Genomic DNA, 144,179 nt, shown 5'->3' with positions numbered 1-144,179 from the left:
TGCATGAAATCCTCTTATCTTCGCTACCGGTTTGGAACTGGGAGCATGCATGCATGCGCTTCACTCAAACACAGCACTTCTGTGCATACGGAGAGCGTCCGTGATGATGTCTGAGTGAATGGGCGGAGCCTCCCACTGCCGCCACTATTGGTTCGCCAACTGCCTCTACCTCTAGAGTACAGGTATCAAACTTGCAGCCTGCGGGCCACCCCCACCCCCATTTTAGCAAAGGGAGGGAAAGTTGTGATGCGTCACATGACAGCAATATGTCATCAAGAGTTTGACACACCTGCTCCAGAAGATGCATATCTGCACAGAAGTGCCACCCCCTGTCCATAAAGGTTCTTCAGGTGAATGAGCACCCTGGGAAATTAGGATTCTCAATCAGTGGAAAGTTTCTGTGGAAAAAGATGCTTTAAATTGCAGGCATTCATCTTCCACATATGAAGTAGAATGAGAAGAGAATGATGGTAGCATGCTGACTGGATCCTTAAGTCCCAAACATACCTGAGAGGGAAAGAAAGAAGTTATTATAGGTTTCTGAGTCCTTATAGCGCAGTGCAGAGATTTCCATGTCCCATTTCCTCTTTGTAAACCAAACGGGGGGGGGGATATTCACTACCTCATTTCCCCAATGTGCAATGCAGTTTATATGGAATAAGCTGAGCTAAACAGTTCAGCTAAACATAGCAACAACCAAGTGCATCCTTCCCAGGAACATCAGTGAACTCCTGGGACTTGATGTAAAGCAAACATATAGGGCTTTATGTTTCCTGAGCCCAGATTTACACAGAGGTGTGTGTGTGTGTGTGTTTTGAGAGAATAATTTATATATGAATCAATAGTTACCGGTAGTATGTGTACATACAGTTGGAAGAAAAATAGATTATGAATAAGGGAAGACTTTATTTTGCAGCGAATCAATTTTAATCAATAATGATTAATTACATAATTTATTTTTCACCTTAGTTCTGCTGTTTTGTGAAATGTTGCCATTGTCTGGGGTATGTATAGGTACATAAATATGAATATATACAGTATATCACATCCAATTTTTGTATTCATACAACAAATCAGGAGCTCCAATACATTTATGGGAGTTTTTTTTCTAGTATTGAGGAAACTGTTGGCTGTCACAGAAACTGACAAGGAAATAATGCACCCCTCCTGATTAGGCTGACCCCTGTGCTCCACAATCAAATGGGAACTTAGACTGTCAAAGACAGTGCTTAAAGCAGACAGCGTTTTCCATGTAGCCATGATACTGTTCTCTAAATATTCGAGTCATTTCATTCAGTAATATTCTGTGGATATTAGTGAAATGGAGGAATATACAGTCCAAAGCATAAATGTCAGGGATTTAAGCTGAAATCTGCATCAAGAAAATGACCAATAAAATGTAAGTGTGAACAAAACAACTCAGTTCAGGCAACCTTTCTAGAAATAAATCATGAGCGAGAGCTATAGTGGAACTCTTTCCACATGTGAGGTGCTGGTCTGGTAATAGCCTAGATCTCTCATGAGACCAAATACATTTTTTCAACTATAAATGTGAACAGCATCTGGAAGTGGTTTTCTAGTGCATCAGGGAGGCCAGATTCAAGACCAAGAAATGTCTAGTGGCTGAATCTGGTAGTCTACTTTGGACATCAAACAGGCTATGAGATTATCTCCTCTCTGAAAGTTGCCGTAATGGATATCTAAGCAATGACCCATTCCTATAAAGCAGTGGTCTCCAATCTTGGCAACTTTAAGACCTGTGGACTTCAATTCCCAGAGTTTCTCAGCCAGCTTTGCTGAGGAACTCTGGGAGTTGAAGTCCACAGGTCTTAAGTTGCCAAGGTCGGAGACCACTGCTATAAAGAAAAGGAGGTGCAATCATTCTTGGGGTTAGATGTTTGTACACGTTCAACTGACATGTAGCATCCCTGTTGGATCTTACTCAGAAAAACAAAACTTTATGGTGTTCTGAAGAGTGTTAGGTTACATCTGCATCTGTATGATAAAAGTTGTTACAATCTGACTCTAACTGAATATAAACAAGGACTATTGCTTTAAGCTGTGTGAATATTCCAGAAACCAATTGTCATGACAGAAGGGCAGGAGAAAGTTTCACTGTCTTTTCATACCTTTGTTCAGCAGCTCTAGATCTATAAATATGCAATCACTGATGCCATTTCTCCTGGGTTCTTGACTTATTGGTAGACAGATGTCTGCTAGTTCAATGATCCCTCTAAATTGACTCATCTTCCTTAATTTTATATGCCCCTTCCTCAGAAACAGCTCTTTCCTTGAGCCTTTTCTTCATTGGAGAAATATTTAAGGTCCCTTTTTAAATGCTCTATGAAGAGTTCTTACACACGGCTAATTACAGCAGATGTCTCTTGGCTCAGAAGACTGTTTATCTGACTATGGAGTATTTTAATTTATATTCCCCAATGCCTGCAAAAAACAGTAGTGTGCTGAATTATTGCAGGCTCTGGAAGCTTCTGCAAGCAAATTCTGAATCACAACTGTGTAAATACATCATTATCTATTAGAGGACAATACATAGCTATTATTTCTAAAGATTCTCCCTATAATATGGCAGTTGTCAGAGCATACAATTGGTCCCAAAACTCATTTGGTTAATCATACAGCAAGTAGGTCTACAGCCTTTCCAGGGCAATAGTGCAAATTGTCATACTGTGGACAAAGCTTGTCTATCCTACTTTTAATTTGTTTCTCGTTCCTCAAGTTGTTTTGGTTGTGCAGAAGGCCTTTACCAACTTCTGCAGTCTTATTGAGGATTCTTGATCAATTAATTTCTTAACTTCAGCAGTGTGGCCAGTGATCAACATGAGCTGTATTTAGTTTAATTGACTGCTGCGGCCTTACCTTGTTGGTATTTTTAACCCTCCACCCTACCCTTGACTCTGACATCGTCTCCCAGTGAGATATATGCCTTTATAGACTCTCCGTGTCAGGCAAGGATATTTTTAACCTTCCTAGAATTTCAATCAATTAATGGGCTGCTTTTAAATATGTTCGATATCTAGAAACTTTTAACTACTCAGGATTCTGTTATAATTGTTTGAGTGTTCTGTCAGCTTTGTGTTGTGTGTTTTACCTCCTGTGTTTTATTTTGCATTTATTTACTTATTTTGAAAAATAAGTAAATAAATACCAAAAGTAACACAGAATCATGTATCTACATAATAATGGTATTGTATGATTTTAAGTATCTCAACATCTGTTGCAAAATAAATTCTGCCAAGAATATTTTATCCAAAGGTTTTTTTCTCTTTTTTTCCTTTTTTTTTCTTTTTTGCTAATAAATTCCTTCTTCTGAGACCAGAGGAAGACAAATGGGGATCAAATATTCCTAATTTGATTCTCTATAAGGGAAGATTTAGTTAACAAAGTGGAAGTAGCAGAAACATGGGGAAAAAAACAACTGTGCAATGTTGAAGTTTTTGATTTGAAGAAGTACTAAGGCTTAATCTGATAAAATTCATACTTTTGGATTACAAACAAATGTGTTTTAAAACACTCAGAGCAATGGATAGACCAGATAGGGAAAACTGCCTAAGATGGATGGAAGGTAAAAGATTTTTTAAAAATGAAATCATTGTAATGAGAAAAAAAAAATGAAGGTTGCAGAAGAAATCAACGTGACTGCATAAAAATTATAGGTTATCAAGAAACAATACATACAGATAGACTGGAATTTCAAAGATAGCATTTTTTTGAATATTTGTAATTATTGTTATGCAGAGGAAAGGTACAAATTGTTGTCAATCATCACAGAGTGAGGCACACAGCATAGTGTTCTTAAAATCAGGAAGGAAAATTATAGTTGACAGTTAGGGAAAACTCTGCAATAAAATAAGCAGTGACAACAATAGAATCGATTACCAAGCGGGATTTATGAACTCCCCTTCAAAAGCCATCTATTAGAATCACTTTAACATGGATACCTTCATAGGCAAGCAGATTGAAATTGATGGAACAACTGGCCCTTTCTAAGGCTTGGATCCTGGATTTAATTATTTCATGCATATAATAGTCTTTATATTGGAGTGAAAAGAAAGCTGATTACAACTTGGATAATTTAAATTAATCAATAATTAATTAATGAGCATATGGGAAATAAACAAGGAGAATCAGAGATCTTCACTTAGGAAGATGCATATAACCAGCATCACTGAAGCTCAATGGATTAATAGTCAGCACTGTCTAATGTACAATTAGGAAATGTGCAGGATGTTTGTGTTGCCTTACTGTATGTAAAAATGCATGTTCAGAAATTCAGGAATCAAAACACAGAAATTCTTGTATAAAATAATGTCAAATAATGTTTTAGATGGGGGAAACCAATAGTGATATAGAACCTTCATGGGAGTTTATTATGGATCCTAGGCAGACAGAAGATATGGATGAAGTAGCCTTTTGGGGTTAGATAACCAATCTTACACAGAGATATACAACAGCAAAAACAGGACATTTTAAGTACTCTTGTGTGCAGAGACATTGAAGAGTCAGATAGTCAACACATTCTTGTCTTCTCTTGCTGAAACTGAATTTGTGTAAAGTTGAAAAACAAAAAGGGCTCCACCATTAAGCATATATAATTTATTTTTATTTTATTTATTCATTTATTGTCGACAAGTACAAGGAAACAAGTATCAGTATAGACATAGACACGGACACATGAAAAATGGCACAAATAAATGGATATAAATAAGCAAAACATATCCATAAACACATAAAATGAATACCGTATTTTTCAGATTCCACCACAAAACCGCGCTCGACTAAACCGCGTCCGACTAAACTGCGTAGCTGATGTCATCAACAGGGTGACAACAGCACGGAGACAGAAGCACGCTGTAAACCCTAAACCTAAAATTAACCCGTAAACCTAACCCCCCTAAACCTAATCCTAAACCTAAACCTTAACCTAACCCTAAACCTAACCCTAAACCTAACCCTTAACCTAACCCTAAACCTAATCCTAACCCTTAACCTAACCCTAAACCTAACCCTAACCCTTAACCTAACCCTAAACCTAACCCTAAACCTAACCCTAAACCTAACCCTTACCTTAAGTTGAATTGGCTTGCTTTCAAAGCGCTATTTAAAGCGCCCTTCTTTCTCTGCACTGGCTGTTGTCACCTGTTGATGATGTCAGCGACGCAGTTTAATTGGGTGCGGCTTAGTCGAGCGCGGTTTTGACGGGTCACACATTTTTCAGAATATAAGAAGCATCTTTTTCCCTCAAAAAAGAGGCTGAAAATCTGGGTGCATCTTATACACTGAATACAGCATTTTTGGCCTCCCGAAACCCCAGCCATTGTCCGTAAAGAGGATGCATCTGCTTATAATATGATCACAAAGGTCATTTATGTAAAGTAGAAAGAGTGTTGGTCCTAGAATGCTGCCTTTGGATATCACTGTTAACTGGCGTAGGGTTCGATAGTGAGCTTCCAATTTTGACTACTTGTTGCCTGTTTGATAAGAACACAGCTATCCACCTGTGCAAAGATCCAGAAATGCCATAGGAGCTTTGTTTTAACAGAAGTTTGTCATGTCTATGTAGATTGCATCCATTGCTTTACCCTTGTCGAGTAAAGAGATCCAAATGTTTTGCAGTGTATGAGTTGCAGATTACAGGACAAATTTTTCATGAAACCAAATTGCTTATTAGAGAGTAGGTTGTTTGTCTCTAAATGGAAGATGATGGATTGGTTAATGATGGATTCCATGACTTTACAGGTGGCAGCAAAGGGAGATTGCTCTGCAATTCTCAACAAGGCTGGGTTCTCCTTTTTTGAAGATACGAATGACCATTGCTAATGACCATAGGTCAGGCAAGGAGTTCATTCTAAAAGATACTTCATAGATGGTGCTTAGAGGTTCAGTTAAGGCGATGGAGAGCTTTTTAGAAAGTAGGCACCTATTACATCAGGACCAATAGATAGAGATGGCTTTAGGTTGTGTAATGCCCTTTTGATGGTACCTTCAGTAAAATCAATGTGGATTAGATCATTACAATTGGTTGTGGTACAACTAGGAAATGAAGGGGAGATGCCATTGTGTTGACAAAGACTGAACTGAAAAAAATGTTGAAGAGATTGGCCTTAATGGCATCATCATTACAATCTTCACCATTTTGCCCTTTTAGAGGTGGGATTGTTTTTGAATCTTTAAATTTGTCTATAAAGTCATGGAATTATAGAAGGCTCAATTGGATTTCATGTGTAACAGTTCTTCCTCTTGTTTGCTGTGGTAATTGATACATTCTGGTAATCCTCACCAGAAGGAAGAATTAGTTGAAGAACTGAAGATGATTGATAACATATGATGAAATTGTTGTATTATCTTTAAACTTGTGACATGCAGGGGAAGACCAACTGAAAAGAGTCAGACCTGGACTCTGGGCCATGTGCTGTTCAACATTTTTATCAATTACTTCACTAAAGGATTTGAGAAGACACGTATAATATTTGTAGCTAGGGGTGGTATACACTTAACTTCCCTACCAGTTTGCAAATGTGAGCTCTCCGCGTATATGCAGATCCTTCCGTGCATGGGCTTTTGGTGAAAAAATCACCTAAATGGGATGATGTAGAGCTGGGTATGGGTGGGGGGAGCCACTCACAATTTCCACTACCAATTCAGGCAATCCGGTCTAAACCGATAGAATATCACCTCTGATTTGTAGGTGCACAAAGCTGGTGAGGTAGCTAATATTTCAGAGATTTAACAGGGAGAAATGTTAAGTTTTGCATTTGAATGGAGAAATGTAGGACACAAGTATAGGATGGAGGACACCACCATATTAAATTATAAACCCTCTTCTAAAATATTAAATAGCATTATTAATTTTATTTTATATTAATAAGAAAATAATGGGGGTTGTTTTATTTGAAGATATTCTACTGAAATGTTGCTGTTCTGGCACATTTTGTGTCTGAAACAATATCCTTCTGTTTGTTTTCTTTTCTTTTAGCAATATTTTATTTAGCAACCCAAACATTGCACACTGCTTATCTGTCTATTTATCTACTATAATAAAAAAATTCTGGGGTAGCATATATATACATGCATGGTGAAGCAGAATATGTCTGTATGTGTATGTATGTATGTATGTATGTATGTATATATATGTATGTATGTATGTATGTACATACGCACGCACACGCACGCGCACACACACACACACACACACACATAAGCATGGTGAAGCAGAAAGCATATCTAAAGCATTCTGGTTTGGCAGCCTCTATTTGGAACCTTCACAGGTTCTTTTCTGTAACCAGCTGCAAAGTTTGGACTTGTTTCTCTCTCACTGGCTTCATAAAGCTGGGACTTTGCACACCTTTGCACAGCTTCATGCTGTGTACTAGTTATGCCCATTCCTGGATCAGTGGGCTCTGCTCACAGTTACTCATACCCTAGCCCTCTTCCAATTGGAATTGCGTTCTGCACGGAGCTGTCCTTGAAGAGTATCTTCAGCTGGTGCAAAATGGATGCTTCTAAACAAGCAACACATTGTATGTCTCTTCTGTGAGTCGGCTCATTCGTTGCCAGACTGTTAACAGGTCTAATTCAAAGAGCTGGTTTTGACTTGTATAGTGCTTCATGGCATAAAACCAGGTTATTTGAGAGACCATCTCTCCTCAACTACAATACTTGTCCCATCAGGTCCTGCATGAGGGGCATGCTGCAGTTCCTGACTCTCAGGGAAATATGCTTGATGTGCCCAAAGAGTTGGACTTTCCCTGACATGGTGCCTACCTTGTGGAACATTCTTCTTGCGCCCCAAAGTGAGGTCAGCTGCAAATCTCCTTATTTTCCAGAAGTCCCTCAAGACCTGGTTTTGTCTTCAAAACCAGGGAGTCTCAGGGAACCTGTGAGATGATGAGGTGGCTCTTTTGTTTATTGAAACTGTGTGTGTGTGTGTGTGTGTGTGTGTGTGTGTGTGTGCGCACACACCAGCGGTGGATTCAAATAATTTAACAACTGGTTCTCTGCCTTAATGACCAGGTCGGTAGGTGTGGCTCAGTGGTCATGTGACTGTGTGTGCGTGGCCAACTCAACATCATTCAGGTCGATGGGCGCTTCGCCTTAGCTGTTACAATGTAATAAGGGTTAACGGGAGAGGCAGTTTCTGTAAGCAGGGCAAAAAAGATGAGGCTAGAAACAACACCAGAATGTTTCCTTCCTTACAGGATTAGCCCTGTAAAGTGGGGAAAAACAAAAGGAGATTTCTTCCAACAACTGGTTCTCCTGAACTGGCTGAATCCCACCACTGGCACACAACTAATATGACTATGTTTGCCATGTTTATTGTTTTTATTTTTATTTTTTGCTGTATGGTGCCTTGAGTCACTTCTTCTGACAAATTTGATAAGTAAAGAAATAAATGATTTTCTCTGTTATAAAATGTTCAAAATTAAGAATACTGCTCAGTCTCAGTCTGGAAGTAATATTTATAGCAAATTAAACAGATTGGCAATCATTTTCCATCATTAGTCATTAATGGCCACTGAGGTCATAATTCCTCTTTCTCATCTTTTCCTTATCCTTTTGCTAACCAAATTTTATTCCCAGACTTCTCAAAGAATATCAGTTCTTGAACAGTTTACTTAGAAAACTGTAGAAGGGAATTGTTTATATTCAGTCATAAACTCCCATTTAATCTCTAGCATTGGAGTCCCCTTTGTCAGGAGAACAAAATAACAGAAATGTGCCACCATCTTTGAGTACAACAACTACGGTCTCTTGTGTGCCATCTTTATAAGATGGCAAGCTTAAACTAATTGAGGCATCCCCTAGAGACAAGATGCTGTGGCAGGCACAAATTTAGGAGGTACTAGGAGGTGCAATTCAAGAGCTAGCGGGAAGGACAGAAGGAGAAAGCCTGGCAGTAATGGGAGAGACTGGATTAAGAAGGGATGGGGAGAAACTGCAGCTCTTTGCTGATTTCAAGCAGTAACCATGACACTTTGCATAAAATCTCGCTTCCAAGGTTCTATCACAAATGAGATGTGTTCATTAGACTCAATGCACAATAGTGCTGTGCTTTCTTCTACTCAGTGGCCACAAGGTACAGTTACTGGGTCACTCAAGGCAAATTCATCTCCTCCCCTCCCTAAGCTTTTTCCCTAACTTTCTCCCATCTGTGTGATTGTTTGCAGTTCACCCACATGGAAAAGGTTTAATTGCACTGCTGCCTTTAATTTCCTTTCTCTGAATAGTTAAGTTCTTTCTATGTAAATCTTACAGGGGACTGCAATGTAGCTTTGTGTGCAGAACTGGTTTATAGCAACCATCCCTACTCCCAGCTCCCTTGGCAATATATTCTAGCTGTGCTATATAGACAGTGAGTTTTTCCCATAAAAAATGATATTTTGCTACTGATAAATAAAATATGGTCTTGAATCCTGAGCCGTTTCCTCTGTGCCAGAGAGGACTATATGTCCCTTCCATTTAGAGGAAGGTATATGATTCTTGAAAAGACATGATCTGGTGACTGGAAGCTTCTTATGGACCTTTTTGTGTAAAAATGGGAAAAATGTGATTTATGGTTTTGATAATTACACAAGGAATATTATAGAAAGAAGAGTAATATGATGGGACTCTAGAGAGAGAGGTTAAAATATATTTTATTTAGAATTTACTTAGAAGAACTTTGGAAGCTATTTCTTTATAACTTTTTTTTCTGTTTTTCTGGCACTTTTTGCTATTTGTTTGATTTATTTCTTTTTTATTTTTGCTTCCTTACTTTATATTCGTTTGGGTCAGTTTTCATCTTCTTGTTTAAAAGTGTTAATAAAACCTATATGAAGGAAAGTATGTGATTCCCCTAGAGACTTTCTGCTGAGGATTGCAGTTTTCTCTGATTCGCATTTCTTGCCACCATACCTGCATTTTTCAATCCCAGAACAGATTTAAGTGGGGGGGGGGCAGTAAGAGGGAGTAGCTAGAGAGCTACAAGGAAAAAAAGGAAATCAACAAAAATACATACCTACGTAAAATTTCAATCACAGGGACTCTGGATCTGCTATGGGGCAAGAGATATAGCACTATCTTTCATAAACTTCTGATGCTATGCTTATCTAACTATTGCTTCATGCCTTTACTTTAAACACCACCCCCACCCCCAAACTCCGAGTAGACATTTCAGCATCCTCATTGAAAAATTTCCTTTCATTCCCACTGCAACAAAGCACTGCAGCACAGTTGGGCTATTTTCCATGCCTAATGACTGCACATCTTTGAAAGTCTCCTGCACATCAGTGATTACTGGGCTTAAGGAAGCAATGAATGAATCAGACATTGTTTCTCTTTCTGGGATTTCCTTCTTCCTTTCCTTTTGGGCAACAGCCACAAATCTTGGTCAAGATTTAAACCATTGCACAAATACCCCCACTGGTGTTCTCTGAAATGAAGGGGAAGATTGCAAGAGCTGTCTGATTGGCAAACAGAGAATGGATTGCTTGCTTCAGGCTGCTTGGGGGAGGGGGGGATAGAGGAGGTCTTTTTGTTACATGTTTCATACACCAACAATTCACAACTATGCAGGAAGAGTGGCAGAGTCAACTTTCTTCATGCATCAAAGGAATGGAGGATGGTGGTGGTAAGGTTGGTGACAAATGGTACAAAGCTTTGACTTCCATAACAAGGGAAACACTGCAACTGCAGATGAAATGCTGCAAAACCATTTTTTGCAGCATGTACTCTGGAGGAGGAGCTGAGCTGATAGGTAATTCGGTAATTCATTTGTTCAGGTTCTCAGATTTTCTTCAAGTCCATAGTCTTGTGAGGATCCATTTTCAATATAATAACATTTCTATGAGAAAGAGACTTCTATCTCTCTCCCTCCTTGTCCCCCACAGGAAATTCAGACAATTGCTTGTTGGCAAATGTCTGGAGCAACTATTTGCAGAATGCTTTTGAAATAAAATTAATGCTATACCACCCTGGCATTAAACAGTGTCAACAACCTTTAAAACAAACCTCCATGTATCTGATCTACTATGTATGTCTTATTTGAAAAGAAAACTTGGCCCATTGTATCTATATAAATCCTTCTCAACTTGGTTTATGCCAAATATCATCTGCAGCGAGTGTGATTATTTTCTCTATGGACGATGGATGTTGTAGTTGAGTTATATACACATATTGTATTGGAAAAAATTCATGCAGATGTGAGAACAGAGGAGAAATGTCATTTTGCTATATAGTAAAAGAAGCCTTTAGAAATATGTATTGCATTCCAGTGCAAAAAGTGAATCAGTGTCAGAATTAGCGCATGGATTCAAGAATCATACTTGGAAAAGACCTAAGAAATCATCATTCTCTACACCATCCCTGATAAATTAGTATTCTACCTTTGTTTGAAAATCTCCAATGGAAAAAGAGATAAAACTTTTGGAAAACTTGATACCGTCCTGCACTTTTCCCATGTACCTTTTGCATCCAAGCTTAAGGTGGTCTGTATTTGTAAGTGTCCAAAAGGTTGGATTAATTGTTTCATGGGCACTACCTTTTGGTCTTCAAAGACTGTACAGAAAATTTTATAGCAACATCTCTATTTTAGCACCATAAAGACTGAAGCTTAGATCTGAAATATCTTTTCCTCTACATTACATGCTCCCATTGGTATTATGTACATTTTATTGTTATCGTTTTCCCACAAAAATTCTGAAAACTTTAGTTTAATAATTAAGCTGATAATTGCTCCAGATCATTAGTAGCCATCATCCATAATATCCAAAAGAGCTGTCTAAAGTTGCCTAGTGTTCTGAAAATTAGATTCTCCCCATCTCATTAGTATTTTATTAATATTAGTATTTGCATGTTCTGTGGAACTATTCTAATCAGCAAGTATAAAGGATCATCTAGAGTAGTGCTTCTCAACTTGAGCATCTTTAAGATGCTTAGATTTCAACACCTAGAATTCCCCAGCCAACATGATGGCTCAAGAATTATGGGAGTTGGAGTCCAAATATCTTAAAGGAGGAGAGATCCCTGAATGATTGGCAGATTAGCACAGGTTTTCACCTTAATGGATGAATAATATCTGTCAAGTAAATTTGAAAAACAAAGCAGCACTGCAGTGGCTCACTTTTTGTTGTGCCACATTCTTCTTTCATTATAAAATACTAATCTTAATTCACTGCATTTTATTAGAACATAATAGATTTGGAATATCATGATTTTAAAGGAACATAATCACTATTGATGTCATCTAGTGATGAGCTACAAACTTATTATGTTTAATGAATAAACTGCAGGGTTTTTTTCCAGCTTATTCCAGCTTCATAGGATTCATATGAGGCTCAAATATGCAGTGAAAATGCAGACAGTAACTTGTGGTTACAGTTGAAAATAATCCTGGTTAAAACTACACTATTTATTATATTCAAGTTATAGATGCAATGGAGAAGACTGGAGTTGAACATATTCCCCTAGCAAGCTAGTAGCTAGGGGAATATAAGGAAACTGTAAGGATTGATTTTAGACCACAAACATCAGCTCAAGTTTCAGAATGTAGATAGTGGAGGTTATATGAAAGATTATTTAAGAGAAAACAGTCTTCTCAATTACCTCCTTTATGTTTACAGATTGCGTATAACATGAGTCTGCTTTATGTCTAAATCCAATGGGCATGCTTTAATGAGTCTTTTTACCTCAACCTTAAACAACCCATTGGCATTATCCAACTTAGTTTGTAAAGGATTAAAAAAATAAGATGGAAATAAATTCCACATCTAGTAAAAAGGTACATCTATCATTTCAGCAGTATTAAAAATAATTCAACAATCAGCCTGATAAAAGCCTTTGGCTAAAGAATAGCAAAGAAGGAAACAGGCATGCTCCGAGGGAGACGTTCTATGAGTGAGGTGACTTCACCAAAAAGCCTCTCTGCCATCCATTCAGCATCTAAGGTAGAGGCACATAATAGCCATAATTGGATATGAATTCTATTGCCTGACAAGCTTTCCAGTCATATTTAATACTATGTAGAATCAGCTATTGTAAACTTAAGGAAAACTTAGAAACCTGGAGGCAAGAGAGGGCAGTGTATTCAAGTAATTGAATAGTCTTCTCTTGGCTAATAAATAGAGCTAATTTACAAAAATATGTTTAATATCCTTCATACCAGCAAAAAAGACTCTTTGATATTGCATACAGAAGAAACATTGCTACAGTATTATACATAGGATCCTCATGACTGATAAATTGTAATACATTACAAATATTGAATTCATAAGTGGGATGAGGAAGAAATCAGTGTTGCAACCAAACCATTCATCCAAACAAAGCACCAACATGAAAATACTGGTATTCACAATTCCCTTTTTCCTGTTTATTTGAACCCAAAAAGTATAAAAATCACATGTTGGGAAAGTTCTGAACAAGTAAATTCTAATCTCATACATTTGATGTTACCAATTCTTCCTAAGTGGCATAATTGATTTCCAACATTTCCATATTCTTTTTCTTGTAAAGAGGTTACAATGCTTCATTTAAGATGGAAATAACAACAACAACAACAACAACAACAGAATAAAATATTTTAAGAGAGTAAATTTGTTTCATAAACCTGGTGCATTTATTTTTTGTTGTGTTCCTTCAATTGCTATTTTACTGCTTACCGCCTTTATATTTTAAGGTAACTGTTTATTTGGTTTTGTTTTCAAAGAACTTTTCTTTCATTTATTGCAAGTATCAAACTTAATGGATCTTCATAAATAAAGACAGAGCAATATAAATTTTCCTAGATCAATATTTTGCCATAATGAAATAAACACTACAAAACAACAAGAAAAATCTAGCTCTGCTGGTGCCACTGTTGGCAGCTCAACAGTGCATGCAGCCTAGAGAGACACATTGGCATAGACAAAGCATTTTCTTTGTTTTGGTACAAGGACAGGTCTAAAAGAGCTGTACCATTTATCAAATGTCTTTTGCAGAAAGAAGTGGTACTATGTAGCGGTATTATTGATCCAGAGGATATATGAAATATAAAGAGCAGCTCAAAATAAGAGTAATTCATGTTGCTGAAGCTACTTAAATACATAGTGTACTGAGATGGGGGAGAGATTTCTTTTCAGCCCTATGAGACCAGATCAGAAAATTGCTTCCAAGGGAAAGCCAGAATTAGACTCTACTGAGACAGGTTATAGTAACACAATCTTGCACATTTTGCCTGTGTTTTTCTTTTCCTCCCTCTTATAACCCAAAAAATCAAGGAGGAGCCTGTCTGAGGGTTTTTTTTTTCCTAATACTTTCCCACCCACCATCTGGGCTCAACACATATGTTTCATCTGCACCTGTTTTTCTCCTTAAAAGGTTTCGGGATGCTTTCTCCAAGATCATATCTGAGGTTTCCTACATCCTTGAAGAATCCCTGTTTGAGTAATGTCAGATCTGTTCCTTCCAACTAGCCACTAATTAAATGAGAAAAAGCAAGAAAAAGCATCCCACCTACTTTTGACTTTGTCTTATTCTAGTGCTGGGTAAGATCTGATCAACCATCGTGTTCTCAGATAACATCTTCTCCATATGATGATTAGAGATAAACTGTTAGTCAGGAGAGCAATAAAGAGCATCTCCTCTGGAATTATCATCCAGCAAGAAGAGGGAACTGGAGAAGAAGGACTTTGAAAGTACATTTGCAAGGACTGGTTTAAGGGAGGCTGAGAGTCAAAACCTAGTCATACCTCACCCCGTCAGGAAGATAGTGCTCGGATTATTTTTAATAAGTATGCAAGCATTGAAATATCTAGAAAATTTGTAAAAGTGAACCTGCTTACAGGTAATTTTGTTGGTTATTTAATAAAAGTCCATCTGTTCCTTTCTTCCAGTAAATCAACTTTCAATCCTATCTTGTATCTTCCTCATATTTTATCTAGTTTCGTTGCCCCAAAGAGTTTCTAAGCTAAAAAAAAAAAAAGCTTTACTGAGGACAGCAAAACAAAAAAAATAAGAAAAGGCGGTTTGCAAATTTGGGTCAGTGGAAGTCATGGCCAACCAGGGATAACTGCAAAGCAGTTCTTAAGCCTTAAGACTCACATTTAGGTAGTTCGTTCATTTTAATTAAACATTATTCATACACATCCTACACTAAGGTGACCAGACGTCCCGATTTTGGTGGGACAGTCACGATTTCTAACAATTTGTCCCGTGTCCCGGGGCACGGTGGCGCAGTGGTTAAATGCAGCACTGCAGGCTACTGCTAGATCAGCAGGTCAGCGGTTCAAATCTCACCGGCTCAGGGTTGACTCAGCCTTCCATCCTTCCGAGGTGGGTAAAATGAGGACCCAGATTGTTGGGGGCAATATGCTGACTCTCTGTAAACCGCTTAGAGAGGCCTGAAAGGCCTATGAAGCGGTATATAAGTCTACTGCTATATTGCTATTTTTAAAAAGTCCCGATTTTCTGGCTTCATGTTGAAAGCCCAGTGGATTTGATTAAGAAATCCTAACCGGGGCAAGACAAAAGAGACTCTGTCTAACCTCTCTCTCTGTCTCAGTACTTTCATTGAAGATATTAAAACGTTAAAGCAAGAAAATGGACACACACCCCCACCCTTTTACCTCCTTTTATAAGAAAAAATGACCCAGTACCATAGAGCTCCAGGAAATACTTTGGCTAGAAAAGTAGTGAGTGTTCCTTCCTGGATTTTCCGGAGGGGAGGGGCATGGAGGTTGGAGGTTTACTTGTGTGGAAAAAATGGTAAAATATTTTCTTTGAAAAATATTTCCCTGGGACTAATTTCACCATTTTAATTTGCTCAGTTCTTTATATTAACATCTACATCATTCTGGATTGACTTGGAGTGCCTGCCTGCTGGTAAGTGAGCTGGGTTTTTTCTTTTATTTTTTTATGTATTTTAAAATAATATTTTATTTATTGTGCATAGGATTTTTTAAAATAGTTTTATTCTGTGTGGATTCTTTTTTTAAATTGTCTTAGACTATTTAAAAAAAGATTCTATCCAAAATAAATTGAAGTGAAACCATTTTTAAAAATTCTATGCACAATACTTTGAAATATATTGTGCATACAATTTTTAAAAAATAGTTTTACTTCAATTAATTCTGTGTGGAATAGTTTGAAATGTTTTACTTCAATTTATTCTGTGTGGATTCTTTTTTTAAATTGTCTTAGACTATTTATAAAAAGATTCTATCCAAAATACAAAATACCAGCTGCAGTTATTCACTTAAGAACTGTGGCAAGAAAGGTGGTATAGTGACCAAAGTTACAATGGCATTGAAAAAAGTGACTGATGACCATTTTTCACACTTAGCGACTGTTGCAGCATCCTCATGGTCACGCGATCAAAATTTTGATGTTTGGCAACAGATTCATATTTATGATGGTTTCAGTGTCCTGGGGTCATGTAATTGCCTTTTGTGACCTTTTGACAAAGTTAAATGGGGAAACCAGATTCACTTACGTTACTAACTTATCAGCTGCAGTTAGTCACTTAAGAACTGTGGCAAGAAAGGTAGTATAGTGACCAAAGTTACAATGGCATTGAAAAAAGTGACTGATGACCATTTTTCACACTTAGCGACCATTTTCACACTTACTGTTGCAGCATCCTCATGGTCACGTGATGAAAATTTTGATGTTACAACAGTTACAATTTATATTTGTAAATTGTAGTTATGTTGAAATTAAAAAAATATTACAATACTATTTTTGCGTTGTATGAACATTTTTGTTGCTCCGTATAAAATTTTTAATCAAGCCCCCCCCCAGTCAAAGGTGTCCCTCTTTACCAATCTGAAAATCTGGTCACCTTACCCTACACATACTTGTTCCCACCCCCCAATATGTCATCATTTTTACTTTTATTGCAGCTAGAGGCCTTAAAATCTGATATGATGAAATAGATCAATATTTTTCATTCACTGCAGTAAAATCCATCTGTTAAATGTAATCTCAAGTGTTATTTTAATGTTTGGATTCTCTATACACTCCCTTTGAGTGGCAAAAAAACATACATTAAGATTTAGTAAGAAGAGTAAGGGAGAAGTCTCAATTATACTGTATGTTCTTCTCCTGACATCTGAAAAGGTTTTTAAAAAAAACATAGCACAACAGACTCACTCAAGAAACTACAGAGCTTTGATTTAAAAGAAGAAGATATTCCATTCCCCACAGAGACTTGCAATTCAGGCTTTTATTTGAAAACAAATTTGAAAAACAGCTTTTATTGGTGAAATCACCATGATCTCAAGAAGAATGTATCTGACATCTTCAGCCATTTAAATGTTAATCAGTCTCCTCCTTTCTTAATAGCCAAGAATGGCAATCTTTATTCCACTGAGAGTCAGTCCTGTGAATCTTAGCTGGAACCTATCCTTCCTGGAAAACTATCTGCTGATTTCAGAGCATATGGATGTAAGGAAAGGATGTCAAACTGGCGGCCCGCGGGGCGGTGCAGGCCACGCGCACCACAGCTCCATGAAAGGGAGAAACATCACAATACTTGACATCAAGGCAATGTGATGCCGTACGTTTGACACCCATGATGTAAAGCATATTCACAAAAGAACCAAGTGCGATCTGGTATTTCATGGGAGATATCTTGTGTTACTGTGACATAACAAGTGGCTAGACCAGCTCTGAGCAGCTGCTACTTCTTTATTTAACTGAGCATCAGGGTCTTCAGAGTCTCTCAGAAACTGTACAAATAACTAGAAATTGGTAACAGAAGAGTAGGAAAAAATGGGAAAAAAATAGTAACAAGCATAAGCATATATGATAACACAGAAAAACAAGCAAGGAGCCTGAATTCTTTTTTTAAAAGATCAATTGAATAGTCTGTGAACTTTGCAAATTCCAACAACACAAAATTATAAAACTAATTCTAAGTTATTGGAAGAGGGAAAAGCCACTAAATAAAAGAAGGATGAAAGACACTATTTCCAGTTCCAACAAAGTTTAAAAGTAAGAAAGATTCTCAAGTGAAGCCAATTTCCTAGTGATTCTTGATATGCAGAGGTTATAACAATTATAGTTCCTGTACTGTTGGATTATAATGGGATTGGGATAAATCCCCATCATGATCGATCAACTTTATACTATCTGCCATTTAGGATATCATCAAACTGCTGTTTCTATTCTTGAAAATCCTAAATAGTTCAGACCCAATTTGTATCTCAAGGAACATCCGATATAAGTACTAAGATAATTAGAATTTTCTGATGGAGCCCATACTTTGACTTCCATTTCCAGAGAAAAACTTGGTTTATCCCAATTTTACCTAATCATTTAATAGTCTTCCTGCTGTGTTAACATCAATTACAAGAATCTTCCACAATAGCTCTAATAGAAAAGCAATTGAGTATTAGACTCCAAGAAATATATCCAGTTCTGGCCATTACATTTAAAAAAAAAAAATTCAGAGGCCCTAGAACAGAAATGGGGCAATAAGGATGATTAGGACCCTGGAACAGAAATTTTATGAGGAAAAACTGAGGGAATCTTTTAAAAAGTTCCCTATATGCATACATGATGCCTAAAAGGGGTATTACACATTGAAATGTCAAGATCGATTCTGTATCACCTTACAAAACAGGACATGGACAAGCCTTTGGCTGACATCATAGCATATGTGTGATTGTATCTGATACTAACACACTAAGCTGGCTTTCATGCCTAAGGCAGGAAAGACCAAAAAAAATGCCTCCATGTTTATATCAAAGAAAAACAGCCAGCAACTATTAAACACTGCAGTATAATGCATTAAACATAAGATGTAAAGATTGTGTCAGGTGTGATGTGAGAATTATATCAGGTGCATGCCTCAGGAATATGAAAATGAATAAAACATGTTAAAATTATGTAAGTTTACATAATGCTAATTGTACTATTTATTTTGAGCAAAATTGCTCCTTATTTATGCTTAGTATTTGTTTTGCCAATAGCACAAGTTTTACTTAGGCAAATGATTCTAAAGCATTTTTTTTAAAGTCTAGAATGTCTAGATAATGTTTAAAAGTGACTCAGACAGAAACCTCCCTAATTCACAGAACTATGCAGAATCCGACTTGCACAATCAGACTTGCAGATATAATTTTATTAATTTATTGAAATGTAAACACAAAGAAAAATTAAAATAATTGGAAAGTAGAGGACGAAAAAAGGAAGAGGAAAAAATAAGGGAAAGGGGAAAAGAAAAAGAAAAGAAAATTGTTTTTCGCACAATAAAATAGGGTAATAATATACAAGCACAACTTAGTTTTACATATTAATATGTAGAAATAAATTCTATAACAACAAACCTATCTATTCAGCAAAATCAATATCAAGTCTCATTTTTTCCACCTGAAGCACAAAGTCCAGAAGAGGTTTCTAAGTAGAAACTAAATGAATTGTATTCTTTTCTTTAATTAAAATAGCCATCTCTGCTAACTCCAACAGTTTTGTCATCCATTGTGGGAATTAAAGTCTCTTTCCATTTGTGTGCATAGACTATTCTTGCTGCTTTCAGCATATGTAATATCAAAGTTCAAAAGAAAATTCAACTTCTTTGTTCATTAGGCGTAAAAGAAAAGTCTCTGGTTTTATCTTTATATTCACTTTAAAAATCTTCTGTGTTATGATATGACTCCTACTCCAATATTTCTTGGCTTTGTATAGTGCACCAAAGATGGTAAAAAGTTCCTTCTTTACATTCCCTGCCTTCTGAAAAAAGCACCTTTGTGACATCTAACAAAATGGTTGTTGAAATCCACATTTATTTTAACCTTATCATATTCTAAATAGGCATGCCATCTAAATCTGAAACCATATAGAGCCCTGCAGATCATTTAACTTCTTGTTTTGGAGAATCACGCCCTCTTTAAATCAGACCAAACCACAAGCATCAAAGTACAATTTTGAATCTAGTGAACTCGAACCTTCTCTTCCTTTAGAATCATGCAGTAAATTACATCTAAATCTTGGTTTTATTTCTCCTGCCATATGAACTTGGAAAGTTTCCATTGTTTAAATTAAGTATCAATTATAAGTATTGGTGAAGTTTGAAATAGAAATAACATTAAGGCATCTTAATTTCCAGAGATTCTATCCAATAAAGATAGTTGCAATTTATCCCATCTTAATAGGTATTTTTGGATATCATTGCACAGAACAATCTGAATTGCAAATCTCTATTATAACACCCAGTTTCAATAAAAAATATTTTAACCAACCTATGGAGTTGATTTCTCGGTCTGGTCGACCTAGGCAGGCTAACAATTTACGTCATCCGCTCTTTGTTCTTGGTTTCTTGAAAGTCAAACCTCTTGATTGCGACTCAAAATCCTTGCAATGATTTAAGGTATTAGAAATGTAATAGGAAAACAAAAGTTAAATCTGACTGGAGTCGTCTTTTCAAATGGAACCAAAAAACCTCCCTCGCTATGAAATCAGTCCTGTGAAGGAGGAGCAACTTGCAAGACTGTTGGAAGACCAGGTGACCAATCCCAGTATTTTTCTTTCCTGCCACCCTAACAAGACTTAAAAAAAAATATTTTCACTCTTCCAGCAATATAATTTCCTTGAATGAAGTCCAGTTTAAGATAAAAATAAGATAAAAATAAAACCTACTGAAAGTAGTCACCACTAATCCTATCTGAGCTTCTTTGAAAACATCCAGCAAAGCTTTTTGTGGGCCAATTTGATGAGAACGTCTAATCGATACTACATAGATTTACTGAAGTAAATTCCACAGAGTCCAATGCAAGCATTATCAGATGCTATATATGATTTTATTTTTATCTTGCTATATTTTTATCCCACCCTTCTTGTGATGGCTTCTGTCTGCACCATATTAATCTTGTAAGGTAGATTAGCCTGCAATAATGATGTGCCGAAGGTTAGTGTGTGGTAGAACACATTAAGTACTATATCACACCGACTATTATGGTATCTCATTTTAACAGGCAATAAAAACCTGATGTGTTTCATAGAGCTTTCTGCCATTTGGCTATTGCCTTTCTGATCAGTCTACATTTCCATGAGCAAAGATCACTTAATAAGAAGAAAGTTAATTGGGTAGGATCCAAGATTGGTATGTAAAGCACAAATAACTATACATAATACACGGCATCTTTAACCCATATGAAGATATTCAAAAGACACACTTACAAGAAAATGTCCCTCCTCCCTGCTATAGAAAGGGGTACAGAATGAGAGATAATTATCTATCATTCTTTAGCCAGCTTGTTTCTTTAGAGTTTTGGTCTCCATAGCTATCTATGTAATGCAGGTAAAGGTGTCCCTCTCTGGTCATGTCTGACTATGGCGTGGTGCTCATCTCCGTTTCTTAGCCAAGGGAACCAGCATTGTCCGAAGACATTTTCCATGTGGACAGTATGTCTATAAGCCAAAGGCACATGGAATGCCATTACTTTCTTATCAAAGTGATAACCCCATTGAGCAGCACTCAAGTTTCAAACCCAGGCTTTAACTACTGAGCCATTGCACCCCCTGGAAATGGGCATTGCGTGTTTCATGCATTCTGAATGTAGTTACACAAACGGTTTCATTTCTCAACCTGTTATAAAATTGATTTGCTGGCTATTTTTGCATCCAAGACAGGAATCTAGCCCATATATTTTTTTAATGTAACTAAGTGACAGCATTATTCCATAGTGTACATGACCAAATTGTGAATCCCACTCATTAACCCTAAAGTAATACTATGAAGCACAGTTATCTATCTGGTGCGAAAGACCAGAACAATATGAAATCCCAATTAAACTGATTTATTATTATTCATGCTTATGCACAGGAATCTACTCAAGTAATTGTTAGCACTATTTTGGTGCTGGATAAGGGTCAACAGAATTCAAGAGGGGTTGTGCTTAGTCTGTTCATGGCTATGTAGAGACTTCTATGCTGATTCCCCTTTTGACTCTTCGCCCAGACTGCCACTGTTTCTCCTACAATATCATGTATTAAGGCACGGTGGGAAAGCAACAGACGAGTGTGGAAACAGTTGTAGCTATTTGCATACTTCCTTGCCTATGATGCTCCAATTCCATACTAGAATCCAAGCAGAGGCTCCTCTAACTTTTCAGGCATTGACCTCTACCACCAAAGGATAATGAAGCTTTCAGATGGTCAAATTTATATTCCACCAACCCTCCAATTTTGATCTAGTCCACCTTGTCAAACTTTCCTGCATATTCAAACTGTTAGGTCATTGCAATCATGAACAATGTGGCACATAAGCCTGTGTCTGTGCTACAGCTGCGTCTGTCAGCCAGCACCAATTGCCAAAATTACAGCTGTTCTTTTTCTATGTATTATTATGCTCAGAAGGTATTGTTACTAGATTGCTGGGGCTCTTTGTTGGTGAGCTCAATTCACCAGCACCGCAACATGCAAGTTCAGCTATACATAGTGCATAAAAATACAGCAACTCACAGCCAATATCAGAATGTTAAGGATATAGTTTGGGATTGGGAGGCATATCTGAAGTGTTAAGAGAAAATTGGCTGCCATAGAGAGCAGTAAAAGAATTGCCTACTCATAAAACGCTGCCCATAGCCACTCACACATATTAAAAAAATCCCACTTACCTGAAAACAAGCTTGGTAAGACTGCTCAATGCGGATTACATGCTGTTCCTCAGATCCAAAGCCAAAATAGTATTTTGGAGAAGATGGCAGGTGCACTTCAGGGGTGAAGTGCTACCAATTCAGACCGGTTCGGCTGAACCAGTAGTAAAAATGCTACCCGTTCATATGAACTGGTAGTAAAAAAAAATGCTACCAGTTCAGCAGAGGTGGGTTGCTCCCGGTAGGCTGAACCGATAGTGGAATTCAGGCCTGGAGCGCAGAACTGGCAGTGACCCAGGCCTGTCACACCCCTGAACTGGTTCCCTTGCTGCCGCTGGGCTGCCGCCATTTTGGTTTTTAGTGACTGCGCATGTGCAGTTCACTGTAAATTGTTCTGCACATGCACAAAGAACAATTTACATTGAACAGTGCATGCACGGGTTGAAAACTGGTAGTAGTTCAGCCAAATTGGTTTTTCTGATGATCATCTGTGTCACGTGATTTATATTAGCTAGAAAGCAGGATTTCCTGCTTTCTAGCTAATCTAAATCATTTGGCACAGCGGATTCCCCCCCCCTCGCTGTTCATTTACCTTTGCACGCACCCCCACATTGTTACTGAACCGACAGCAAAGGTAAGTGGATTTCACCGCTCCATTTTTAGTTTTGCCCATTTTATGACTTTTCTTGCCACAGTTGTTAATTTAGCAACGGTTTAATAGATTAGTTGAATCTGGCTTCCGCATTCACTTTGCTTGTCAGAAGGGCCCAAACTGGGATTGCCTGACACAGAAAAGGTCATAAATATAAACCAGTTGCCAAGCATCTGAATTTTGATCAGATGATCATGACGATGTTGCAAAGGTCATAATTATGAAGACCGGTCATAAGTCCCTTTTTTGAGTGCCATCGTAGCTTTGAACGGTCATTAAACAAACTGTTGTAAGTCGAGTAGAAGCTGCACAATCCTAGGGAAAAAAGTATTTGAATTAAGGAGCATTTGACAGGATGTAAGACAGTGGTGGGTTGCAGGTGGTACACCCCGGTACGAACGTACTAGTGCTTGCCAGCAGCAGCAGCCACCATACCGGAACCAGGCTTTGGAGGACCCGCCCACCCGCCCTCGTTCCTTACCTGTATTTGAAGGAAACAGGCCATCTGTGCATGCACACGCAGCGTATGGCACCTGCGCGATGCTCCGCCGAGCAGCTGGAGCATCAGGGGCTGTGGGTGTACATGCTTGCGCAGTGCGTGTGCCCGTGGTGCACGCCTGACTCCCGTTGCAGCGTACCGGTTGCAACGGGAGCCGAAACTCAGTACTGATGTAAGACCATTTTTCCCGCTCTGAGACCTCCTGAACTCAAACACCCATTTTCGTGGGACCATTTGGCTACCCTATGAGTGGAGGAAAAGTCACAACTTCTTTAAGGAGATGCTAAAAAGGTCCAGCAAAATACCTTTTCCGTTTGGATCTGAAAAGGTGCCCATTTCTACAATCCTCTTTAGCTGGATTGCTCTCTACTATCTCATCTTCCTAATGTAGATGATATGCTTGCAAAGATAGCAGTAGGACACAATCACCCATTACAGTTATTTCCAAACATGGATCTGGAACTTACGTTGAGCTTAGAAGCTTATTTGAAAATCGTGGTTGTCGTAGGTGATGACAATTTATATAATTCCCATCTTTTTAAAAGTGCAAAGGAAAAGGAAATAAAGGGACCACGGCACGCAATGAAAAAGATTCTTCTTGGGTTTTGTCTTTTTCACTTCACTAAAACCAAGGAAAATGCTGGAAAAAAGTTTGCAGAGTTTTGCTCAAGCTTTTGAGAATGCTGAAGATTTCTTTTCCAAATGCAGGTTTTAATCACCCCACCCAGATTAGTGTGGCTTTTTTTTAAATAACACATAAAACTCATTTTTATAACTCACTCCACATGTTGTTAAGTCTACATAATGCAAAAACCCTATTTTTCCTTTCCTTATTAGAATGTGAAAATCCAAATTAAAGGGAAATATGGGTTGTGTGAGCATGTATATACAGATTCAACCACCTTTTTGACCACAGTTTGACTTCTCTAAGAAAAATTCAATATTAATTGAGGCCCAAGAGAATAGTTATATTCAAAAGCAAGTGCAGCTTTTCATGGTTAATGGGATCTTTAATACAAACCATGAGAGTTAAGGAACTCTTGTTCTTTTTGGTGTCCTGAGATTCACCTCTAAAAGCATCAAAAGCATATTTTTACCTCTAGTAAGATGCATTAAAGAAAAAAAAAACATTGGCAGGATAATGTAAGAATTTAGTGAAAAATCGTTAGCAGGATAGTATTCCCTACAGGAGAAAAAGGTGAGAAGGACCAATTTATAGTTTAATTATGATCAAAGCAATAAGCTCTTTGCTTACAAGGTTAAATCATAACTTTAAAAACTCCCTAGGCATTATGTTTGATTTTAACCCATAATAAGATAAATATTTATGTTACTACTTGAGGGGCAATAATTTTTCAATACTTAGAAAGAATTTTAGGAAGAGAGGCAGCTGAATGGCAGGCATTCATTAAAGAACAAGAAGAAATGTTTCCATTCTTTAAAGTTTTTGGCAGTGACCTTCCTTCCTTGCTGCTCATAATATAGAACTCCAGCTCAACCAATTAAACTGATTGGCAGGAAACTGGAAGACATGCAAAAGAAATAACTTCATTTACCATCTATTACACACGTAATACAAGGGACTGTTGTAGGATGCAGCGCTAGATACATGTTGAGATGACCTTAAAAGGGAAAAGAACCCATAGTGGGTAGCTGGTGGTATTCTTTTAATTCTCGAGTAGGAACAAATGTTATTGACAACTGATTATTTGGGGTGGAATAAGAGAAAAGGAATAACAATCAAAGAATTGTGCCTTCCTAAGCAGTTTCTAGTCTTTCAATGAACAAAAAAAAATCTGTAGTCAATGGACAGCTGGCTTGATCCTGTTTTTTTATTACTACAGAGGTTTGATTGTTTTTTGCCTTATTCTTGTCTCTCTAAAATCCCCCTCTATAGCAGAGATTTTTGTTCCACCACCCAATAGCCAGAATAGGCAGGCAACCCTCTATGGAGGACAGAAACAAATGATGTTGACTTCTGTTAATCCCTGACTCACCATCAAAGCAACTTCAGGACAAGTTCTAAAGTTCACTTTTAAGTTATGTTGACTCCAAGGTGCTCTCATTTTTGGAAAGCACATTTGTTAAACCAAGCAGTTCCTTGGCTACTTTGCAAAGGAAGAGATGCTTTTTTCAACAATCGGTGCTTCTATAAGGCTACCTTTTTATTATAAGTGCTCTAATATGCAATCGTTTTAGCTCTTGTCATGTTATCAAAATTTGCTGGTTTGAAATCTGGGTTGAAATATTTCAATGAGTGGAAAAAGAATAAAACAAAGAGAAGTGTAGGGAGCTCAGGGAAAAAAAAGAAATCGTCTGGTTTTCAAGCCAGCAGTGTTTTGTTTATGAGAGAAGAATTATAAACCTTGTGTTATTACAGTATTAGCGATAAAGATGGGTCTACTCTAAGACATTAGACAAAACACCATAATAAGGATATTTTTAAAAGCTGCTTGTTGATATAAATAAGATAGAAATTCTTAATATGTGTATGATGAGAATAACGATGTTTAATGTCAATAAATTATTACTAGAAGATATTAAGAAAAATGGAGAGTTTTATAACATTTAAATGCTCAATATATTATAATACTAAACTTAGGGAAACAATGTTAATTTGAATGTGAAAGATGTGGCAAAAGAGAAACGATGTTGCATAGAGATGTTTGCACCCAGATGACACACTGCATAAGGGAAGATGGAATGTTTATTTTTGTAATTGAAAAATAATAAAACTCTTTATTAAAAAAAAGCTGCTTGTTGTACCTGCACCTGCACATTGTAATGCTTTGATTTTATATATAAACTCAGTTTAATTTTGTAACTTCAGTATCTATTGATATGGCCAGCAGGACCTGCCCATAGGAAGGAAAGCAGTTGGCAATCAATTGGTTGTCTAGGGCACTAGACCAGGTTGTTAAACTCGATTACATTGAGAGCCGCATCAGGATTGTGCTTGATCTCAGGGGGGCTGGGGTGGAAGTGTACTATAGGGGGTGTACTATAGTACTATATGAGGGCTGAGTACCCCTCATAAAAAACATATGCTTTAATAAAAATCAAAATATTTTTATTTATTTTTTTTTTGGTACATACGCAAAATAAACGAAAGTTATATTATAAAGAACATTTATTTGATTCAATGAGAAGGATGAAATTGTTTATGGTGAGATGACAGATCATCATAGCAATTCGTTGATTGCTACTACAATCATTACTTTCTTTCGATTTAGTAGTTCCAGATTTCAACCAGCGATCCATAATCTCTGTTAGGGATAAAAATTGTATTTTATAAAAATAATCAAAATCAGTGGAACTTACTAAAGCACGATAACAGGCGCCCGGAACTAACTATTAAAGAAGTAAGTTGTCTCTGTAATGAAGTGCAGTATATTCACGCCGTGTCACGCCTCACAAGATAGATAACACTGCAATTCTCCGGCGTTTAAACAGCTCCGCGGTTCAACGTCAACTGTTAATGTTCCCGCAGTTTAAAAATGGCTGAACCCGAGCTCTGCGAAGGATGCGCAGAAGTTCCTGCCATAATGACTTGCGATATGATGTACGATGGCCCCAGTTCCCATGTAAAAACTGTGATATGTGCCTATTTCTTTCCTTGTTCTGTGGGCACAGCTAAGCACGGTGCAGTGGATATTCCCACGTGATTCCCACCAATAGCAATAGCAATAGCAATATAGCAATAGCAGTAGACTTATATACCGCTTCATAGGGCTTTCAGCCCTCTCTAAGCGGTTTACAGAGAGTCAGCATATTGCCCCCAACAATCTGGGTCCTCATTTTACCCACCTCGGAAGGATGGAAGGCTGAGTCAACCCTGAGCCGGTGAGATTTGAACCGCTGAACTGCTGATCTAGCAGTAGCCTGCAGTGCTGCATTTAACCACTGTGCCACCTCGGCTCCGCCACCAAACTCCGGTGCAACGCGTACCCCCACCAAACTCCTCCCGTACCCCTGGGGGTACGCGTACCACACTTTGGGAAACACTGTGCTACTGGAAACTCTTTGCTTATATTGTACAGTAAAGCAGCATTTAATACTCTTGCTATTGCTGATGATCGAGAGATTATAACACAATTAGGCTTTGTTTCTGAAAAACAATAGTACATTCTTTCCTCTTATATTTTTTTCCCTGTTCCCTCACTTCACCCAGCATTTTTTAAAAACTCCATTTTAATGTCCAATTTCTAAATATACGATATTCTCCCATCCACGTGTTTCAATTTGGCAATTATTTTCATTGGGAGACTTTCATTCCTACTGTGAGAATCAGTAGGAATGCATTCTGAAAAGTCATCACACACTGATTAAAATAAAATGACATTTACATTTCTCATTGTGTTGGGGTGCACACTAAGTCACTAGAAAGAATATAGAAAGTCTACTAGGTTCCAGCCCACTGGCATAACCATTTTGAAGATTAGAATTTAACACTGTCAACTTCACACAATTATTTTTCCCACATTTTCTGCTTACTTCTTCCTTACACAGTAAACATTTCCAGGAGTGTAGGTGTATTGTGGGTGATACAAAGCAACTGTATGCAGGGAGGGACGGACCCTCTTTAGTGGGTTTTTTTTTTGTGATCATAGAATCTTTTTATATAAATACATGTTTTATTGCATTTACAATCTTAAAGAGTAAATGGAAATGTAGCATATTGTTTTATTACATTCAGTGTTTCTCCAAAAAGAAGGGCGGGATTTATTTTCTTTTCATCCCCGAAAAAACGGCTAGGTCTTCCTTTTGGAGGGTTCTAATTATTGACTCGCCTCACGGCAGTGACACCAACAGCCCTGCCCAGCAGGAGCCCGCTGCTGGCCCACTTCTGCGGCTGCTTGCACACATTGTCCCGGCTTCCGCTTTGCCTTCAGATGCCTGCCAGAAGGCATCTGAAAGCGAAATGGAGGCCAGGGCAATGCATGCGAGTGACGACAAGTGGCCATAGAAGAAGCAGCCGCAGAAGAAGGCGAGGCAGGTTTCGGAGTGTGCGAGACCTGGTAAGTAGGGCTGTTCCATCATTTTTATTTTTTACCTGTGTGCCTTGCCCCACCTCCTGCACCCTAGGATGGGTGAGAGTCTTAATTAGGGCTAATTGTGTGAGGGGGGCATGTGCTCAAAAACGTGATAGGGCTTCTTTTCAAGGTGGGTCGTCTTTTTGGAGAAACATGGTATTAAAATAGCCATTGCTAAAGCATTCATGACAGCATGTCACATGTAACTCTATTTCTTTCCTGAATAGTAGCTACTTTGGAGATGAAATGGAAAGTGTTCTAGATCAGCACCATGGCATTCTGATCCCAACTTAGACTAATGTTCTCTTCAGTAGGTAAATCGGAAAGAAAACGTGACTAATTTAGCATTCCATACAGTTTGCTTCTTAATGGGTCATTCATAAGGTATTTGTAAACTTTTTGGCTACTGAATGGAAGACAGGGATGCTTTCAAGCAGTTATTGCAGTTCGGTCAAGTATAGTGAACAGAAAGGCACTTTTATTGGAATGACCTTTGATATTTGCTAGGTCTCCATAGCAGTAGTTGTGTATTCTCCTTGGCTTTAATAGGGTGATGCACTGGAAGAAACAGAAACCCAATTTCTTTTGTGATTGTTTCAGAGTTACTACCACTTTGACGAGGAAGCTGTGAATCAAACAATCCTGTAATCAGCCATTCTAGCATCGCTCTGTTTGGTTATTTTTTCAAAGTCGACCTCTCTAATGAGAACTGTTTGACAAGGCTGTTCTATTCTTGCAGCGTGTCCCCTATTTTTGACGGGTTTCCGGTATTGGGTGACAACAAGCTGCTTTAATGATGCCAAAGAAATCTTGCAGGAAATATAAGTTACATAATTAAACATTCTGTTGCCTCAAATGCTTTTGGTTTTGCGTGCCATGCATGAAAGAAATGAATTAGCAAAAACTGTGCTGAGAGTGAATTCAAAGCAAGTCTTGTGTAGACTGTTCTCAGAAGTATAACCTAAATCAAAGAAACCTCTCGGTTGGTTTGAAAACTCTTAAGGATGAAAACATTACCTTCCCACTTCTAAGAGCATTTTCTTCTTTTCATTTGGTGATTTATATTCTTTCTGGGTTTGAACAGGTACATTTGAATCAACAGGATCAAGTTTATACTTCTTTCTTCTATTATTCTGATCACTATGATGCTAAGATACCAATCCTGATTTTTATTTGCTTAATTTTAAAAATGGCAAAGTTGATAATTACAATAACAAATTAGATGTGGAGGCTATCATGCACAAATGCCTGTTTGGCAGCAGCCTTGCATAGAGAAGCAAAACAAAAATAATTTTATCACTAATAAGGCAGCTTGTCCAAATTGAACAAACTTGTCTCCCACATACAGAACATGCCCAACTTGGTGGCAGAACATCTAATGACACGGGGGAATTAACAATGTTAATTGTTGTTTTTTCCTCTAGAGAAGAACACCTATTATGTAATGCCATGCTTCTAACAACAGTACTCAGTAGTCCTTTAGCCTAGGAAAAATAAGTTCTGTTCTTAACTCCTAAACATTTGCTCCTTTCCGAAAGGAAGGTCCATTTTCCCCAGCCTGTACAGGTAGTCCTCAACTTACAATGGTTCACTTAGTGACCGTTCAAAGTTACAACATCACTGAAAAAAGTGACTTATGACCATTTTTCACACTTACAACCATTGCAATATCCTCATGGTCAAGTGATCGAAATTCATACAGTTGGCAACTGATTCATGTTTATGATGGTTGCAGTGTCCCAGAGTCATGTGATCTCCTTTTGTGACCTTCTGACAAGCAAAGTCAAAGGGGAAGCCAGATTCACTTAACAAGTTACTAATTTAACAACTGCAGTGATTCACTTAACAACTAGCAAGAAAGGTTGTAAAATGGGACAAAACTCATTTAACAAATGTTTTGTTTAGCAACATAAAGTTTGGGCTCAATTGGGAGCATATGTCGAGTACTACCTGTATTGAACAAATGAGACGCTTATCCTTGGTGCTGTTCTAAAACAGTATTTTTCAGCTCAAATCAATCGCCTTCAACCCAAATCAATCTTGCACTTCAGTATGCTGGCTGGGAAATTCCTTGAGTTGAAGTCCAGATACCTTAAAGTTGCCAAGGTTAAAAAACACTGGTTTAGAAGGACATTCCAAATAGCTGCTCACCAAGAGCTTCTACTGATGTTGTAGTATCTGATCAGATTGTTTCTGTTATCTATAGCAGTGGTGGGTTACAACGGGAGTACCGGTGTCTGCTGGGAGCACCAGGTACCGTTCCAGTATGGTGCTCTGGAGGGTCTGCCCGCCGTCCTTACCTGTATTTGACCCAACCGGACCATTCGTACATGCACATGGAGCGTACAGTGCCTGCGCGATGCTCCACCGAGCAGCTGGAACATCGGGGTGATGGGTATGCACATGTGCACAGTGCATGTACACATGGTGGACGCCGGCCCCGTCACAGCGTATTGGTTGCGATGGGATCCGGAACTAACCACTGATCTATAGTATTGTTTGGTATTAGCATACTTAACTATTCTGAAGTTCTATTACCTACAAATATAAAAATCAGTTGGACTTTCAGTTCTTAGTTTAGTTTACCATCTGGATTTGAGGAGAACTCTAGCAATATTTTGTGGCCTAGCATACAAAGCTTTTTCAGCTCTCTGCTTCTTAGTGGCCTTATCAAAAAAACTCTGCACATCTTTCAGCACTTACTAAATCTTGGCATTTTAGCAGCTTTTGATCTAATATTGGATTGGCATTCCAGCTTTTCTCATTTGCTCAAACAAGCCTCAAAAGAAGCAGCTACAGGGAATTTTTCAGCCCCAATTTTCCACATTGTTATGTGAGAATAAGGCAGTACCAGTCAAACTGGGATAAACAACATGTTGGGCTAAACATGTCCCTGCAGCAGCTGCTCCCATTGCATGAAGACATCATGCTCTTCTGATTGGCTTGCTGCCCTTTGGCTGGTATAGCGGTTGTTTCAAGAGTCCCCCAATTGCATTATGAGTTGGCTGCAGCCTGAGATGAGAGGACAGTTGGTTTGCTGCTAATTTCACAATGTCCTTCTCAGCCTTTTCTTGGTGGCACCAGTGCCATTTCATCTCCAGCCACCAGCCCATCCTTGTGTATATATCATTGAGGGGATTTTCAGAGTGTCATTCCTAGGATGTTAACTTCTCAATGCCATGTTCAGGACTTTAGAGCCTATGGCCAGTGGATGAATACTAAGGTTGCCAGAGAAGGAATGCACAATGTGAAACATACATCCCAACAATAGGATATCCATGGTAGGGAGGCCCTAAATCAGACTGGGACATTTTATGGCCCATGGGCCACTTCCAGCCCTTTGATTGTCCCTGTTCTGCCTGCAGTGGCAACAACATGGGTGATGGTGGCGGGGGTGGTTGAATAGTGGTGGCCCTCCACAAAAAAACCAGTTTCTCCTGTGGCTCCTTGGGAAAATCAATTGCCCGCCCACAAGATCATCCTACTTAAACACTGGGCTAGTTCGTCTCAGTCTTCATGGGCCACTGCTAAGGCTTGTTTCCAGATACTCGCTCTAATTGCTTGCTGTCCTGGAAAAGTATATTCTCTCTTTCCATCTGCCTAAGAGCCACCAGTTGCTGTCACACAAAAACATCAGCAAGGATATATTAACCAGATCAAATTGGAGATAACCCTGTTTTTATATAGCTCAGTATTTTATTCTCTCTCTCTTTTTATCCTAAACTTGATGGAAATACATCCCCCGTGGTTGTAAGTTGCTGTGGGAGACAATCATCTGAAAACTGAAATAACATAGCAATTAAAGAAATAGTTAACATGTCAAGCCACAATAATTGCAAGAAAATTGGGATAAAAACATGGTAATTAAAGAAATCATTAACAAGTTTATTTTAATGTTCAGCAACTGCTTAACTTATCCACCTATAACTTAAGCTTGTTAGAATCAATCCTATTATTTGTAGAAGAAGAAAATGGGTGATTCTGGAATGAATAGGCACGGTTTTGTTGTTCCCTTATATTTCCAGAAATGGAAAAAAACTTAAGGGAATGATGCCTGTTTCTTCTTGACAAATTTGGGTGTACCACTAGTACAATTCTGGTCCCAAAAGGACCCAATTTGGATGTCTGAAACTTCATTACCGTTCTGTGGAGGAATACTATCATCCATCTCTGTTGCGTTTTTTAAATTGTCTTTCTACTTCTCTTTCCTTATCAGAAAAAAAATTCAACAATTTTGTAAACCTTGTATTGCCATAATAAATACCATCTTTAATGGAGTTGAATACAGGTAGTTCTCAACTTACAACAACTCATTTAATGACCATTCAAAGTTACAACAGCATTGAAAAAAGTGACTTGTAACCATTTTTCACACTTATGACCATTGCAGCATCCCCGTGGTCATGTGATCAAAATTCAGACACTTTGCAACAGCTTCTTTTTTATGACTGTTGCTGTGTCCCAAGGTCAGGTGATCAACATTTACTACCTTCTGACCAGCAAAGTCAATGGGGAAGCCAGGTTCATTTAACAACTGGCTTACTAAGTTAACAGCTGCAATGATTTACTTAACAACTGTGACAAGAAAAGTCATGGTTTTAAGATAGGGAAGTAAGCATTTCAAAGAAAATGAATTATCTTACCCAGCCCATGTCTTGAAGTAGATTTGATCTGAAGTAACAGCGCCAACTGTGAGGTCTTCACAATTATTGTCCAGTTTCAAAATTGGAAAACTATCTAGTTTAACGTGACAACATTTTGATTGCAGAAGAAGGAAACTTGGAGTCTTCCAGATATAAATGGTTCATCAGTTCCTGAGCTTCAATTATGCATATTTGTCTACAGTTTTGAAGGAATGGTGGTGGCTCTTCAGTTTTTAAAAACAAGAAAAATGATAAAAAAATTATATGACCCTGAATATAAACATTTATAGGAAGCAGTGAATGGTATGGATTGTCTAATGCAGGGGTGTCATACTCAAGGCCCGTGGGCCAGATCCAGCCCACAGGGTGTTTAGATCTGGCCCGCGGAGCTAACCTGGAAACAGTGAAGGACCGGCCCGTGGCGCCTCTGGCAGTGAAAATGGAGCTCAGGAGGGCTGTGCACAGCCCTTCCAGGCTCTGTTTTTGGCTACAATGGCTTCCTACAGCCCTCTTGCACCGAAAACAGCAAAAACTCCAAAGGGCCGAAGGAGGCTGTCCTTCGGTACTCAAGAGGATATATGCCCTGCTGGATAAGACCCCAGACCCATCTATAAGAGCCATGAGGACCCAGATTATTGAGGGCAATATGTTGACTCTGTAAAGTACTGTGAAGCGGTATATAAGGCGGTCTACTTGGGGCTGCCCCTGAAAAGTGTTCGGAGACTGCAACTAGTCCAGAATGCAGCCGTGCGAGCGATACTGGGTGTGCCAAGGTATACCCACGTCACACCTATCCTCCACGAGCTGCACTGGCTGCCCATTGGTCTCCGAACACAATTCAAGGTGCTGGTTATTACCTTTAAAGCCTTACATGGCCTAGGACGTGGGTACCTACGAGACCGTCTCCTGCCACATACCTCCCTTAGACCAATAATATCACATAGAATGGGCCTTCTCCGGGTACCTTCAGCAGGACAATGCCGGCTGGCGGCTCCTAGGAGTAGGGCCTTCTCTGTTGCTGCTCCGGCCATATGGAATGAGCTGCTCCCAGAGATCCGGGCCATCCCCACTCTCATGGCCTTTCGCAAAGCCATTAAAACCTGGCTTTTCCGGCAGGCCTTCTGATTGGTTGTGTTCTTTTTTAACTTTGTGTGTCCTATTGTTTTTAAGTTCTTTTAATTTCTTTTTATTCTGTAAGCCGCCTGGAGTCCTTCGGGATTGGGCGGCATAGAAACCTAATAAATTCAATTCAATTCAAACTGCTATTCCTATCTAATCCAGCAGTTTGTTTCCACAGTGGCCAATCAACTGCATTATGAAGTCCACTGGTTTTCCACCAGATGGCCTTCAGAGAACATGACCACAACAGTAAGTGTATCTTCTGCATTCAAAAACTGCCAGGTTTGTTTGCTGGCATCTCAAGTTCAAAAATATAAAGAAAATAAAAGTAAAAGATCCCTGCCAAAATACACACAGCAGCAATCACACAACATACAAGACAGATCACTATGGCCACCGATATGTATATTAATATGTATACCAATATCTTTATACTTAAGAGCTTTTTAGTTAATGGACTGAACATAAATCATGTGCTAATTGTAATTGCTGAGCAAACTCAAACAACCTCATTTGCACAATAATACTAAGCCATAAACAATCGAACCACATTATAGCTTAGTGCAATGCGTGAACCCAGCTACTGTTTTGCCAATTCTATTAATGAACAATGTTGAGGCCAGGAACTGCTTTAGACAATAATTTCTCCCTTGACAATAAACATGCTTGCATGTTATACACTGCTGTACAATATATTCCAAAATGCTATGTGCTGATTGGAAATAGCAATAGCAGTGGACTTATATACCGCTTCATAGGGCTTTCAGCCCTCTCTAAGCGGTTTACAGAGAGTCAGCATATTGCCCCCAACAATCTGGGTCTTCATTTTACCCACCTCGGAAGGATGGAAGGCTGAGTCAACCCTGAGCCGGTGAGATTTGAACCGCTGAACTGCTGATCTAGCAGTAGCCTGCAGTGCTGCATTTAACCACTGCGCCACCTTGGCTCAAATAGAAAACATTTGAAAGGGGACCTCCAAATAAAGACAATATGGTCCATATTTTCCAGGCCCATTCATTAATTCTAAAGGCTGTTCTCCCCTTAACAGAAAAGCTACCACACATATTGCCTGTACCACAACCACTCAGTCCTGTTAGAACTAAGCAGAAAGAAAATCATTTGTACAAAAAAATTGAATGGCACTTTAACTCTCTCAACAGCAGCACACTTTACATCCCAAAACTGTCACTATTACTGCATTCCTATCACAGCTTCTTTTTCAGCTGCCATGTACTTCAGAAAAAGAAGAGAAAGAAAAATATTTTTTGATGAAAAGTACTTGAATTTTAGTGAATTACTTTACATAGCTTTACAGGATTTCTTAGAAATTGAACAGCACTATACAGCCCCTGGAGAATCTCAATATTTATATGAGAGTGAGTATTATTGTCAATCATAATTTAAACAGATTAATAAATGGTTAATACATAAATTAGTATACTAATAAAAACAGAGTTTCCATTAGAACAAACTATTCCTTCTGTTCATTTAGATTATCTCTCTATCTCTCTATCAAACTTGGAGTGGCACAATGGCTCAGAGGTTAAGATGCTGGACAGGTGGGGTTCGAACCATGAGTGCTATGCAACAGGGTGAGCTCCCGTTCTTGCCCTAGCTCTGCCAACTTAGTAGTTGAAAAGCATGCAAATGTGAGTAGATAAAACAGGTAACACTTTGGCGAAAAAGGTTACTGTTTTCTGTACTTTCACGCTGATGGACACATGATGATGAAAACGTCTCTTGGATAATGCAGACTCCCTAGGCCAAGAATCGGAGATGAGAATTGCCTTTTTAAGTCAGTCCTGACTGGACATGAGAAAACTTTAAAGTTTTTAAAATTAAACTTATATGCCATCCATTTCCCCTAGAAATTTAATTTTTTTTTTTATTTCTGTCTAGTGGCATAATTATTACCTATAAAATATTAGAAGCAAATAGTCTTATATTTTTGTGATTTGTTCAAAAAGGAAATAGAGTAATATGTGTAATACAATAACACAAACATGTAAGAAATTTCACAAAGATCCACTGAAGAAATATGGATATAATATGCCACTAAGGAATAGTGGAAGACAAACTAATGGGAGAACAAACTAATTGGAAGACAAACTATTTTTATTTTCTTCAAGTTGTTTGAAATGTTTTGAAAAAAACATGAATAAAATATATAGTAAAACTTTACACTGCATTAAGAATAACAATTTTAGGTTTGAAATCCTATGGAAATTAACAACCCTTAGTGAATGCTTTTTTTGTTCTAGATTTCAGGGTTAAATACATTGGCATAAGCTATGAGCCTTTAACAAATTATAGCAAAATGCCATGCCTCTTTTTGTTTCTGTGACATTAACATACCTCTTAATGACCGAGGTGTGATTTATTCCAAGGCTGTCAAATGCCTAAAAGTATTTCAGAGGATACCACAAATATATATATATTTCAAAAGTAAGATTGAAACAAGAATTCTTCAGTGATTGCAGCAAAATACAACCCAACAAGATACAACATATATATACATAAACAGTACCAAAAGCATAGTTTCAGGGTTATAATATTTAGTAACGTAAAGAAGTCTCATCCAGATCCAAAGTGGTTAAAGGAACTTTGGATCTGGCATGGAAAAAGTACAACTGACAGAAAACAGAAGATGCATGTCAGTTTTGAAGTGTTTTTGCCCACTTCAAGACAGTCCGACTAGGTATTTGTATCATTGTTAATAGATTTCCCAACTCTACTGTTCTGATTCTCTTTATGTATGTGGATGAGAAAGTGGAACACAATGATTCCTGAGGCTTCTTCTTTACTATTGCAATGGCGTCAGAGGGGACAAAGTAGTTCTAGTGTTGAGAGATTATGATCAGAAAAAAATCACAAGTTCAAGTGATTTTAGTTATGTATCATGAGGTACCGTTGATGCGGGAAATGATTCCATTTACAAAAGAATTATTTTTCTTCAAAACGTAGTCCTTTAACTCCTTTAGTTTGGTCCGGATTTCTTCTTCAGACATTTCTGTCAACGGCATTGCTTTCACTTGAGAAAGGAAATCTTGAATTATTTGTTCTCCCTCCTGAAAAATAAAAATAAAAGGTACTTGTCAATTACTTAATATCAAATCATTAACCTTTAAAAACACAAGCTCTTTATTTCATCATAGACCAAACTAGACTAACAAAGCAGAATGAGATAAAACTATTAAGCCTAAAGTAGGCAAATAAACATAAATAAAAATATATAAACAAATTGAACCGTTTTTACCCAAGTCCTGACAAATCTTACTAACTATGTGGCAATTAACAAAGATAGGTATCTATATACTAGTGTATCATAGGGCAAAACTTTTTTGACCATGGTATCTAAAATGAGCTAACTTACAGAATGTATCCAAAATCCAGGACCAAAGACTCCAGTGGAATTGAAAATTGGCAGATGTTGTTAAACATTTTATAACATAATAGAGTGTCCTAAAATATTTCTGGGCGTCAACTGCTGATTTTTGACTGTGCTATATGGTTCAACATGAGCTATTTTGAAGGCAGATACATTTCTGAATATCTTCCTGAATTTAAAAAATATTTTTTTTCCAGTCAAAGCAGTACTTTAGAAGCTCTGCCATTGTTGGATTTATTAAAGAATCTGGCAAGGAAATATTTCTGAAATGATGACCTAATGGGTCATTGATTGTCTAGTAACTTATAATATTGTTATATGATTTGTCTGTCTTGGTAATTATTGACCAGCTCAAAATATTTTACATCAGCATGCATCAGTATAAATGTTACTGATTTTTTCCATTACTCTTCCTATTGTTGCACTGTAATTATTTCTTTAAAGTTTTGTATCTACTTTGTGGATCTACTTCACCACCTTGCTGCCCTGTGCTTCACCCTGCACCCCTGCCACTTCTGTTGCCCCTGCCTTCCACCATGAACCTGCCACTCTGCTGTCCCTACTGCCTTGCACTTCACCCTTCATTCCCCACCTCTGCCCTACATTCTGCAGTCACTGCACTCTGCTAACCGTGCTGCTCCCAGCTGAACTTCAGTGTCTTCTTCTTCTTCCTGATGCTGACAAGGTATGTCCAGCCTGGCCCTTCATGAGGCAGTTTAGCGTGGCACCGACTTCCTAAGTGCTAGGTGGTAGATATCATGGTAGAGTGTAGAACAGTGGAGGTGCAGGACAGGGTGCAGAGATGCATGGGCATCGGAACAGAGGACAGCCAAAAGCAGAGAGATGCAGAGAGATTTGTGGATGCAGGGAACTGAAGTGCACCCTGTTGTTAAAAACTTGAGAGGGCTGCCCATTTTTATCAAAGACTGAAGGAACACCGCAACAGACATAACTTCAAAGACCAGGCATAAATACCATTGGAACAGTCTATCTGAACCAAGTCGCACACATGGCAATAGGTGCGAGTAAAGTATGTTTGTTGCACCACTCTACTTGTTATAGCAAAATGCCCCCAATTCCCCCAAGTCACAAACTCCCCTCACAAACAGTTCAATGAGTAAATCCAAGCACACACGTAAAGCTGATGCAGCAAGTTCCCAAGCAAATGCACCCTACAAGGAAACTCCCTGAGGCAAGTCCAGAATGAATAGTCCAAGTCCAGATCCAGATCCGAATCCAGGTCCAGGTTCAAGAGCAGCTAACAAGACAAACCCAAGGATCACAACACAAAATCAGTATACAAGGAGCAGAGCCGAAGGCACGCAGGAAACCAAATGGTTGCCTTCACCAACTGCTCCCTGCAACATGCTTGACTATGTAATCCACAACCCACACTTCTTCACTGGGAAGGGTGAGGCTGTTTCTTCACGAGCAGCCTCACCAACCTCCTCTGAACTTCCTGTCTCTCCATTCTTCACATCCGCGCATCAAGCAGGGGCGGCAGCTGTTCCTCATTAGAGGCAGCCTGTTACCAATTGTCAGTGTTAACTGATGCCTCTCCTCCCTCTTCATGAGCAGAAGGCTGTCCATCTGTCAATTGTGGTCCCCGATGCCTGATGGACCTGAGCCTTCTCCAACCCTGGGCTCTCTCGGTGCTCCTGGGAACCCAAAGTCTCATTGTCTCATGGTCCTGGTTCCAACTCATCCTCCTCTTCCAAGACAGCAAGCGAAGGGGCCAAAAAACAACCACTGAACAAATGATGATTAAATGAGGGCTACCTGTATATTTATTGAACCTAGTTAGGGTTTAATATTTTCCATCAGGGCAGCTATAAAGAAAAATAGAAAGACTAGAAAGAGTCTTTTATGTTTATCCATAATTCTTCCATCTTTTTCCTATGGTTATTTAAACAAGGACTATCTCAATGAAAGAAAAAAAGGATAACATTTTTTAGAACAATGGTCCCAAATCTTTTGGGCATAAGGGACCATTTCCGTGGAGAGAGGTTTTTCTGTGGACCAGAAGGGATGTGGTTTTGCATGCTGCCTGCATCCCACGAATGGGGCTTTGTTTGTTTGTGAGGCCCGGTTTCTGGCATGCTATGGACTGGTGCCAGTCCACGGTTGAGGACCCTGATTTAGAACATACTTAAAGAACCTAGTACACGATTAAGATTGCATCTCCTTTCCCTTATATTTTAACAAAGGCATATGAGCACAAATACTGTGGAAGTAGCAAAAGTTTATTGAACTGGCTCATTGATTAATAGTTTTACCCCACCCACATGCCAGGTGGAGAAGGTCCTAAAACCGGCCCCTGTTCACTCTATTTCTGCCACCCACAAGTTCTCCAAGAATGTTCACTTAAAACAGCCCTAATTACCACCTTCTAGGAAAAAATATATTTGGCTAGAAATGGTATTAAAAAAACACACCCATTTTATTTAATAAGCCCTTGGAACAATAGGCTAATTCCAAATTGAGCTGACAAAAGAAGTGAGGAGAAAAGATGCACTCATACTTGCTCAGATAGCAAATATTATTCATATCTGTAATAGCTGAAGAAGGCATATGATCAATGTCATAGTGACTAATACCTGATACATACCTGCATTGCAAAGTTCTCTCTTTCCAAAGACAGAGATATCTTGATTCCTATGAATGACCTATATGTTTTTCTTTTCAGTTGCAAAGTCATTATTTGACACTGGTCAAATGAATCCATCAGCTCAACTTCAATCTTTATAACCTTATATAAAAACTTGGTTGACTAATCTCTAATGTTCTTTGTTCTTAACAGCAGGAGACCAATGACTCAGTATAACTTGTTAGCTTTAATGAAACAATAGCTGCATCATCTCTAATTGTTAACATGTTCTGACATGAGCTTTTCCACCATAACTATGAATATTTCTGGTGTCACATCTAAAAAAGGCTATGAGGGAAGTGCAAAAAGTGGAAAAGAGAGCAACCAAAGTAATCAGAGGGCTCAATTATTTCTCTACTACAAATTGAAGTGATGGCCATTAGCTTTAAAAAAGAACCTTAAAGCTTTGTACAGATCAAGTCTATCAAAAGCTGTTAGTTTTAAAATTCAATGTTGTCTCCAATTACTACTGCAGGGGTACAACAGGAGGAGATGCCTTTTCCTCCTTATAAACACCTCAGAAGCTGGCCAGGGTAAGAGAGAAAACGCTGGATTAAAATGAACTTTAGATTGATCTTGCAAAGCCACTCTTATGCCAAAACAAACAAGGAAATTAATATTTTCTTCAATAAGGGGTGAGCACCAGAAATAGCGTACAAGTTTAAAAGACTGCTTGAAATGACTTGCTGCTGATTCCCTAAGATTTCTCTCATAAAAATATCTTACAACCTGAAGCCAGATCTCAGTTTAGCAATGTTCTCTGTTTCAAAATGTTCCTCTCGTATTCTTCATCTTCTCTAGGTCCAACTTTTTTTAAGTCATAATGATAATCTATGTTTATTTTCAACTCAGGATTGCATTTTTTATTTTTATTTTTTTGATAAAAGTCAAGATTATTGATTGTAAGTATGAGCTACATTTTTTATTCAAAAGATTTATATGGCTGCTCATCTTAAAAGTATACATCTGTTGTCAAGTCTCAATGGTTGTGATGAAACATCACAACGAGCCAAAATGACATTATGATAAGATATATGAACTTGGCAAATATGTTCCAAAGAATTATGCAAAGCAGAATATTGACATTTTAATAAATGAACAGTAAAATCCAACAAACCTGCTTCTCCCTGTGGCATCTTTTGGCAGCTGGTTCTTCATCCTCCTCCTGAGATATTCCAATGTTCTGGAAATCCTCCAGTTCCAGAGCTTTTGCCTTGGCACATTCAATCACATGTTTGGGAAAGGCCGCTAATTCTGCTACATGGATACCAAAGCTCTGGTCACAGGCCCCTGAAGAAGCATCAGGAGGAAGTCATTTTAATTTGAATGTTAACTTAATAACTTCAGACCACACAAGAGCAGAACATGGACCCAAAACAAGATACTGACAAGTATTCAGGCCAATAGCAACAATACAGGTAATCCTCTACTTACAACCATTTGTTTTCAAAGTTATAATGTTCTTCTCACTTAGGACTATTGCAGCATCCCCTGGTCACATGATCATAATTTAGATGCTTGGCAACTGGTTCATATTTATGACAGTTGCAGTGTTCCAGGGTCATGTGATCACTTTTTGCGACCTGCTGACAAGAAAAGTCAATGGGCAAACCAGATTCATTTAACAACTATGTTACTAACTTAACAAATGCAGTGATTCACTTAACAATATGGCAAGAAAGGCCATAAAATGGGGCAAAATTCACTGAACACTTAAAAAACTATCTCACTTAGCAACAGAAATTTTGGGATCAATTGTAATCATAAGTAGAGGACTACCTGTAATCAACCCTTTGAACTTGGATAAAACTACATTCCCCAAATTTATTATAGTTGAAAAATGCATCTAAAATTGATAGAAAATAAAATTGACAATTTTTCTATTTTTGTACAATGTATAAAGTGCAATGTAATTTCCACGCCAATCTTTAACCATTGTAATAAATTTTCCTTATATTATTGTACAGTGAAATATCATCTAATGATTGCAAAATGTAGTGACTATAATTATAAATAAATAATAAATGCATATTCAATTCTATATACATAGCCAAGATAAATTATATTTTGAGCAGAGTGTTGGACTAGAAGACCTCCAAGAGCCCTTCCAACTCTGTTATTCTGTTATAATCCTGCACAAAAACTAACTTTCAAATTATTATTGACTTGACTGGTTATTCCAATGCAAATATTCAAGCTGATATGCATTATGAATTTAAGTCCTTCCTTACAAAAATTGAATATTAAAATGGGACAAATTGAAGATTAACAATTTTAATTTTATATATGAGATTTTTAACTCTCATAATATGTGTTCTTAATTTTAAGTATATATTTTAAAAGTTGTAATCAATGAAACCATTTCTGTATCACTACCCTCTAATACAGGGGTATCAAACTGGCAGCCCACGGGCCAGATGCATCATGCGCAGACCACGCCCAACCCAGTTCCACAAAGGCAAAAAAGTCACATGATGCGATCAAGTTGGACATTCATGCCTAATACCTCATTTCCAATTTCTAACAACTGTTTACTTAGATCATTTTATCAACTATTCTTTATTTGAATCTGCTGAAATCAGTCCCACTCAACAACTCAGCTGGCATTTCTCATAAAGATACTGTTAACATAGATCAGATCCTAAGAGCTATATTTTCATAAAATCAAAGAAAGTAGAAATATAGGAAAGTATATTTTACAATCTATAAAGAGAAATATCTAAGACAATTTTTCAACTTTGCAAAGAAACAATCACCCATTCTACAATAAAATAAAGCAGATTTTCTCTGTCCCAGTTAAGTAATGCATTTCACCTTTTTTCACACGGTATAACATTGTCAGTGTGTCCTTTGAAGTTAATGCCGTAACATGCAAGTTATTTACAGTGGGTATTTGATCAGCGAGGGCTGTCAATTCATGAAAATGAGTAGCAAACATAGCAAAAGCTTTCATTTTGCTGGCAATGTATTCAGAAATTGCCCAGGCCAATCCAAATCCATCATATGTTGATGTTCCTCTCCCTAACTCATCAATGATTATCAAAGAATGCTCAGTTGCAGTCCTAAAAGAAAAAGAAAAGATATTAGATTCTATTTTTAAAGTAGAACAATTCGAAACAGTTTTTCATAACGCATTTGTGTGCATTATATCCACTAATATTTGGACTTTAGTTTGCACCTTTTATTTGCACTTGCTTACAAATTTCTCTTGTGTGTGCACAAGAAATTTATACTACAGTTGACATGCCAGTTTGGAAATACGCATTTTAAGTTTGTACAAAAATGTGATCTGATGAATTTCCCTTTATATCTCTAAAAAAAAAAAGCAGAGTTTCTCTATGATCTAAACCTAAAGATGGGTTTGTACAAGCAGACCTTAGAAGGACATATTCAGGACAAAGGAAACCTCGAAGGAAGTCTAGTTTGCAGAATGCTGCAGCCCTTGTTCAATTTCTACAATTTCAATCTCCCACACCCCACCCCAAATATCAGTATTCTCTGCTTACTGGGCTGTTTGAACTAGAGGTTTTCAAGATTTTGTGATTCCTCTTGAATCTCCGTGGCCCAATACAATTTCCTTTGGCACAAAGGCAGTTCTTGTGCAAGCGATCAGTTGTGCAAGCAATTAATTTGCGATAGAAGAGAATAAAGCCCTGAGGGTAAGTATAGAAAAGAGCTGTTGATTTTTTTAGGAGCAAGAACAAAAGGAAACAGCAACTTTTCATAGAAGCAACATAGCTAGGAGAAAAAATGGGAGAATGAAAGATAGTTGTAGCAATAGGTAAGTGAAGGCAGATCTTACAGTCATCTGTATGTTCTTTAGAAGAGGCAGATCAGTAAGCCTGGAGAACAGTCTTAACCTTTCAAACTTCTGCTAAACAAATGTTGTCACTGCTCTTACCTAAGGATGGAGGAAGTCTCCAGCATTTCTGCCATGAAAGTAGATACCCCTTTCAGTTGACTATCTCCAGCTCCAACTCGAGCCAGGATGCAATCAACAATAGTCACTTCTGCAGAGTCACACGGCACAAAACATCCAATTTGGGCCATAAGAACAATCACCCCAGTCTGCCGTATGTAAGTTGATTTTCCTCCCATGTTTGGTCCTGCAGAGCAAGTATTCCCCAAAAGTTAAACAAAATAAACTTCATATTTACCATGTTTTTTACAGTCTTTAACTAGAATGTTTATTCTATATAATTAGAATAATTATTGCTAACGCTCCCTTATTTCAATTTCTGCAGACAAATGTTTTCAATATCTGCTATCATTTGCAGTGATAATTTTCTGTTAAGTCTAGGTAATAGAATGTCTATGTCTCCACCCACAATCTAGAGCTCCCAAAACACCAGCTGTATGGGCAGCAATAAAGGATGCTGGGAGCTATAGTTCAGGCACATCTGGAGGACCAAGAGTGTTTCGCAGTTGCACAAGGGTCTAACAGACAACTGAATTTTAAAACAGGCAAGACAACTTTTCTGAATAAACGAAGCTTGGATGCCAGGATTCTCCTGGTGACTCACATTTATGATCAAATGCAGACAGCAGGAAAAGGACTTATTTTCCCAGCAATGAAAGCAACAGAGCCTCTGGGATTGCCCTTCCTTTTATTATAAGGTCTGCTTCTCATGCCCATTTGCCTCCTCATGGTTCATGACCAACTGATGAATGGAAGGAGATAGGTCTGCCAAGGTTAACCAGAGGTGAAAGGTCCCTTGCCCATGGCCTAACCTGGAAGAACTGTGACAAATGGGATTCTGCATTTTTAGTTCTATGGTGTTTTTTTAAAAATGGGGGGTGTCTTTTTAAGTACAGGATTTACAGCAAACTTCATGAAACTAATAAGCACTAAAAAAAAAATTAGCCTTAGACTAATGCAATCCTCTCTCTTCCCACCCAGAAAAAATAAGCTTAAATTGAAGCAATGTCAAAATTAGAAATGGTCAGTTTCTTTTAAAAATAAAACAAAATGCAAACGAAATTACTGTAGGTTAGATTGGAAAACCAAAATAGTCTCTCTACACTGATTTGTACATTTTCTACATTTTCACACTGTTGCCAAGAAATCATCATATATTTACCGAGTCTGTAAATACTAGGAAAGCATAGGTATGTCCAGTTTCGGGGGGGGAGGGGGGGAGCTCTCCCCAGCAAACATAAAATCACAGCAAAATTGTTTCACCAAAGGTGTTATGGGAAAAGAGAGGGTGGGAAATGCCTAGAGATCTGAGAGTAAGATAATCAAGGTTGCATCCTTCAGACTTCCACGTGTTTATTTATAAGGGAGGGAATTAAAATCTTTGGGGTAATTAAAGCACCATAAAATTACTTGGGCATTTTGCTGAGATAGCATTGTACAGGAGAGTGGAAAAGTCTGGCTTTCTTACAGGAAAATAAAGGAGAGTAGATGTTTCAAATACCACAGGGATACATGAGAATTGAACAGAACATTCAAAAGCCAAACTGGTCATCTGTGCCCTCACTTGCATAGACCTCATCTAAAAACTCTAAAGTATTTTACAGATTAAAGCGCTGCAGATCATTCGTTTTCAAGGTATGAGTCATTCAATCTGAAGAACTGCTATAGAAAACAATAAGTAAAAACAAAACCCCACTGATTTACAACTGAGCTGGGGGTGGAGAGGGGAAAGATTACTTTTATTTGGGACTTCCCAGAAGAGGAATTGAGGAGGATTAAAAAAAAAAAAACAAGAACAGGGACAAACTGAGGGTAGGAGTTTGCTCCAGACTTTTTCCACAGAAAGCCCAACCCCTACCCAGACAGCCACAGCTGTACCAAGTTTATTGCTTTATTTGCATATCATGAAAATCATCCCCACTAATTTGGAGAGCAGCAGTGCATCAATTCCCTCTTTAAAAGTGAAATTCGGTTGCATGAGGCTTACTTGAAAATGCCTCCCTCTAGAGTCTAAAATTGACTGCGCACCTAAACACAAAATAGTCTTTTGGAACAACTATTATGCCATCTTTCTCTGTCTTTTTAAAGGCAAAGCTTCAAGCGTTTTAAAGAATCTACATTAAAAAAAATACAGTTCAAACCGGGCCAGAGGGAGAAAGACCATAAACATGATATAAAAATGAAGTCTCACCAGTAATGATGTGGAACATCTGTTTGTCCTTCTCAAAAGTGACATCATTTGGGATGAAGGCAACATCATCTTGAACTTCAATGCAGGGGTGCCTGGAAGCTTTCAAGATAATTCTTCCTTGCCCTTTTTCTAGAATAACTGGGCGCACATATGGTATTGGTGCTGCATTTGATGCATGAGCAAAACTGACAATGGCATCTAGCTGGGCAATGACATCATTGAGAATTTGTATGGGTTCTTTATACCCTATTGAAAAGAAAGAGTGTTCAGATATTTTTCTCACTATGCAGAAAACCAAATGGAATTCCTAATGTTATTTTAGTACCATTCTCTTTAACCAACTGTGGTCAGTTTGACATAGAATTTCACCCAATATATTCTTTTCATTTAGAGTTGGATTTTTATTCCATTGTAATTTTTTAACCATGGGAAATAGACTGATCATTAGCAAATAAAGTTAGTCCTACTTGGGTGGGAAATCAATAAAATAGATCAAGGCTGTGGGCTGAACTAAAAAGGGGAAAAACCAGGAATCCACTTCCATACCATTGTTCCATTTATGAAAGCATCAGGAATCAAATTGATTTTTTTATAGCTAGAGAAAAGCTCCCTGCGAGTTCCAGCTTGATAGTCTCAGATTTATATGTTTCAGTTTTAAAATCCTTCAGATGTTAGATTCAAACTCAGTCAAAGCTAAGTTCCAGCAACCAATGAGGCTTAGGCTGCTGAATCCAGATGATTCAATTAGTCCTTCATATCCAACAGTGTCTAATATACTAATGCTGTCAACAGGTATCAAAAGCCCATTAATGTAAGAAACTCTCAGAGCAGGATATAAAGGATGCCAACGGACAACCCTGGCACTTAGAACTGAGAAAGAAAAATGGAAGACAGAAAGTCCATTACACAAAAGGAATCATGGGGAAAAGGTTTGAATCAAGATGAGATACAACTTCTACATTAAACTCATATCTCTCAGTAAAGTCAGTTCTTGAGTTACCATATTTAGTTTCTATCTATGTTGTTTCAAGGGTCTGAGAAGCTTTAGCCAAATTCATGCTGCCTTAAATGAGCCTGAAAAACAGCATGTCAGAAGCAGTAGGTTTTGTTGTTATATCTGGATTGTAGCGGATTGCCTAAGGGTATGTTTGAATGTAACTATGAGTTTGTTGAGGAATAGCAAATTAAAGGATTAACAAACCAACAGAGGGGAAAAGTATGGTACTGGTGGCACTGCATTTTCATTTTCTGAAATACAACAAGTTCTGGGCCAGGCCTGTGAATAGACTTACAAAAGCTACCAGCCTCCTCAAACTATAATTAAAACAAAGCTGGATCTTCTTACTATGTGAAGGAATAATGAAGCTGTTTCCATGCCATATGTATTTTTGAGGGCTTAGATCTCCTTCCAAGTAAGGCCTTCATTCAGTCATCACTTCACATACATACATACATACATACATACATACATACATACATACATACATACATGTTATATTTGTGCCGATAAATAAATAAATAAGGGGAGACTAGTATAGATCTATTTCAAGCTATTTAGCTCTCATCAGCTAGCCATACCCTTACTGGGAATCGAACCTTGGGGCATACCAGGGGTTGTGACACTAAATATATATATATATATAAAGTCTGGTTTACATAGGCTTGTCTTTGGAGAATACTCATAAGCAGCAACTAATACAGAATATTTCAGTTCATTTTCTCAAAGAGGAAGTTGCAGACAACATACTCTCAAGCTAACTGCAAGGGCACCATGCTTCTTCCAGTGACATGTCAAACCTGAGTATTTTGAAGGAGTCTCTTCTACCTTCCCTCTCAGATAAAAGCATGCAGCTTGGGCTCTGTGTGAAAATATCAATACAATGGAATGGTCTTCCCAATGGCATTCATCTGACAGTTCTTGTTAAGCAACAAGTGAAGACCTGGTACATTATGGTCATTAAGTGAAGCTATTGTTTGTTATAGCCTGTTTTCGTTGAAAATCAGAAGTAAAGACCAATTTTTGGGAGAAAAGGTTATACATATTGTCACGTGATTACAGATGCTACAAACAACCATAATTGCAAGCCGGTGGCTGAGCACCCAAAATGCAGTTGTATGGTGGGGGGGGATTATTGGGACTTTAGTACTGAGTTGTAAATACCTTTTGAGTTGTCTGTCATAACTTCAAACGGTTGCTAAGCAATTGGCTGTTGAGGGCTACCTGTATGTATCTATCTGCCAAGAATCGACTGACCTGATGACACACAATCAATTTTTGTTTCATTTTACTTTCAAAATTGTTGAGAACTATTTTTTTAGTGTTTGTAAGCGCACTTTGGATATTATCATTTAAGCAGAAAATGAAACTTGATAGTTATGTAAAAAAAACAAGAATGCCAAATACATACAGTATATCACAAAGTGAGAACACATCCTCACATTTTGTAAATATTTAAGGATATCTTTTCATGTGATAATACTGAAGAAATTACACTTGGCTACAATGTAAAGTAGTGAGTATACAGCTTGTATAACAGTGTAAATGTGCTGTCCCCTCAAAATAATGCAACAAACTGCCATTAATGTCTAAACTGCTGGCAAGATATACTTAAATATTTACAAAATGTGAGGGGTGTACTCACTTCTGTGATATACTGTATAGTTCACAGAAGACACAATAATGAACCATGTAGTTTTTTATTATTCATTTTTTGTGTTTTGTACAGTTTTCTTTTTCTGGATAAGAAAAAAATATTTGATAAACAGATTTCGATATGAGCAAAAGCAGATTCTTGCTATACTTAGATTCAACCATATTCAGACAGTAACAGAACAGAGTGGATTAGTTGGCTTTTCCCCTTCCCACAGCCCATATCAAAGTCAGAGATCCACTGGTTTTAATCACTAAGGACTAGGAATGAATGAAGGTAGTAAAGATACCACTGTAATCATCCACCACATGGGTGCTTTTGTCAGCTAACCATAATAGAGAAACAATGAAAATTAATCCAATTATAAGGATAAAATATTACTATTTAATTACATAAAACAATACAAAGTAATAGTGTTTGCTCTAATTTTTGCAATCAGATATTGATGAATCCCATGCTGATTAGCAGAACTGTTCTACCAATCACATAGAGTTACAAACATGGTTACGTACACCACTGACTTTTGCTTTGAGCAAGTCAAGGTAAAATGCTTTCTATAATTTAGCCACATTTGGTATGATATGCTAAATAATAAGTGTTCTATCAAATTCAAAATGCAGCAACCTAAGCAAGAAAGGACCAAATATTCCATCTATAATTTTTATAATTAGGTGCTTTGATTTTAAAAGAACTATAATTTCTTTATTTCCTTTTAACGGGATCTGCTCTGAACATCTGTATTCAGCAAATAAGCAGCTACACTTGTTAATGCAGATGGTCCTGGACTTGCAATCAAAACAAAACAGTGATATTACATTCATAAAGTGTAATTGCATCCGAAAGCGATGGCAATCTCTGCAGTCCTAGTTATCATCATGAATCCCACAGTCATTAGAAGAGACAACTTTCTGCTGACTTCCCACAATCAAAATCAGTGGAGAAGTCGATAGGAAGTTGCAACATCCTAAGCTGTCTAGCAGGCAAGTAGCTGCAGCCAGGTGGGGGAGGCAAGATGAGGGCAGGAGAGGTGCCACTGAGTCAGGGAAAGTGCGCCATGTGAGTTGGGGAGGATATGCTGGGGTGCACAAGTGGCCAGCAAGAGCACAGAAGAGCTGGGGAGGATATGCGGGTGGAGATATACCCTTGTGACCTTCCTTCTGCTTCTCCACTGACTTTTTGGGGAAGCTAGCAGGGAAGGTTACAAATGGTAATCAAGTGATTGCAAGATGCTTGGCAAGAGGTCCTAAGTGTAAATGGGCTGCCAAGCACACAAATCACAATCACATTACCATGGAGGCTCTGGGACAGCTGTAACTCTGAGGAACATTCAGCACCATCGTAATTTTCAAGTCACTGAATTAATATTCATAAGTCAAGGACTATCTGTACATCAATAAATTAGAGACACAGTTATTTGAAGGCTTCCAGCATTTAGTGGACAAATTGATAAATGGGCCTCATGGCATCTAATTATGTTTTATTTCACTCTATAGTGAATGAAAGCAAAGAGGCTAAAGACGGTGTAAATGAACCTTAAATCTTTTTTAGAGAAAGAAAAATCCCTAGAAGTTTATACTATCCAGTACATTTAGAGACATGGAAAAATACAGCATAAAAATATCTTACCTTATTCAAAGCATTTGAATTGAAGGTGGATTGTAGATTTAATCTATTTTGTTAAATCCCCACAAGCCTATTCTGACATATATTCAATGTCTAGAATCAGAAATTACTATTTAGACCCGTGATGGCGAAGCTATGGCACGCAGAGCCCTCTCTGCGGGCACGTGCACCGTCACCCCAGGTCAGATCTCCGTGTTGTTTTTTTTTGTTAACTTCTGTTTCCCTGCAAACAACGAAACAGAAGCTCACAAAAGAAAAAGGTCTTACCTCTTGCCGCACTATCGGTGTTGGGATACCCCACCACCACCAGCCAGCTGGTCTTTGGGTCTCTGCTGCGCATGTGCACATACGTGAAGGTCTGTGCATGCACACATTTGCGTGCGCACACACATTTTTCAGTTTGGGCATGCATGTGCAATTTGGGCACTCGGTGTCTACAAGGTTTGCCATTAGTGATTTAGATCAATGAATGTAAAGTATTGCTTATTGCTAGGAACATTATGTACCAAATGTTTAGGCAACCACTAGTCATGAGCTCTCATGCAATCTGGAAGAGCTTATGCAACAGAAAGCTACAAGCTAGTCCATTTGCCTGTATCATAATCTTATCCATGCTTATGTTTCCTATTTATTACTTCCCTATCACCCGGGGAAAAGCTTTTTCTGCTCTACCTGCAAGAAGTGATCAAAAAAGCTACTTTGGTTTATCATTTGTTTATACCAGGGCAAGACATAGGTAGTCAAGAATATTTGCCAAAATTCAAATGGTGTAAATGACAAGCATGATAAAAGTTTGTTTTTAAAATGGCAAAATTAGTATTTAAAACTCACAAACTGTTAATTCCTGTTAAAGCTAAAATCCCATTTTGCAAAGGTTGTGACTTTAAAAGAGACAGAAATTCAGAATTCCTGCATTCCCTTTCTTGAAACAAGATAATCTACTATGCCATGATACACAAATACACAATACCCACTATAGTAGATATACATGTATATTCTATACTAAACAAGATCATCTACTTCAATTTCCATGACAAAATGGGACATCATTGAAACCGACAGCAGACATTTTCTTGGGATTCCAGAAAGCCCTTAAAACCAGGCTCTGCTCCCAGGTCTGAGGTTCATATTTGTCAAGACCCTGTTCAGTTTTCATTGTTGTGGTTGTTTTTAGACTAGGTTTTCTTCTATTACTTTATGTTTTTAACACTTAAATTATGTATTAACCAGTCTAGTGGAGTGAGCACCCATAACAAATTTAAAGCTATCTATCTTATCTTATCTATTTATCGTCCATCCATCAATTTTTGTTTAAAAGGAGTGTGGATACAATTTGATGGGAATGAAGAATAATGAGAATGATGATATGTTTTAGCAGAAATTAGTTGTCTGAAGTTTCTGTATACTTTCTGTTTATTCAACACCATTTTTTTCCTTTAGAACTGGTATTATATTTATTATATCAAATGATGAACCAAATAAAATTCTGATTGAGAAAGTATATTAAAGTATTAATAAATCCTCATGATAGAATTTAGAAAAAAATATACAAATGGATACTTCCCATGGCACTTTTAAAATTTCCAAACAGATAATTATATCCTGCTTGTTCTTTCAAGTCAAAATGTTTTGGAAGTTCTATTGATCTGCTCAATAATTTAATCTGGTTTGTCCTTTCTATTGAAGTATTTATTCTCTTAACATACATAACAATTTCAGAAGCAAGCATATAGTCTTACCTGATGCAACATTGATTATTTCTTTAACTACAGCATCTTGCATTTCTTCATATTCTTTTCTGTTCTTCACATAGTCTTCATTAATCTCTTTCAATGCACTGGACATAAATAAAAAAAGGCAGAAATGTTTGCAACATTTCACATTGTAATTTTCCCGTTTCCCCAGGAATGTAATCATTTTCCAAGTAGCATACTTAAAGAGTCAGTTCAGGGCTAAAAGCAGGAACAGAACTGACTTGTGATGTTGACATTACCTGTTAGAGAATTTCACCCCATTTTTCTGGGTTTCCAAGATCTTATATTTCACATTATTCCGCAGAACCTTTTCTTCTCTGTAGGTAATTCTGAAAAAATGTCCAAACTGTGCATTGCATTCTAATTTGATACTCTTGCTAGCTTCCAAACCTTTGGGGGGGGGGGGAGGAAAGAGGAAATAGCATATATGACTGATTATGGCACCATAAAAGCACACAAATCACACCTTCATTATCTTCACTCTGTGATCAATTTTTTTTCCTTGGTTTTGCCGCTTAACATTGTACCAGGTCCCTTACTGAAAAGTCAACTGAGCAATCATAGGACTTGGAGAAAGTCATATCATCAAGCTGACCAGATAAAAGCATCTGAGAAATTTTCATTAATGGATCGCCCAACAATAGAGATATATCTAATTTGTAACATCATCACATTACCTAAAACAGTGGTAAAAGAACCAGGCTCTTATTAATTATTTTGTTTCAGAAGCCCTCAAGCCACAGTCTACAATCAAGAAGTATTATTCAAGAAGTATGAGAGTTTCAGTTTTAAAAATGCCTCAATCTATATTGCAACTTGGTAAAGGCAAGGTAAAGTTAACTTAAGAATAAAGTTAACCCAGAATAGAGGTTGACTACAATGATTTTTTTTTTGGGGGGGGGGGGGGGAGAGAGAGTACAGAAGTAATTTGTCACAGGCTTCTTGTGGGATGTTTTTCAACTTCCCATAGTTGTAATAATTTAGGGCCAATTTTCTTTAGTTTCAAATTCAGACAAGTAGATGCTGCCATTTGCTGAGACAAATAAAAATATAGGTGTTTAAATAAGACCATGTATTAAATTGCTTTGGACAGCATTATCAAAGAAAATTATAATTCATCTGTCAACAGGGTAATCTTACCTTCATTTCAAAATTACAATTACAAATGGCAATACCCATTTTCTACAGCCTATTTATTTTTTATGTAATAATTACCACTATGACATATCAATTTAGCAGTCAAAGTTGCATTAGGTGGATCTCCCATATACAGAAAGCCTAAGGAGAGATGCAGTTCAGAAATATGGTGCCTCCACAGCTTTTGCAGTTTTTAACATTTTCAGTAGAAGTGAAATGACAAGCAACTAATGGGAGATGGGGGGGAGAGCTACAAAATCATTGACTGGGCATCCTTGAATACTGAAATAATTTTCCAGAATTCTTCCTTCAGAGTGTCTTTTCCACATCAAGGACCCCTAGAGATACGCATAACATGGTATGTATTCATTGAAGACTCTGAATGCGTACAGTGAATAAAAACAGGGTGCTAGCAGAACCTAGAAAGTGATTGAAGTTCAAAGTAAATATTAGTAGCAGTGGGAAAGCTTATTTCTTATTCAAGGGAAACTCTAAGAAGTTTCCAAGAAGGGATTAAAAGAGCAATATGCTACAACTTTATCTAACCTGGTGCCTCCAGATGTTTTGGGTTACAACTCACAGAAATCCCTAGGCTAGAGAAGGCTGACATGTGGCACTTCATTTTAGACTGTGAAGCTGTCTTAAGCAAGTCAATATTGATGGTGACTTGAAAGGAGAAAGAAAAAACTCAACAAACTTAAAAGTACTTCTTGGTAAAATAATTTCCACCTTCCAACATACTTAATTCCTTGGCTGCAATTTTCAAGACGCCCTGCATTTTTTCTTCCAGCTTATCCATTCTTTTTCTCAATTCAGCAAGATTGGGGTCAATGGAAGGTTTGACAAGGTATTCATGACTTTCCACCTAGGAAACAAATTTCACAAAATTTGCATTCTTATTACAAACGCAGTTAACAAATAAGATATAGTGACTAAGACTTTCATTAATCAAGAGTTTGGAAAAATAATCACAAAAATCATTTAATTTTGCAGCCAAAGGGCTAATCATACCTTTCAGTAAAAATGATTTGTTCAACTGTACAACTAGCATGTGCTGGAATCTCCCTTCATGAATTCTTTATTCATAGAAAATCAACACAGTGGCAGGTGAGATTATTGTGCTACAGTGTACCTTATTTCATCCAGGAAAGAACACCATTATAACTCAAGGAAATCTGTTCAACTTTCCTTCTTCTAAAAGATTCTATTGCTATCACTCCAAAGGTACTATATTTCATATCCCATTTTCCTTCTTTAATAGAGGACTAAATACTTTAAAAAAATATAAACAAAAAGCAGGGATTTGGAATGGAAAGGAACGACTGGATCCTCTTCTCATTACATGGAAGGAGGCAAGGATTCTGCACAATAAAAGCGCTTATCTGGAAACACCTAGGAATCTGTTCACAGGAAAAAGCCATTATTTCTTCCATGCATAAATCAAAACAACAAACTGAAGCTGAATAGTTCAAAAGAAATTTAGAATGCAATTTGTTAAAATTATAATGGAGTTCTACAATTCCTCAGGAATTCCTGTCCCTGCACACAAATGGAATAAATCTAAATCAAATCTAAAGTCTTTCAATCACAATGCTGTATCAGCAATTGAATATGCCTGTCCTCAATAGAAATTCAAATTTTATTTATAAATCATTGTTCTTCTTATCATAGCAACAACACTAATGCTTCAGGTCTGAGGGAGTCCTATGATAAATAGATACTCATGTATAAACTCCATTATTTGCTAACATATCCCTGTAATGGGGACAATCTAAGAATGCATTCACAATTATTTATAGACCAATCTCCTTCTATCTTTTAAAAAACAAAGTGGCCTGAGCAAGAACCCCCAGACTTTGAGATTAAATAATGAGAGGGAGGGATGGAGGGAGGGGGGAATGTTTATTCAAGGCTTTTTTTGCTTTTTAACTTCCCTAGGAGTAGCACTGAGCTCTGTGGAAAGGAAGAAAAGAACCCACATCCAATCTAAGTTGTGTGGTTGAAGATATTCTGGATGCAGAACATCTGGATCAGTGATGGTGAACAATTTCAGCACCAAGTGCCGAAAAGGGAGCGCCCACGCCTGAGTGCCAAAAAAGGAGCACTTTGTGTGGGCGCGCAAAGCGCATGCACACTCATTTGGGTTGTGATCAGGAAGAAGAGCTACCCAGGGGGGATGGGCATGCCAAAAAATGAACTGTTGGTTTCCAGAACACGAATGCATGCATAAAAGCCAGCTGATCATTGTGTGCACATGCGCGCCAGAAACCCAGAAGAGGAACAGGCAACGCTACACGTGCCAGGTGACATGGCTCTGCATGCCACTTCGGGCACATGTGCCATAGTTTTGCCATCACAGATCTAGATAATAATTGCAACATCTGTTTTGCCAATTTATATCTTGTGGAGTTTTAACATGCCTCAGAAGACCTGGGCCTTTCCAAGTGGCATGCCTGTCAGATACTGGGCTTAACGTGCTTGTATGTTTGACAATTAACACAAAGATAACTACATTTCCTTTCTTTTTGGCTTGCCAAAAAAAGTAGTAGCAGAAAATAACAGCTGAAATCACCCCAAGCTGTCCTGATTGAGTAAGGCAGGCCTGGTTTTTAAAGAGATCCTATAAGGATTTCATGAGCAGCCCTGCTATGGTGCAGAAAGACCACTCTGATCAGTGACAAGTGGCTATTTGTTGTCTTACGTCAACATAGCAACTGTGAGGAAACTGAACAAAGAATCCAGGGCAGGGGTCAATGGTTGGCATAATGCACAAAAACATCACATGCTGAGGATACAACTGGTAGTATTGTTTAGGGGTCAGACCTAATTGATTGTCTGTCTGTCTGTCTGTCTGTCTGTCTGTCTGTCTGTCTGTCTGTCTATCTATCTATCTATCTATCATCTATCTATCTATCCCTTATTATTTTCATAAATAAGTCAAGATGGTGAACATATCCAACACACCTTCCTCCTCCTATTTTCCTCACGTCCAACGTCATCTAACTGGCTTTCATGGGTAAAGTGGAACTTGAACTTGCTTTCTAGCCTTAACATCAAGAGCAAATTTGCTCTACTAATACCAATATTAGTATTAATACTAATTCATTAATACTAGTATTAATGAAACTCCTCAGGTGATTAGTGTGGAGAAAATCAGAGATAGCATAGGAATTGTGCACTAATAATCTATTGATTATTAAAACTGAAAGATAAGGCAAGAGCTACACAATAAAGACAGTTGCTATTAATCTGAAAGAATGTGGAAAAATAGCTATCAGAGGGCTGAAATATAAAAGGACTATTTCATTCAACAAAAGTCAAAAATCTCTCTAAGTAGAATTTGAACACAAACTAATCTTTTTCTTTTAGTATATTTCTACTACCCAATAGTTCAAGATGTTATTTATATATATATATATTTGCCTCTGAGTCAGTATTGACTCTTGATACAACCTGGACAAGCCTCTGAAGTTTTTTGGGGCAGAGTTTCCGAAGTGGTTTGCCATTGCCTTCTTCCTAGGGCTGAGAGACAATGAGTAGCTCAAGGTCACACAGCTTGCTTTGTGTCACTACGCTAAACTGGTTCTCTTGTTAAAAATTACATTGCCTCTAAGCATGGAATATCAGACAATGCAGATATAGGAATGTGATACATTACAGAAGGAAAAGCACACACTGTTTATTTTTCAGTTGAATGACCTTGTTAGACTATAACTATAGCAGGACGATAATTTGTACACAAAACAAAGGGAAGAGGTAAAGAAGAAAGGAGAGTGAGGGAGGAGTGGATGTGTGTGGCTGACATTCTAAGGGTAACTGGCCTAGAAGTGGCTATTTGTAGTCCATGTCTGGTATACTGACAAGGGAGCTGATAAGAGCAAAGACTATATTCTAGCATACCAAATATTTTTACATAAACGTACAGTTACGTAAGTAGTGAATGGGTTTCTTGCTGGGGCTGAAGAAAAGGAGGAAAAGCTATAAAGACTGTGATTTATGGGTCTCCTAACAATGTCTTTTTTTTCTTCCTGTAGCGAGTGAGAAATCTTATTTAGTTTGTCCCTTTAGAACAATATGTTCTTATTCCTATACCAAGAAGCAGGATTTATCATATATCTCCTTCCTGCCAGTTTAATTTTTAGTATCCACCCCTGTAAACACAACTAGAGATCTATTATATGAGGAAAAGCTTAAAACAGCTGTGTCAATTAGCCAAAGCTCAAGAGGCCCAACATTATTACAAGTAGTCCTCGACACGATCACAATTAAAACAAAATTTCCATTGCTATGCAAGACAGTTAAGTGAGTTTTGCCCCATTTTATTATCTTTCTTGCCACAGTTGTTAAGTTAGTTGTTAAATGAATCTGGCTTCCCCATTGACGTTGCTTGTCAGAGGTTTGCAAAAGTTGAACACTTGACCTTGGGACATTGCAACCATCATAAATGCATCCCAGTTGCCCTGCAACGGTCATTAAGTGCAAGTACTGGCCATAAGTCATTTTGTCCAGCACTGTGGTAACTTCAAACAGTTGTGAAACAAATGGTCCTTGAGTTTAGAACTACCTATAATGCAAATTTCTTTCCTTGACAACAGAAGTGGGTGTATCAGCTTGACAGTTTTCAAATCCACCATGCCTCTCTCATGGGGAAAGAGATGTGATGCATCACAGAGAAAATACAGCAGTTAAAGGAGCAACACTCAAGTCTTAAAAAGCATAATCCTGATGGTTTACCAGTTGGAAACCAGAGGAAAGAGAAATGACTAAGAGTTAAACTCTGTAAAAAAATCTTATGGAGGAAAAGAATTGTCTAGAACAGTGGTCCCCAACCCCCGGTCCGCGGACCGGTGCCGGGCTGTGGAGTACCTGGCACCGGGCCGCGCAGCGGCCGGGGGCCTTGCAACGGCCGACTCTTCACTCATGCAGCGCCGTCGCCGGAGGGGGGGAGCTGCGCGGAAGCACAAGAGCAAGTGAGGCGAGGAGGAAGAATCCCCCGCTACTACACCACCTCCGCCCCCTCCCCGAGTCAGCCGTCCCCTCAGTGAACGCCTCCGCCTCTTTCTCCTTTCTCGCCTCAGTCGGCTCGCCTGAACGGCGGGAGAGGTAGAGAGAGAGAGAGAGAACGTCGGGCAGCCGAGGGCGGGGGGGGGGTCTTGAGGGGAGATGGGGGTGCGCGATTTTGGCTCCAGATTCAGGCCGCCGCTGCCGCTATTGCAGCGCACGGTGGAACAGCGGCGGTCTTGCCCACCCCTTCCCTGCCTCCCGCCCGCTCCAGTTGCCGCAGCCAGGGGTGGGGGCTCGGTGCCTGAAGTCTCTTGCCTCTCTTCCAAAATTTCGCCAACGGGCATCGGTGAAGCGTGCTCTTTCTCTTCCTCACAAAACACATTTCCTTTCCCCCCACGCGTAGTTATTGGCGATATGGACTCTTGGAGGCTGCGCTCCCGGGTCGCGTTTCCTTTTTGCAGCCCACGAGAATGCCTGGTTCTGAGCCTCAAAAAACGAGAGTTCTCTTAAGGCTGCAAAAAAGGAATATACTTTGGTCCTTGAAGCGCTTTTCCTGTTATTTGGACATTATATATATACGTACGTACATACGTACGGTATGTATATATGCATGTATGTGTATGTATGTATGTATGTATGTATGTATGTATATATGTATGTATGTATGTATGTCTGTAGTCCATAATATAGTGATGATTTAAAAAAAAATTAGTTGAGCACATGGAATCTTTTTTCTTTTAGTATATTTTGGAGGTGGGGGCCCACTTTGTTATTTAAGATAGTATCTCCTTTTATATATGGTAGTGAAGATACCTAATACTCCCACCCCCTATTTCCCCCACGACAACCTTGTGAGGTGGGGGGGCTTAGATAGAGTGAATGGGCTGAATACTGTATTCTTTTTACATTGCTATCCTCTGGCTTATTTAATTTTGCCCTTGCTCTTTTTATCTTTGACCTTGATTAATTCAGCTGTTTATTCCTTAAAATCTACATACAAAATGGAAGGTGGGATATGATTCAGGTGTTGAATTGGGAAGGTGGATTTAAAAAGTATGTTTGTATTCCCCCATTTTCGCCCCCCCACCCCTGCGCGCGCTCAGCGGGCCACGGTAAAATTATCAAAGGCTGACTGGTCCGCGGCGATAAAAAGGTTGGGGACCACTGGTCTAGAAGAAGAGGCAGGAAGTGTGAACATGGATTGTCCAACTTTGATTTATGGAATTCACTGTCACAAAATAGTTCCAAAGTTTGAAATATATGATGCTCTCTCCTAGTCCTTTAATGTGTGTGTGTGTGTGTGTGTGTGTGTGTGTGTGTGTGTTTTCTGTATTTGAATTATTTTAAAATTGTTTTTATGGCTGGACTGTATACTACCTACAATCACTTTTCTTAAGATCGGTAGACATAAATATGATTACATGAATGAATAAAATGCACTGATAATTACTAATACAGATGACTCTAAAAGAAACAGACAACAAAGTTACAGATCTTTTTGTGACTATTAACTGCAAAGGTACGACACTATCACAGATCGTAGCTGTTGAAGATCAATAGTAAAGAATGGCTATTGCTAACATACATAGCTTACAAGGATTCTTAGGCTCCAATGCAACTGGGTAATCCTTGCAAAACTTCAACATGAGAACTCAGTTTGCCTTTCTATTAGTCACATAGAGTCAATACAAAACAAGCCTGGTACAGTGCTCTTTCTTCTACTCTGAATACATAGGAAAGGGTGCAGTTGTCTGTCTGATCATCCTGCCAGAGTGACCATATTTACCCAGCAAGGTTCAGATTAGCAAGGAGGAAGAAGAGACCACAGATGCACAGATGAATCAGAGCTGCTGTTTTCTAACCTAGGCTTCCCAAGAGCATGAAGCAAACTCCGTGTCCTGACAAAAAAAACTTTTATTTATTTACTGTGAATTGTGCTCATTCACATCCAACAAAGGGAGGATTTATAGTCACAGACCTTATCTGGCTTGGAGAGCTGCCAGGTGGATATCTGAAAAACTTGGCAAGGAGTCTCTGAGAGTCATGATCCAATTAAGCAAACTAACTGTCTCCTGCAAACTCTGCTCCTCTTTTATTTCCTCTAAGAGGGGCCATTCATCGTCCACCAATGGCCCTACTCCAAAGTCAACCCCTTGTTCTTTAGCTGTTCCCTTTGTCTGGCAACTCTGCACATGCGTACGTTGGGAACAGGCTCCAGCTGTTTGTCTGCCTCACTGATGCCTGACTCTGAAGCTGATAACTGGCATATGGCTCTGCCCCCCTCTCTGCCTCCGACACAGCGCCCTCATCAGACTCCAGGACTGGCCCATATTCCTCCCCAACCTCCTCACTGTCCAAATCTGCTGCCAGCTATGCTGATGGGCCACAACATGCTGATAGAGTTCTACAAAGGAATTACTGAGTCTGTCATTTGCACCTCTATAAGCGTCTAGCACAGCAACCAAACAACACAGACACAGACTTCAACGGATAGTTAGGACTGCAGAAAAAATAATTGCAACCAGCCTGCCTTCCATGGAGGACTTGTATATATTGCAGGAGCCAGAAAGAGGGCTGTGAAAATATCTAAAGACCCCTCATATCATGAATATAAACTGTTTCAACTTCTCCCCTCAGGTTGATATTATAGGGCACTGCACGTCAAAACAACCAGACACAAATACAGTCGTTGTACCCCATCATCCCCCAATTCTATCACTCTGCTAAAAAAATAATTCCCACAACATTGTCTTATGCCCTGGGATGTCAAAAGCTGACCTTTGATCACCACCTGTCGGCTGTGACCAGGGGGGCATTCGCCCAGGTTCGCCTGGTGCGCCAGTTGCGACCCTACCTGAATCGGGAGGCACTCACAACAGTCACTCGCGCCCTCGTGACCTCTAGGCTGGAATACTGCAACGTGCTCTACATGGGGCTGCCCTTGAAGAGCATCCGGCGACTTCAGCTAGTCCAGAATGCGGCCACGCGAGTGATTGTGGGTGCACCTCGGTTCACCCACATAACACCTATCCTCCGCGAGCTGCGCTGGCTACCTGTTGATCTCCGTGTGCGCTTCAAGGTGCTTCTTACCACCTATAAAGCCCTTCATGGTAGTGGATCTGGGTACTTGGGAGACCGCCTCCTGCCGATTACCTCCTCGAGACCGATTAGATCTCATAGATTAGGCCTCCTCCGAGTGCCATCTGCCAGCCAGTGCCGGATGGCTACTACGCGGAGGAGAGCTTTTTCAGTGGCAGCTCCGACCCTCTGGAACGATCTCCCCGTGGAGATTCGTACCCTCACCACCCTTCAGACCTTCCGCGCAGCCCTCAAGAACTGGCTATCCCGCCAGGCCTGGGGGTAAAGATTTGATCCGCCCCCACCCGAATGTTGAATGAATGTTGTTTACTTTTAATTATGTGTTATGTTATATGTTACTGTTTGTATCCCCTCCCTATAAGTTGTTAGCCGCCCTGAGTCCCCTCAGGGAAAAGGGCGGCCTATAAATAAACTTATTCAATTCAATTCAAAACACCTAGTAGGGCTGTATTACCTATTATCCTTCTCATCTTTTCATTATAACTTTGTTGTTTGTATCTTATGATTTATGCTGATTCCTTTTATTAGTACCCTATTATGATTTATGTTGTTTATTTAGTATCCTATGACTATCACTGAGTGTTATATGTTATGATTTATGATGATTGTATTTATGATTATGATGGAAATCTGGCTTATTACACATTATATAATGTGTAATGGTACAATTGTTCCTGGCTTTTAGAAGTTGTTGTCAGTCGAAGCTAAAAAACATTTTTTTCAAAGGTTTCTCAAAGGACTTTTATCATTCAGCTGCTGCATTGTTTGCATTTTTAATACAGTACAAAACTCTCCTGTAGTTGAGATTTCACAACCAAACATAAAGAGTTTGGACAGGGGAAACAGATGTACCGTAACAGAATAATCGCAGAAAGGATTGAGATATTTTACATAATGAAAACGAATAGAGATAAAGGGAAATTCCCATCAGAAGTTAAAGGAAATAAGACCAGTTTTAAAAAAATTAATTGCATAAAAATCTTTGTTGTGAAAATCTGACATAAATTAAATTAAATCTGATCACTTTCACTACTCAAGAGGTTTCAATCGACTTCCATACAGTAAAAAGAAAGTGATTCGCAACTGTTCTCATGTTAGAAATGAAGCAGCAAAGAATTCAAATTAAAGTCCAGCAAAGGGTTAGAATAAATCAGCATTCAATCAACAGTTAAAGATAAAAGTCAAAAAGAAAATTTCAAGAACTGCAGTTAAAAACTGAGGTGCACTTCAAAAGAACAAACAGCTGAAAGGAAAAGATGAAGATCCAACTATCTGGTCACTCCTACTAAAAATGGCAACCATCGAGATTCCCCTTCCCCGGTAGATCCACAATCATCCGAGGATCATCTTGGATCATTCCTAGTTTCTCCTGTTCAAATCTAGTGAGTACACCACTAAAGCTGGCTCTTTGGCAGCAAAAACCGCTGTTTGTCGGCAGAAGGGAAAAAATGCCCTGCCATTCAGTGTATCATTTTCGGAGAACTCCAGTCAAAGCAGATCAAATGGCTAATAGGGCTATGGTTTATCACGTTTTTTTTTAACTGACTGCATTAATTACATCGCTATTTTTCCCTTGAATTTAAAACTACTAGTAGCACAGTAAAGAACTGGAAAGAGTGTACAGAAGAGCAAATAAGATAGGGAGAGGCTTGGAGGCTAAATCCTATAAACAATGGTTAAGGGAATGAGTCTGAATAGCTTAAAGAAGAAACGAACAAGGGGAGAGCTGGATAGCCATCTTCTAATACTTGAAGCTGCCTGTAAAATATAATTCAAAACAATTATTCTATAGGAGATCCAGTTTGGTGTAGTGGTTAAGGCATCAAGCTAGAAACTTCTAGTCCTGCCTTAAGTCAGATGGATGGTCTTGGGCCATTAGCTCTCTCTCAGCACTAGAAAGGAGACAATGGCAAACCACTTCTGAAAAAATCTTGTCAAGAAAACTAGAGGAACTAATCCAGGCAGTTGCCAGGAATTTAAAAGAGGGCAGGAGGAAAAGTCTTGAAATGATCAAAAAGGGGGGAGGGTTCTATATAACAAAGATAGTATATCTTTCACAAGGTAATATGTTGGTGGGTTCTAAAACGTCAATCTATACATAAAAAGTTTATTCAGCAAAGGTTAATAATTTGGTTGCTATGGTGACTTGTAACTTCACCATGCACTGTGCAGAGGAGAATTAAATGATTCATAAAGGTTTTCTTGTCAAACTGAAGGCCATAAAATCTCCAATCACAAGAGTCTAGCTTTTTACACTCCAGAAAGTTTACTATCCCAGTAACCACAGGTGAACTGTTCATGAATGTAAAATATTAACAAATGCGCTATTTATTTATTTATTTAGATGTATGCTTTGTTCAACCATTTCACATCACTGTGTGTAGGAGTTTCATTTTACAAATCGCAATTTTGTTGTTTGATTTTAAAGAAAAAGCAGCTTAGCTGGAAGGAATAGAAGGTCAAAAGGGAACATTAACTGCAAGAGCAAGAACAGAGAGTACTAAGTAATTCAAGAGCTGATTTCTAATTTATAATAATTTATTTATAATTTTACCAACATTACACAATAAAATCTTAATTAATCATTTTTGAAAAGGGCAACAAGTATCCTTTAGATCATTTTTGGAATTTTTAATCCTCTAATTGACTAAATATGATCCTTTAAATTTCTGGAATAAGATACCATTTTATTATATTATGGATAGGAGTTGAAATCCAATACTTGAGACATGAAGTTAGAAAAAGCTAATGTAAGCATTTGATGAGAGTGGAGGCAAAGAACACTCAATTTTTCTGACTTTTTCTTTATCATTTTTTTTTTGAGTGGATCTTCCCAGAAAAAAATGATTGCTTATTCAAAGAGTTCTGCAAAAATGTTCATTGCTAACACATACACACAAATACATAAGCTCTTTCCATAACATGTAACTATTATTAATCTGAACAACAGGGATTGCAATACATTTGGTATACATAGTTCTGAGTTATCAATGTGATCCAGTTTTCTGTCTATCACTATTCTGCATGAATCTTTTTATTGGTACTGATACAATACTGAGTTGTACCGTAATTTCTAAATTATAAATCCTAACTTCCAGAAAAGTGTGTGATTATGTTTGGGGAAAAAATATTCTTGTCGCATATTGGCCAAAATATGCCAGTACTGAGAGTACTGTTATTATTATTAAAAGGCAATGCTGCGTGTGGCATTGGTATGACTAAGCCTAGTAATTTTATTATATTACAAAGCATGATGTGAAAGCTGTGATTGATCAAAGCCATGATGGGCAGCAGACGTTAATCTATGGGCCCACCAGGTGATAACCATAAAATATGTAAGACTGTAACATGCAATCCAGGGAAAAAAGCTTTACTATATGATATTAATAGATGAGTAGAAATAAGAGATTATAGAAAATGCTGCTGGGCCATTTAGAGTCGCAAAAATGAATGAAAATAACAATTCCTTTCTGAGTATTTCCTTAGAAAAAGCTGTTTTAAATAAATGGTTTATGCATAAGTCTATTCATGCATACACATATCCAAGAACTGAACTGATTTAAGTTGAATGTTTAGGAAGAAAGATAGAGAATATTAGTGAAGGATACAAAGTGATAAGAGGTTCTGAATATGAAACAAGCCATTTTTGCCAGTCAAGAGTAAATCTTGGGAAATATAGACATTGAAGAAATGTAAGAAATAAGTGTGAAAATAAAACTACTTCAGGAAAAGAAAGCAATTATGAAAAGGTATAAGAAAATAGGTTGTCTTCCCAACTGAATAAATAGAAAGTGGTTATTAAAAGAAAGGGAAGCCATTGTGGCCTAGTGGTTAGAATCCAGCACTGCAGGCTAACTCTGCCCACTGCCAGGAGTTTGATTCTGACCAGCTCAAGGTTGACTCAGCCTTCCATCCTTCCAAGGTCAGTAAAATGATGACTCAGATTGTTGGGGGCAATATGCTGACATTTGTAAATGTGTATTATTGCTCAGAGAATGCTGTAAAGCACTATGGAGAGGTATATAAGTCTAAGTGCTATCGCTATTGCTAATATGAAAACTTCCTGGAAATGATGGAAAACAACTATATCACTAAGTACCACTGGAATATGGAGGAGCTTGGGGAAATGTAAGTAGCGATGGTTGAAAAAAAATGAATGTAAGAGCAGTCATCATTCTCCCTAATGATGGAGAGGGCAAGCATAACATTGCTTACCTAAAAGATAACTGCAAATGAGAATGTAATTATGCATGTACCCATGGATAGGGAAACTACTACTGAAAATCTTATTGTTTTTATTCAATATTCTTATTATTAATGCAAATAACCAAAGCATCCTGAATTATCAATATAACAACTAGAAGCACTGGAAATATGTCCACTTTGGGTTGGACACATTTTCAGTACTTCTAGTTGCTATAATTAGTTGGGTGATTCTTCTGAACAGGTCCCACTGTATGTTTTCAGCACCTGGAAAGAGAAATCTGAGCTTTGACAATTCCTGGTATAGCAATTTCTCTTGAAATTTCCTTCCTGACTAATTGTGCTCTGTGCTGTAAATTGGCATAGAATATATATGATAGGACCATAAATCATTCTACTTTCATAGATTACCGTATTCATGTCCAAAGTTTCATCTATCATGTTTTGGAAATTGGAGAAATCACAATTTAGCTCTTTAAGAGGTTTTGTGAATATCGCATCCAGTAGTGTACTGCAGTTTCCTGTCAAAAGATAAAACACATAGAAAAGAATCACCAATAAATAAACTGACTGACAATCCTACTTGAATTTATCAGATATGTTTAAATAGATTAGCAGCTGTAGAGTAACTTACTAAATAGTAATTTAAGAACCTGTTTGGTGCAGTGGTTAAGGCTCCAGGCTAGAACTAGGAGACAATGAGTTTTAGTCTTGCCTCAGGCTTAAAGCCAGTTGAATAGCTTTGGGCCAGCCCCTCTCTCTTAGCCCAGGGAATAAGACAAGGGCAAACTACTTTTGAGTCGTGCCAGAAGAACTACAGAGAAACCCTAGGCAGTTTTCAAGAATCAACAAATCATTTGAAAGGGGGAAAAATAGTAAATTACAGAATTATACATTTAACTATATCGTTGGTAGTAGAGAGAATTTTAACACTTTCATGGATTCCCAGAGTCTTGATCAGCTTAGCATTTTTCTCCTTTTCTTAAGGAACCCGGAATCAAATCAATCCATTTCTAACATGAAAACAGTTAGATTCTTTAATCCAGTCATTTAGAATGTAACCCTACTCAATATGGAATGACATATATATATATATAGGTACCACGTAGATATGTTGGTCTGCTTTCATTGTATCTTGAATAGAAAGCGTAGAAAAGTGCAAATTATTTTTAAAATTATTATTGCTTAAGGAGTCTACAATTCTAAACAAAACCTAATTTGTTCATAATTTGTTCCCACAATGTAACACAATACTAAAAATTATGTGCTTGCTGTTAAAGGAACAGGTACAAATCCTGACTTACTGCAAAATATTGATCTGCCTAGTCCAACAGAGAAGGGATAACTCCTATTCAGGTGAGAAGCTGGGTCAGAAAGAATTTTTATTTCTCTGCCCTTAGAGGAAAATTCTCTTTTACTATTATTTATCACAGCAGTAACGGAAACCACAGAAAGAGAGTTAGTATAGTAATATTTCCTAGATTTATAGTATTCCCTGCAAGACCAACGGTTGCATTCAAGAAGCCAATCTATCAATCTTACAATGTCAGAAAAATATTAAATGATGAGCCCAAGCAAGCTCAATTTGACTCCTAATGGTTTCCTGGACATGTGTGTGTAACGTGATTATCTATATAGCTATAAGATGGGGAGGGAGGAATCCTTCTGCTCCAAAGAGGTTCAAAAGGCTCTTTTGTACCATTTATTTGGATATCAAGTACATGATGGAGTACATACTCTCCCTGGCATTCTCCTGTCTTCAAGGTTAGCTGCTAAAAAAGCTTGCTTATGTTACCTTGCTTATGTTACCAAATCAGACTTCCTAATAGAAATGTACAGAAACGATTTTGGGGTCCTATTAAAGCAGAGAACCGGTTGTTAAATTATTTGAATCCTACCACTGAGTCCTTCCATTTGACTCTCAATGCAAACAACATAAGCTGTATAAGAAAGGGAGGTAACCTTCGCAGAAATAGGCAATAACCATTATCTAGGTAAAGGGGCTGAAACATTCTTTAAGTCCTGGAAAACACAGCTCAACAAATGCTTCTTTGATTCTCTGGTCTGGTCTATCTGGTAGGGCTGATCAATTTTGTAAAGCAATTTCTGTTTCTGTTCAATCTTAGGAGTTTCTCTAATGCTGTAAATAAATACAGGTAATCCTCCACTTACAACCACAATTCAGCCCAAAATTTTTGTTGCTAAGTGAAACGTTTGTTAAGTGAATTTTGCCCCCTTTTATGACCTTAAGTGAATCACTAGTTAAATTAGTGACACCATTGTTAAGCGAATCTGGCTTCCTCATAGACTTCGTGTGTAAAAAGGTCACAAAAAGTCCTGGGACACTGCAACTGTCATAAATATGAATCAATTGCCAAGCATCTGAATTTTGATCATATGGTCATAGGAATGCTGCAACAGTGGTAAGTGTGAAAAACAGTCATGTCACTTTTTTCAGTGCTGTTGTAACTTTGAACAGTCACTAAATGAACTGTTATAAGTCGAGGACTATCTGTACTGTTTGCCTGGATTAAACACATTTTGCCAATTACTAATATCCCCTAAAATTAACCACATAAATGATGGAGGCAACAACAGGCTAGAAGTGAATACTACTCTAAGATTTGCAGAGGAACAAAGAAAAATTATGAAAATAAAATCTAGTGGAGAGAGGCTTTTAAAACCAATCAGTAAAGAAGTAATATACAAAGTATATTCAGTGGCTACAGAATTCTGATAAATTCTGAGCAAAAAGATAAAATATAACAGAGACCCATGAAGAAAGTATGACTGATTGGCTTACACCTTCAACTTACTTTCAACTATAAATTTGTTCCAGACCCTACTTTTAGAAGCCAATACATTTCTGGTTTTACAATTCCAAATGTGGAGTTTGCTTCATTGAGGTATTATTTTTTTTAAAAAACACCTTCAAATTTGTAGTAGCAATCAGGAAGCAAGCATGTTATAAAGATTTTAATAGATAACAAATCTGGCATTTTCAATGCTGCCAAATTAAAGCTCTTTACTAAAATGCCCTTTAATTTTCTCAGCTACAGTACTGCATATTTAAATCAGATGGATCATTTTTGCAGACGTTAGAAGGTTCACCTTTTGTTAACTTAATGAACAGTCAGATCTTTATATTTGCCATTTGATGTCAGATGCAAATTGACATTTCTTATACTGAAAGAGAACAGCCTGATCATTCAGTTCAAACTGCTAGAGAAATGTCCAAAAAATTAGAGACTTTAGTGCACTTGGACTATTCATATAATAAAGCAACAGCTCTTGTACATGGGCTTTTTAAAAACCAATTTGTTTTCATTCAACTTAATAGCCAGGAATTTCCATCAGATTCTGATTTATTCCTGAACAAAGTTAATATATTTTGCCATGTCCTATAGACACTGAATGTTATTAAGCCTTTGTTTGAAATGTATCAAGTTTGAATAATCTGTTTTCTTTTCAATATCCTACAACAATCAAGTCAAAAGTTACTCAGTCCCCTTGCATAATAGAATATTCATCATGAAAGTTTCTCTTTCTTACTATAAATATTTGGATCATGTCCACATGTACAGACTTCATCTCCCAGAGTTCTCAGTAATGACCATGATGATGGGGGAATTCTATGAGTTGAACTCTATGCACCTAGATCTGGGATGGCGAACCTATGGCACATGTGCTACAGGTGGCACGCGGAACCATATCTGCTGGCACACCAGCCATCAGCTCCAGCGTGCATGCGTGCGCTGGCCAGCTGATTTTTGGCCTTCCAGAGGGCTGGGGAAGGCTGTTTTCGCCCTCCCCAGGATTCAGGAAAGCCCCCAGAGGCTGGGGAAGGCAAAAAACAGGCCCAACGGGCCAACCAGAAGTTTGTTCCCGAACTTCTGGTTGGCCCGTTGGGGGCGTTTTTTGCCCTCCCCAGCCTCCAGAGGCTTTCCTGAAGCCTAGAGAGGGCAAAAAACAGCCCCAATGGGCCAACTAGAAGTTCAGAAATGATTCATTTCTGGCTTCCGGAGGGCCTCCAGAGAGTCAGTTTTTCCCCACCCCAGGCTTCAGGAAAGTCTCCAGAATCTGGGGAGGGGTCGTGCACGCATGCGCGGGGAGGGGGTAGAAAGGACTGAATTGGTGTGGGCATGCAATAGCAGGCCCATGTACAATTGTAGCACGCCACAAGAAAAAGATTTGCGATCACTGACTTAGATAGTGTTACACTTGGGGAAGATTTTTCCAGAGCCAGAATGTCAGTTACCTTCAGCCAAAAACCACTTTGCCGGTTTACATCTGATCCCTTAGATCACTGAGCACAGTCAGAAGTCAAAGAAGTGACTCTTTAGATAGCATTCATATGTCTAACTCTCGAAATAGTAGGTTCTAGTACTTCTGACGGGTGTGTATGTTAATTTGCAGGTGACTGTGACACTTCTGAATAGCTGCTGACACTATGGCTTATTCATTTACTTGATGGACAAGCTGGAAATTTGGGATGGCGACTGTGACGCTTTTGAATAGCTGCTGACACGATGGCTTATTCATTTACTTGATGGACAAGCTGGAAATTTGGGATTTCTGCCAAGAGTTTAAGTCTCATACACTTAGTCACCAACAAATGTTTCTACTTTCACAACTAAATTAGATCTGCTCCCCATATATAATTTAATCAGTCAGGACTTCATTGGCTATTCCTCTATGAACAGGAGTCTATCTATATCAACCCCTTCAAGATTGCTCAATGCCATTTTAGTATAACAAATATTGTTAGTTCTTTGTGGACAATGTGCTATATAAAGGTTTCTAGACAAACAGTGTTAGGACTACATTTTTAACAAAAGATAACTAATGCTTGTTATGATCAAACAAGGAATGTTATATTTTGGCTTCACTTTCTTCTAAAGCCAACATACCACTTTATATCTTACTCTTTTTTCCCCTCCTATTTCTATTCATTCATCTATTCTTTTCTTGTTCACACTTGATCAATCCCGAGTTACAAATATTTCTAAAGATTAGCCTCCCAAACTGCTTTGGCACTATTCTAAAATTCTGTTTTTTTATTTAGCAAATTAAATTTCTCCATCTTCCTCTCTATTACCACAATTCAGAATAGCACACCAAGACACATAGTAGGAGTTATCACACAAACTGAATGTTTTTGGTATTCAAAATATGGAAAACCTGACTGACTCTTTTAAAGAAAAACTCTTTAATAATTTGGAAAAAGACATTCTTAACACAACTCTGAGAAAGATGAAATTATAAGTTCACTGGATATAAAGATAACGTCATGTGCATATGTAAATAGGTTCATATAATAAGTCATGACTGACACAAAAGCGTAGCTAATCCTGATTTGTAAGCCAACTTGGTTCTATCCAAGTGTTTCTTATTTCAGAAGTGAAGTGAGCAATCTTGAATTGTGCTCAGAATAAAAAATACCCTAGCCAGATATATTTTTTGTTTATTGCCCAGTTTAAAAAATTTCTAATTGCTGCAGCAATTAGGACATTTTAATTGCCATTTTCTCTTTCCATTGATGTTGTTTTAAAATTTTTATTGATTCAGTTATTTGGTTGTTCTATACTTAAGAGATTGAGGCTATAGTCCTAATACCAAAATACTGATTTCAAGTCAATTCAATAATCAGAATTGGCATTTTTTTCCATTTTGCCTACACTAATTGTTTTCATGTTATATGAAAAATAAACAAGGAATACAAATGTCAGATGATTCCAAACCAGAATGCTTAGTTTTTTACACATGTGTGTATCACTAACACTGGCAGGAAAACAGTTCTCCTGGATGCTGCAAAAATACTCTTGGCAGCTGAATAGAGATTGCCTCTTGAGCTTGTGATAGTTAGATTTTTATATTTATTTTTTAAATATCTAAATTTTAATTCTAAAAATTTTAGAAGTAAAATCTTTAATTTTTTCTAAACTTTAGAAAATTTCTATATTTAGAAAATAAGAAAAAAATTACCATTATTTTTTTCCAGTGCCTGTATCACATTAGGTAGCTGATTAATTGCCTGATATATTTTGTAACAGTCCTGCAGAGTAGCTTTCTTCTGAAATTTTTTCCCTATCCGATTGAAGTCTGGAAAGCGGCGGAGGAGATCATCTTGAAGAATTTGTCTTAGTTCTCCATCTTCCATGAAGGCCTCCACCATATCTAACCTAAGTGTAAGATAAGTTTAAAATAGACAGAAAAAAAAAGTTTAGCATGTGGGACTGCCATGATTTTGAAAATTATAACACATTTTCAAGTCATCTTTTAAAATGGGAGCTTAAAATTAATCAGAGTACTAGGCTGGGGATAAGTGGGATAAGATGTCAATGACCATAACTATAAATCATTTCACCATCAGAAATATTTTTTGTATAAATTTTATTAAGAATTTAAAAAGATAAAAACTAACAAAAATTAATACAAAGTAAAGAAAGGGAAGAAAGGAAAAAGAAGAAAAAGATAAAAGTATAAAAAGATAAAAAAGAAAGAAGCTTCCAATTTTCTTCGCAGCAAGTAGAAGTATGATTAGAAAATTATCTTACTCTATAGTTACAAAATAGGCTATTTTTCTATTATCTAATAGAACCTATTATCTAATGTTTTTGATTTCGTTGGGGGTGTTTTTGGAACCCTGACAGTTTTATCATCAAAATTATAAATCAAAAGTTCATTTTTTTCAATTTCATGCAAAAGGTGTAAAAGGGGTTTCCAGTAAGCAACAAATATAGATGTTGTCTTTTCTCTAACCAAAGAAGTCAGTTTAGCCATCTCAGGAAATTCCATCATCTTCATCATTCCTCTTTTGTGAATAGTATCAAACCTTTCCAGTTTGAAGCATATAATAAATCTTGCTGCAATTACATATTAAAGCAAAATTCCATGATTTTTTTCCAGCTGCTTATCCACCATTCCCCAAAAACAAATCCTCTGGTTTCATTGTACATTAGTGTTTGAAAACTTCTGAATTAATACATGTATTTGTATCCAAAATTTTCTGGCTACCAAAGATTCAGCTATAGAATTCCCAAAACCATACTCCAGTAACAATAATCATAATCATAATGACTTTACTAAATGTATATGCTGCCCAATCCCCAGCAACCTGAGATTATAAAAAATTCTCCATTTACATATAATTTTCAATATTTATCTAATTAAAATTAGCCAAACTAGAATTAAAATGTTAAATCAATAATTAAAAATGCAAAAATAATTCACAGCAAAATAGAAATCTCAGCATCTATGAAACAAAACTCTAATTCTTCAAGAAATGATGTTAACTGTAAAGTGCCTGTTTAGGAAACAAGAGCGGGGGAATTAAGTGTCATTTTTCAAAGCAATTCGGTTCTGGTTGCCAAATATGACCTATTTGGCTAACAACAGTTACCTCAGATTATCACAGCTCGCTTACTCAGTGGAACTGCCACCATACTAGACCCGTAAGCAGAATTACCTTGATAGAAATGTGTAAAAATATAATATGGTCAGCCATCCATATACATTAAGCATTAAGGGACAGATCTTTAGGTCCACCATCCTAACAGATGATCATACAGTTATAAATCATCCTGACCACCTTCCTTGTTATAATAAAATGCTTTTTTGTTGATTCCATGTTCAGGCGATCCAAAAGTACCACCCTAGAAAGGACTGCATAAGAGTTGTTACAAGTACCTAAGGAAAGTGCTCGTTTTTTATAATTGCTTCTAAACTACAAAGGTTCTTCTGTATATGCTGACAGTTTCAGACATGTAAATTATTTGTGGTTATTTTAAGCTGTTATTAGACAACCTGTGCCCCTTTGGACCAGCTTTTCAGATATATTTCCTTACCCAAGCAGAGAAACAAAATGAGTGGGCAAAAAAGCAGTAGAGCAGGAGCAACTTCTGACATCCTGCCCTGTTGAGTTTCATTGTGGTAATTTGGCAGGGAGCACTGAAAATCTATCTCCCTCCCTCCCTTTCCTTTCCCTTCCCAGTAGGCAGGAAAGTGACTGCTACTGGATGGGAGGGGGAAGTGAGGGATTGCAAAACTGGCTGGGAAATTGTCACAGAACTTTGAAAATGAAAGTGATGTGACTCCAGCAGCAGTCAATAGCAGTGAAAAAGACACAACCTCCGCAAATGTCATTCCCTTGGGAGTCATGGATTGTTGATTTTGGACACATTCTGTAAATTAGTTCATTTGAAGTATCTTAGTTCAAAAACTGTAATGACCAAAATAGCCTGCATAGTTCTAGACTGCATTAAAAGAGGTATAGAATCAAGATTACATACAGTGTTGGTGCCACTTTATAATGCCTTGGTAAGACCACACTTGAAATACTGTTTTGGTCACGATGATATATAAAAAAAAAGATGCCGAGACTCTAAAGAGTGTTGTGAAGAGCAAGTTTATTAGGTGAATGGAGACTGAAACATACAAAGAACTGTTGCAGGAATCGAATATGCCTATTTTAATGAAAAGAAGGATTAGGGGTGACATAAGGGTGACATTATATGAGAGGTTGCACAATGAAGAGGGAGTCAATCTATTCTCCAAAGCACCTGAAGGCAGGGCAAAAGAGCAATGGATGGAAACTAATCAAGGAGAGAAGCAACCTAGAACTAAGGAGAAATTTCATGACAGAGAACAATTAATCAGTGGAATCTTGCCTTCAGAAGTTGTGGGTGCTCAATCACTGGAGGTTTTTAAGACGAGATTGGACAACCATTTGTTTGAAATGGTATAGAGTAGCGGCTCCCAACCTTTGGAGCACCAGGGACCAGTTCTATTGAGAGATTTTTCTGTGGGCCCAAGGAGGCATAGCTTCACGTGCCACCTGCATCCAGCAATAGTTTGTGCAGCCCGGTTTATGCCATGCTGCAGCCGTGATGATCCACGGACCAGGGGTTAGAGACCTCTGGTAAAGAGTCTCCTGCTTGAATGGGGGGGTTGGACTAGAACAGTGGTAGTCAACCTGGTCCCTACTGCCCACTTGTGGGTGTTCCAGCTTTCATGGTGGGCGGTAGGGGTTTTGTCCGATACTGAAGCACTTTCCTTTTTTTAATTTAATTGACTTCCCTACTTTATAAATCACCATTACTGTGGAACCGGTGGGCTGTTAGAAAATTTTATTACTAACAGAGATACAAAAGTGGGCGGTAGGTATAAAAAAGTTGACTACCCCTGGACTAGAAGACTTCCCAGGTTCCTTTCAATGCTGTTATTCTGTTATTGTTGCTCCATGGTGCATGTTTTACCCAGTTAAAGGTCACATTAACCACTGTTTTAATAATACATAGTTTTTGGATTGCCTTTCAGGTGAATTGAATTCATATGATTTAGGAGAAAAAGGCTAACAGCAATCATTGCTAAAAATCAGTTATCATTTACAGCAAAGACAATTCTAACCATCTGCAACTGTAGACAGGTAGTTTTTAGTCTTCTGATAGACTTAGAATTATTCTTTTGATTATAAAAAATCATTCAAAAATAGGAACATCTCAAACAAATATTAGACTAGAGTGTAAATTTATGAACATATCAAACTATTTTACACAGATACTAAGACTTTTAGCCAGGATTGCCTATATTTACTGACCCTAAATTTCAAAGTTTATTACTCAAAATAATCAAAACAAAATAAATAATCAAAACAAAATATACAAAAATATTCAAAGGGAAAAGCCAAAACTTTTCATGTGCAAAGCACTGGATTAACTTCTAAAGCAACATTTTTGTGGGGAATGCATTAGCAATATTTAGCTAACTACTCTAATGCAATGATTCAATAATACTACATTATAGAGTGATGCTGCTGCTTTCATTTTTAATTTGAACAGATACACTATAGTTTTCTATTTGCAAAATAGAAATATAATGGGGCAAATGACATATGATTAATATATGTTCAACAGCAATGACTCTCATCTTCACTAGTAGTATTCTATTTCTAGCCAAAATATTTGGGGGAGGGTGGAGTGTTAATATCCACCAAGCTCTTCACAATAGAACAACATGTTACTGTGTATTCCTGATTCATTCAGGTCATTAAAGAGAGAGAACATTTGTTCATCAATATGGATGGATCAACAATAACTAGTAAGGCTTAAGGCAAGTCAAATACTTCTTGTTTGGGAGGAAGACTTACGCATCCAGAGAATATTAATAGGAACTGTATTAATCACTAGAAAATCCAGCTTATGACTTTATAGGTAGTCTTTGGTTAACTATGGTAATTGGGATAGGAATTTTCATTGCTAAATAAGGCAGATGTAAAGTGTTAATCATGTGATCACATTGCTGGAGATCACGATATCAGCAGTCCCTGCTGTCATTAAGCAAGGATTATGGATCGTTAAGCAAGACCCAATGGATTGCAAACAGACTAACAGGCAGGTAAGGTGTGACGTGAACACAGTGGGATAGCTGTTGCTGAGTAGGGAGGGATGTGCAGAGGACTCATGAAAAGCACTGCAGCTGGGTGTAATTGCTGGGGTGGGGGAGATGTACAGGTGACCTGTGAGGCATGGCATAGATATGTTAGCGGCGGCTGCTAGGCAGAGAGGACATGTTGGCAAAGTGTAGCATGCACATGGTGGGCAGGGGGACAGGTGTTTGATGCTGAGCAGGAAGGGTGCAAACAACTTACTGGAATGACTTTGAGACCTTCCCTCTCAGCTTCCCCATTGATTTTGCTTGTCAGAATCTGGCAAGGAAGGTTGCAAACGGTGATCATGTAATTACATATTACAACTATCATAATGCAAGACAGTTGCCAAGCGCTCATATCGCTATCACAGGAGGAGTGCTGGGATGGCTGGAACTTCAATAGCAATAGCCCTTAGACTTCACTGTGTCAGACCTGGAAGCCTTCTTCTACCTTTTGGACTTCAGGCCTGCCACATTTTCTACTGTGGGAAAATGGTACGGGGGATTATACACAGTGTGGGTGTTATGTAGCCATAACAACATTCTTTCTCAGAAAGTCAAGGTCAACTGTCCCTGCAGCTGCGATGTGGTGACTGGGAGGCATCTCCAATTCAGATGGTGCCTGATTGGATCATGCAATAAACATGTGGGTGCTGGGCAGGACTTGAACTTTCTTTTGGGTGGGGAAAAACCTGGAAACTTTCAGATTCAGGTTTTCTCACATGTGCCAATATGATATCTCTAATAAAATGGAACTTTGAGGAAACGCAAGCCTCGGAGTCTTCTTTCGTTAGGAGTGTTACTTGGAAGCCTGATACACTGTGCTTTATAGCCCACGGTTTATAGAGTCAGTATATTGCCCCCAACAACAATCTGGGTCTTCATTTTACCGACCTTGGAAGGATAAAAGACTGAGTCAACCCTGAACCAGCAAGAATTGAACTGCCGAACAGCTGGCAGCAGTCAGTCAGAAGAAGTAGCCTACAGTACTATTCTAACCACTGCACCAACATGGCTTGAGTTTCAGTCTTAAGTATCATCATTCAGCTTGTTCGTAACTTTAAACAGTTGCTGAATTTAACCTGTATTTAAGAAGCAATTCAAATGATTGGGGGGGGGGGGTAATATCTGCTGGGAGCCTGTAATGTAGCAGAGGGCACAGGCATTTTGGTAGAAGTCGGGTTCAATAAGTATAAAAGAATGAGCAAAGTGAAGCATTCAATAACCATCCTGAACAGCCTTCAAAAAGCTTTACGTAGGACATAAGAATTCATCCCGCTCTAAACAACAGAAATGTATAAATTTCAGCCTCCAATAAAATTATATTCAGGCATTCTGGAAAGGAATTAAAAATACCCCACTAGTCAAGGCCATGTAGATTACATCTCTTTTGTAAAAGCATTCATGTATTCAGCAAGGATATCTGTGCCAACATAAACAAGCACACGGAAATGCAAACATGAAAGTTTAAACCAAAGAATGAATACATGGATGCTTTTTAAAATTAGACATCACATGTCTTCACAGGGAAAGGGTTCACTCCTTACTATTGCCTGTTATAACCTTCTTTGTATGCCTGAATTCAGGACTGAATTTGCAATGAGAAAATTGAGGAAGACAGAATAAACTGAGCAGTTATTAAGTCTAGAGAAGAACCACATCTCTTCAGAAGCTGACTTTTTATTCTCCTTTTACTTGATTTATATTTCCACCCCATCCTTCTTCATTAACACCTACTGCAATCATCATTTTTATTGCTGCTTTTTTGCTATTTTGTAAGTGGCTCTTCGAAAGGAACATAGCCCAAGTGAGAAATGACAGCAAGAGAAAGCCAGGGAGGGAGAATTGCAAGAAGGTTGAGAATGTTTCTGGTTTTCAGATTAGCTGCCTGCAGAGATGCTGGAGGTAAAGCATGCTATTCTTCTTTATTTATTTACAGGACTGTAAACACCCCAAATTGCAAAGCAACTCAAAATGACATGTAATAATTTGAGAGCATACTATGAAATCGAAGAGAAACCATAAAACAAAACAAAAAAAGTTTTTAACATTAAGGGTAATATGCAAAAAAAACTTATCATATGCAGCCTTCCCCCAAACCTCAGTGACTTGAATGTGAGAGGTTGAATTCTATAAATTCTTTATAATTCTCTTTCCTTCCCATTTTTATCTTCATGATGCAACTTACATTTTTTTAAAAAATCTTTAAAAAGCACTACAAAGCAAAGTCTTTCCGCTGCGGGATGACAAGCAAGTCTTACAAATAGTAAGACAATTACAAATAGTAATTTTCTCTAAAACAGAAGAGAGTCTTTTCTGCGGTTTCCTTTAGAAAATTTGTCTTCCATTGCCACAAACATTAAAATTTTATTTCTTCCTGCTCTGGCAGAGAAGTAGAACACGTTTGCCTTTTATTGCTTCTCCTCCAATAAAAAAAATTATGCCTATATCTTACTTTGTTACAGTCCAGCATTTGTTTTGTTTTTAATAAGGAAAGCAAATTAATGTATGCTTTGATGGCACATCTCAGCCCTCTGTGCTTTTATTGCTTCAGTTCAGTGCAGTTGTCTTGATAAAATGTGCTTGCTTGTAAAGCAGTTTCTAAAGCTGGCAGACAGATAAATCTTTGCAGTATGAGGACAAATTATTAAGTTTGGTTTGTTTAGAGCCAATGGAGCATAGCAAGTGTTAAATTGTCTTTGTCATAGATTCAGTCTAGGCATTTGAAACATGAAGATCTACAACTCTGAGGCCAAATAAACCTGATCTCAAAAATTATCCTTGCTTTTTTCTGGTTTGCTTACTTCCTCTCTACACTTCCTGAAAACTTGGAAGTGAAAAAAAGATTCCTTCTTTCCATGTCAGCAAATGGAAGCCAACAATCTGATAATATTTAATCACAAAGCTGTATTAACTACAGGAACATCACAAAGAATAAGGAGGGGAAAAGTGAGACAAATAATAAAATAATAAAATAAAATAACAAATAAAAAATAAAACCATACATCAATATTCCTAAGAATGATGGGTAAGATCCAAGAGGCATTCATGAATCACAACTAAATGCAGCACTAATTGCTAAAAAAAGAAAAAAGTTATTTTGATTGCCTCAGAAAACCATCTTATTCTAAGATTTGCCCAATAGTTGTTAGGCAACAGTCAGGTCTTAGCAACTATGGGTTCTTTACTTTTGGAGAGAAATCCAACAAGATATAAAAGGAAACAAGGTGGTGACTGGAACTTAAGGAAAACAAGAAAATGATATATAAAGAGTGTGTTTTGAAATTTATTGATATTTATAAACCATATGCTAAAACATTTGACAGGCATTATTTCAGGAATCTCCTCTTAGGAGTCCTAAAAATAAGCGTTACAATTATTTCAGCATTCTATGTTATTTATAGAATCACAACAGTATCTCAATAAGGATTTTTTGGTTTTTAAATTCAATGAAAAGCAGAGACAATTAACAACTTTGTTACAATATTCGATGCAGATGTAAATCATCATTGGAAAAACTGTACTGAAGCCAAAATGTAGTACAGGTAGTCCTCAAGTTACAAATGTAATGGAGCCTACCAATTACATTCATAACTGGAGGATTTGTTGGAGTGAATCACATAAAATGAATGTGAAAAGTCCTTGCTTTTGCTCATACATTCACTAATCAAATGTCCCATTCATTAAGTGTAAATGAGGTAATTAAGGGTGGAGAAGGCTAATTAAGGGTGGGGAGGAGTAAAGTGATGGAACAGGCCACCTGCTTAAGACCACCCAAGGCCTCCCCTGACCCACTGAGATACCTCATGCACCCCACAATTGCTTCCCTCCCTCCATTCTGCTGCACCAGGTCATTTACCTTGCAAGTTGTCTTGCTCAACCTCAGTGTTATACAATACAATACAATAGCAGAGTTGGAAGGGACCTTGGAGGTCTTCTAGTCCAACCCCCTGCCTAGGCAGGAAACCCTATACCGTTCCAGACAAATGGCTATCCAACATCTTCTTAAAGACTTCCAGTGTTGGGGCATTGACAACTTCTGGAGGCAAGCTGTTCCACTGATTAAATTGTTCTGTCAGGAAATTTCTCCTCAGTTCTAAGTTGCTTCTCTTTTTGATTAGTTTCCACCCATTGCTTCTTGTTCTACCCTCAGGTGCCTTGGAGAATAGTTTGATTCCCTCTTCTTTGTGGCAACTCCTGAGATATTGGAACACTGCTATCATGTCTCCTTCTTTTCATTAAACTAGACATACCCAGTTCCTGCAACCATTCTTCATATGTTTTAGTCTTGAGTCCCCTAATCATCTTTGTTGCTCTGCTCTGCACTTTCTAGAGTCTCCACATCTTTTTTACATCGTGGCGACCAAAACTGAATGCAGTATTCCAAGTGTGGCCTTACTAAGGCATTATAGTGATATTAACACTTCACGTGATCTTGATTCTAGCCAGCCATTTATGTAGCCTAGAACTGTGTTGGCTTTTTTGGCAGCTGCTGCGAAACTGCTGGCTCATATTTAAATGGGTGTCACTAGGACTCCAAGATCCCTCTCACAGTTACTACTATTGAGCAAGATACCACAAATACTGTACCTATGCATTTCGTTTTTCTTGCCTAAATGTAGAACCTTACTCTTTTCACCACTGAATTTCATTTTATTAGATAGTGCCCAATGTTCAAGTTTATCAAGATCCTTCTGTATTTTAAACCTGTCTTCTGGAGTGTTGGCTATTCTTGCCAGCTTGGTGTCATCTGCAAATTTGATGAGTTTCCCATTTATTCCCTCATCCAAATCATTGATGAAGATGTTGAAGAGTACTGGGCCTAAAACAGAGCCTTGGGGTACTCCACTGCATACTTCACTCCATGTAGATGAAGTTCCATTGAGGACTATACGTTGAGTGCGGTTGGTCAGTCAGTTACGAATCCATCTGATGGTGATGCTGTCCAACCCACATTCTTCTACTTTATCCAGTAGTAGGTTATGGTCTACCTTATCAAATGCCTTACTGAAGTCCAAGTAAACTATTATTGATGGCATTCCTCTGGTCCACTAATTTTGTCACTTTGTCAAAGAATGCAATAAAACTTGTCTGGCACAATCTGTTTTTGACAAACCCATGTTGGCTTTTGGCTATTACTTTGTTTACTTCTAGGTGTTCGCTAATTTGTTGCTTGATTATCTTTTCCAGAATTTTTCCTGCTATTGGGTTACTATTTATAACTATATAGAACATTATAAACAATAAACCAAAATATATTGAACACTTAGAACATATATGGAAACTGTATGGAAACATATATACAAATATTGTGTGGTAAGTTATGTAAAGACACTGAACTGCTAAGGGTCACACAATTGTAACTGTCCATTTTCTTCATGTTTCTTCATGTATTTCTGAGCTGTTTTTTTCCAAGGCTGTGGGATTCACAACATTAAATCTTAAATCTAAATACAGCATTTGTTTACCTACCCATTTCAAAATGTCAGGAAATTGTACTAAAAAGAATCACAAAAAGAGGGCTCATGGGGTATCTACCTTCCCTCCAATACCTAAGGATTTTATTCATCTTTATTAGCAAGATAATCTACTGAAATATCCATTCTGTCTCTTTAGAAATTATATTAATTTTTTAGAAACTGAAAACCTGAATGAAACATGTTCTTGTCTTGACTTTGTATGGAGCTTCTATCCAATACTATGTGGGTGGGATGGAGGTTTTTAATGTTTTTATTATATGGTGGATTTTTTTAATTTTGTTCGAAATTTCAAATGTTGAAAGCCTCTCAGGGCCATCTATGTGTGAGTTGGGTGGCTATATAAATTTGTTAAATAAATAAAAACACTTCCTTTTAGAAAAAGCCTGCTTTCATACATTGGTACTTTTCCTGGAACTCTTAATCAATTACTGTTTTTAAACCCAAGAATGCAAATATTTGAGAAGCATAGTAAAACTCAGAAGCTACAGAGGAATCTGTCAGATTAGTTCTCTCCCTCTATGCATTGAGACTATAAATCTCAAGGAAGTATGCAAAGTTCTCAGAACTGTTAGCTTAGCAACCTGCTGATGATGCATCCTTTACTCAAGGAACAATTGCGGGACCCAGTAACTTTAATCTGGTCTCCAATGTCCTCATTCTGGTGTTTAGGATGCAATTCCAAGGAGTTTTAGGAGAAATGAATTATCTAGATCCTTTTCAGTTAGATTTCAAATAGCTTTGAGACAGCATTGATCACACTTATGGCAACTCTTGATCTTTCTTGAGTTCACAATGACTTTGAGTGCCATTAATCATTCTGGACTCTCTTTATGGTTTGAGAATGGAAGCTGCTGTTTTGTCTCCTTTTTTCAAGCTGGTTCCAGGCAATGTTGGTGGGGAAGAGAATTGAAGTCTAGACGCTTGCTCAACAGGGTTTCTCAGAGCTTGACACTTTTCCCTATTCTATTTAATATCTTTATGGGACTCTGGAGGAAAACACATGAGGGTCAGATACCAACAGTATGATACCAATGGTATGATAATAATATCTAGTTGTGTATCTCAACCCTTGCCAATTGAAGTTGCTAAAATGTTGTGCCATTTCCGGAAGTCTGTTGAGGGGGTACATGGGGATCAAGTGGCCTTAGAGGGGACCAGAGCTGACGTCACGACAATATGACGTGCGATCTTGGAGCTCCAAGATTGCCACCGATATCTCTGCCACTGGAGGGTCCTTTTTGACCTAAACCGTCCTGTAGACGGTGATAGAGAAAGGCACATCCTGCTGATCTCAGAAACATCACAAAGTCCTGATTGATACAGGAGAAGCTCTTTTTTCCGGTGACAGAGAAGCAGCCATTGAAGCTGCTGAAGATGGGACAGCTCCCGAACAGAAGGGGAGCAGGAAAGAAGTGTGTGTCAAATTGGTGGGATAAATTTTATTATTAGAGAAGAGATCACCCCCCAAAAAACAAAAGTTTAATTGAAGACAGAAGAGAGTAAGCAGCGAGATTAAGCCAGAATTAAACTTAGTGTATTATCTTTTTTTAATGTTTTCTTTTTACAGATTGAATTGTTATAAATGTTTCCTACTGTTTAAATTGGATTGGTAAATTTTTTCTTCTTCTATTTTTCACTCTTTTTTCATACTTATGGATTAAGAATTTTTTTCTTTACAACGCTTGATCGGATTGTTTTTCTTTTAAGAACTTTGCTCCTTAAGTTTGGAATACAAATAGGGATGTAAAAGCAGAGGAAAAAGAAGTAATACTGCCACTTAGAGGCTGGAGGTTTGGAAACATTGTTTTCTTCTTTTCTCTTTGAACATTTGACTTATATCTCAAGGCTTCTGAGTTTGTTTATTGAAAGTGATAGAGGGAAGAGCACGGGTTGTTTATACAGGTGCTCTTCTGGAGTACTATCAGTAGCTGGACTGAAGTGAAAAGAAAACCTTGACTTGAAAGATTATAATGAATGTGCTTGAAATTTAACAAAAAAAGCCTTGGATGTTATAGTGGCAGTGTTTATAAGTTGGAAGAATGGTGCAACATGAAAAAGATACATTAATATTGCAAATCATTATGCTAGAAATTCAAAAAATACTAGTAACAACAGAGAATATCGAGAAAAGAATGGAGAATATAGAATACAGAACAGGAAAAATAGATGGAAAAACTGAGGATACTTATCAAACGATGATGAAAGTTGAGGACAAGTACTAAAAATTGAAGAAAAAGATGAACAAAGAGATAAGAAAATTGTTGTTATTGACAGTAAACTGAGCATGGTTGGAAATGGCAAGAGAGGAATATGGAAAGGGGAGATCAACGGATTGGAACTCTATCTCAGATCTCAAAATATAGAAGAAGAAAAGGGAAAAAAGTGATAGAAGTAATGAGAGAAATTTTGGCAGAAGCATCGGTGATAACCAAAGACAAGCTGATAGAAGGATCAGATGGTGGGTTTCGAGTTTTTACAAGATACGTAATGAACAACAAGTTGCTAAGAGAAGTTCATATAAGACCAAGAAAGCAATCAGAACACTAATACTACAAATGGCAAGAGATATAAGATTGCACTCTACTGGAAGGACACAGGACGATGTAATGAAAGGTCATAATAAAAATTTAGTTAAATTTAGAGTATTATGTATAAAATGGAGTGATAATAATTATAGTCAAATAAATGACTAACAATGATAATAATGCATATATATATATACACCAGATTGATAATATGAAACTTTATACAAATTGTAAGTAAGGACTATGGAGAGGATGTGAAGATCAAGTGGCCTTGGAGTCATGGATTGGTTGTGAATGTTTCCACCCTTAGTTCTTGATGGGGTTATACTTCCTCAGACAAACCAGTTGAAAACAAATAGTAGATGTGGTCAGGAAAGATTTTACAGATCCCTCATATGCAACAGTTGCACTCTTTCCTGGATTGACAGACTCTGAGGGTCTCTTGAATGGACTACTGAATGCCTTTTACATTGAGTTGCCCTTGAATATAATTCATAGTTGGTCCAGAATGCAGTTGCGTAAGAAAATATGGGAACATATCAAAATGCCTATGTACTACCAGAATTCCCCAAGGTGCACTGGTTACCAATTGGCTGTAATTTTTTAACTCAAGGTATAGGCACTCATATATTTATAAAGCCCTTTGTGGCCAGAGGTCTGTTATTCGTATGACTGTTCTCTAATTTCTTATTTACTCTTATTCATTTATTAAATTACCATACCACCCATCTCACTAATACAGTGATTCCAGGTGGCTTACAATATAATAAAAAGTTTAACAGTGCTAAAAAAAATTCTAAAATTAGAATAAAAAGATTAAAAGTTAAGAACCAAGATGATGGGCAGTCTGGAAGTAATTGCCGTTGTCCATACTATAACTCTGACAATGTGAGCATTCTTGAGATCACGGCAATCAATACTATCTAGCTGAGAACCAAAGCCTAGGTGCCTTCTCTGTTATCACTCTGCCATCTAGATAAAAAATTCACACACCCAGAGTCCAATGGGCTCCAATCTTCCATTCTTCAGAAAAGCATTGTTATTCTGCCTGAATGGTTACTGGAATTTTTTCTTTTCTATGCATTTCCCCAACATGCCCGTCACTGTATTTGGTTCTTTTGTTTTATAATTTTTGTATGGTATAACCATTATTACGTGGATTTATAAACTGAATTGATGATGATAATGATGATTCAATTTGAATATCTCCAAATCAATCTAATATGGTTCAGATTCTTCATTACCTGATGCCACCATATTTTTTGGCGATCAGATTCCATAGAATCCATAAGGATAGAACTAATCAGAGTTCTGATTACACATCATTCAGCTGAAATCTTTTTGTGATCGCCTTTTGGAGAAACACAGCAACTTTGTTATCAGCAGTGACCGAGGAAAGTAGAAAGTTTTCCCATAGATTTCGTATGCCATTTTTTTAGTCCAAGTTAAGATGCAAATCCAATACTGCAAATTATTAAACACTAAAGCAATAGCCATGGGGAATATCACATTCACTTTCCTATTACAGCAAAAAAAAAAAAAAAACCATTGGTTCAGTATTAATTCTTAACACATTCCTCCAATTAATTGAAACATTCATCTGTATTACTTTTGTAACAGGAGCAGTATGGAACATTTCCTAACCAGCAGGCCATTAAAAATACTGATAAGAATGTACATATATAGCTCAATTAATCAGAACAATCAAAACCTGCCCTATACAATTTCCTGAATCTGCTAAGGTACCTTTGATTTCTTACAACTGTTCTTTCAGTTAAAAAATCTGAGCACCAGAATTATTAAAAATTTAAAAGCTGTAACTAGTTTTTTTTCTTTGAAGCAATAAAAATTTAAGACATTTCCAACACCAAGACAATTTAAAATTCAAATTCAAAATATGGATTCATTCTGTTAAGAAAGGATAGCAATACATTCCATTTACATCAACAATGTTCTTAGTACAATGCAGGGATTTACTGTTGCCAAATTATCCAATTTAGGGTTTCACATTACTCATAATTTGAGCAACTCAACATAACTCAAATATTATTTTCAAAATAATTACAGACACTGTTCAAAACAAAAGCACAGCTATTCAAGATTCTATTATTTTGACCCACATTTTATCTGAAAATAGAGATGCAAAAAAACAAGCAATAAAAAAGATAAAGGAATCAGTGCTCCAGTTCTGATTCACTTCTTCAGTGAAGCCAGTGCACTTACTCAATAGCAGTTTCTGTTGATATAACTAGACAAGACTGAACTCACTTGAACTGAAAGCTCAACGCCATATGAAGGCTGCCTAGCATGAAATCATACCATTGCACTGCTGAGCTCAGTATTACCAATGTTCTGCGAATGGCAACAGCAATGGAGGATTACACTTGGGACTTTTACCCCAAGATCCTAGGCTTTAAATATAATGCCCTTTGAATACAAAGCAGGGACTTTACTAATGGGTAATGCTTTATTAATGTTTTCCTGACTAACTACCATTTCGTAACTTTCCTTCTGCTGCTTTAATAAGGAAGCATTTTGTTAGGCCTAATATATTTGGACTGCAATGGTCAGAAAACTACTACACATGAGCAAAAAAATATGGAGAAAACTCTGATTCTTTGCTGCCATCTACTGACGGTCTGTTTTTTGCAACTTAGATATATGGTAGGTCTATAGTTTTTAAATAATCATCCTTTTTCAGCAGCCAGGAGAGTCTTAACACTCCTCAGAAATCAAAATGCCTACATGCCCTAAAATATAACCTAATATTAAGGCCTTTGATTATCATTTAGTTCATATACACTTGAAGATTCTGATGATTGCAGGAGCCCAATTTCAGCTCTCACGTTTCCCTTTAAGAAGGTACATAATTTGTTGTATCACTAAAGCTCTTAATCCAGTTCGAGCTTTTCCAAAGACTGCCACTGTTGAAATAACTGCATAAGAAATATAATTGTTATCTAATTAGAAATAATTAGGAATATGCAATTCATATAAAAAGTAATAAAATTTCTGTGGAGTAGTAATTGCAGCAAAGTTCTTTTTATAAAATTGAATGATATTTTACCTTTATAAAATTGCCCTTCTGATAAGTTCCATCAGAGTGGGTGTATATATAATCAAAAAAACCCATTAGGTCTTGTTTTTGAGGTATGTATTATTTTGCAGCCACTAACCTGTTCCCTCTCACCATCTGCTTGCCCACCTCCACAAGGATTTTCAGGGCTTCCCAGGGCAGACACACTTTTCGCCATAACAGAGAAATAACAGAGACTGGAAGCTTTGTCTGCTTTGCAAATGGGGTGCTTTGAAATGGAGGGATTAGCTCCGTTTCAAAGTGCCACATTTGCATGCAGACGAAGCTTCATCTCCCCCTAAGCAAAAAGTGCATGGCAAAGTCAGGAGGAGGCAGAGGCACGGGGGAGAGGCAAGTGATTCCAAAGCACCACCCACTCTGTCCCACCATCTCTCAGCTTTCCCGCGGCTCAGGTGGAGCATCAGGATCACCTGCCTCCCCATACCTCTGCCTCCATGTGCTGCTGATACCACCGCATAATCCTCCCGTGAGCCAGCCAGCATGCAGCACATCTGGATTGTCTGCCTCCCCACTCCATTTCTCTGCCTTTGCTGCTGTGCAAGCTTCTTGCAAGCCTCCCATGAGCCAGGCAGCTGCGCAGCATATCTGGATCGCCTGCCTCCCCACCACCTCTGCCTCTGTGCTTGGACTTATCTGCGTTGCACCAAGGGGGTGGCAAATTGCAGCTGCTGCACCATGCAGCAGCTGCTGCCTGTTGTGTTGGCCATGCCCATCCCCCAGCTTATTTTTGGGATAGGACTTATATTAGGTTCAACCCCCCCAAAAAAAGGCTAGGGTTTATTTTTGGGGTGTGTCTTATTTTTGGCGAAAACGTGGTATGAGTGGGGAGATAATTGTAATAATTATACTCCATGTCAGTAGATGAATAGGAAATGAAATATTTCATCCAGGCCCAACCTTCCTTCTGGAGAGGGACTTCCCACAAACTACTGAAGGCCAAGGATAACATTTGCTGATGCCTGACAATGTAAGCAATACTGAAGGAAAGTGCTCCATTTTCGTGAGCAGTTACTACTTAAAGGAAAAGGTATGCCACATGCTTATAGAAAATCTGATAGTATGTTGCTCTAATTTGGTAGGGAGTAAACAATGAAGGACATGGTGGCTCAGTGGCTAGGACGCTGAGCTTGTCAATCAGAATGGTCAGCAGTTCAGCAGTTCGAATCCCTCACGCTGCGTAACAGAGTGAGCTCCCGTTACTTGTCCCAGCTTCAGCCAACCTAGCAGTTCAAAAGCATGTAAAAATGCAAGTAGAAAAATAGGAATCACCTTCCGTGCGCCTTCAGCATTGTTATTCCGGCCACATGACCACGGAGATGTCTTTAGACAGGGCTGGCTCTTCAGCTTTGAAACAGAGATGAGCACAACCCCCTAGAGTCAGGCGCAACTAGCACATATATGCAAGGGGAACTTTTACCTTTAAACAATGAAGAGAGTCCCTAATCTTTATTCTGTTTCTAAGGTTCTAAGTTGCTCTGCTCTTTAGGTAAACACAAAGAGAGAAATCACACAACTGGCCTGTTGTTTGTCTATTAAAAGACGTCTTAGGCAGAATCATTCAATTTTACATTCATTTTAAGGAGCATATTTAGTGGGCTGGTATTGGCAATTTAATGCTAGTTAGAAATTATGTGTTTTACATAAACATTTCTTGTTGCTGCAAGAAATATCAAAATGTTACTTTTTGTCCATAATCTTACTTTAATGAATTATAATAATCAAACTTGAGATATATGCACCAGAATTCAATCACCTAATGAACGGTATTTTAGCATTCACTGTGATAAAAATGAGAAGCAGGAGTAATTTTACAAAATATATCAGGGGAAGCTTTTTCAATTAACTAGAATAAGCACTTAGTTTTCTAGTCTACACAGTACACTTGACAAAGGAGCCCTCTCGGTATTCAGAAGTGGTGCACTCTAGAAAGACTAAAGTGATATTTATTTATTCATTTATATATTTAACAACCATCTTTAGTTTAAAATTCCCATAGCAGCAGATGAAATGTACTAAATAAAACAAAAACACATCAAGCAGGCCAAATTAACAAAATGTTTACCTAAAATTTCAGTCAACAGCAATCTATTTTCCAGATATAATGTGAGAATAAAAATCAGCAAATTTCTTATCAAGTAAGACCACAAATGTCAGCCCTACTACATAGAAACAGATCAAGAAATCAAGTCCACAAGGTTAAAACTTTATTCAGATTTGCTATAACAACAAAATCTTGCATATCTGATTACAGTATACCTACTACTGCTAATTATTAATACTGAAAATCAAGAAAGTATGTCTGAGCCCATTCCCAATGTTATCTGCTATGGACTTAAATTATTTTTATTAAATTATTATTACTATTTATTTTAAATTTTCTTATTATTTAATAATTATTAGATTTTTATCCTGCCCTTTTTTAATACATACTAGTATAACTCAACAAGGGCACCAACACTCCAACTTTAATTTCCATAGAGCAGGGGTGTTAAACGCCCATCCCATCTCTGCAAAGGCAAAAAAAATCGCAATACGTCATGTGACATGATTGAGTTTGACACCTTTGCCATGGAGCCGGTGTCGCCAACCTTTCAGATCTCAGGAACCACTAAATTCATAATTTTAAATCCTGCAGGCAACCAATATGAATTTTTTAAAAAAAGATAAATAGTATTTAGTGCAATATAAGAAATGCAAATAATTTTTCTGTGGACCACCAAATTTTTTCTCATGGACCAGCAGGGGTTTAAAGACCACCGGTTGGTGACCGCTGTCATACAGCATCACACAGAATTAATGAAGCTGAAACTCTGGCCACCAAAGGAGAAGAGAGGAGTCATTGGAGGTTGGGGGGAGAGAGACCTGATGTTGGGAAAGATTGTAGTTTTTAAAGGAAGCAGCATCAACTTGTGACAGCTTCCTAAAATATTGTCAATGCACAGATGGAATTAAGTTCCTGAACCAATCAATTCTAAACATTACAAACTTTTTGTCAGATTCTGGAGTAAAGCAACCTCTTTAAACACAAGATAATATACGCTCTTAACAAATCTTGATGCAATATTCATAATAATAAGATTCATAAACTTCTCGCATAAGGTCTTTTTTTAAGCCCACATGCTATCTATGTAGGACTTTAAGCCATATTGTTATGTTTTAAAGGAAAATATATTTAAAATATGATCTTGTTAGTTTTTAACAGGATACTACTATAACTTTCCATCTTCCATCAGTTTTGCAATATGTTTTTACAAGAGGAAGGAAACAAATGTCTTTCCTACCATATTAAGATGGAAAACCATGACTCAGATGATTGAAAATCTCCATAGATATTATAGTACAGTTAAACATAAAGAATAGGCCAAACCTCTATATTAAAATCAGAACTATTGGACTTTTCCTTAAATATCATGCCTGCTTATATCTATTAAAATATGTATAAAATATTACTCCAAGTTATTCCCTTACAATAGCTGCAATTATTCTTTCCAAGCATCCAGGTTTTTTTACTTTAAAGTGGAAAATAGACTGGTAGAATTCTGTTAAGAAAATAAAACTTCACAGCAAAAACTTTTTTTCAACAATAAATAATAAATTCTATACATGGACATCAATAGATGGACAACAGCAAAATCTATATTTTCTTTAAACATAAATGGAAAAGCTCTATTCACAAATCAAAAACAGAACTTTGTGTCTGACTCAGACCATTAACTCTTGCAAAAATATGACTCAATATCAATCAAGCAAAATATCCTAAAATGCAAAAAGCAAAAATGACATATGTACTGATAAAATGAAAATGACAGAAGGAAAGAAAAAAAGAAACAGAGGAAAATGTGTCCAGCTAAATCTTGAGTTCCAGAGTCCCAAGAAAAGGCAAGGAATTATAGATGAATATTCAAATAAACAGAAGATAACAATCAAAGAAGGATAGGAAAATTACGGAAACCAAGATATATGCAAAGGATGGGTATAACAGAAGAAAAATGAAGGCAAAGATGTACTGATAAAAGAAGACATCTAGAACTTAAAGACTAGAGTGTAGACTACCATCAGGTAAACAGCTATCGCTTGCAAAGACCCAGATTCCTCAAAGTCTCTAGTCGTTTAACTTTTGGAGATGACTTCCCCCCCCCTCTCCAGTTCAAGGCAAAAAGCTGTTTATCCGGGCTGGTGGGATCCTGGAGAAGATCCTTCTCTGGAACATCTTGGCCCCGGTATGAGGTTGACCCAAATCCTATCCTTTCGTAAGGGCCTCAAGAACTTAGCTTGGGGTACCCATGGAGGAGCAGCACAGTGGAGTGCTTAAGTAACAGCAGATCCCACCTCCTCCACTGTGCCTCTGCCCTCCCCATCTTGGATTTTAATGGTTGGTTTTAACGTGTGTGTGTGTGTGTGTGTGTGTGTGTGTGAGAGAGAGAGAGAGAGAGAGACAGAGAGACAGAGAGACAGAGAGACAGAGAGACAGAGAGAGACAGAGACAGAGACAGACAGAGAGAGAGAGAGAGAGAGAGAGAGAGAGAGATTGAGATTTTAAGTCCAGAGTTACCCTGAGGTAACATGGGCAGCTAATAAATGTTATAAATAAATAAATAAAAAGAGGAGACATGACATAATCTTTTCATTTGCTTATGGTACCCAGAACATTGTTTATCTGCTGTTACTTTTAAAGAATATTTAGTTTTAATAAAACTTAACAGCCTCTGTGAAACTGGAAAGTAAGATTAAATTTCCTACTATGAAACGAAACAGCACTTCCATATGGATCCCCACATCCTTGCTCAAAGAAGTATAGGCTGAACTACATTCTTAATGAAATTAGTTAGGAGCAAGCAAACTGCGTAACATCAATTCTTTCACACTTGCTTAATTAGATTATTCTCATTCACAGACCTGACCTGGCACCTCAAAGCACCACACATAATTGAAAATGCAATACAAGATTAACAAATGAGTACAAAACATAATAAAATGCTATCAAACAATAATAAAAGCAGGTCCATATCAGCAACTAGATCAACAGGGCATAATTTGAGGAATGATATGTTCAGAATAGGGTCAGGAATTTTTCTTTTCCCTTCTCCCAAGCTAGAATCACACAATATATCTCAGTACATAAGACTATTTTGGTTTTTCATATGCAGCAAAGATATTGTTATTATCAAAATGATTTTCATTCCCATAAATAATGACATAGTTTTAAATTAATTCAGATAGTCAATTTTAAGATTGGATTTATAAATCGAATAGACATACATACCACACCTGCACATAGACCAATACAGGTTAAGAGCAACCCAATTTAATTCTTGTTATTCCTGTTTTCCTAATTAACATCTGCAATATAATGTTCTATTTCTTACTCTGAAGCCAGTCATTTCATTTTTTAAATTGTAACAAAGAACTGAGTTCCTAGAAAAGTAGTGGTATAATATATATTTTATAATAGTAGAACCAGCTAACTATATGGGAGTTTGAATCCAGACTATTAATTGCTTTTAAAACTCAACGATCCCAACTTAATTTGTACAGTAAAAGGTAATGGGTTAGAGCTAAACTAAACACAAAATAAAGTTGGTCTACATAATGATGCAATGTTTAAATGAGATTCTTAGTCTTAAAATATGGGTTTAATATTAGAAATATTTTCACCATCACAAAAGACAGCAAACTGTAGTGTTTTATTCAAGGTATCAGATGATTGCTGCAGAACACCAAAATTAAATAGAGATATTAAAGTTTTCAAAATTGAAATCTCAGACACTGCCTAGTCTTGTGTCGTTTCAAGATTTCCAAGAGTGAGAGCACCTTGGACTAGTTCCCTTTTTTGTAATCAAGACGTACCTTGAACATTTCTTTTTCTTCAACAATCAGTGAAAGGCCTTGTTCCAAATTATTTATATCATAACTTATGACACGACAACCAGTAAATATAGAGAAAACTAACACCCCAAATAAATGCCATCTACTCTGTTCTGTTAATATACATCTTGTCTCTGTCAACTAACCTACTTCCAAGCAAAGAGAAAGAGAAAGCAAAACTTTATAGAATAGAATAGAATAGAATAGGAATAGGAATAGAATAGAATAGAATAGAATTCTTTATTGGCCAAGTGTGATTGGACGCACAAGGAATTTGTCTTTGGTACATATGCTCTCAGTGTACATAAGGAGAATGAAATACATTCATCAGGAATAAAAAGATAAAACACTTAGTGATAGTCAAGGTTACTAATAAGCTATCAAATCGTACTAGTAAACAAATAAAACAATATAAATTGAAAGATACAAGCAACATGGTTATAGTCATTAAGTGGGAAGAGATAGATACTAGGAAGGAAGAGAAATCATAGTAATAGTCTTAGTAAATTATTTGACAGTGTTGTGGGAATTAGTTGTTAAACAGAATGATGGCATTCAGGAAAAAACTGTCCTTGGGTCAGTTGTTCTGGTGTGCAGTGCCCTATAGCATTGTTTTCAGGGCAGAAGTTGAAACAATATGTCTAGCATATGAGGATGTGAATTCCCAGGTGGGCAAAGAGACAATGAAACGTAGAAAGTTTGGTCAAGAGGAAGAGAGTTAAGAAGACTCCTCCCCAGCTATTCCCAGAGTGTATCTATGATGCAATAGTTATTTTAATTTGTCAAACTTCTGTCTACAATGAATGACACTGCTCTTTATTAACACACCCATGTCTTTCTTGGTTCTTGGACCCTGATAAAAGCCCTCATTAACACTCCAGTCTGATCACCAAATTACTCAGAATGCAAATGCTGCAGAATTTAAGTATGTGTCTCCTCCGAGTACTATACAATGTATATGTTATGACTGTGTTTTGAAGCACAAACATTAAATGGTTAAAGGTTATAACTCCAAAATCATGGCAATAAAGCAATGCACTTTCCAGAACAGCTTTCCCCAACCTGGTTCCCATTAATATTTTAAGACTACAATTCCCAGAATTTCTAGCCAGCACAAGCAATTGAGCACTGAGAAGGAATGCACTATTTATTTACTACCTTTCTTCTATTTTGTTCTTATCCATCAATGGTTGTTTGATCCACTGATTGACTAGCCTTTGCCCTTGAGGTGTTCTGCATTTATTTAACAATCCAGCCAGTGAATGTGTTCCTTGGATAAATTCTGAAGAATCCTGAGAAGAAGAAGAGATAAGGATGTATGTTCTGAAAGAAGGCACTTTTATGTCATAAAAAAACAAAAGAAGTCTTTACTTCAAACTAAAGAGAGGAAGCTGAGTTATTGCTAGTCTTTGTGTTTTCAGAAATGATGATCAAAGCATTGCTTCTTTGTTCCAAGATGGTATATGTGAAATCTGATTCCTTAACACATACTGGTTACCAATTAATTCTCTTTGCAATTTCTATAGACAGTCAGCAGTTTTAACTCAAATTGCTAACCATAACAGTGGGCATCATTTTGCCTCTTTTTTCTTTTTCTTCCATCATTCTCTTCAGTTTAAGGATGCATGCAAAAGATCAAGGCACAATGGTTCCTTCTAGGAATTGTTCATTGATTAATTAAAAGAAGATTCCTTTATAAAACCCTGACTACTACTGTCTACAAAAAGTTTCAAACTCACATTCTGATCTTAGAACAAAGCAATCCATGTCCCATAGTTCTGCCTTAGCTGATTTTTTTTCTCTGCTGTTTTAAGTGGTTTATTATTCAGATTAGGAAGAATTAAAAACAAGTGCTTTTCTGGTCACTTCATAAAGAAGGAGAGAAGAAATCAGTTTTAGGATTCTACTTTCTCGTATGTCTGAAAACTTCAAACGTTTGAACTTATTTCAAGACAAAACAACAAACAAATTTGTTAAACTATTCTAAATTTGATTTTTCTAAGCTCAGAACAAAATTTGCTGACCTTGTTTAAACCCTTCAGAAAATAATAGAAAGAATGGCAACAAAAGATAATGTTATATATTTTGCATTTCAATGTTTTTTTTCTTTTAAATACAGTAAAATTAAATTTGTCAACAATTTCAAAAATTGCAGCCTACACATTTTAGACATCACATGAATAGATAAACAGAGATTAAATATAGCATTCCAGGAGAAAAAAAGACAAAGAGTAAAACTTTCTTTTCAATGCTTCTTTGAACAAATATACTATATCCATTTTAAAAAGAGAAATCAGAAGCCACCTTAATGGACGTCAAAAAATAATCTATTTTTAAAATGAACAAAATCACTTAAAGCTTTGAAATAAACATTAAGCTTCCCAGGGTGCATATGCTAAGGTCAATATGACACTAAAACAGGGGTGTCAAACTGAAGGCCCATGGGCCACATCCAGCCCATGGGGTGCTTAGATCTGGCTCATGGGGCCACCATGGAAACAGTGAACAACATTGTTTTTTTGTCAAAAAAATGCATGCATAGCCTTATGGAGGCTTATAGAGTGCTGCTGAGGCGAGGGGGGGGTAAAAAAACAGGCTATTTTTTGCTCATTTCTGCCCTCCCCAGCCCTCAGGAGGCAAAAAATGCTGTATTCGATGTATAAGACGCACCCAGATTTTCAGCCTCTTTTTAGAGGAAAAAGGTGCGTCTTATACTCCGAAAAATACGGTATTTGTTTACAGAATTTAAATGTCCAAGTGAATGAACAGCACAATGGAAAAATTTAACAAATGATGACAACTTCTCCCATGTAGTAAATAATATGAGAAAAACACACAGCAGGATAACTTTTGTTCTCCATATCATCAATGTTGGCAAGAAGATAAGTGCTAGAAGTGGCTCGTTCTAAAGTAAAGGGGAGCATAAGTCCATTTGGCTCAGAGAACAACCTACATATAAAAATCAAGCTAATTTTTATACATCTTGAATAGAAAACTACCTAAGAACTCTAAGCAAGTTACTATAATCCTTTAATGTTCTTAATGATTGTATCAATAGATACCTCATAGATTTCATAAATTACTCAATGTAGTGACAGAAATCAGATATAAGGGCAAGTTATACATCTTACCTGAAAAAGGTTAAGGGCTCTGACAGCAGCATGATCCAGGGTCATATACTGATTAAGATCAAACGTGGTAAGTTCAAATTGTCCAAAGTTAGACTCGTCATTTAACAGCTCTAAGTATTTAATCACTACAGATAGAGAAGCGATGGCAACCTGAAGGATAAAAGTTCAACAGAAGTGTAATCATATATGTATTCAGCCTGATAATTGGTCACTGGGTTATTGGTGGGATTAAATTGGAAGCAATGTGGACAATATAGAGTTTGTTTTTGAACAGCAGTTTTTCAAACTTAAATTATTGCTCAAAGACGTAAGTAGTTTGCAAATGTTTCGCTAGAAGTTTTTGTAAAACAACAGAAATAACAGGAGGATCAGATAAATACCGTGTTTCCCCGAAAATAAGACAGGTCTTATTTTCTTTTGACCCCTGAAATAAGTATTTGGCCTTATTTTCAGGGAGGTCTTATTATTTTTGAGGTGCAGGTCACCTCATGGCTGTTGCTGTGTTGCAATATTTTCAGGGAGGGCTCATTTTCAGGGGAGGGTTTAAGGGGAAGGCTTAGCGCATGTGCTCAAAAGCTCAATTAGGCTTATTATCCAGAGAGGTCTTATTTTCAAAGAAACAGGATATCATAAACCATTATTAAATATTATTCTATGAAGAGAGAACTTTCTATAAAGATGGAAGATGTTTCCATGGCATTCAACAAGAACTGCTTTTGTATTTTACCTACAAAACCCAGATGAATTTTTTCTAGGGCAGTTTTCCATAATCCCTAATTTGCTGTGGTATAATCCCCCATCAGAAGTCAGACAGTATGGACAGTTTCTACTAGCTCAAAGTGTTGGAAGTCATGCACCAGCACAACTGAAGACTATCTAATTGGGGAAGATTGATGTTAAAAAACACATGAATATAATTCTATGTGAAACTGTGTGGCTGCTTTGCCATTATTTCCTCTATTTAGAAACTTCTAATAAATCTTATAGCAATACATATTAGAGGTATGCATCATTTTAAAACCGTAGCAAACATTAAGAACTTGCCTAAAGGAATTTCTCTGACATTCCTTCACAGAATTCAAGTTTATATACTCTTTCTCCAAGAAAATGATTTCTCCAGCATCATCAGGTTAAGTCAGTTCCTTCTCAAGCCCTTATGTTAAAATGGCTCCTAGTGGCAGTTAGGTGTTAGCAGCAGCTCAAAAAAGCTGCTATAATCATTCAAATAGCAAGCTCTAAATTTTTGGAAAGGCTTGGGGAAAAGTCTTATTACAATATTTCATTAGTTCAGAACTTTTCCTTTAGACTGGTGCTTATGAAAGCTGTTTAAGGAGCAAACTTCATAATGTTTGTGCCTATAGAGAAAGACAGGCATATTTGAGCATTTATTAATTCACCCAAAAGAGGTATTCTTCCCTTCACTTGTAGACTACAATTCTAAAATGAACACACACATTATCTACAAAGTGCACTGCTTGTTTATGATTCATAGCCTTACAGAAATTTAACAAACAGCGCACTGTTCAATTTATAAGATTTTCCATTATTTATAAGATTTTCCATTATTCCTTCCGTTCACTGAAATGTAACAGGCATATATTATCAATGCAATCCAAGAGAAAAAGAAAAACATGTAGTGAGGGGTCCTTGTTGCTCTCTGAGCTTAGTTGTTTTCTTGCAAGCATTTCATCATCCAAACTAGATAACATCAACAATGATAAAAGGGAGTGGGGTTTGCACTTAGGTTATACTCTAATGGCTTGTCCAGTCAGTGTTGGCAAAGGTGGTTTTGGAGCTTCTTTCACTGCAATGTTTACTGTTAGCTTGTTTGGCAGTTCCTTGATTAGGATATTGTTTACTTGTTGATCCAATGTTAATCTTGGAATTAATCTATGCTCATCTGGTGCTGACTGTTAGTGCGGGGTGGGGGTGTTTTGGTCTTTTTGTTCCCTTTTTTTGGCTCATTGCTCTTTTGCAGATATTGTTTATGTCTGACTAGTGATGTCTAATTTGTCAGTGTGCCAAGCTTCTAGAACTTCCCTAGCATTTTTGGACTTGGCTTTGTCTAGGACGGTCACAATTGCCCAATTGAAACCTATGGTTAAATCTGTCCATACGTTGTGAAATTAAAGAGTGTTCATCGTGTCTTCTGACTGCTAGCTGGTGTTCATGGATGTGTTTTGTTAGTCTTTTGCCTGTTTGTTCTTCATAGTGACTGTTGCAATCATTACCTGTTGTAGATGGCTTCTGTTTTTTCCTCTGGAGTCATCTACAACATAGAGTTATGCTTAGAAAAATGTTTGTTTTGAAAACATGATTTAAGCATTCATGTATACACACGGCAAAAAAGTGAAGATGAATCTAAGTGTGTTTAATTGTATGTTTTATGATTGATGAGATTGTCTGAGAATTTCTGAAGGATGTAAAAGTTACAATGTTACTGAAGCCAGCTGTTTTCTATTTAAAACTGACATGCACTTCTTTGATTTATGGCACACGTCCATACCCAACTCACTCACCTGCTTATCCATTTCAGGTAATGCTGCACTAGACACACGGTCCTTTCCTGATTGCAACAAACGGTTGAGATCTTGAACAGCATCTTTTGTTGAAAATTCAGTCTTTTTCCTATCTGTGATGAGGATTCCTCCCCTTTGAACCACCTTTACAAATAAAATAATTAGGAAGAATTCAATTTCAGGCTTATAGGTTCAAAACACTCTTAATTGTATTCAACATTCAGCACAGAATACGATAGCATCTTACAAACTTGCCAACTTTATTGAGGCACAGGCTTTTGTGAGCAGGAGCTCACTTCATCAGATACAAAGAATGGGTTCAGTATTATAAAACCTTAAAAGTAGACTTGTAAAGGAGGGAAGGGAGAAAAATAATGTGAGAAGAAAATGGATTTATAAAAGCAGAGTGTTAAAAAAAAGTGGAAGGTAGCAAATGTAGTGACTTAAGAAGTCATTGTCCTTATTCAAGATTTCTATAATAGATTAGACTTTTCTAATGTACTTTAACTCTATTTTATTGACAAAATTTCACTTGTATCACCATTGCTGAGATCTGTGTGACTGGTGATAGATTGACTTGAAAGAATGAAATGTCTCATTTACAACTAATAATGTAAAAACCTCTTTTCTCAGTTTCTGCTATCACAAAAACTCATTAACTTCCCACTCATTTTTTCCTCCATCTTCTCCTTTTAACTCTTTAAAGTCCTTTTAAACCCACTTAAAGCCCTATAATAGCAAATCTAGGTAAGTTGCTGCTTACAAAAAGGATACAACCCCCCCCCCAATAAAACTGCTTGTCCAGAAGGTGCTACCAGACTCTATTTTGCTGACAGATTGATACAGACTCCATCTGTACTATAAAATTCAGCATTTTCTTAAATGAAGTTTTATTACTTTTATTTTAAGGATTTTTCACTGTCACCTATTCAGAGTGTCCTGGACAAAAATCTAGATGATGGGTAAGAGTCAACACCAATTTGATGACACATAATCAATCAAACACTGTCATATATAATCATGCAATTACCTAATGTGACTACCAAAGAACTATTAATCAGATGTAACTTTTAAAACTGAAGGGATAAAAAAGGAACCGTTCACATTTATTCAGACATAGTTCCACACATATAATAAATTATTTCAATATAATGCACACAAAGTTTGATGCAGATCAAACTTGCATGGTGGGATCTAATGAGAAGCTACATAGTTGCCCATCTATATATTATTTCAAGCTGAATAAGATTGTATATTGAAATATTGTTAGCAGTATAACTGAAGATCTAAATGTAATTATGAGGCTACACTACATGAATAAAGAGTAGTTAGATATTATTTCAGTGAATTGATGTCTCCATTAATAAATTATATGTCTGACACATAATTTACTATATATACCCTAGCATATATGGTACTATATTTATCGGAAGAGCATCAAATTGGAAAGGCTGATGCACAGACTGCAGAAAATAGTAAATCATAATAGAAGCCCATTTTCAAAGTATGCTGAAAGTTACTTTCACACCTAACTGACCCACAAAGGGAAAGAAGAACTTCTAAGGTACAAAGAGAGATACAAACAGCATTGGTAAGGACTAGAGCTCTTGATCACTCAATAACTTTCATGAGTGGCATTGAAACATTATATCATTTTCACACCAATAAAAAGCCATGGCAATGCACCGCTTAACTACAGGTAGTCCTCACTTAGTAACTGTTCAAAATTCAAATGGTACTGAGCAAACGAACATACAATCTGTACTTAAAAGGTATGGCCGTTGCAAAGCTCCTATAATTATGGAATGAAATTTCAAGAAGTTAGCAGTCCGCCCACCATTACAACTGAAGATAGAAACACTAAAGCTGCCTCCAGCCACCTATCTCTCTCCCCATCTCAACTACTCACCTGGCCCACCAGTAAGGGAAAACTATTGTGGCTCTGGAGGCCCATCACACCTGGGAGGCCTCAACCAGTTACAGGGCCCAGCAGAATGCATAAATTGCTCCACTTATCTTTATTGTTTTTGAAGCTGCTGACAGATGGATCTGTATGTCACCCAGCCTATGAGAGGCACAGCCCTCCTACATAGACCTCCTTGCACCATTCTGCAAACAGGCACCATTCTCATGGAAGGCTCCTTTTCCAAATGACACAATTTGAAGATTGAGCCTTCTGAAAGATAGGGAGAATGGCCCAGGAGGCTCTTTCCCGCCTTCATTCCTTCTAGCAATCATGTTTTATAGTTTTATAACCTTTCTAGTCTAGAAGCCTTCCTAGCGATTGTGAAAATGACACCCACTTGCAGAATGGTACAAGCCAGCCTCTGTAGGCATGGCTGTCAGTTGCTGCAGACAAATACAAAGGCAAGTGGAGCAATTCCCATGTGCTGCTGTGCCCTGTAACCAGCTGAGGCCTCCTGGGTGTGGAGGGGAAGGGAACAGGCCTGGGCCTCCAAGCCTTTGAGCAGGATTCTGCAGTCAGTGGCCCCGGCAGCTGTTCAAGGGCTCCCTTGCCTGGTGGGCTGAGGAACGGCAGGTTTCTACATGGATGTGATCTCTTGATCAGCCAGGCCTCCTGGTCCATGGCAGATTTCTCACACCAGTGAGCCCTGTAGTTTGCTCAGAGCTTCCCCCATGCTCTCCTTAATTATATATGCGATCATTTTATGACCACAACTGGGAGAGCTGGGGTTACAGTTGTTCAATGAAGCGGTCATATGATGTCTCAACAAACATTGACCAAAGATTTCCGACCTAATTATGGTCCCAAATTGAGGACTGACCCATACCACAATTGGGATAGGCAATTCTATCCCTAATCAAAAAATCATGTGGCTGCAGTGGATTTATGTCATTTCTACCACAGTCATTAAGCAAAACACCTGTGGTTATTAAACAAGGCAGTGCTGGTTTCTCCATTGATTCTATGAGGGTGTGAAGTTAAGAGCTGCTATCTGCTCTCCTCAAAAGTGCCTGTAGTCATGCAAACAAACTTTCTACCCCTCCTTCCCTCAGGCTTTCATCCATTCCCTAGAACTGTATTCACGGGGCATTCAAGCCGGTGGTCCTGCTGCCTGTTTAACTTGAGCCACACCCTGGTATTTTCAAGAACATACTGATGGAGGCAGCTTCGCCTCATCCAGGCTTTTGAGCTTACAAAAACAAATGCTATGACAGAGTGGAGAAGGGGGCAGTGTAGCAGGAAAGGTAATAAGCAAAAGTCTCTACAGGAAAGCATAGGTGGATTTCTAAGATTGATAGCTATTACAAGCAGACAATGGGACTATGACTCAACCGCCAGGACCACAAACCACAATGAGTAGCATATCCTAGTGAAAGTCCTGCCTGGAGCTTGAAGCTTTGTCTGGAACTCAGCAGCAACTTGGAAAAAGAGCAATCACACTGAAATGCCACAACTAGTGTAAAAATGTTTGGAAAAGGAAACGGTTGTATACTTCTTTAAGGGCTTTGAGACTTTTGTTTGAATGGTGTCTTAACAGACAGAATATAAAGGACTGACTATTACAAACAAAGTTATGTGGTAACATTACACTGCAAATCCCGGGTGGAGTTCACCCAGAGCAATGGCCTGTTGTTGGGGAAAGTATGTATTGTAATAAAACATTGCGTACAAGTTTACTACAGTGTGTTGTGACCAGTCTTTGGAGAGCAAACAACCACCAAACTCTGCTGTGATATGCAAACATGGCAAACATGTGACCATGAGACATTGCAATAGTTGTAAATGCACAGCAGTTGTAAAGGGCCTGAATCTCAATCACATTATTGCAGGGGATGCTGCGATAGTCATTAAGTAGAAGGACAGGTCATAAATTTGAACAGTTGCTACACAGGGCAATTGCTAAATAAGGCCTACTTGTTCAAGCTATCATGCTTGGGGTCAAATATTTTTCCTAGAGGATTTTTCTTCCAAAGAAAAAGGATCAAATTCAAGAAGTGTCTATATATTTAATATTCCCACTGGAAAAGGATGCTTAGCCATGATAAGATACCGCAGTAAATATAAACCTAATCTTAATGAAGAGGATGTGTTTATCCTCCTAACTGAATCTTCACAAAATGACTAAGGAGGAACAAAAGCCCAGAAATACCATGCCTACTTAAGATGATTTGCAGTTCCAGGGTCACTTCTTTAAATTAATATATTATCAACAGTTGTACAATTTGGAAACGGTCTTAAGAGTCAGTATTTATTTAAATATTTGCCTTTTCAGTTAACTGTTATTACAGACAACCAATGCCTTGATTCTATTGTTCAGCTTTTATATCTTCATTGAACCAGATTTCAATTCTTCTTTGATATCTGAAAATGTGCTTATGTTGGGGTTTTGGGGGGGTTTTGTGACTAGGATTCATTTTGTTTTTTGACGCCTGGTGCTGAAATACTCCTGTCCATTTAGAAGGCCTTCAAAGTGTTTTTCCCCTAACCTTAGGCAACTAAATAGCATTCCCAATAAGCAGAAGAGTAGCCAATGACTTGGTTATACTGTGCTATACTAAAGATTCTTTTTTGACTTCACATGTTGTGTAAACTATGAAAGGTGCACTTTATTCCCTAAAGCATAGGCAACTAAGCCATAGCTTAACATTATAAGTGATTATAGTCACCAATTGAAGCTTTAATATACCCATTAGTTAACCTAATTAGTATTCAGATGCAAACCTACACAAAATAATTATTGATGTTTATTAAGGGAGCACCAAGAACTCCACAACTGAATGAGCTGCTCCATTTTATGCCCATTTTAAGTTCATTACCTAGATGGTTTTTCAGTTTTAACTTCATGTAAAAAATGTCTGTGGTTTCAGAATTTCCATGGCTTACCTGCTTCAGTTTCTCCATATCTCCAGCAGTATCCCCACCTGGCAGCAAACATTCCTTTGGCCCCATTTGTATCAACAGTGCTTCAAGATTGGAAAACTGATCATTATCTGCAAATTCAGATACTTCTAATTTTCTTGCCAGTGAATCCACATATCCTACTCCAACAACTTTCTGTCCATCAACTGAGGACAGCTTAATGGCTACAACACCAGCTGAAGAGGACATATCATGGTTACCAAAAAGAACATCCTCAAATTGAACAAGGTTGCCTGGAGAACCCTATTTGAGGAAAGAATAACACAGGAATATTAATTTACATACAAATACAGCAATAAAACTAACAAAAGATCAGAGTGGATAAAATCAATGATTTTTTTAAATAAAAAAATCAGGTTTTTTTATTTAAATCAGATTTCTTATTTTTATCAAATTTATTTTTATCAAATGCTTTTGGAGTAAAAATCTACCATGTTTCCCTGAAAATACGACCTGTCCTGAAACTAAAGCCTTGCCACATTTTTCACGTGGGCAAAAATATAAGCCCACCCCCGAAAATAAACCCCCTGGACAACCCCCCTCTCCGGCCAGGCAGAGCACTGCTCACCGACATAGCGGTATCCTTAAGGTGCCAAGATGCAGGAGCCGGGGGGGGGGAGAAAGGCACTCACATTGCTTGGCGCCTTCGGGATACTGCTAGGTTGGGATGTGGCGTTCTGCCTGGCTGGAGGGGAGCTCAGCTCTCCCTGCAGCAGCAGCCGCCACCGCGCTCCGAGCATAACGTCTTCTCCAGTTCCAAACTCCAAAACTCGGCTGCCGAGTCTTCCAGCAGCGGCCGCTCTAGGAGTGCGCTCTAAGGTTATGGGCTGGCTGCTGGAACTCTCTGTAAGAGAGTCTTCCGGACAGAGAGTCTTCCACCAGGGTCTAAGTGAGAGGAGGCAGGGCAAGCAGTAAAATTGAAAGTAAAACCTTCTAAGCAGCTTATAAATATAATATTAAAGAGCACCTGTCATTTCAGATCCATCATGGCAGTGCCTGTTAGTGGGCATCCACTCACCTGCTCCCTGCCACATCCCTCACCTTGTTGTGTCACTGCCGCATCACCAGCCATCCCATTAAAGTGAATGAGACTGTCGGTGAGTCAACAGCGGGTCAGAGGACAGTTGCTCTTTAAAAAATATGACTTAAATCAAGCCTTTTTACTAGTGATTTAAATCATGATTTAAATTGACTTGCTTTAAATCAAATCCACCCTGCAAAAGATTAATCAGGATTTTTCTATACATTTATTTAAATTATCTGATACAATATTAAGGGGCTGCTAATCAAGAGCACTATTATTGCAATAGCTCCCTTCCTCTCTCTCCCCTCAGAGAAGAACTGCGAGACTAGAAAAATATATTTCAAGTCAATAACTTCAATCAGTGTATTTTGTTCATGATTACACGGCTTATATGTCCTCTTTACTCACTGATTTCTTCTCACCCCACAGAAGGTCCCTGACTTTAGCCCCACAAATTTAGTAGTTTTGGAAAATAAGCTAAACTTTATCTTATTCAGAGATATGAGACAATTACCTAAATGTTCCTACCTCATGATTCCTGAAAGAGGAATCTCTTTGCTTTTTTTACCTATCTATTCAGTCTGTTGTTTCTCATCAATTTCCATACATGACAACTTCCTGTAATGTGTATTTAACTTTGTGGCTTAATAAGGGAACCAAGAAAGTTACTATGGTTCCACTCCCAAACAGTTTTATACAGATATTTCCCACAAGATTTAATCTAACCTAAGGTGAAATTGCTCATTTTCAAGTGGAGGAATCTAAGAAATAAATTATGATTCTAGAGAACAAAAGAAACAAAAAAGAATTCCTGCATCTTTCTATCTATCTATATTGGTTGATGGGAATTATATTGATAATTTGGGGTAGTTTTTCCATTTTCCTCCCAGTCATACTTCACATTATTCTAATTTTTTCCAAGGAGAGTGAGGAGGGAAAGAAGAACCTTGCAGCCTTTTGCTTAAAAATAGGGACCTGAATGTCACCACCAATTATCAGTTGTGGCCAACATCCTCCCCATTTCTTTCCTACAGGAGAAAAAAGTAATAGTTAGGAGAGTTCCTACAGTTGCTATTTGCAGACACTATGCAAGGGACTCTGAAAAAAGCTCATGGAGGAAAATATTTCTGAAAAATATTGGGTACATTCCAGGGCTACTGATTTCTTATGCAGTAAGATCAAATTGTTGATTTTTAAATTGTTAATATTACTCTGTGGTGCTTTAAAATATTTTGATTTTGCCATTATTTTATTGCATTGCAATATTAACAGCAGACTATTATGCTATTAAAGAAATAAGTATAGCAAGATTCCAAGCTTGACTTCTCATAAAGCTGTATTTGGGCTGAACCTGCTAAAGTTGCTGAAGGGGTCTCATGAGTGACAAATAATTTTCTACACCACAAAAAGAGCTACACAATCAAATTTTGAAACCTGACTTCTTTGCCATTATGTTAAACAGAATGCATGAATAAATCTTGTTTTATTTGGAATAATATTCTGAAATAACATTGCTAACATGTAAAAACTTACCTTAGCAATTAAAGAACTGAACACTTTATGCAATTTTTCACAACCCTGCAATCTAGATATAATCTAGATATAATCCACAAGAGGTTTTTTTCACCAGATCTATAGAATATAACATTAGGTGGACTGCCCTAACAGAAACATCTGCAATTGTACACGTTTTGAATTTAATTGCCAATGAAAGAGTGAATAGTTACAGATTTATAAATCAAAACATTTCTGAACACAATGATCACATACCTTATAGGCCAAATACCACTCAGACTCTTTGGTGGATTTATTTCCTGCCTTGTTCTTGTACACCTCAGCCCTGTACTGACGAATCAGAAGAAGATTTCGTGCAAAATATTCAAAATTCATCTTGCTGAGTGCAACACTCTCGAGTTTCTGAGTTCCTAAAAAATAAGGAAAAAAATGAAGGAATACCATTGACAAACTACAATTACAATTTTGGTTAAAATAAACATTATTAAAAGCTATTGTTTCTGATTGGGAAATACAGTAAAAACACAAATAATCTCTGCTAAACATACTTAAACTACAGGACGTCAGATTACAGCTCAGTTGGACAAGATGAGGCCATTTGGAGGAATGCTGTTCCAAAGGGCAGAAACTGGAACAGAAAAGGTCCATTTACTTAGTTTCACTGCTAGATGGTATTGCTTAATTCGTAGGACCCAGAACAACCCATCTTTTGAAATGCACTGGACAGTTTAACATTATAAGAGACATTATGGAAGATACTCAGTCTCTCAAATTAAATTAAGCCATGTATTGTTCTGTAATTTAACTATTCCTTTATTCTATGCATATAATGCTCATTAGCAACAATTCAGTGAATACAAGACTAATCAAGTTCACTGTTCTTATATTATTTTTAACATGTTTTGCAGGCATTTCTATACTTATTTTGCAGTTTTAGTATTATTTTAAGCCTTCCCAAAGCACTAAAGCTTTTATCTGAAGGAATGCCAAATATCCAGAAAGAACACATGCATTCTGCTTTACTTTCTTTGATAAAAGTTTGATATGCAAAAGTCAACAAAACTTTTTTCTGATATGGAGGTAAAGTAGACTTAGTTCAGACATAGATCAGAACATTGACTGTAAAAAAAGCTGGTTATATCTGGATGCTATTACAGCTAAACTTTGTATCGTTTCTTAGTACCAATCTACTGCTTAAAGTGCTGCATTAGAAACCATAAGACCAGATGTTCAAGTCCTTCCTTAGGCACAGAAGCCAGCTGGATAACTTTGTGGGAAAGTTTCCTACACTCTCTCTAAGTCTAGGAGAACTGTTGTGGGAAAAACAAGAGAAAGCCATGCTAAAATGTGGAAAACAAAGGTGAGATAAATTTTATTTGAGATAGTTGAATGGGTCGATACAGAAATTTGGTTTTGTTCCTTTTCATACAGCTTTATTTTAGTCTATGTTTATATTTCATCCATTGTGTGGGCAACTGATATATTTTTATAAATAATGAAATCTGAGTAGAAGTTTTTATAATTTCAAGCTCCTTATGATTGAAGGAACAAAGGACTTCTAAACAATCTGCTTCTAGCCTAGTCTAGTCAAAATATTACTCTGTGTAGTTACTTTATACTTCAATCTTTAATAGATAATCTGAAAAAGAAAAAGCTGGAGCAATAATGGAAAAATATAGGGAAGTTATACTATATATGAAAAGTAAAGTTTAGATTCTGGACCATCATGGATCATTATCATCAACGGTAAACAAGGCAGCAAAATCTCTTCTAGAACACCCGAAGCCAGCAAGCTTAAAATCAGGGCTGGATCATCGGATCACTTCCAGAGTGGATCCATCCACTCTGGAACACAAGGCACCTGCTTACTCTTCCTCTCCAGAAGTGGATTTGAGGAGTCTTTGTCAGATTAACTCTGGTCAGACTGATACTCATCTAGACCCGTGGAATTAGAAATTCCACCACATCCGGCTTGCTGGACAAGACAGATGGGAATTGTAATTAGGAAGGACTACAACGGCTTTTCAGAAGGCTTTTCCAGCGCTCCTGAAATTGTCAAGAGACTGAGCGGTTCGCCGGCATGAGCACAAAGCATGGCGTCTACTGCAGCGTTAAGGTGAAAGAAATAGCGAACTCCGGGAGTGCAGTTGCAACTGAGCAAGCCAACCCTGCCACTATAAGCCCGCCAAGGAGAAGTCACGAAAGCCCCTCAATTCAACCTGAGCCCAGCATCCGAATGATCGCTTGTGTTTTGAAGACCTCCGTCGCCGCCAGGTTTGCATCTTCGCCATGCACCGTGTAGTAGTCGCCGCGCTCGAAGAACCTCACAGTCGTTTTAGGTTTTGCAGGCAACGCCAAGACGGCGCGAATAAAGCCGCTTTCGGCACCCGCGCCTTCGGGCCAGCATCCCTCCCGTGGAGCAGAAACACAAGCGTCTATGGAGGCCGCCATGCTGCAATCACCCGCCACTTCGATGCCGCCAGCAAATAATATCCATTGTCCCGCCGCCAATCCGGAGAGCGAGACCTATTTCGGCCACCGTAAGAGTCCCCGCCCTCATCGCAATGCGTTCTGAGCAAAATAGGCCTTTCGGGACACCGTTTTTGCCATAGCTCGAAGAGGCGTCGCTATTGGGAAGAGAGCGGAAGTAATGCACTCTCCCTTTTACACGGTTTTAGTTGAAAAACGTGCTTCCTTCTCCCCATTTCGTGAAGAAGCTTTAGGTGCATTATTAGAATGTTCTATTAAATATGCACAGGGCTGTATTTTAAATATTCGCATTGCAATTCTGCAAGCACTTTTTTCAGCAGCCTTTCTAATGCAGGTTGTGAATTCTGATCTCAGCACGTAGATGGAGGTGGTAAAAATCGGAAGAATAACTAAAACGTCTTTCAAGCAGTTTGGGAGACAAATCAACCCGTATTTGCTTTAAAGACATTTATTACTATCAAGGCATTTCAAAATAAGACCTCGCAGGTTGTAACATTTAAAACGCGCCATTTTCTGTTGCTTCCACCCCCACCCCTTCCAATGTAACTATCGGTGTGCTTACTCAGAGGTTTTCCCTGTTTCAGAGCAGCTTCAGTGAACTCTTAAAGACAATAGTAGCCTTCAAAATAACTACCGGTAGATAGATTTGGGAGAAAGTCCAATGTAATTCAGTAGCTAAGTACACATATAACTCTAAGTCATGGTTTGTCTTATTATAAAAAATAAACCACCTTGTGTTGCTTCATACTTTGCATTAAGTAATAAGGTAATTTTATTCGTTTTGGATTAATAAAATGAGTGAACCAAGGTACTGATATAAACAAATTTTGAAACATACAAATATTGCATGCAAATATTAAATGCAAAAATAAGATGGAGTATATTGTTTCTAAAATGCTTAGCATAAATGCATGTAACTGGAAAAAGTTGTAAGCTGTCTTCAAAGACATGTACAGTGGAACCTCTGGTCACGACTGTAATCCGTTCCAGGACTTCGGTCGCAACTCGATTTGGTTGTGACTGGAAGCAAGACTGACTGCACATGCGCATTAAAAAAATGGCGCAGAAGAGGAAATCGCTGCAGCAAGGAAAATCGCCACGGCTGTGTTTGATCGCCACCCGAGTATTTGTTCGCGACCAGATGCAAAAAAATTGCGACATTTTTGGTTGGCACCCGATTTCGTCATGGTCAGAAGCATTCGTGACCCGAGGTTCTACTGTAGTGGGCAACAAGCTAAATGTCAGGTGTGTGAAACCACAAGCCCAGCAAGCAAGATGCCAGCTATAACCTCAATCAGGGAACAAGAACAGTAGAACTTATGCGAGACAAAGTGGGTTACACGGTTAAAACTGAAAACAGCATGAGGAAAGGGGAAAGGGAGGTTTTGGAGGGGGGGAATAAACTAAATGCTTTGACTGGATGCTGTGCTAACAAGGGGGGGGGGAGTGAGTCTGTGTAAGGGCATATAAGATGACCTTCATGCTTTGTTCTGTGTTCACCTTTGTTGCACCTGTATTTGCAAATACAGTAATAAACTTTGTTGCTTTCAAATTGTTGTCTCGGATGGATCCATATGTGAACATGCAGTTTACAACAGTACTGTTTATAAACCATGACTGGCGGCTTACTGGATATACAACAAGCAATTGCGTATTTCATAAATTATTCTTAAGCAAATACAGTACTGTAATGTTATCTGACTTCACTATTAGAAGATAGGATATTTTTTTTGATACAATATTGTTCGATGCTTGACAAAGATGTGGAGTGAGGGCTGGGCAAACTCTTACAATGAGGTGGCTCATTGTAGGAGCTCTTACCATTACTATTATTCTATCCTTATCAAGTGTATTACTGCAAAACTTGAAAGCCATCTAGACACTGCAGATTGTTCAAAATGTAGTGGCACAGATCACTACAGGTACACCTAGGTACACTATATGGTATAGGTAGGCTCTGTGATCTTCATTAGCTCCCAATATACTTCCTAGAGGACCATAAGGTGCTGGGTGTCATCTATAAAATTCTCCATAGCCTGAAGCTGGGTTATCTGTAGAACAACATCCCTGGTTGTTCTTACTCATGGCACTAAGTCCTGCAAGAAACTCCAGATTCCCCAATTAAAGAATGTTATCTAATGGTGTTGGAAGAAATATCCATCTGGTTCAGTTCCAAGCTTGGAGAAAGGCACTGAAAACTAAATAGAGTCTGGAGGTTGATTGGAAAGAGGGTTTAATGATGAAGCAGAACCACATGGATTCTGGGTATTTGGAGTTAAGAGTTGGGCTTATTTATACCTTCTCCTGGGTTTGAACTTCCTGTTCCTGTGCAAGAACATGTATTCTATTGGCTGTTGTCAGACTCCCATAAGGCCATGTACAAATCCTTGGAGTTTGTCTGAGCTTAAGTTTGGTTGAAGTTTGGCAGATGCAATGAAGGGACTTGTTGGGCAATTCCTATTGTGACTGAGGGCCAGAAGTGGGCTACATATACAAGCAGTTCTTTGGTTGTGAGCGTGAGCGTGCTAGCTTCACTTGCACGCACCCCTTTGGGAGTGAAATGGAGTTTCAAAGAAGCAGGTAATCAACTCAGGCAGTTCCGGTGAGTAAAGCAGGGGCAGCGCAAAACTCAGCTGGGCAGCGAAGGTGGAGGGAATGAGCCAGAAAATTAATTACAAATGAATAGCTTAGCACAAGGATGGGTGGTGGGGTCCAGCCAGCGATCAAAGCTAAGGGTTCACCCGAACCTGCATGACCACACATAGCAGCCCACCACTGCTGAGGGCTAATCCTACCTTTGTTCAGATCTTGCTGCAGAGAATTTTTGCTTATGAATAAAGCTAGCTATCTCTTTAATTCTTAAATGCTGACATCTGCTGTGGGCTATTAAGGAAGGTGGCAGCTGCTTTCTGTCTCCTAGAGCATGCTTCTCAATTTCTCATCCAGGGAAATATAATATTCTGCCTTTTTAATATTTCATTCTTCTAGGACAGTGGTTCTCAACCTGTGGGTAGGGGCCCCTTTGGGGGTCGAACGATCCTTTCACAGGGGTCGCCTTAAGACCATTGGAAAACACATATTTCACACATATTGTCTTAGGAACCAAGACATCAATTTTATGGTTGGGGTTCACCACATGAAAAACTGTATTAAAGGGTCGCCGCATTGAGAAGGTTGAGAACCACTGGTCTAGGAGATGGGGGGTGCTAACCTACAATGGGATCTAGAAAGCATGCTTTTTCTGCCACAGTGCTTGGCCTCTGGAGAATCACATCCTCCAGGACTAAATTAATCCTGACCCTTCTGAGCTTTTGTAAACTGTTGAAGATTGTGATGTGTTTCAGAGTTTGGGATCTAGGAATTTAGAAGGCCATTGATAGGTTTTCATTGTTTTTTCCAGGTTTACTCTTGATGACCACTGTGTGATTTTTCTCTTTGTTAGTATTGTTTTTATGGGTATTAGTTCTTCAAAGCTGGGGAGGAAACACTATTTACAAGATAGGCAGCTATGTAAATTGATTTAATAATAGTTTGTCAACAATTTATTAAAATCTAGTGGATCAGATTATAGCCATCTGGATTTGAGCTCCATATTAGAAGATACATGAGGATGTAAATTTGGCAATAGTTTGTCCTATTACTTATAATTCTTTTAAATATTGGCAAGATGTATGAGAGATGCATCTGCTACTGGCTCACTGTCTGCTAAAGATGGATCTGGCCCGAGTTAAGAGAGGTGATCAGGATGTGTTCCATTCTACCTGTGTATATATGTACGTGCCTTTGAGTCAGCTTTTGATTCCTGACAACTACATGAAATAGTCTCTCCAATTTTCTTGGCAACATTCTTCAGGTTTAGCATTGCTTCTTTCTTAGGGTTGAAAAAGAGTGACTGGCCCGAGGCTATACAGTTGATTTTGTGCCTAAGGCAGGACCAGAACTCAAGAGTCTCCCAGTTGAGAGCCTAGCCATTACACTGAACTACCTAAAGGAGTAATAAAACTTAATACTGAGATTCTTTTGACTGAGATTCTGTATAAATGTAGACCAGTCCCCAAATATTCAATTACTTATAGAGAAGAAACTTTGCAGCTCCAAATACATCTGAATTATATCTTTTTATTTTTACCCATTTCAGCCAGAGGTGCTTGGCCTTTGCCTTGGTACTTTTAGTAAATGGCTTTTGCCAGAAACTGATAAGACGAGTATGGCTCTGGTAGTTTTCCTGCTTTTCTTGGCAGCTTTCAATAAATACTATCAACCATGATACTCTTTGGACCGCTCTCTAAATTGGTCCTTAGGAAGAATGTTTTATAATGGCTCCAATGTTTCCTGTCAGGCTATACCCAAAAGGTGATGTTGAGGAACCTTTGTTCTATATAAAGGCTGTTGATCTATAATGTCCCAATTTTTTCCATTTTGGGTCTCATGCTTTTTACCATCTACAAAAATTGATGGGGGAAAGTCATTCAACACTTTGAACTAAGAAACTTTCAATATGCTGATTATACCACACTCTACTATTCCCTTACTATCCAGTGATAACAATCAGTACCATAGAGCTTTACCATTACTATGTAAAACAATCAATCTCAACTCCAGTTTTTATATACCAGCAGCACTTTGTTTACCTGTTTGATTTCAGCTTGCTCTCTCTCATCTAGCCCATGTCGATAAAAATAGTGTGCACTCAGAGAGCCACATATTAAAAATAAGCTGGATACTTTGAACTCTGCAGCACAAACCCTGACATATGGCTTCTGTATCACAGAAAGAATAATATTCTTATAGTTTAATAATTAACAAAGAATACTGTAGTTGCAGCTTTTGTCAACTCTATATTACATGCTGTTGTTGACCTTTATACTTGCCTAGATACTTATCTTTTGAGCTACAAAAAGATAAGGGGCAAAACCACTTTCCATGCTGCAAATAAAGCAAGAAACTACCATTTCTCTTTCTGCTGCATTGTTAGAGCTCCGGGCACTTCCTGCAGGATGGCTGTTTTTTCCTCTATTGTGGATGCTATCTATGTGTTTAGCACTTCATGAGGTAGTTGCTTAGTGCTAATGCCATTGGAGCTTCCTGGGCATTTGGGCTTGAAGTCCAGGTGCAGCTAGCAGCTGTCTCCCAAAAAGTCAGGATGGCACTCTTGGTTGGTAAAGGAGCAATAAGACAGGAAACCTCAGCTAGATCAACAAGGGCTGTGGAGTACAAAAAAGCCCAAAAGGCAAGGGGGAGGGATAAATGGAAAGCTGCAATGCCACTGCCATTATAAATGCTGGTGGATTGCAAAGTGCTAAATTTTGATCATCTGGTCGTGAGGTTGCTGCAATGGCTGTAACTGGGCGAGATCATAAGTCCCTTCATTCAAATCTGTCAGACCAACAGTTGTAAATTGAAGACTCCCTGTATTTGGAAGTATCCCGTGCAAGCAAATTTTAACACCAAGAAAGAACTGGTATATACATTTCAAACTTTATTAAAATTCACTGTGTGTAAAAAAATGATTAAACAGGAATATATACAAACATACACTCTTGTATTCGAAAGTGTTACCTGGCACCCTAGACATAAAAATTATCAGATACTTCAACAAACTTTTAAGACATCCAAAATGACATTACTAAGTTACATCAAAAATAGTGATAATGGAATGCCACTTATCTGTTAAGACTAATTATGATTTTTAATAGAAACTTTATAGCTTCCAAATGCAGTAATATGCCAGCTTAGTAGAAAGATTGCTTAAGGATTCAGATATTTTTGTTAAAAAGTAGCAGTCCATGATATTCTCTTCCGTCGAATTTTATTCATTTACCACAGTCATCCTTTTATTTCATGTTACAGATGTTACGAGTTTAGTCCTCTCTGTATTTCATTCATTTCCTTTACCTGAAAACAAAAAAAGTTATTTCTTAATAAGTTGCTTTTTAAATAATTTCTGCCACTACAAAGAATACTAATCTGTCTCCCATGTGGACAACTTTTTCTATGCCATAATTGTGCAAACAAATATGAATACATACCAGGGGTGAGATCCTACTGGTTTAAAAACCGGTTCGCTGAGCACGCGCTTTGCTTGTGCAGTTTACCAAAAGCTCACCTTCAGCATTACTGCTGGTGAGGAAAACAACTGAGGTGTGACAATCTACACAATCCAATTTGGAAAAGAAAATATAGTCGAGTATAGCGCAGGGGGCGGTGGGGCACTTCAAAGTTGGAGCGAACCTGTTCATCCGAACTGGTCTGAACAGATAGAATCTGATCCCCGATACATACCATCAATTTTACATTATTAAGTATATACAATTTAACTCATGTTTGCAAACCCAGTCTGAATAAAAAACACAGATTTTAAGACTGCTACAGTAACTGTTCCACTACAGAATTCTCTCACACTATGTTTGCTTTTCACTACAGAAAAGCTTTCACAAGTTAATCATATTAAACATTCTCCCAACATTAAAAACTTTGAATAGTTATACACATGCCTGTGAACTTACACAGCAATGAAACACTGGATGTTTATTATGTGAATTGGATCATTCTTACTGAAATATTCTTAACTATTAAAGCCAGTTTATATATTTACAGTAGTCCACAATTTATAAACATTTATTCAGGAACTGTTTGAAATTACAACACTGCAAAACAAAGGGATTTATGAACATGACTGAGGTTATAGCTGTTGCAGTGTTCCCATAGTCACATGATTGAGATCTGGGTGCTTTACAACTTGTTTGCATTTACAACAGGTTGCAAAGTACCCTGAGATCAGGTGATTGCCATATGCAATATTTCTTGCCAGTTGCCGCAGGTCAATTGGGAAGCCTGCAGGGAAAGTTACAAGTTACTGCTATATGCCAAGACTCCCTTTCTGAAGACTGGCTAAAAAATATCCATGTCAAAATTTAAGCAGCATTTTCAATTTTCAAACTTCAAGTCTGTTCACCCGTGGGCTGAAAATTCCCCTCCATGTTAAAATCCAAGTGATATTTTCATCAAACAAGCTCAGTGGCTGAAAATCTTCTGGATTTCAGCATGAAGGATTTGCAGTGCTTGAGCAAAAAGGCAAGTCTCTTCGCTCATGGTCCTAAAATCCAAGCAAGACTCTTTCCCCAACTTGCATGCAGCCTGCACTGGGCCTATTGGGGCCTCCCCCACCTCCTTGAGACACCCTGTGCTCTTTATCTGGCACTCTCTCTGTCCGGTAAAATCACTTAACCATGACAGGGAGTGCTGGATGTCAGTCACTGTGTGAACAACTGAGATTCCAGGGGTCTTAAGTCAAGAACTATTTGTAATTAAATATATATAACATTTGTATCACATTTAAAAAAAGTAAAAAGATAGATTTCTATTTAAATAGTTACCTCAGCTTTTTCATACTTGCCCCTCTTTCTTCGGGTAAATATCTGCATGGAGAAAACGAAACAGCTCAGGTATTTTTCTATTCCAACACATTCAAGAATCCAATTTAACAGAACACAATAATACAGAAACTATTGATGCCTATTATCCCTGCCCATTATCCAGTCACCTATAAAAACCATTCCATGTTACTTGTGAAACATGCAGTCTTCAGCTCCCCTATTTGTGCTATTAAAGGTTAATACAATGTGCAACTGATATTTACTTAGAGCCCCGTGCTATGTTTGAACAGTGGGAACAGATCTGAATCTTTGGAGGGTTACTGCACTAGTGTAGGCTAAGAGATGAATCATCTGGCGATTTCTAGATGTTCTGAACTCCCACTGAGGTAGTTTAAATGTTTCATGGATAAATTGTTAATTCAGCAGTCAGGAATAATTTTGCAAAATATTGAGGACATCAGATTCCCTGAACCTTTTGTGGGGAGTACTGAACCAGAGAGCTCAATTGTAATATAAAATCTGTTAAAATAACTAAGAATAAACAAAACTAAAATATAATAAGGCTAAAATAAAATTACACATTGCGTAATAGCTCATCCACCCCAATGTTATAATCATGGCATATGAAACAAGAGTATTTTTCGCTGGCTGGCACTTTAAGTAGATGTTCAAGTCCCCTAGATAGCTCCTATAGTTTTAGCTTCTATGGCAGGAATGTTATATCACTAACAAAGAGTAACACAATAAGACAGAATTGTAGTGAAAACTATTTAAAACTTATCATAAATTTATCTTACATCTTTATTTGTCCAGACTGGCTATTACATTCGAACATTACTACCCCATAAGAATGCCATACAGGTAATCCTCGACTTACAACCATTCATTTAGTGACTGCTCAAGGTTACAATAGCCCTGAAAAAAGTGGCTTTTTCACATCTATGACTGTTGCAACATCCCCATGGTCACATGATGAAAATTCAGATGCTTGGCAACTGGTTCATAGCTATGAAGATTGCACTGTTCTAGGGTCATGTGATCACTTTTTAATGACCTTCTGGCAAGCAAAGTCAAAGGACAAGCCAGATTCATTTAAAAACCATGTTACTAACTTAACTGTAATGATTCACTTAATTGTGGCAAAAAATATAAAATGGGGGGAAATTCACTTAACTGTTTCATTTAGCAACAGAAATTTTGGGTTCAATTGTGGTTGTAAGTTGAAGATTACCTGTATTAATATTATATATAATGATGTCTAATAATCAACATACCTACCAATAGTTTCTTCGACTGATATATATAGAGGTGAAAAGTCAATGATACACCTGGGGGGTTTGATATTCAGTTTTACAGAGTCTTAAGGAGCTATTCTATTTCTTTTGTTGATAAACTTGTTGATAAATTTTAACAATATAGTATTTATGGTTTATCATGGACTGGCTGAATTATAATGGCGCAGGGGAGAAATGGAAAGTTCAAGAGTTGTCTAAAATAGTAGGTTCTATGTTTATCTACTCTAGGATACTTTTTATTTGAACATCAGAATTAAGATCTTCTAAATAAGAAAAACATACCAGTACAAGAATACCAGCCACTATTGCCAGGACTACAACCACAATTACAGCAATAATTCCAGGAGTCAAACGTTTCATTGTAAACTCTGGTCTTTTTTCATCAACATAATATATAATTGTGTTCTCAAATCGAAGGGGTTTTCTTTCAACATTTGAATTGACAACCGAATCCCCTTTGACCTGAAAGACCAAGAACATGAATTATTCATATATTTTTTAAAAAAATACAAACTATTGAAATATAGCAAAAATTCATGCCAATAATTCCACTTTACTTTCCTTTAAAAGCTCCACATACTTACATCTTTCTCAAAATAATATGCTACATCAGCTATATCCACATCAGTATTTCTTTTTTCTGAAGCATTTTGTTTGAGATGGACACTAATGAAAGGTTTCTCATACTGAAAGAAAAAAAGATACTACCATCACATTAAAAAATCACATATCAAGTTTAAACATAATTTTTCTGTTTTATTTTTCAGTAGTTAACCAGGCTTTTTAAATCCCTATTTGATAAATAGTTCAAAATTTGAATTAAATTAACAAAATATTTTAGATAAGGTCTTGATATAGTACAATTACATATTTAAAATGGACAGGTTTAGAATCTACCCTTTAATCAGGGTAGATTCTAAACCTTCAAAAGTAAAATTTATATGCTCCCATGAAATATAACCCAAAGTAAACTTCCCATGAAAATATCCAATAACTGTTATACGTACTTTAACCTTTATGTGTTTTTCATCCAAAAAGTAAAGTTCCTTGAAGTTTTTTCCAATAGTACTGGGAATTAAGGAAAGAAATTAGAAACTCTGAAATATCTTTATGACACAATTTTAGTACCGAAACCTACATCAATCACTCCATCACTTTCCCCTTATGAAAACTAGCTGGATATTAGTTTTGAACAACTTGCTGTTTATTTTATACTTCAATACATGAGCTATGGCTTAGTAAAATAGAATATTAATAAAATTAGCATAAGAAGTCAATTTGCTCATGTTTTGTCTATTTCTTTGCAAGGTTAGGTAAGTGAGCCAGGAAAAAGGTATACATAATCCAGCTTATTCTATGGTTTATTAGACACAAAAGGTTTGAATAATGAAAGACAACTAATTTTATATTTTTATGTATATTCATATACTTTTAATGATCTCTTGTTTTGGTGTAGGATATCACAATCTTGTATTTAGGAATCATGCACAGCACATTGTGCCAAACATTTTCTTTTCAACTACATTGTGAAAATCATTTCATCTACTAAATTGCTACACTTAAGTAGACCATGATAATTACCAAGACATACCTTTCAAGAGAAGCTTCATCTTTATTAGTGTCATACTTTGCTTCAATAATAATCCAGCTAAAAATAAAACATAAAACATTTTGCTCAATTACTCTGAACATTAATTACAAGGTTAAGAAATAGGACACTCAACTTGTGCATTTCTAATTTTTAATCTTAATTTGTTAATGATAAACTTGTCAGTATAAACTTTTAAAATGTTATGATATTGATGTTTTAACCTTAAAGTACAACATATAGATCTTAAAATAAATTCAATTTTAAATCAGGTTTACCTTGTCCTTACTACTTCTTCGCATGTAATATTTTTATCACTCTTTTCAGTTCTTCGTACTCCAGCACTGTTCACACACCAGCAAGTCTTTGTTCCATTGCACTGTTTCGCTTTGAAATTGCCCTTTGCATCACATTCTGGATCATATATGCCATCATTGTCTGCATGTGCATGTTCTGGTCTTTGACTTCTACCTGATTTTAAGCCAGTCACTTCTGCTTTCATCAATAGGCATTTTGAAGTCACTAAAAAATAATAAAACCAGTAAAGAGTAACTGGATCATGTTAACTTAAATACAATATTTTTTGTCAGAAAGCAATGGAAAGTGTAATGGAATTTGTTCAGTTCTTATACTTACGTGTCTGACAGTTCACTGTGATATCCAATTGTCCAATTGATTTACACTGGCATGCACCATTAGCACCTATAGAACAATTTGTCCGTTTGTTCATGTCACATGAGCATCCTTCTGTAAAATTCAAACCAAATTATTACAAAATAGTCTTTTGTATTGTGTACCAAATAGGTAACTATTTCTATTTTTTTGTAGTAGATACCTGTGAAATCAACCTACTTCAGGGAAAGATTCCTTTGCGAACAGAAAATTCAAATTAATTACAATCTGGAATTCTGACTCTGTAATAACTAATACCATATCTGAAATTTTCTCTATATTGCAATTCCATAAAGATTCTTGAGTTGGATTTAAAACAAAGCATGTATCTGCTTATTGATATTCTAGATAATATTTTTATGTAACATGTTCATCATTATAGACAAATTTCAATAATAAACTCACAGGGAAAAAATCCCAAAAATATTATTTTTGATATTATTTCAGTTAAAAATATAATTCCAATTTAAATCATAGGTCTCAGGGATTGCCAAAACTGCTACTTTTAACATTTATTCTGTAGACCTCTTCTGAAGAGTAACTGTTATGTCTACACACTTTCAGACTGTAAGTTCAGAGCCCTAGTTCTGCAAAAATAAACTAGTATTACAGTATAGGTGAACCGCCTTCTCAAATGTACCATACCTTTTTCCCATTATAGTACTAAAAAAAAAAACACCTCCCAAGTATCTCCACCCACTTCAGTGAAAAAAATTACCTGGGAAGCAACAGCAAAGCGCATTTTAACAGGGATTAACAGTCTTTACTTCCTTTTACAACCAGAGTTTAATTTCCTGACAATCAGCTCTAGAAAAGTACATTCATTTTGGACATATATGAAACCAAAACTATCCTATTACAATTTGGTAAGAACTTGTGTATGATCAAATGAAAATGAGGGGGAGGAAATTCCCAAGATAGGGGTGGGTGGGGAGGAAGCAATGGTGGTTTCTACAGGTTAGTTTCCAATCATAAAAAAAGATAAAGACTCCATGTTGTACTTGACTATTTATAACTATGTAATCACAACTACGCTTTCTCAAATATGCAAAAGTGCTTTCTTCTGGGAGATATTGTTATTTCACAACCGAGCCTGTAACCCTAATATTCTCTGATTTTCTAAGCATTAACCAAACAATCCCACTTTGGTTTCAAATTCTGACAAGGTGAGGCAGGAACCATCTACTTTTCAGTCATTTATATACTTAAAGATATTTTTCCACTCTCATGCAAGCATGGCACAAGCATGCCCTGCTGAAAAAATCCTTATTCTGCCTTGGACTCTGCCTTCATATTCTCCCCAAACCAATAATGGAAAAGCATTGTAAGCTGCACTGGTATTAAAACAGTATTTCACCCTTTATTTTGAAAAGGGCAGACTCAAGTTGTATAAAAGCTTATAGACTTGTCATCTATTACCTTGGAGAAAAGTCAGATAACTCCAGCAGCTTAAAACAGAGACACAAACAATTAAAAATGAGGACAGTAAACTTTACACCAGTATAGGCTTTGTACCAACCTAAGATGAACGGCTAGAATTTCAACACAAAAGTAGGGAAACACCCTAAGAAAACTTTAAAAGAGCTCAGATAATGCAAAGCTACTATATTCAAGGCTTTACAAATCAGAAAACTATACAAAACCTTCCATTTTAGTTGGGAGTTAAAATGGAGTTGCCACTGATCTACATCTACTATTATTGGTACATGGGACAGTTTGTCTTTTCACGTTAAACTAAATCCAGGTTAAAAAAATTAAAATTAAAATCAAGCATGTTAAAGAATTCTGCCCATCTTTTTTTGCGAGTAAAACCATAAAGGAAGGTTATGGCTAAAGTGTACTAAGTTAATTTCTTAAGATGATTCTAAAGCGAATCTAATTTTTAAATGATTTAGGACAGAAAGTTTCCATTCCTCGGACAAAAGCGATACGGAAAGTTTCGTGCCGAAGGAGAGTCCGGGAACTCCAAATCGATTTGCCCTCCAGGGGCGGCGGGAGCTGCCCGAGCGCCATGGCTCTACAGGGCGTTGGCTCTGCGTGTCCGCCTCCAACTCTCCGGGAGCCTCCAGGGACAGCCTGCTTCTAACTGCCTCCAGATTGCCCCAGAAGTCGCGACCAAGAAAGCCCGGCCACTTTTGTTCCTATCCACCGACATGAAAGCAACCTGCCCCTTCCTCCACGTGAAGGCCGGGAATCTCGACCAGGTGCCATTTTGTGCGGGGTTCCTCTTCCCCAAGGCGCACGCACGAAAAGCAGGGGAGCTGAAAGAGAAAAGTCGGGAAAACCCGACGAGGGAAGACAAACCTTGGCTCCACGCCGTAGCGGCGAGCGCCAAAAGCGCTCCCAGAAGGAAAACAGCCCTAGGCGGAAATCCCATCGTTCGCGGGGTCAGAAAGCAGGTAGACGGCAAGTAGGTGCGGGCGACAGTCCGGTCTCTGTGTCTTCACTTCACCCTTTCTTCCTCCTTTTCTCTCAAGCTGCTCAGCAAGTTCCGCAGGAAAACTGAACTCCTTTCAGCCGGCCGCGCCCGCCTCCTCAGGTTACACCTGGTTTCCCACGCACGCAGGCACTTCGCCTCAGCACCTGCGCCGCTCCTATCCCCCACTACTTCCGCTTCTCCGAAGGTGAACCCGCAATCTCGTTGGCTCCGGGCTCTTATAGCTCGCAACGCCACCTGCACGAAACTGGGAGCGGCCGCCAGGCGGGGTTTGTGCAACAGGGCGACGAGAACTCACCTGCGCTCCCGACTAGCCATATATAGACTTTTCCGGATGAAATACGTTGCAGGAAGGAGGTGGTACAATGTCGGGATGTTTCGGTGGCTGTATGTGAGGCAACAATAGGCGAGGCGGTTGGAATATTCTAAAACGCCTCATCAACTGTAGGAAGTTAACACCCTCTCCTAGAAAAATGAAATATCCTGGGAAATATTGAAAAGGCAGAATATTGTATTTCCCTGGATCAGAAATGGAGAAACATGTTTTTAGGCAGGAAGCAGACTCACTCTTAATAGCCCCCACTTTCTTAATGGCCCATTAAAATGCCCAAGCCAGTCGATTCTACATAATAAAGAGTTCTCCCCTTCAGCTCCAGGGTGATGGGATTAAGGCATGATAATATTAGCCTTCCACAGAAACTCACCACATAGTATCTGGAAACTCAAAACTTGGCCCCATGGGAGTATGACAACCAATCGGAATACATGTCTTATGCAGGAACAGAAAACAGAAGTGGGGCCAAACAGATTATAAAAAACCCAAGCCCTTTCTTTGCGCTCTCTCTTCTTCACCCAATTTTGATGCATGTGGTCATCTTTTCTGTTCAGGACTCAACCCATGGTGTTCTGTCCACCATTAAACCATCTTTTCAAACAGCCTCTATGTCTCCCTACTTGGAGCTGAACCCAGAAGGACGTTTCTTCCAACACAACCATCAGGGAGATTTGTTCCACTGTGGTTTTCTTGGCTCCCCCCCCCCCAAATATATTTTTACCAATCTTGGGAGGACCTATCTACCAACTTGTTTACATTTACAGTGGAGATCATAGGAAATGAACAAAAAATGGTTTGAAACAGACGAATCCATTTAGTGAAGAATACTGTCGTTTTAGATGTGACAACGGCTCAATTCCATACATTTTAGATTTTCACAATGCTGAGTTTAACAAAGTCTTGCTCAAATAGTTCATACAAATTAATAATAAAAGCAACACAAAACTATCAGTGAGCTAGCATGGATTTGTGATGAGCATCCTTGAAGAACAAGCTGTCTCCTTCCCCCAATAGCAAGGCTGGCTCTTGGTGTTACAGCATTTTGGGGGCGGGAGGGGATCCTATTAAATGAACTATACCTAGAACTCAAAAATATAAAAATGATGCATAGTCAAATTAATAATAAGATAAAGATACTTGAAAACTGCAGGTATTAAGTGCCCTATAATATAGGGGGATGTTTTTTTAAAAAAATTCTTAGATCCTTCCCTTTGTATCCACAATTAAAAATATGTTTCTTCCTTTCTATACTTTCACCTGAATAAATTAGGGGGCTTGTTTCTATCTACATTCTGGTTTTTACTGTCTTGTACTTGATCATGGGTCCTCAAACTATGGCCTGGGAGCCACATGTGGCCCGCCGAAGCCATTAATCCAGTCTGCGCAGGACCATGAGGCTGCCCCACTCACATCGCCCTGCCCACCCTTTGGCCAAGCGCAGGACTTACCTTCCCGAGCCCCATGGGCTAGAACTGAAAGGTAAGGCCAACCTTTGGAGGTGGGAGAGGTGAAAAACGGATACTCCAGGAGGCAAAAAACAGCTGAAAACAGCCCATTTTGGCTAAAAAACCAAGCCATTTTTGCCTGTTTTTGGCCTGCAGAATGCTTCTGGAGGTGTGTGGGAGGTAAAAAACAGGGCACACAGATGCCCCAGGAGGCCAAAAAACTGGAGAAAATGGCCTGTTTTTCACCTTCCCTGCCTCCAGAAGATAGATAAAGAGAGAGAGAGAGACAGAGGGAGAGAGAGAAAGAAAGAGAGAGAGAGTTCTCAAGCTCCTTGGGGCTGAGAAGAATTGCTGCAAAACTGAGTAATCTGAAATGGACCACTAGACTTCTAAACAACTGAAAAAATGATCTAGTAAAAAGAAAAGGCAACCAAAAGAGCAAAATGCAAACAAAAGCAAATAAAACACTCCCAGGAGCAAAACAAAGTAAAAGTTTAATTTGTGTGCATTGTTCAATAGACTGTTTAATTGATCACACCCACCCAGTCACATGACCACCTAGCTACATCCATCCAGCCAGTCTGGCCCCCCAACAGTCTGAGGGATCATGAATTGTCCCCCTGTTTAAAAGGTTTGAGCAGCCCTGTACTAGATTTATGAGGACAAACGTGAGAAATGTGCTCACCTTGTCAAATTGCTGTGACTCCATTAATATTTATGGTTGTGACAGAATGATTTCAGACGTTTGTATTCAGAGTTAAATATAAATCAAATTTATTACTTAACATGTTCTTTTGTTAAGATGATACATTTCTTAATAAACATATAATTCAAACATTCAGTGAAATCAGAACTATCTTTACATGCCTGCTGTGCATTGCACAGGTTTATGATCTGGAAAGTCAGAATAAATATCTATTAGAATTTTCCCAACTTCCAAATTCCCATAGCATTCCAATAATTGTTCATTTAGCATTCCAATAATTTGTTTATTTACTGTCTTTCTATTTCACTTTCCTAACAAAAAAAAATTCTTAGATAGCTTGCATCAGAAAAAAATAAAAATACAGCACAGGTAGTTGTCAACTTAACAGTTCATTTAGTCTGTCTAAGTTACAACGGCATTGAAAAAAAGTTATTTATGATTGTTTTTCACACTTTTCACTATTGCAGTCAAAAGTGTGATCCCCATGGTCACATGATCAAAATTCAAATTCTTGGCAACTGACTTACATTTATGACGGCTGCAGTGTCCTGGGATCATAAGATCACCTTTTGTAACCTTCTGACCAGAAAGTCAGTGAGAAAGCCAGATTCACTTAACAACCATGTTATTAACTTAACAACTGCAATGATTCATTTAACAACTGTGGCAAACAAGGACATAAAATGGGGTAAAACTCACTTAACAAATGTCTCACTTAGCAACAGAAAATTTGGGCTCAATCGTGGGAGTAAGTTGAGGATTATCTCTAGTCATCATCCAATTTACAAACTAAAAAGACCATTTTTTTAAAGTTGACTGAGGAGAAAATGTACATGAAACAGCAAGTGAGGTTACAAGAGTTAAACATAGTATATATATTTTAAATAATTGGTACTAGGTTGATCTCTGTTACTGTTCTCATTCTACCTTGAATCAGGAAAATTTTCAGTGATGCTTGGTATTCTACTAGATGAGGGCAGATTCTTAAAACCTCATTCTTTCATTTGTACAACCATTAGAGTTTTTCCTTCTTAAATTCAATTCTAATTACCTCAATAATAAAAATAAAATGCTTTTTGTGAAATTTTTACAAATAAATGGCCTTAGTATCACCAAAACAATCCTGGAATGAGGAATAAACTAATCTTTTTCCAGGGAATATTTTTTTCCAATTATATGCATCCACACAAAAATCATACACATTCTCAAAAAGCACAGTGACCCAGTTCCATGAACATATCTAAGAATACACTTGTTTATTCAGACTAATCTAATAGCTTCCCATAGCTGTGGAATCACTAATGGTTATGTTTCTCCACCCAAAAGATTGTAATATGTGGTAGCAGAAAATTTACCTTACTTCAACATTGTACATTCTCGTTTAACAAAACGTGGAAAAATTGGAATTGAAAGCAAATATAAATTAGCAAGTAATTTCTGCTTTTCATCTTTTTTTCTTTCTTTTTCTTTCTATTTTTATCTTATTCATACTGTTTCCTAGATACAGAAAAATTATAAATGTTTAAACATGAATGTCTGTTTAAAGGTTTTGACAGTATGCCAGAAATTTTGATTGTTGCCAAAGAAAGTCTTTCAAAATTACTATATACTTTAAGAATGCATTTTAAAAAATACTTTTATACAACTTTTATTATGACAACATAAGTACATTTAAGTGGTAGTGAAACTGCATTAAGTAAGTTTATTTATAGGTTTCGTATCTGCAAAATTTGTTTTTTAAAGATATAAGCTTTCTCATTTAGAATAAAATATGTTGCAGGATATAATCTTGAGTCCGTCACTGGGACCAAAGTTTGTTCTTCCAAGCTTTGTGCTATGAAACTCATCATCAAGGAACTTCTTTTTCTGCAGAATATGGTCTCTCTTCTGGAGAGAAAGAAGTTCCCTGATGATGGGTTTCAGCATGAGCCTCAAAGTTTGAAACAAACCTTTGGTCTTGGTGACCAACTCATATCGGATCCTGCAGCATTATTCTTGGGACACCTATGTTTGCCTTCATTCGCAATAAAATATGTGTTCATACAATACAACTAGGACAATCCAAGCAGATCTGACAGAGATCCCAGTTTCCAGTATTTTTTTGTTCAGCAGAGTATTATAGTGCCTTAGCACATTTGAACAGGAACAAGAGTGGAGGAGGAACAGGCAAAGATCATCAGGACAATAATGCGTAATAGAAAATAAAGCAAAGGGCAAGGGGTGGATACTAGACAAATAATTCAACATCTCTGAAATCCTTTTCTGCTAGATGGAAGAAACTAATAATATATTTTCTGTTTGGTGTTAATGGAGACAGCCAGTTTTCATGACACATTTTGTCAAACAGCTTGTAAATCTCTCACTCACACACTGTTTATTTTTTAATAATTAAATAGAATTTCAGAAGATTAGTATCATTGCCCAAATGATATAGAAGTTGTTTCACATAATCTGAAGTAAAAATAATGGTATGAAATTTTAAAACACACTTGAACTTTTTAAATTATAAATCAGATGTCAATTCTAACTTTGGGGAATTCTACTTATTCATTCATTTGATTTGTATGGCTGCCCAATGCATATAAGCCAAGGTGGCGCAGTGGTTAAATGCAGCACTGCAGGCTACTGCTAGATCAGCAGGTCAGCGGTTCAAATCTCACCGGCTCAGGGTTGACTCAGCCTTCCATCCTTCCGAGGTGGGTAAAATGAGGACCCAGATTGTTGGGGGCAATATGCTGACTCTCTGTAAACCGCTTAGAGAGGCCTGAAAGGCCTATGAAGCGGTATATAAGTCTACTGCTATAATGAATGAATTTTAAAATGATAAAAAAAAACTTACCAAAACCAAACAGAATTGATTGGCATCTAGGAATACCTATTAATATACTATACCACTCCTTAGAGATAAACTCAACACTCTGGCTTAATACCTTTAGAAACAGCCAGGCCTTCAGTACTTTGTAAAAGGCCAATAGGGTCAGGCCTATTCAGGGGAGGTGCTGCAACAAAAATGCACATTTCCTGGTCATATCACATAGTAATGCTTGATAGACAGGACCTGCCAACTCTGTCTGACTGGATGGGACAAGCAGAACTAATGCCAGATGGGTGGCTCCACAAGTAACTCAGCTATTAATCATGCACAAACACTTTCTCTATTTTAAATGACATCACACTGGTCGATACTTGCCTGAATGCTGTGCTGTCCTCTTTTACAAATGACAAATTACAAATGATTTAAAAGATATCTTAGCCAAATCCATCCTTGTGTTAAAGGTGAGAACCAGCTGGCTATATTGCATGCTGAGGCTTGGAGACATTGAAATTTCAAGTTGACAGGCATCAAGGACTTCTGTTCTTAGGGTCAAAGGTTTACCATACAGCCTATTGCCTCCCACATATTAGTTTGGGCAAAGCTATGTCATTGCAGTCTGGCATCTCACTTGGTGTCTTTATCTAATGCTCAGGTGTGGCATTTAGTCATCTCCTTCCCTGTTTGTCTTCAGTAATATTAGTATCGCAGAACAGAGGAATCCTTCTTACTGATACGTTTTCACCTGATATGTATTCATCAAGTATCCAGGGAAATTTTCATTTTTAAATCTTTCTAAGATTCTACTTGGGGAAACTTTTATTAAAAAAGATCTGCTTCTTTATCAAAATGTTTAGGGTGCAGTCCTGTTCTGAGGACCTAGCTGGTAAGGGAAATATAGTATTCAACAAGACTACATTAATGGAACTTGAAAGGTGTGGTACAACACAATAGCTGAACTGTTCTTGCAAAGAGGTGCCAGTGCAACAGCCAGAAAGAAAACAGCCATATCACTCATTTAATCTGTAATCAAGCTTACAATGTCGGGATGTTTCGGTGGCAGAGAAAGCAACATGATAGAACTGGTTTAAATGAAAAGACAAAAAAAGGGAGAAAAATCCATCTAGTATCTAAAACTTTTCAAGCTGTGGTTCAAGAACATAATCCAAGATAAGGTATAAATCTACACCCAAATTTGTGGCATGGGATTATATCACTCTAGTGTTGCATTACATATATCAAAAGCTTAACTGGATACAAGGAGAAGCTACCGTAAACGTCTAATATCGTAACGTAATATCTCTTTAAATACAGAACCTTCTTGATAATGAGTTTTCTTGTGTGTTTTTTCTTCCATACATTCTACAAGCTTTTCCCACAAAGGTAATAACATTCTCCTACTATGTCCTGATTTCCTGAACAGGGAGATTCTCTGCTCAGTCATTCATATCCCGGTCATCTCTTGTTTGGAGTATTGCAATGTGTTCTACATGAGCCTACCCTTGATCCGAAAGCTTCAGGTGATCATGTGAGCAATTTTGGATGCATAAAAAAGGATGCATGTGACACTTTTGCTCCATGAACTGCATTGAGTGCTAGTTTGCTTCCAGATCCAATTCAAAGTGTTGGTTGTGACTTTCAAAACCCTAAATGGCATGGACCCAGTCTACCTACAGAACCATCTTCATGCCATTGACCTGTCCCATCTAGTTAAGCAGAAAAGGTATGTTGCAGACACCCTTGTTTATTTAATATTAATATTTATATATATCGCAGGCTAATTCGGCTGACTTAGGAGTTCAGTCCTGACCTACTCAAGGTTGACTCAGCCTTCCATCCTTCCAAGGTCAGTAAAATGAGAACCCAGATTGTTGGGGGCAATATGCTAACTATTAACCACTTTGAGAGGGCTGTAAAGCAATATGAAGTGATATATAAATCTAAGTGCTATTGCTATTTAAAATTGTCTGACTAGTGTGATGCAGGAAGAGAACCTTCTCTGCTGTTACCCTGTTCCATGGAATATTCTCCCCCTGGAGATGAGAGAGATCCTCATTCTCCTGGTTTTCCTGAAAGGAATCAGAATATGATTCTACAGCCTTGTATGGGGAGCACAGAGGATCACACAATTGTGGGTCTGGCCAGAGCCTTGAAATCCCTCCTTTCACATTTCAATTTTATCAATGTTTAATCATCCTTGCTTTTTTCTAAATTTTTGACTTTTATATATTGTTTTTATATTTTAATGTTTTATTGAACACTGCCCAGATTCCCTTCCCGAAGGAGATGGGCAGTTCAAAAAGGTGGAAAATAAATAAAATAATTGTGAGGGCATCTTATCTAAAGACCATATGGACTATATTCTCTGCTTCTATATATTGGGCTCAGTTTTGTTACTTCCAAACTCCCCATTCTGTGTGCAGGTTCATTGCCTAGAGAAAGCCTTTCCCCTTTTTCTTTTTTGCTTGCTGACCATGCTCATCCTTTGGACTGTGTTTGAGGATCAAACTTCAGAGATGTTTACCTTTCAAGCACAAGCTGGAAATCTATATATCAGAGGGGGCACATTCTATTGAGGAAGATAGAAATAAACAAATCAACGATGAAGAGTTGGCGCAGCAATGAAAATCCCATTTGTGGAAGGTTGTAAACTAGTATGTGCTGGAGCTCACCTGGAATATATCTGGCATTTTTGTATTGACCTCTTTACAACATTATTTTGAATTTAATACTAAATATTGTTTGTACCGCTTGCATATTTTAAAAAATAATTTAGAAACCATTCAATGAATAGCAAATGAGTGAGCAGACCTTATCAATCTCAGATGAATTGTAAATAATGAAAAAATAATATTCTCTTAACATGTTTTTCAAATATAATAATTTTTATTGCCAGATCTTCAAGAGACTGGACAATCAGTTTCTGGAATGGTATAAGGTCTGTTATTTGAGCAGGGGGTTGAACTAGAAGACCTCTAAAGTCCCTGACAACCCTGTTATTCAATGTTTTTGACATATCTTAAATTGTTATCCTCAATAATAGGCTGTGTGCTTTCATTCCTTTCTTTTTATGTGTTGTGTTCTAAAATAGATAATGAAATAAAGAGATGTGAATATTTGTCTGTAAGAATACTTCAGTCTTTTAGCATTTGGGAAAGATAATTCCAAATATTTTGTTGCTTGTATTACTTCTCTGTAGACTTTGTTTTGTTTTTGAGACTTTTCTATCCATACATAAGACAATTCACAGGAAATAAAAGCCAATATCAAAGGGAACAGCAATTGCAACATTATGTTGAGGCATTAGGCTGGGAAAAAGTAGTGATATGTCTGACAGGCAGTAGATACAGGTCCAATTGGCTTGTCTCATTCTTTAACTTGATCTTTCAGTTTTCACAACTTGTATTAATATTGGCATTAAAATAAGCTATGAAAAGAATATATAAGCTGTAATGTAGAATAAATGTAGAACCAATTACAAATGTAGGCCCTATTCTGCTCTGTGACTCCTTTCCTTAACAGCCCTTACAGATTTGGATTAAAATTTATGTATTTAAAAAATAATATGTTTAATTTATTGCTTCAACTGTTCTAGAAATACTTTTTAATTTGTGACACAATCAGATTATTATTAGAAGTAAACAAAAAATAAGCTTTAAACTGTGGTCTAGAGAACTGTGATAATAGCAGGAATACAAAAAAGGGTTTTTTTTCTGCTCTTAAACATTTTAGGCCATTCTGTATAAATATAAAGTTTAAACTTGCAACACAAAATGTTTAAACAAAGGAATTTTAAAATTGAATTATCCACATCAAACAATTGTTGATTAAAACTGTTGGATAAAATGTTCTTTGTAGCCTTCATTACCACACCACCCTAAAATGCCAAATACATGAGGCAAGTTAAGTCTTGACTTGGTAAATAATTTCTGTTTCAAAGGGAAAGTAGTTGCAAAGGAGCAAAGAAAAGCTGAAATACACCATATCTCTATCGGAAGATAATAAACTGTATTTCCTGAAACCAAAAGTTCATTAGAGTCAAAGTCTAATTCGCAATAGGCTCCTCAAAGTGTACTGACTCACAGGTTATTGTAAAGCAGTTTGTGTGTGTGTCATATCTTTAGCTTCTCTTCTACTAACAAGAAAACTAGACTAAAAGAATGAGCAATGGGGCTTATTTTTTCACATAAAATAGTTGTATGAGTGGGTTGCTGAACAACTCAAAATCATAAATAAACATGTTATTCTATGACCAATCAATCCACCATGTAGTTTGTAATAATTAAGTAGCTTCCCAACTTTTTGTAGGTCTTGAAGCAAAATATTCATGAATCTTGAAAATATGGGTGCATACAGGCATAAACGTTGGGAGTACTGTTGTATTTCAGCCAGATATATTTAGATTCAGATTATGGTTCAATGATAAGATAACTGAGTCAGACAGTATCTCTACTGATATTGTAAGAAAAATATATAAATGAATCCCACCCTGACCCTCCCCCAATGGAAAAACAGAATGAATTAAAATGAAAATAAATGGAGCTATTTATTGTGGGTTGTATTCAAAAATTTCTCCATATCATTCATAAATGATTGGAGTGAATAAGTTACAACTTTTTCCCTTTGTGATTGTGGAAAAGACCGCTATATCTAACAATCTACATTTTACATGCCCAAAGTCCCAAGTTCCATTTCTGGCATAGGGCTATGAAAAGCCATTTGGAAAAAAAAATTAAGAACATGAGGACAAAAGCTTAAACTTAGCAGAGGGAAGTTCAAGAGTAATGTTAGAAAATATTACTTTACAAAAATAGTCTTTTCAACCTGACACTTTCTAAATATGGTAAATGTTGTCTGGATGTTTGAAATAATAATTCTACTGAGTTTGAAGACATCAGATTGGGAAAGGATTATGTAGAAAATGTCGAGCTAAGGTATAAGACAGTTTAGCAATAGCAGTAATAGCAGTAGACTTATATACCGCTTCATAGGCCTTTCAGGCCTCTCTAAGTGGTTTACAGAGAGTCAGCATATTGCCCCCAACAATCTGGGTCCTCATTTTACCCACCTCGGAAGGATGGAAGGCTGAGTCAACCCTGACCCTTTAGTTAGAAGGGTTCACTTTCTTCTACATTGTCTACAATGTCCTTCAAATGTGAAGCAGCATTCAACATGGCTGCTGCTTCTCTGTGTTGTGTGTTTTCCTGATGGGGCTTAGAGGAAAGCGGCAGCTCACAGCTGCTAAATTGCACAAGAGACGCACGCTCTCCCAGCCAGAGAAGCAGACACTGCCCCAGAGAACAGAGATGGAAAGGAGCAGCCCCAAAAGGCTGCTTGGTTGACCCTCACCGCGTGTGGAAGCTGTACACACACACATGCTTACATTTTCGGCAAACCAGTTGTTAAGTGGGTTGAATCCCACAACTGTGACCTAGTCATTCTCCCAACTGAGGGATATCTTATGACCTTTAAGAAATTTATATACAATAGAACTATTTTTCTACAAATGAATCCTTGGAATTTCTGATACCACCAGTATCATAGAACTTGCCCATTGAAATGGTTCTTTTAAGCAGTGTATGAAACAAACTCTGTAGATTGTGATATATGTTTACCAAGAACTGAGTCACGCCTTCTGTGGCTCAAACTTGTGATAGCCTGTAAGATAAGTATGTTAGTTTTCTAAATAGCAAGGCAAATAAAAGCACTTGTCTGTTTATACTATACGACTGATAAATTTTACGTAAAATGTTAGGCTTATTAGACAGCAGCATTTAAGCTTAGATTTAAGCAGCATTTGAGGTAAAAGAAGAGGGACATGGCCAGGACAACAATAACAAGAGCAGATGTTGCCAAATATCAATTCCCATCTCCCTTATGGATAAGCTAACAACCACAGCAACAGGAATTCCCTCAAGAAGATAAAGACAGCAAAAGAAAAAAAAATATGGGAATACAATTCACAGCTCAGGTTGAAACAATGGTACTGAATTATACATTGTCTATAGACTAATAGCAGATGTAAAATTAAAAATCAATTAACCAAAATAATTCTGATTTCCAGAATAATTCTATGTATTCTAAAGAATGAGCAATGTGGTTTAGAGAAATGCACATAATATAGAATTTTTACCTGTATTAATATATAATGAGGAAAGATTCATATAATAATTCTAAAGAAATATTTCTTTCTTTTTGATAATATGTACAGGTATTGTCTAATAAAACAAGATAATGTTTGTTCTGTGTGGATGGAGTGCCATCTCTGACATATCAAGTCTGTTTGCTTTAGAAACTTGTATTTAAAATGTTTAATATTTAAAATAATATAGATCTTTGATTGTTATGCACTATCAAGTCGATGTCAACTCATAGCAACTACATAGATTTTCTCCATTTTCTTTTATCTTCTCCAGAAATTTTGTCTTTTTTATCTCATCCAGAATAAGTGCAAAATAAGCAAAACAACTTTTGACTCTTCTTTTCAAGTTCACTATTATGTTAAATAACGCCTGATAAAAGCTTTACTTGCATCCCAAATTATTTTTAAATTGTTGCCTTTACTAAATTATACTCAAAACATTATTTTAATTTCTTTTTAGAATCCTCCACTATTGCTTCTTTCCGTAACAACTTTCTTTCAATCTTCATTTAAAAGAAATAGATTTTCTTTTATAAATCAAACTTCATCAGATTATGATCTGAAAAAGTATTTGGTCATCTCTACTTTAGAAATCTTAGTAGCCATGTTCTTTAAAATCCAAATCATGTCTGTCCTTGAAAAGTACCAATGTATCAATTGAAAAGTATCAAAAGTATCAACAAATATCAATCAAAAAGATCAAGTCTTTTTGAAAAATAGGTATAATCTCTTCAATTAGCATTTTCTGTGTTGATATATCAATCAACCCTAAACTGTCCAACAAATCAAATAGAATACAGAATAACAGTTGGAAGGGACCTTGAAGGTTTTCTAATCCAACTCCCTGCTCAAGCAGGAAATCCTATGACATTCTGAACAAATGGTTGTCCAATTTCTTTAAAACCTCCAGTGACTGAGTACCCACAACTTCTGGAGGCAAGTTGTTTCACTAGTTAATTGTTTTGTCAGGATTTTTTTTCTTAGTTCTAGGTTGGATCTCTCTATGACAAGTTTTCATCTATCACTTCTTGTCTTCTTCGGGTGCTTTGGAGAGTAGTTTCCCTCCCCTCTTTTTTGTGACAGTCCCTCAAATATTGGAAGACTGGTATCATGTCACCCCCTAGTCCTAGACTAGACATGCCTAGTTCCTACAACCGTTCATGTTTTACCCTCCAGCTTCCTAATCATCTTTGTTGCTCTTCTCTGCACTTTCTAAAATTTCAACATTTTTTATTGTATTATGGTGACTAAAACTGGACACAATATTCCAAATGTGGTCTTACCAAAGCAATACAAAATGGTACTAATCATGTGACCTTGATACTACCCCTCTGTTGATGCCACCTAGGACTGCATTGCCTTTTTTGTCAGTTGTAGCACACTGCTGGCTTATAATTTAAGTGGTTGTTAACTAGGACTCCAAGATCCCTCTCACAGTTAACTGCTGTTGAACCATGTACCACCTGCTTTAATACCTGTGCATTTGCATTTGGTTTTTCTTGCCTAAGTGTAAAACCCTACTTTTCTCACAACTGAGTGCATTTTATTTAAATCTTCTGAAGTGTTGGCTACTCCCCTACAGCTTGGTGTCATCTGTAAATTTGATGATTTCTCCTTTTATTTCTTTATCTTTTGGTAATTTAAGTTGAGTCATTTTAATGTTTTTCTCAGCAATTCTATCCAGTTTTAGGATCACTCCATTCCAATCCTCCATCAAACCTCAATTTTCATAGGAGAAACCTATTCATCTTTCCACAAGTCTTTTGTAAAATAATACTTTATCCTAACTTGAGGCACAAATTTCCAATGTGAAAGTTTTAATGCAAATCAACTTCGATCCCAACAAATATATTATGCTCATCTGTTAGTACAAGTTCTGTTTTTAACTGGAGATATATATATATATATACCAAATAACTCATTTTGTTTCTATTGACATTAATTCGAATTATTTTGTGACCGAACCAGCTTTTTTCACATTTTGTCCTCTTCCAAAATGATAGAAAAGAAATACTTTTACTGACATGTAGAAAGCCAACTCAGCTAAGAACCAGGGTGAAAATGTGCTGCTGCTTGAAATTAGTTCATTGAGGATTTTTCTTCCTTTCAGAAAACTGAAATCATATAAACTGTCAGTCTGGTGAAGTAGTTAGAAGTTAAGCCAGCTGGATTACCTTGAGCCAGTCATATACATTCATCCCTAGAAAGCAGGCAATGGTAAACCACTTCTGAAATTTTGCAAAGAAAACTATAGGGACTAGTCAGCAATGACTCACAGACCAGCACATAGAAACTATTTGTAGACTGGTTCATTCTTGCACAACCATTTTTCTCTCCTGTATTCATCATTTACAGTGCATTCGTAGTTATGTTTTGTCAGATTTTTTATAAAGGAACTTTTAAGGCAGCATACATAATACAGGTAGTCAACTTACAGCCAAAATTGAGCCCAAAATTTATGTTGCTAAGCAAGACATTTGTTAAGTGGGTTTTGGTCCATTTTACGGCCTTTCCTGACGCAGTTAAGTAAATGACTGAAGTTGGTAAGTTAGTGCTTTGTTAAGTGAATCTGGCTTCCCCATTGACTTTGCTTGTCAGAAGGTTGCAAAAGGTAATCACATGATTCCGGGCCAATGCACCTGTCATAAATATGAATCAGTTGCCAGATGTCTGAATTTTGATCATGTGAATATGGGGAGGCTGCAATGGTCATATGAAAAATGGTTATAAATCACTTTTTTCAGTGATATTGTAACTTTGAACAGTCACTAAATGAACTGTCATAAGTCGAGGACTACTTGTACTACTTCCAATTTTTTATCTAGTCAGGAGTATGTCCAGTTGAGTTAATGGACAATTCAGATTTCTGCACACCAAGTATATTTTTGTAAATTGTTTGATAGCTTGCATGATTGTTTTGGTAGTACAATACTGACTTTTTTCAAACCAATGATTTTTCAGTGTAGTAATTTGTATTATCTTCTACTAGCATTTAGAAGGCATCAGGTTGAGGATTGTTGAAATAGAGAAATACATCCGAGAAATACATTTACAGGATGCGGACTTTACAGAAACAGATTTTTTCAGATTTTTACTGCTACAATAAATGTCTGATGAATATACATCAACATTTGTTTTGTTTTGGAGTTTGTGTTAAAGTACTATGATAGTGGCTGTGTTAAACATCACAAAAGAGAAAAAGCAGTGTGCCAAATCACTTAAGATGCTTTTTGCATCCATTGCTTTTTCTTTTATTCACGTAGCACTGAATAGTTAAATGCATTAGTTTTGATAACACAGGGTGTCTATGGCTATTTTGTGCATATACATGTCATTACACCCACTGCTCAGTGTTTCTGTTTCTGTTCTGTTTTCAGAAAGAATTAGCACAGAATATTAAACAGCTTCATTTTTGTTTTTGCTATAACAGGACACATATGCTACACATCTAAAGAAAAATACTAGAGACCCAGTTTGATGTAATGATTAAGGTAATGGTCTAAAAACCAAGAGATTCCATTTTAGGCCTTTCTTAGATATGAACAAGCCACCTGGGGGTTTTGGGGTCCCACCATTCTCCTGCAGATCATTCATAGAGGGGTGGTTGTGAGAAAAATAGATGGGAGCATTGTTGTATGTTTGGTCTTGAGTCAACACACACATGCATAGAGATCCAGAGTCATCTTATTGGGAAAATGGCAGTACATAAAATAAACAAAGAATACCTGAAACAACTTTCATGGGCTCTCAAAAGTTGATACTAAAAGCTGAGTTCGTTTCCTTTCATTACTGCATCTCATGCTTTTCAGTTTTTCAAAACTGTACTGAAATGGGAATCTTGTCTTATCAATTTAAGCAGTAGTTAAACCCAAGTAATTGATGTTTTGCTTTTAAATTCTCCATTGGGGAGGATTGTTAATACTTCTTAAAATAGATTACATTTTAAGAAAATGCATATTCTTTTGTAGAGCTGATTTATACTTTGGTGCCTGATAGTTCAAGATTGCTGTGTGCAAAAACACCACCTTTTCAAATGGTAATGTTTGCTTTTGGGGTGGAGATCTACTGTGAGTCACTAAGGCCAGCTGGACTTTCCAGGGACATGAAAGAAATAACTAACTCCTTAGTGCCACACACTGAGTTACTGCTGTTACAACCAGGTAAGATAAACCACTTGTGAATTTCAAAAGATACATATATTCAGAATACTATTTGGGTTGTGATATAAATTAATCAAGTTAAGGTATTTTCATACATTTGGTTTCTCCATCTGTGAATGGGTGAGTCTTTAAATTTTGTTCAAATTTTGCTAACATGTCCACTAATTGAAACAGCAGTTTTAGGATTAGTAATTTCCCAGCTAAGCTTTTGAAAGCAAATTCTACATTTAAAAATTTGTAACACATAAGAAAAACCTAAAGAAGAGTACTTGTGAATTTCTAAAATTAATAATGCAAAAATGTACACCATTTCCTCCAAATATTTCTTATTTAAAATACATCTCTTGGATCTTGCTTCTGAACAATAACAAATTAATTTCACAATCTTTTTATCTGATTGTATCACAGTCAAAAGTAGATTATGCAACAATATGAGAGTGAATATGTACATTTTCCAGTAGAATCGAGGGAGGGGTTACGCATGGGTATTGTCAATGCCTGATTTGTCCATAGACTGAAGGAAATTTCTTTAATATTCCTCCTTTCCCATTGGCTCCCAGTTTCCTCTCAGTCTTTTGGTCCAAGCACAGTTGTTTTGGCTCTTAGGTAGGAAAAAATTATAAATTTCCTTATAATTGATTATTTGATTCGATTGATTGGTTCTCTAAATTCCAAATTATATCAGCTGCGGCCCCAGGAGCAGTCCTTTCTGCTTCGGCGACTTGGGAGAGACCTTTGGGGCATTGCCCTCCCACTTCGCGGGCCAGGAGCCCTGCTCTGATTCCTGGGCCAGCAGGAGTGATGGGCTTTGAAACGCAGCTCCCGGGAGCTTGCTGCAAGCCGCAAGATTTAAAAAGAGACTCCGCGGCTTTTTTCCCGGTGCTGAGAGTCTCGTGAGAGACCTAGATCTCCTGCCTGAAAGTATTAAACAGCTCATTTCTACGGCCATCTCACGAGGCATGGCCAGCATGTCCCAGAGAGACAGGGCCCCCCACACTGGCAGGCCCCGGGGGTTCATAGGCAGCAGCATCTCAGGCCCCCATCCCCCTCCATGGTCAGCGAAGGTTCCATTTTGGGGGAGGACAATCACTACGACATGGGCTTCTCAGAGGATGAGGATTCAGTTCCTCCGGATCCCCCCACCTTTCCGGGTCTCTTTCCACCAGCCATGTTTAAAACCCTGTTATACAAAGCCAGGAAAACTACTAAGATCGAAACTGGGGATCCGACGGTCCCTCAGTCTAGGGACCCTGATCTGGCTATGTTTTCTAACACCGCCACAAACAAGGAGGAGATTCCTGCTCCCCCCTGTTCCCTGAGGTAGTAAAGAACCAGTGGGCCCGTCCTTCCACCTTTTCCAATCTGGGCAGCACCAATCGCCGCTTCTACAATGTGGAGCAGGCTTTTGCCCAGGCCCTGCAATTGCCAGCAATTGATACCCCAGTAGCAGCTCTGGGTAGTCTCTGGGGATGCGGCTGATAAGATGAAGCCGGAGGACAAGCATGCGAAACTTGCCTTGCGTAAGAACTTTAACACTTCTGCCTGGGCAATCAAATCGGCAGCGGCGGCCTCTTACTTTAACCGCACAACTGTTATTTGGCTCCGTTAACTCCAGGACCGTATTCCGATCCAGGATGAGCGGTTGCATCAAGACATAACTAAAATTATAGCCGCCTCTCAATTCTCGGCCGATGCAACCCTGGACGCCATTAAATTTGCCTCCAGCGCTCTAGCCACGTCAATAACCTCCCGACGCTTGTTGTGGTTGCGCAGTTGGCAGATGGACAAGGCCAAATGGAATTTGGCAGCAGCTCCTTACATAGGAGCTAATCTTTTGGGGGAAGCTCTAGATCCTATCTTAATAGAAAATAAGGATAAGAACAAGGTCTTTCCGTCTAATGCCAAAAAGGCAGACTCTCGCCCTGCCCCCTATCGGAGACCCTCTTATAAAGCACCTAAGCACGATCACCAACAAAGATACAACTCCTTTAGATCAGACAGACAGTTCCAACGCCCGTCTTACCATGACCGTAGCAAGTACCAAGGTCAGGGGGGCGGCCGTCCCTTCCGCAGGGGGAAATGACTCCAACCCGGATCTTCTCATAGGTGGCCGCCTGGCTCACTTTGCAGACCAGTGTGACAGGATCACCACGGACGCCTGGGTCAGATCCACCGTCAGGCTCGGCCTGCGGCTGGAGTTCCTCTCCACCCCCCGCAGCTCTTCAGAACGTTCCCTCCCTTCCAGGACCCGGAGCGCTGCCGCCTAATGAATCTGGCTATAAAGCATCTTCTTGACATTCAGGCAGTGGAAGCGGTTCCACCGGCGGAACACGGGTTGGACCATTACTCCAACCTGTTCGTAGTTCTGAAGAGCTCGGGGGGCTGGAGGTCAATTTTGAATCTCAAGCGCCTGAACCAATATCTAGTTTACAGGCACTTCAAAATGTCGTCCCTCAGATCCATCCTCCAGGGGATCCATCGGGGGGATTACTTGGCCTCGGTAGACCTAACAGAGGCCTATCTTCACATTCCAATTTTGCCAGCCCACCGCAGGTATCTGAGGTTCTCACACGGGGACCTCCACTATCAATACCCTTCGGCCTGGCCTCAGCTCCTCTACCTTCATGAAGGTCCTCGTGACATTGGCGGCTCACCTCCGCTCCACCCCGTTGAGACTCCATTGTTATCTGGACGACGTGTTAGGTCAGGCAGGGTCACACTCTCAGGCACTCAGCAACCTTCACCTTACCATCCAGTGTCTCCAGTCAACTTCCCCAAAAGCCACCTCTCTCCATCCACACAAATATTACACCTAGGGACAGTGATAGATTCAGTGACAGGGATAGTCCAGCTCTCTCCGGACCATCTGGTCAGTCTCTGCCAGCTGGCAATGCAGAAGTTGGTCAGTTTCCATCCTGATCTTGTGTCAGTTACTTGACAAGATGGTCTCATGCATTGGGATAGTTCCCTGGGCCTGCCTGCACTTACGTGCCCTCCAGTGGACTCTAATCCCATTCCAGAAAAGGAAGATGAGCAACTCCCTTCGAATTATCCGTCTCCCGGCAGATATCCGGCTGTCCCTCCAGTGGTGGCTATCTCTGGCCTTTCAGCGGGATTGCAGCTTCTGGGAGCTGGACAGAGTAATAGTGACAACAGACGCAAGTTTGTTCGGTTGGGGGGCCTTGATGGACTCCAGGCTGGCGCAGGGTCATTGGACAGCTTCAGATCTCCGCCACAACATCAATTGGCTGGAGCAGAAGGCAGCTCGCCTGGCCCTCCGACACTTCAGGGCCTTGATTGTAGGACGTCATGTACTTCTCCTGACAGACAATGTAGCCACGAAAGCCCATATAAACCATCAGGGGGGTACTCATTCCCGGGCTCTCTGGCTGGAAGCCCCAAAGAGAGGCAGAGAGACACTTGTCATCACTGGTGTCGGAACACATATTGGGCACATCCAACCATCAGGCAGACTGGCTGAGCCGAGCAACCCTTGACAACAGCGAGTGGCAACTCATACCCAAGTTATTCCAGAAGATCTGCCAGAGGTTCGGCACCACGCGGCTTGACTTATTTGCTACCCCAGCGAACTCACAACTGCCAAGGTTCTTCTCCCGATTCCAGACCCGAACCGTGGAGGGCACGGATGCCCTCAGGAGCAGATGGCCACCAGGCCTCTTTTATGCCTTTCCCCCTATCCCCCTTATCCCGGGGACCCTCAGGAACATAGTGACAGAGAGGGTGCACGTCATCATGCTGGCCCCCTATTGGCTAAGGAGGCCCTGGTTTGCGAACCTTGTCCAGCTATCAGTATCCCCCCACCATGGAGGATTCCTCGGGAGATCATCCTGTGCCAAGGGGTCCTGATCCACCCGGAGCCCCAGTGGCTTCACTTGACCACTTGGCACTTGAGCGGCGACTCCTAAGGAACGCTAACCTGTCCTCCAAGGTCATAGCAACCATTGAGGCCTCCAGGCGTCCGTCGACCACTCGAATTTACAACTCCACTTGGTTGGCATTCGTCAGGTGGTGTAACCCGCTAAGTATCAACCCCACCTCGGTGGGCCACATTCTCGAGTTCCTACAGAAGGGTCTGGACAATGGTCTCTCCCACAACACCCTACGCCACCAGGTGGCGGCTTTGTCCTCCATTCTTGGGGGGGAGCCCCTCCGCCCTATCTTACCTCCCTCTGATTAAATGGCTCTTGAAGGGGGCGGCGAACCTCAGACCTCCCCCTATACATAATTTCCAACCTGGGATCTGCCCCTTGTCCTCCAGGCTCTGACTGGAGCCCCATTTGAACCCCTTTGAACAGTCCACCTTCGATTACTTTCCCTCAAGGTGGCCTTCCTAGCCGCAGTCACATCGGCCAGATGTATTTCAGAACTGGACGCCCTGTCCTCCAAGGACGATCTCTGCCAATTCCATCCAGATAGGGTGGTCCTTCGTCTGGACCTCACCTTCCTCCCGAAAGTGAACACTCCATTCTACAGGGCACAGGAGATCATTTTGCCTAACTTTTGTCCCCTTCCCACGAAAGGGAGCATCTCTGGCACCAACTGGATGTCCACCGTGCCTTGCGCATCTACCTCAGGCGGACGGCGGGTGTGCACAGATCAGAGGCTTTCTTTGTCTCTTTTCAGCCTGGGTCCTTAGGAGCCAGGGTGTACTTGGCCACCATTGGCAGGTGGCTGCAGCAGGCCATAGTGACGGCTTACGAGGCATCCGGTCAGGTCCCTCCAGCAGGGATCACGGCCCATTCCACCCGAAGTGCCGCTGCCACTGCGGCATGGGCTACCAGGGCCCCATTTGAAGACATTTGCCAGGTGGCCGCTTGGTCCCTGACCCCTTTCATCCGTCACTGCTGTTTGGACGCATTCGCCTCCATGGAGGCGTCCTTCAGTCACAGGGTTCTTCAATGGGTGGCAGCCGCCCCCCCCCCCCCGGGTCTTAAGATTCCCCCCCCGGACTAAACTTGGGTATGTCCCACGCGTAACCCCTCCCTCGATTCTACTTGAAAAAGAACGTTGGTCTTACCTGAACGTATCTTTTCCATGACCCGTCAAAACCGCGCCCGACTAAGCCGCGCCCGATTAAACCGCATCGCTGACGTCATCAACAGGGCAACAACAGCCAGTGCGGAGAAAGAAGGGCGCTTTAAATAGCGCTTTGAAAGCAAGCCGATTCAACTGAAGGTAAGGGTTAGATTTAGGGTTAGCTTTAGGGTTAGGTTAAGGGTTAGGTTTAGGGGGGTTAGGTTTAGGTTTAGGGGTTAATTTCAGGTTTAGCGTTTACAGCATGCTTCTGTCTCCGCGCTGTTGTTGCCCTGTTGATAACGTCAGCTACGCAGTTTAGTCGAGCGCGGTTTAGTCGAGCGTGGTTTTGTGGTGGAACCGTCTTTTCAGTAGAATAGAGGGAGGGGTTACGACCCATCCTAGCTAGTATAGAGAGAGGTCAGGGGGAGGGCCGGGAGGTCCCTGATCTTTCTTGTATCTTTACAGGTGCGGTCCGTCGACATCGAGGAAACTGAGAGCCAATGGGAAAGGAGGAATATTAAAGAAATTTCCCTCAGTCTATGGACCAATCAGGCTGTGACAATACCCACACGTAACCCCTCCCTCTATTCTACTGAAAAGACATGTTCAGGTAAGACCAACATTCTTTTAATCCTGACATCTTTAATATTTACTTAATTTACTAAAAATAAAATGGGCAGAAAAAATACACTTCTCATTCTTCATATTTGTTTCTTAATAGCAAATTTTGAAAAGAATAATATAACAAATTCCTATCTAGACCAAATCAGATATGTAAACTCTAAATAGGCAGTTTGGTGAGTAAATTCTGGGTAATTTGCATGTTAGTCAACATGATTCTCAAGCCTGCAGGATACATTTGCGAGAAAATGGTTTCCCCCTGAATTATGCTGCGTTAAAACAAAAAAATAACCTTGATAGGGAAAAGAACTAGAAATTGGTGGGTTTTTTTTTCTTTTTTGCATGAAAATGTTGCAAGTTCTGAAATTGGAAAACATTCTGTTGGGCTATGTTCTCATGAGTAGCCTGTTCCCAGAGAGTTAATTTATATGTTAAAGTATGAACTGGTTTACGTTTTGTTTACTG

At 38.0% G+C, this 144,179-nt stretch overlaps 2 protein-coding genes across 3 annotated transcripts; both read right to left on the bottom strand.

Annotated features, from left to right (window-relative positions):
- Positions 1-36,777: 36,777 nt before the first annotated feature.
- Positions 36,778-113,817, bottom strand: MSH2 (mutS homolog 2). 2 transcript variants are annotated; one of them, XM_032216595.1, is made up of 16 exons: positions 113,721-113,817; positions 106,855-107,009; positions 104,025-104,303; positions 99,176-99,319; positions 96,657-96,806; positions 94,684-94,817; positions 72,116-72,312; positions 66,542-66,651; positions 54,566-54,689; positions 52,927-53,077; positions 52,673-52,770; positions 46,660-46,905; positions 44,451-44,655; positions 43,364-43,611; positions 41,667-41,839; positions 36,778-37,582 (listed from the first exon to the last, which is right to left on the bottom strand). In XM_032216595.1, the coding sequence occupies exons 2-16, from the start codon at positions 106,972-106,974 to the stop codon at positions 37,412-37,414; spliced, it is 2,550 nt and encodes an 849-aa protein (XP_032072486.1). In that variant the 5' UTR covers positions 106,975-107,009; positions 113,721-113,817; the 3' UTR covers positions 36,778-37,411. The 2 variants fall into 2 exon arrangements, with proteins under 2 accessions (XP_032072486.1, XP_032072485.1); XM_032216594.1 differs by lacking the exon at positions 113,721-113,817 and adding an exon at positions 108,819-109,122.
- Positions 113,818-114,555: 738 nt separating this feature from the next.
- EPCAM (epithelial cell adhesion molecule) lies at positions 114,556-122,835 on the bottom strand. Its single transcript, XM_032216165.1, has 9 exons — positions 122,325-122,835; positions 119,985-120,095; positions 119,627-119,870; positions 119,352-119,408; positions 118,768-118,828; positions 118,345-118,446; positions 118,043-118,222; positions 116,466-116,507; positions 114,556-114,984 (listed from the first exon to the last, which is right to left on the bottom strand). Exons 1-9 carry the CDS (start codon positions 122,395-122,397, stop codon positions 114,943-114,945), a joined length of 912 nt encoding a protein of 303 aa, XP_032072056.1. The 5' UTR covers positions 122,398-122,835; the 3' UTR covers positions 114,556-114,942.
- Positions 122,836-144,179: the final 21,344 nt, after the last annotated feature.

The sequence above is a fragment of the Thamnophis elegans genome, chromosome 4, assembly GCF_009769535.1.
Source record: "Thamnophis elegans isolate rThaEle1 chromosome 4, rThaEle1.pri, whole genome shotgun sequence".
Lineage (NCBI taxonomy): Eukaryota > Metazoa > Chordata > Lepidosauria > Squamata > Colubridae > Thamnophis > Thamnophis elegans.
This window is presented reverse-complemented; position numbering and strand designations above follow the sequence as displayed.

Bases quoted from the DNA above. Each gene is read 5' to 3' on its own strand.
- EPCAM (XM_032216165.1), bottom strand. From the start codon at position 122,397: ATGGGATTTCCGCCTAGGGCTGTTTTCCTTCTGGGAGCGCTTTTGGCG. The intron at 120,096-122,324 runs GTTTGTCTTCCC...TGAATTTTACAG, and splicing joins CGCTACGGCGTGGAGCCAAG to AAGGATGCTCATGTGACATG. The intron at 118,223-118,344 runs GTAAGTATGTGG...TTGGTCTTTCAG, and splicing joins CATATTATTTTGAGAAAGAT to GTCAAAGGGGATTCGGTTGT.
- MSH2 (XM_032216594.1), bottom strand. From the start codon at position 109,050: ATGGCGGCCTCCATAGACGCTTGTGTTTCTGCTCCACGGGAGGGATGC. The intron at 72,313-94,683 runs GTAGTAAATAAA...TCTTACACTTAG, and splicing joins AAGAACAAAATAGAAGAAAG to GTTAGATATGGTGGAGGCCT. The intron at 46,906-52,672 runs GTAAGACTATAT...TCTTTTCAATAG, and splicing joins AATAATCAATGTTGCATCAG to GGTATAAAGAACCCATACAA.